This window comes from Xyrauchen texanus, chromosome 11 (assembly GCF_025860055.1).
Source record: "Xyrauchen texanus isolate HMW12.3.18 chromosome 11, RBS_HiC_50CHRs, whole genome shotgun sequence".
Taxonomy (NCBI): domain Eukaryota; kingdom Metazoa; phylum Chordata; class Actinopteri; order Cypriniformes; family Catostomidae; genus Xyrauchen; species Xyrauchen texanus.
In genome coordinates, this window is record NC_068286.1 from 41,350,428 (window position 1) to 41,494,606 (window position 144,179).

General features: G+C 37.3%; 3 protein-coding genes and 1 pseudogene across 9 annotated transcripts; 2 read left to right on the forward strand and 2 right to left on the reverse strand.

Moving 5' to 3' along the window:
• Window positions 1-2,067: 2,067 nt before the first annotated feature.
• On the forward strand, window positions 2,068-65,499 carry LOC127651751 (microtubule-associated tumor suppressor 1 homolog). Its single transcript, XM_052137746.1, has 15 exons — window positions 2,068-2,236; window positions 13,001-14,726; window positions 22,397-22,550; window positions 29,947-30,138; window positions 32,100-32,240; window positions 32,930-33,031; window positions 49,602-49,825; window positions 58,432-58,498; window positions 61,446-61,660; window positions 63,031-63,136; window positions 63,236-63,309; window positions 63,551-63,646; window positions 64,018-64,134; window positions 64,314-64,411; window positions 64,555-65,499. Exons 2-15 carry the CDS (start codon window positions 13,218-13,220, stop codon window positions 64,754-64,756), a joined length of 3,297 nt encoding a protein of 1,098 aa, XP_051993706.1. The 5' UTR covers window positions 2,068-2,236; window positions 13,001-13,217; the 3' UTR covers window positions 64,757-65,499.
• Window positions 65,500-71,774: 6,275 nt separating this feature from the next.
• LOC127651745 (pericentriolar material 1 protein-like) lies at window positions 71,775-115,803 on the forward strand. Of its 7 annotated transcripts, none has more exons than XM_052137727.1 (40): window positions 71,775-71,912; window positions 73,823-73,940; window positions 79,775-80,020; window positions 80,240-80,539; window positions 85,581-85,751; window positions 86,540-86,668; window positions 87,542-87,719; window positions 87,802-87,911; window positions 89,179-89,425; window positions 91,655-91,808; window positions 93,445-93,639; window positions 93,980-94,143; window positions 94,660-94,898; window positions 95,060-95,178; window positions 95,345-95,474; window positions 95,606-95,770; window positions 98,021-98,184; window positions 98,335-98,532; window positions 98,626-98,881; window positions 98,972-99,117; window positions 99,276-99,454; window positions 99,560-99,719; window positions 101,772-102,118; window positions 102,330-102,497; window positions 103,010-103,066; window positions 103,653-103,825; window positions 104,654-104,785; window positions 104,879-105,011; window positions 105,189-105,326; window positions 105,774-105,877; window positions 105,991-106,125; window positions 106,221-106,418; window positions 106,803-106,871; window positions 107,065-107,185; window positions 111,174-111,325; window positions 111,417-111,486; window positions 111,595-111,773; window positions 111,897-111,992; window positions 114,336-114,459; window positions 114,850-115,803. In XM_052137727.1, exons 2-40 carry the CDS (start codon window positions 73,839-73,841, stop codon window positions 114,873-114,875), a joined length of 6,174 nt encoding a protein of 2,057 aa, XP_051993687.1. In that variant the 5' UTR covers window positions 71,775-71,912; window positions 73,823-73,838; the 3' UTR covers window positions 114,876-115,803. The 7 variants fall into 7 exon arrangements, with proteins under 7 accessions (XP_051993687.1, XP_051993690.1, XP_051993693.1 ...); XM_052137730.1 differs by having other exon boundaries at window positions 102,333-102,497; XM_052137728.1 differs by having other exon boundaries at window positions 71,776-71,912; window positions 73,820-73,940.
• A 200-nt stretch (window positions 115,804-116,003) lies between these two features.
• LOC127651362 (acid ceramidase-like) lies at window positions 116,004-121,594 on the reverse strand (annotated as a pseudogene).
• A 1,514-nt stretch (window positions 121,595-123,108) lies between these two features.
• LOC127651777 (protein FRG1-like) lies at window positions 123,109-129,186 on the reverse strand. The gene is made up of 9 exons (XM_052137786.1): window positions 129,018-129,186; window positions 128,836-128,900; window positions 128,537-128,659; window positions 125,958-126,015; window positions 125,073-125,187; window positions 124,804-124,908; window positions 124,578-124,669; window positions 124,267-124,377; window positions 123,109-124,044 (listed from the first exon to the last, which is right to left on the reverse strand). The coding sequence occupies exons 1-9, from the start codon at window positions 129,077-129,079 to the stop codon at window positions 124,008-124,010; spliced, it is 768 nt and encodes a 255-aa protein (XP_051993746.1). The 5' UTR covers window positions 129,080-129,186; the 3' UTR covers window positions 123,109-124,007.
• Between the last annotated feature and the right edge of the window lie 14,993 nt (window positions 129,187-144,179).

The following is a 144,179-nucleotide window of genomic DNA, read 5'->3' on the forward strand; positions in this document are numbered from 1 at the left end:
ATAAATGAACACACATGCAGCACAGCCGCGTGCGTCTCTCTCTCTCACTCTCTCTCCAACTGGCGCCTCCAACTCCCCTTTATCTTGCTCTCCCACTGATCAGCTGATTCAGCTTTCCTCTTCGTCACAACAGTGTACAGAGCAATTTCTTTCAACCTCTTCATTCTTTACTGATACTCTAAAACACTTGTGGTTTTGTGTGTGTGTTTTTTCTAAAGTCATGTCAGACACAGCACTGTTTCTCTGGCATCCAATATGAAAAGCTATTTATGAATTTATGAGTTTATCATGGAAACATCTGTGAGACTGTATATTGAGGTGACTACTTTAGACCATAGTTCAGTGATAACACAACTGTAAATTCAATACGTTTTCAAATGAAAATGGATTAGTGTGGACGTGGTCGTAGACCATCCAATTTCACTCAACAACAAAAAAGGAGATTTTTGCTGCTTGTTTAATTTACATGAAATTAACTAAAGCAACACAATTCTAGAAAATGTTTTGACTTTATTGCTGTCTATCTATATATAAGAGGAGATTTGTTATATTGGTATATAAAGAGTGGCTGTTATGCTGGAGTTTTGGGGGTAACCAATGTGGTGAAGAATGGTGCTTGTGCTTAGTTTGAGAATGCACTTTCACCTTTATGATTAGAGTACTGCTTTGCTCTTTAAGCACCTGCTATTAAATTGTCAGAGCAATGAAATAAAAGTCCTTACTCTTGCTCACCTGAAATGTACTAATTATTAAAAAAATAAATGAAGTTGGACAAATGTAAGAAGATTTATTAAATAACCCTTAGTAAATCAAATTTGATGAACCTAATGTAGTTGAGTTAAAACTGCTAAAGAACAATGATTTAACCCAATCCAACTAAATTATGTTGGATCAACAAAACTGGTTTATTCTAAATGAAATATAATTCATTATATTTAAAAACTTTGTATTAAACTTTGTATAATTCAATTAAGTAAGGGTAATGACACATCCATTTTTCACTTTTATTGTCTTCACGTCCCAGAAAAATATTTTAGGATTATTTGCTGTTTATGAGACTTTTTCTGTTTTGTAATTTCTGTATATTGGTGAATAATTTTTTTTAACTGGCATCCTTCCAGCTTTCCTAAATGGGTACAATTAGATAAGCCAATGTTGATTTTCATTAAATTCTAAAGTACTGAAAAAATAAATCATATAAGATAACATGTGATTGTGCTCAATAATGAGTATCACACATTCCCTACGGAAGCTGTGAACTCAAAGAACATGCATTTAGCTGGATTATCACTGTTAATCTGAGCAGATTTGTGGGTGGGTTTTAATCTCCCTTTTTGAGTTTTGCCATCAGGATTTAGATCAAATTTACTGAAAGTTTTTTTGCATTGACTTTTGTATGTTTGTATGTCATATCCCATCATCACTATATTTCTCTTATTCTCTTTCTCACTACTAACATTTTGTAGACAGACTATTCAATTTCTTTGAACAAGAGAATTTTGGCTGCTTAGCAACCATGCATTCTGATACACACAGGAGGTCCTCCCTATTTCAACAGAAGTTGCTGCCAGGAGGAGGTAATCTTACCACCCACCCACCCAAACCCACACACACACACACACACACACACACACACACACACACACACATACATACATACTTAGTCAGAAGTGTGTAGCTCTGTGACTCATTATTGGCAGAAAAATCTCCAGCAGCCTCAGACCTCATATGGTGCCTTGAACAGTCTATGTCAGTGGGTTGGAAGTAGTCTTGGAGGTTGTGTTTGTGTGTATGCATGTGATGCAATTGTGTGTATGTCACAGAGCAAAAAGAATCACCACTGCTACTGTGTCTGCTGGCACGGAGGGTTCTGGATAAGGGTGAAAAATACATTCCAGGGCTACCTCAGAAAAGTCACTGGCTCACTTGCACACATTACGCACACAGAGACAATTCTGATTGGTTACTGCGGCACGGTTTGGCTGCAGCTGAAGCCAGAGGGGAGGGGTCTCTCTCTCTCTCTCATATACTCTCTCTCTCTTTCTGCTCGAGCTGGAACTGCTCTCTTGCAGTGCTTTTGCTGGAAGAATTGCATTAAACAGGGCGTTTTGTCCAGGACTGGCTTACCTGTGTGTGTTTAATGTGGAAGACTTGCTTTTTGATAAGATGAAATACTTCTTTGGTTCTTTGATATGATTGAAAACACTTAGAAAATAACAACAACAAAAAAAACAAGGTAAGTTGCCTGTGTCGTATTTTAATTATTAATTGCCTAGTTGCATGTAAGAGCCTCTAACTTTTCCCTCTCTGTTTGTGTGAAAGGTTTGTTTTCATGATCTACATAAGCCAAACCTATTCAATTTAAAGTCAGCTGGGGCTTTTTAAAATAATATTTATTTATATTAGGATTAGATTGTAGATATTTACAGGATATATTTTTGGATTATTGAGTTTGTACAGATTGCAGCATTTGTTTCACCTCACATACCACAGTCTTTTGGAATGGTCACACAATAATTAGAGTGTAGTTATGTAAAGTAATGTTGATTTGTTTTTGTTATTTTACATTTGATGCTGGTATAGATACAGTAAGAGTCTTCTTTGAATCTAAATCACTGCAGGACAGTATTAACAATCTTTAACGTAAGTTGTGCAGTGCTGAATCATGTATTTATTAGAGAATTTCCTCTTTCTGGAAGCTCTCCAGGATTTTTTGACAAAACCTGGGTGATCTATTGATCATTCTCTGAGTTTACACACGCCACCATGGCACAACATTGCATGCACTAGGACCAACGATCACAATGCGCTAGACACCATTGCTGCTTTAGAGGGACGTGACTCTGTGAATGTCTATGTGTGTGTGATTTAATAATATTAATTACTGTAACAAGATAAGGATTCTTTGTACTTTTCTAAACCTAAATCTGCACCCAACATGACATCCATTAGCATTAAACACACTTTTACACTTTAATGTCCTATAAATGATGATAGTGCTTTCAATAATGTTCTCAGTCGATAAGATCAGGAGTGAGCTGTATAGAGTTAGTGGATATTCTGGTAACAGAGACACTACAAATGACAAAGCAGACACCTCATCTCTATGGCAACTGTTTAGTTCTGACAGAACTAAACCCAGAGATTTTGTGTTAGACTGCAGTGATTTAGAGCAAAATGTAGTCGGCCTAGAGCTAAAATGCCCAGTTTGGTGTGTTACTGCATCAATGTGTTAATACAAATGGGGTTTTAATACTAGTATTGTAAGTTTGGTCAGTAAAATTAAAAGGGTCACATCATACTTTTTAATCCCTTTTTTTGTTGTTGTTGCCATAAACAGTTATAATTGAGTTTGTATGACAACTGTCCACCCTATCTTTGACCCTTAGATGTATTGGCCATTTGTAGTGCTATTACATTAATCAGTTATATTTTCTTAAACAAAAAGGTTCTCGCAGTGATGCAGTGATCAGAGGTGCATGTTTAAGAGCTCGAGACCGGTCTGTGAGTAAAAACGCACCTGCTTTGGACTCGCGCTGCTCTGTCCACTGAGCCATATCCACCTACAGAGCCATACAGGTGCATTAGCGGATGTTGTGGCTTCGCCTGTATATTTGATGCTGCAAAACTAGATATTTCAGATGCATCGCTAGACTTCAGAATCAGCTGAACCGCAGTTTGAATGCATACCAACCCATATAATGGTGGCTAGTTAAACATTTTAATGCAAACAGGAACTTGACGATAGATTTGATTAAAATGACTGATAAATGCCCCCCATTTGCAAACTAATGCATGCCTTCTCGACTTATTTGCTCTCAGCACCCTCTGGCATCCTTTGAATGCCCACTGTACTCAAATTCTTGTGGTACTCAAATGTCTGTCCGACTCTGACGTCAGAAAGTTGTGGAAGTATAACACGCTATTTTTGCAGCTTTGTTTCAATAACTTTTGGGGATGAAGTTCTGAAAGTTAGAGTATGTTTTTAAAGTCTAATGAAAGAAAAAAAAAGAAAAAATCTGGGTTACTGTGAGGCACTTACAGTGGAAGTAAATGGGGCCAATCTTTAAATGTTAAAATTCTCACTGTTTCAAAAGCATAGTCATAAGGTGTAAACAATATGTATGTTAACATGATTTTAATGTGACAAAATCACTTACTAACCTTTTCTGGGTTATCTGAGTTACCATAGACCTTGTCAGTTCAAACCAGTATGGACATTCTCTGTTGTCCTTTTTCATCAACAAGGCATTTCCGTCCACAGAACTGCCACTCAATTGATGTTTTTTTGTTTTTGGCACCATTCGAAATAATTTATGATGGTATTTGTACAAGTCATCACCTATAAAAGTGGGGGCAGCCTATACATCTAGAAGATTAAATACATATGGTCATACTCTGATTCAGAAATGAACCAGAGCAATACAAGGGAACAGAATGTGACAGAAATGTCCTTAAGTATATGGATAGTAAATTCCATTTTTATTAACATTTTTAACATAAAAGTTTATATATTTTAACATAACATTTTGAATTAAGATTTGATATATTTGATTTGTTAAAAACTCCAAGTTCAATCTTGTTAATTATGTACAGATACTTTTGTATGATGTTCATTTCATTTTATGAGTAGGAGCCAAAATTGTTAGTATTGAGAATGTATTTAAATTATTTGATTTAATTTCAGTTTTTCACATAGTGGGCATCATGCTGTGTGTTTAAATATAGTTAGGAAAATGCCAGTCATTAAAGTAAAAAAAGTCCATTGAAAATCTTTTAAAGGGGGCAAATATTGCTGCTTAATAAAAAGGTAAATTTATGTCACTGGTCATAGTAAATACATTTTGATTTTTTTTATGAATCTTTTTTTTAGCAACCTGGATTTTTATAAAGCAATTGTAAAAGTTGCCAATAATAGTTGCAATTTTAAAGTTGCTGAAGAGATTGTAACAGTTCTAGAACTTTATGTAGAGAGCAAAGAGAAACTGTAGCTAAACAGCATTGTCAATCTGATTTGAGCGTTGTGAATTGAAAACAAGCAAACTGAAAACATTCATCCCCCACACCCACCCCACCTATTTCATTTATATATTATATATATATATATATATATATATATATATATATTATATATTCAGGCTATAAGGACATATTCTTCTTTTCATTTAATAAAAAATCAGCAACTTATTTAAGAGCTTTATCAAATCATGCATGTGATGTATTTAGATGGTTTCAAAGAGTAGAGCTGCCTTTCTCTCTCATGCTGAAATATTTTCATTCTAGGCCATCAGCGTTATATTCCTTGTCAATGGGAATACTCACCTAATTATTAAAAACTGTGTTACAAAATGGCTGCAGTTCCCAAATTATGAATATTAGCCTGGGGAATTATGCAGGTTCTAAATATGAAATGATGTTAAACATGCTGTGCGGTAAGAGCAGTGAGAGTAAGTGCCATTACACTGATAAGTAAACATCTACAATTCAAATGTCTCAGGCCTTGTCCACATTAATACATTTTAATTTGAAAACGCAAATTTTTCTCTCTGTTTTGGCCTTCTGTCCACGAAAACTGAGCTTTTTGAAAATGCACTCCAAAGTTTATACATTTGAAAGCGCTGTTTTCGCATTGTAGTATGGACTGTGAAAACCGATATATCTGAAAATTATGTATTTGTTGTCATGTGACGCAGTCATGTGATCTATCCAACCAAAACAATCAAGATGGTGGCCCATGTTATAGCGGCACTGTTGTACTTGATACTCACTTTGATAGCATTGTTAAAATATAAATATTACTTTGTACAACTATCACATTGCGTTCCTTCAAAGGCGAAGGTAAGTTTACTCGGAACACAAGGACAATTGTGTTTCAGACCGTACATGCAAAGGGGATTTTCTGCATGTGCAGTAACATGATTTAAGCGTTTTCATACATTTCAGTGTGGATGAGTAACTTTTGGAAAACTTTTGAAAATGATAGTGTGGACGGAGACCACTAGAACTATTAGAACTTCCTAAGCTGACGACTGAGCAAAAAAATTATCTTGATTCTGAGATAAACTTGGAGGAGCTTGACGAGGTTATTAAGGCCTTGCCTACAGACAAGGATCCGGGGCCAGATGGTTTTGCCACTGAATATTTTAGATCTTATGCTACAGAACTGGCTCCACTTTTGTTAGAAGTTTATACGGAATCATTAAAGAATGGAAAGCTTCTGCCTACCATGACACAAGCCTGTATCAGTCTGATTCTAAAAAAGGACAAAGATCCAAGTGAATGTAAGAGTTACCGTTCAAATTCCCTGATCCAGCTACACGTAACATTTGTTTTCAAAAATTCTGGCTATCCAATTAAGTGAAGTTATGACATCTCTTATACATATAGATCAGGTGGATTTTATTTGGGTCCGCAGCTCTTTTGATAACTTTAGGCGTTTCATAAATATCATGTGATCAGTGGCAAATGATCAGACTCCGGTCGCGGCCATCTCACTTGATGCCGAAAGGCATTTGATATGGTAGAATGGGATTAGCTTAGATTTTGGAAATATACGGGTTTTGATATACTTTTATTGGATGGATTAAGTTTCTTTATAGACACCCGGTAGCAGCGGTACAAGCAAATTTATTAATTTCAGATTATTTTACTCTGGATTGGGGCACCCGGCTGGGTTGCCATCTTTCCTCATTATTGTCCTGTCTTGCCATGTAACCATTAGCAGCCGCGATAAGAAAGGAGGATTATTTTCCAGGGGTGATGGTGGGAGGTGTGGCGCATATGCTTTTGCATTATGCAGATGATATATTATTATTCGTCTCTGACCCTACTACTGTAGATCTATGCCTTGCCTCCACAGACTTATGAATTCCTTTTCTAAATTCTCAGGATAGAGTTCATTGGTCTAAATCCGAAGCTTTTACTCTGACAGCGTACTGCCCGATAACGGCTTTCCAGCCAGCCCAAACCATTAGCCCAAACAAGGCATTAAGTATTTGGGTATTTTATTCCCAGCACATTTGTCTGATTTATTTAGAGTTCATTTTGAACCTTTAATAAAAAGGTTTTCAAGCAATGTGGGCAGGTGGGCTTCATTACATTTATTGATAATTGGGAAGGTTAATGTTATTAAAATATATTGTATTCCAAAATTCAACTACTTGCTACAGTCACTCCCTATAGATGTCCCCCTCTCTTATTTCAAGCAAATAAGAAGTTTTTATAAGAAGAATTATTTCAACATTAAGTTTTTGCCCCTATTTTGCCATTGCAAAGCCTTTCTATCAAACTAATCTGAGAAGTTATGTTACATTCTTTTATCTCGCATTTACACTCGGTATGGACAAAAGTGTCCAGAGTGTTTAATTCGGACATTTATTTAAATGTTGCCTCAAGCTTATGGCTTAACCCCAAATTATGTATTAATAATTCCCCTTTCTGCTGGTCAGAGTGGATTATGAGGGGTGTTACTACACTCGGTGACCTATATGAGAGTGGAATGTTGAGATCCTTTGAAAATCTGGTTCAACATTTTGTGATTCCCAGATCTCGGGTTTTTAGATATTTACAGCTGCAACACCTGCTCTGTACTGTTTTTGGGAGTATATACACCCCCCTAAATTGGCAGATACTCTGAAAGTGTGGGGGCAGTGGTGGTTCAGTGGTTGAGGCTCAGGGTTACTGACCAGAAGGTCGGGGGTTCAAGCCCCAGCACCACCAAGATGCCATTGTTGGGCCCTTGAGCAAGGCACTTAACTCCAGGTTGCTCTGGGGGGATTGTCCCTGTAATAAGTGCACTGTAAGTCGCTTTGGATAAAAGCGTCTGCCAAATGCATAAATGTAAATGTAAATGGAAGTGGTGATTACTGCTTTTGGAAAAGGTCATGAGGCATCAGTGTATTACTCTCTGCTAATTCAGAGTCTGAGGTACGGACCTTCTACTTCTCAAGAGATTATGGGAGAAAGCTTTAAACTTGGTATTGGAGGAGGGAAAGTGGGCTAGGATTCTAAAAACATCAACAAGTCTGCATCTTGGTAAAGATGCAAAGGTGTGCCTTATGCAATTCAAGATTTTACATTGATTTTATTGGACCTCTCTAGATTGTATAGGCTTGGTCTTAAAGACACACCCACCTGCTGGCAATGCCAATCAGAGGATGGAGACATATCCCATGACTTTTCGGTTGTGTTAAGATCCAGGAATTTTGGATGAAGTTTCAGAGTCTTGTGTGTGATGTATTGGGCACTCGGCTTTCATTTTGCCCCAGACTCTGTATTTTGGGCTATGGGGCAATCATCGATGTTGAGATTAGACACATAAAGAGTTTGGTCCTAGCTAACGTCATGATCACCAGACAGGTTCTTTTAAGGAATTGGAGATCAGCAGGAGTGCCCTAATTTCATGAGTGGTGCTCGGAGATGGGGAGGGTGGTGGCCTTTAAAGAAGGGTTGTTTAGTTCACTAGGAAAATGTAATTTGTTTATGGAGAAATGGGGCAGATACCTAACATTGCTGGATGTGTAATTATTATTATTTATTTATTTAAATCTTTTTAATTTTGTGTGTGTCTATAATCTATAATCTATGTATATACTCTTATGTGACCACTGGGATGTTTGCTCTTGTATATATGTTTTGTAGGAATCAATAAAAATTATTGCAACAACAAAAAAAATAAAACATGCTGTGCAGAAAATTAATCTTATATCCTGTATTATAAAGGTAAGTCAGTGTTTTACATCTGGGAAAAACAAATGTATTGATCACATTGACAAATATATATAGTGACTCTTGGGAAGGTCATGGTGAAACTTTAATCCTTGGCTTTACAAGTGCCACCTCAAATCTTCCTGGCAGAGACACTTGGGCCTTGGTTACTGAGGGGTGTTCTAGAAATCCACTCCATCAGTTCTAGAATATCACATTCATTCTCTGTCTCATTCTGTTAGGACGCATTAGGAAGGAAGGTCCCCTCGCTTTTCTTTTCACCCAAAGGGCCAGAGGGCAGACAGGTAAAAAAGGGTTGATAGCAGTCATTGCTGTTAGAACATTGTCATGATATTGTTATTAAAAAATAATTAGCAGAAACTCTCATGAATTTGATGTTTTGGAAATGTTTTTTGATTTTAAGGAAAAAATGTGTGTAATTTTTTCTGTAATTTCTGTAGCACCAAAAAGAATTGCAGAAATGCTTACTGTTTTCAAACAAGTTTCAAACACTTTCCCATCTGCCTTTGCTCAATACAACAGGTACTTCCACTCCAAACTAATGCCAATGTTCATAGATTGCAAACTGGTACAAATAGTGGTGCAAAAATCACTTAAATTGCCACTGTTTGCTTAAAAAAATGGTAGTTATAGTAAACCTGTTGGGATAGTATTGGCTTGTAGCTTTGTATCTATAGTCAGAAGTGTGATTTATGATCTTTCTTTCCCTGTGTGATATCCGCTCAGAGTTTATTTCAGCTGACAGGCATGCAAGAGAGCATAGCAGGCCTGGCTCGCTCCTCTCATGAACAAATGTGTTGCGTGTGTGTGTATATGTGTCCACGTCAGAGAGTGTAGAGGAATGTGGCATGTCTTGGAACCTCATTTTACTAACCCATGCAATTGATTAATTCACTCTTACTTCTTATCCCGCCCTGGGGGTTTGTAGGACTGACCCTAACACAGACGGAATCAAAGCTACAGCACAGGCTCTCTCTCTCTCTCTCTCTCTCCCTCTCTGGGTATACAGATATGTTAGAACAAGTGTAATTATCAATCCCAGAAAATGATAGTGGCCTCAGACAACCCATGTTACACAGAGCGACATAAAGGCCAGGAAGTTCATGTAAGCAGGAATTGTTTCATAATACAGTAATTACTGAATTTACAGTGATATACAGTACTATTGGTTGTTACTAGCACTTTAAATGTACTTTTATAAAAATAAAAATATGTGACTTGTGTTTTTTTATTATTGTTCATCAGCTGCTATTAAGGTTCTATGTGGGTGCTAGGATCTTGTGCTCCTAAGTGATATATGAGCTTGTGCTGTCAAAGCCCTGTCTCAACAACAGTAGCTGCATCTGTAACAGAGGCAGATTTTTGCAGTCAAATGGCACCAGGAAATTGAAAAGAGAAGGATTGTTCATCTTGCCTACAAACTTATAAAAACTTTAACCTGTTATAACCTACCCATAATCCCACTATACATTCACTCAGTACCTGGAAAATAGCCTCACTGATAATGTTGAGAGGGTTGAAATGGTGTTGTATTTGCAGTGCCAGTGGAAATGGCACTGGCATATTTTGCCACCCACTCGTCCTCCCCTGACAGGTTGATATTACACTGTTCTTTGTATTAAAAGATGACTTAAAGATGTTGGTGGATGAAAGGTTTCTGTGAGCAGAACAACCAGATTCTTGGTCAGGACCATTAGGCATTTGTCTGGAAACACAAGGCCTCTATTGTGGCTGTAACTGTATTGTGCCTTGTGTGAGAAAAAAAATGCCTTGAATATCAAAATAAAAGCCTTCTCCCATTAGCTTCTATCTGACCCACATAATCACCCACATTTGATTGAGAAGTGTGACTCTGACCTAATGCAGACTTCATTGTGAATGTGTACTATAATTTGAATGCATACTGTAAATCATGAATTAATTTACAGAGATATTTCCATGCAGGCAGCTTTAAGCTTTTCCAGTCTACAAGCTGAAACTAGGCTAAACAACAGATTAATGGAATACCTCTTCACTTCACTTCAGAGAGATAGTGAAATGCAGCAGCATACAGTAATAGTGACTGCACCAATTAGTTTGATAATTAAGCTTATAATTAAATAATAATTATTCTTTTTATTTGCTTTTTTTCATAGATTATCTTTTTTTAAGCATAACAATGGTTATAAAGCAAGTCTCAAATCTTATCCATCAAGTCTCAAGTGCAGTCAAGGAAGTCAAGTCGATTCAAGCCACAGTACTAAAATAAAGAGGTTAATTTTTTTTATAAATATTTATTTTTGCTCTTAAAATATTAATTTATATACATATCTTACTACATACAACCATAATTTTAATTACTTTAAGCCATCGATCGATTTCTTACCTTCACATTTAAAAGATTTCATGAGGATAGCTACTTGTGATAGGTCGGCAAAAAGATACCGGTCGACATGTCTGGATGGATGTTTTGCGGGCCCTTTAAATATAGTTCATAAAACGAAGCATTCCGAACGAATGTTGCCGCCTTTTTCAACTACGTCAGAGCGTCAACGAATCTTCGATAGCGTTGTTGGCAGGGCGGCCAGAACGAATTTTTACGCTCACGCCTTCTCTGGTCTGAACCACTGATCTATATATATCAGTGGTCTGAACCCAAGGTAAGTATGGCAAGCCTGCCATAAGGTAAGTGGCGCTGATGCTACAGCAGACATATAGCTGTTACCCTGGTAACGCCTGTACACAAAGCAGCCCCGCGCTTATTAACAATACTTTATTTGGCATACGGAGGTAAGATGAAAAGAAAATGCCATCGAAACTTTTCTGAAGACAGCCAGTTTCCTTCAGAGATACATTTATTTAAAATAGTCCTAAAGGTGCTGCATTCAAGGGCTTTAGTTAAAGTCTTCAGAAGTAATGATCACCATGAAAGCACTTGGATTTGAGTAATTCTGTGTATTTTATACTACGTGTAACGTTTAAAAAGTGTTATGTTTTTATAATGTCAACAAATGGTTATGGTATATTGTTGACTGTTGAGAAAAGGCCCACACATTTAGAGGCAATGTCGGGTAATTTCAAATTTTTCGCGAGATTAATCGTGAATCATTTTAATTGTCTGACAACCCTCAAACATTTTAACAGTAATTTTACATATTAATCTTTATTAATTCATTAATTAAACTATTTAACTTCACTTGTGGTTTTTGAAATGTCTGATGAAATTCGAGGTTGTGGTGGTTGTATCTGATATTTTTGCATTGTATATTGTGCATCTGGCAAATCTTTTTTATTTACACGGTCTAATGCGAAATCTTTATATCCAAAGGAGATTATTTTGGGAACTCGACGATCATCTGTCATTTTGGCGCGTTGTGAGCTCAGCGTTAACTGCACATCTGCAGATCAGTGGTTCTGGCAGGCTTACATTTTTGCACATTAATTAATTGATGTCGCAATATTTTTTTAAACGCATTTCATTACTGTTTATAATAAGTTATTGAAAATAACAATAATAAAAAACATTCAAGTCATTGTCGAGTTCAAGTCATTGTCTTTCTATCGTATGCAACATTATTAGAATTTTTTTTTTGCACTGCTCTTTTTTTCCATACAAAAATGAAAATGAATGGTTACTAAGGTTTTCGGTTCATAACATTTTTCTTAACATCTTCTTTGATGTTCAATGGAAAAAAGAAAGTAATTTAGGTTTGGAACAATGTGAGGATGTCACTTTTGACTGAATTTAAAATGTTGGGTGAACTATCCCTTTAAGAAAAAGTAAACACACAATTTCAAAAACAAGACTGTACTGAGACTCAACACTACTTAAATATACAAGCTAAGCGAGCCCAATAAAATATGTAGAGTTTGGTCTTTAATGCAAGTTGAACATTACAGAAGCAACATTAAATAATTTTGTTCTATTTTATTGCCCTTCTCTCCTCTGACTCTCCTTATAATGAGTAGGAGTCATTATGGGAACAAGAGGAGTTGCCAGTAGGGAGCAGTAGTGCTCCATCTTACACAGCTGGCATGGCTTTCCAATATAAAATATTTTCAATAGTAACATGGCTTATTTCTTCGCATCTAGATTTGTTTACTTTTGAGTTAAGTTAAAATTCCATATTTTCATAAGTTCGTAAGTTCAACATTACCGTTGGGTTTGCGTCTTCGGATCTGAACTCAGGTCTCTATGTGTTTGTAATAGGCTGTATAATAAATAAATAACACAGTACACATCAGGACTATATCAATTGAAATTAACATGCTGTTGTCTTCTTTTGTTCCCTAGAATCATTAAAGGAGTGCCAGCAAAATCATGGACACCATCCTCTGAATGTGAAAAGGGATAGATTCTCTCCATCATAACGACTGAAGGGATGATAAACACCTTCTCTTATCTCTTTCTCTACACACTGGACTGTCCATTAGTACTGTATTGGTTTTAGCTATAGGGGGTATGGCTGTATGATTGCATCTCAATCTCTTTTTGCATTTCTGCATGTTTCATGGAGTCAGTCGTAGACAAGTCTGAGCTTCCACCCCCTACAATTCCCAACACGCCCTCTCAAGGATCTCAGCATGGAATGCATCTCTTGTTACACAGTGGTGACCAGAAGAACAATGCTTTCACCTCCGAGTCCTCTTTGTCTTCATCATCAACTATGTTCCCATATTATAGAGGTGAAGCATCACCAGACTCCATGCGTAGCTTGAGTAGTCTGAGCAGTGCCAGAACAGACAGTCCTCTGGATGTGGACATGCCAGAGGTTGAGATAGGTAAAACTTTGGGCAACAGTTACGATTCAGGCATACAGAGCCCAGACTTGAGGCCAGACTACAGTGAATCCAATGACAATGACAACTCTGTATCTGTCTATCTGGATGCCAATGAAGACTGTTGGAGTGACAATGATAATCATGATATCACATTGATGGTAACACAGACGGCTGGACTAAATGACAACAGAGATGATGCCTCCTTGTGCTCTTCAGAACATGTTGATGATGATGACCTTGAAGAAGATGAGGAAGAAGACTCTTTTCTTTCTTTAGTGTCAGTAGATTTGGTGTTGAAGAGCCAGATTGGTGTTTCTGCACTGGCCTCTACCAGCTCTGAGTCGGACCCGCTAAACAAAACTTTACCAGACATATCTCAAGACCAACCAGTGGAAGACCATTCGAAGAGTTCCAACAGAGTGTCTGATCTGACTATGGTCAAGGACCCCCAGAGGAATGTGGTCCAAGAGAATGGAGAACTCTCTGATGATTTGTGTCCAGACACTCAAGCTAATGAGATAATCCTGAATGAGACAGTGGTTATCTTTGAAGATTCAGAGGGTAATATAACAGGCACCAGAAACATACTGGTCTCATCTGTCTCTAAAGTGGACAACCAGCCAAAGACCACAGCAAAAAAGACCAAAGCTTTGGCAGGACATACTCTCACCAAGCCACCTGCAAGGGCTGCTCTGACCAAAGGCACAAAGCCTGAGGTGAAGATGTTTCCCAGGCCAGACCTTAAGAACGTGAAGGCCAAGATCATTTCCAGGGCTGTCTCTGCAACAAGATCTGCCAGTCCCACCAAAACAAACTCTAATCTTGGTCAGTCAGCTTCAGGCAATGGGAATAAGCTTCCTCTAACAGCAAACCATGCAACCAGTAGGAGAGTGGAAGATAAAGCTATAGGGAAAAGAAGCAGATCATCTTCGAGCCATGCAAGGGAACCAAAGAGCTCTGACTGTCGAGATTCAGACCCTAAACTCAAATTAACCTGTCTGCCGCCGGATAGGAAAAAGGCACTTATCATTGAATCGTCTGTGAATCATACGGAAGATGCAGAGGTTGTCAACAATGGCAATCAGGGGAAGGGTGTGATCACTTTATCCTTGCCAACACAAGGAGAAGAAACAATAATAAAAGCAGAATCTCCTCCCTCAACCACCAATCTCAGAGATGAAGAAAAGTCTCAATTTATGAAAGAAAGAGAGCAAGAAACCTCTAAAGGCACCAGCAAAGTAAGTCTTTCAGTTCTGCTTGTATTAATAATGTAGAATTGCTCCTACAGTTTCACTAATGATTGAATTGCTTATTTTTGGATGTTAGGGGAGACCAGGGCTAGTTGTCAAAAAGGGAAGGACTATATCTCAGTAACTATAAAGTTTTTGTTTCAAAAGTCCAATTACACAAATATGTGTTTTCTCTAGAAGTGGTTTTGTATGGTGAGTTAAAACACCCTAGTTAATTTTGTGAATTCTATCCTCTAAACTAATATTGCAATATCATCGTAATATAATTTTGCTGTAGCTCTTGGCTAAACCAGTGAACACAAAGCCACATTGGCATTCAGTCAGTGGTCATTTATATAATAGTGGTAGGTTTTGACCAAAGGTTTGAACTATGTTTTCATGACAAGGGTATATTTAATTTATTGGTGCAAGTTGTCTCATATGTTTTAGATGTCATACATTTATACAATTGATAAATTACAATATTTGTTTGCCAAAACAATGGTTTGATATTTTTGTATGTTACCATTCCATTTAGTTGTTTCATGAATTGTTATGTGCTTCATAATTGTTTAGATTTTGCTGATACCCTATAATGTTCACACGAAACCTACACCACTGATTGAATTACAGCTTCCAATGTGACAACTTACCCCACTATTGAACTTGTGTTCAATAAACTGAATCTTTTTTTTTCCCATGTGCAATTAGGTTGGAAATGTTCAATATTTTTTTGCAGCCAAGAATTGAATGAATGTGGCTACATAAAAGTTGATTTTTTTTTTAAATAAAAGAGGAAATTGTGTGACAACTAGCCCTAGCCTCCCTATATATGTAGGACATACTCTCAGAAAGGCTTTTGCAATTTTAGGAAACTTCAAACTTTAGCATATAGCAGAAAGGTTGTCAAACATTACATTAGACATTCTGTTGACCCATCTCTGGCTTTGTCTGGTACATTAAGCGAAATAATTGGATGCACAGAAAGAGCTGATTGAGACCTCAGCTGATTGAAACTTGTTGAGTTGTACTCACTAGAGTTTATCACGGCTCCGGTGAGTTTATCAGTTTATTCTGTGCGTTTTGTTATTTTCTCTCCCTCATGTCTCGCAGGTGATGCATGATCAGTGTTTCCATGTGAACATTGATTGTTCCCAGGGGAACGCTGATCATGACTCTAATTAGCATGCTAGCAACACCTGGTTCTCCTCTAATTCACTCCCTACTTAAACCCTTCATGTTCTCAGTATCCTTGCTAGATTGTTGTTTGATGTGAAGTAACCTCACTCTCTATGCCTAGTTTGTCCTGTCTCATGTATCTGGAATGGTTGCCCATCTCTGCCCACATGTTGAGAGTGTGGTTACCTTCCAGCTTGCTGTACGCTTGTTCTCTGCGCTCACGAATCTTCAACGGAATATTCCTCGTCTCTGCCCATGTGTCAAGAAAGCGATTGCCTTCCAATCTCCTCATCGAACCGGGCTCTGGAGATGATGGCGTTGCAGCTCGCTAAGCTCACCTTTGTTGATCAGCAACTCTGCCTACCTCCCGATGCTGGTTCCTCTCAGGAAGCACCCTCATTGGCTGTGGCAGTTCCCCACATTTCTGGGCTTTCAGAGGCTCATATCCCTCCTCGAACCCCATATTCAGGTGAGGCGGTTCCTGTAGCACATTCCTTTCACAATGTTCCCTGTTATTCATGTTACAGCCCTCTGCTTTCCATCTGAGACTATGGAGTTGCCGTGTGTGATCACATTCCTTAAAAGAAGGGCCGGTGAATAGGGGACTGCCATTTGGGACAACAGACATCCTTGTTGCGCCTCTTTTCACACTTTCTCCACAGAGCGCTGCCTATTTTTTGATCACTCGGCTCAAGGTCGGGAGGCGGCAAGAGTCTTATCCTGACTGTCTCAAGGAGATTGACGAGTCTCAGATTATGCTATCGAGTTTCGCACCCTGGCTTCTTCTTGTGAGTGGAACAACCATGCCAAATGGGACTGGTTTCTGTATGGGCTTTCCGAAAATCCGAGTCGATCAATGCCTGGCCGTTTGTGAATCCGCTCGCCACCTCCTCGGATGGCTGGCCATTACCGCCATTCCAATACTTCGGCCAGGTCACCAGAATCAAAGCACCCTGACATTGTACTCTTCTCCTGGCCTGGCTGTAGCATGGATCTACATGTCACACTGTCTCAGCCCTGGTGGATTCTGGAGCCAAAGGGAACTTTTTGGACATTGACTTGGCTTCCAAATGGCGGCTACCATGGTCCAGTTGGATGAACATATCACCGCCCACACCCTCAATGGCACGCCCTTGTCTGTCATTACCCAGTCCATCAAGCCAGTCTGGTCTCACTTTCATCTCCGGTAATCATACGGAGCAGTTTTCCTTTTACCTGATCCAATCTCCATCGGCACCGGTAGTGCTGGGACATCCTTGGTTGGTAACGCACAACCCTCACATAGACTGGTCAACAAGACTGTTCAGCCTGTCCCACGCCATGACCCTTTCTCCTCATCACCCATACAACTGTGTGATTGAATTGCTTCCTGGCATCTCGCCTCCTCGGGGATGGCTGTATTTGCTCTCAGCTCCTGAGAAGGAGGCCATGAACAGGTATATCAATGATTCTCTGGCAGCCGGTCTCATCCACCCTTCATCTTTGCCGGCAGGGGTGGGGTTCTTCATGGAGAAGATGGATTGTTCGCGATTGATAGACCCTGTATAGCTTATCGGGGGCTGAATGACATCACAGTGAAGAATCACTATCCTTTACTATTGATGTCCTCAGCTTTTGAACTCTTGCAGGGAGCGTCCGCCTTTACGAAGTTGGACCTATGCAATACTTATCACCTTGTCCGAATTAGGAAGGGCGATGAGTGGAAGGTGGCTGTGGCATGGTGGAGGGCGGGGCCGGGCCATGATTCTGCACATCCGGCCCCTAATCAGGCTGATCAAGCCCGAGAGGGATAAAGGCGACCAGAGATGGCAGTTCGAGAGAAAGTGAGAGTTACAAGCAGCTGCCCGGTATGTGTTTGTCTCTTTGTTCAAGTTTGTTTTTAAACTATTATTCATATTGTTAAGCCGGTTCTCACCTCCTCCTTTCCATTGAACTTCATTACACTGGTACCTCAACCCGGGAAGGAGGAGGGATGCACCTTAGTAGAGTCCTCGCTACTACCATCCACTCCATCGGAGCAGCCATGGCCATCCGCCGGGGGACAGATGAGCCAACCGCGAGGGGAGGAAGGGCTCCTAACCGACCGCCTGGACCGGTCAAGGCTGCTGCCAGTGGCGGAGGAGACCCCTACCAGCTGCTAAAATACGGCGGGTCAGAGGACCGCCGACCACGAGTTGGAGGGGCTCCTGGCCATCCGCCTTGAATGGGAGAACCACTGCCAGGGGTGGGATTCTGTCCACCGAAAACGCGGCAGGGCGTTTTGTCCACCGTGGGCCGGAGGACTGCCTCCGATCTGCCCAGGGAGGCACGGCTGTTGTCCACTAGAGGGTGGAGGACTGGCCGAGGACCAGGCTAAGGCGTATTGGAGTAAATTATAAATAATAATAAAAACTTCTCTCTCTCTCTCTCCCGCTGCCGCTCCGCGTTGGCCTTTCAATCGCTTTTTTAAATATTAATATTGTTTAAGTTTTTATGTTATTGTTGTTGTTTCCCTCCCCTTGTCCCCTCCCAGAGCCAGGAAGGCGGGGATGAGCACACACCCCCCCACAGAAAAGAGGGGGGGTGTATATCATGCCGGGGGCACCCCGGCCTGAGAGAACAAGAGAGGAATGGCAGGTCAGAGGACCGGGCCATGATTCTGCACACCCGGCCTCTAATCAGGCTGATCAAGCCTGAGAGGGATTAAGGTGACCGGAGACAGCAGTTTGAGAGAGAGAGAGAGAGAGTTATGGGCAGCTGCCCAGCATGTGTTTGTCTTTTTGTTTAAGTTAATCATTAAACTATTATTTATATTGTTAAGCCGGTTCTCGCCTCCTCCTTTCCAGTGAACTGCGTTACAATGGCCTTTAACACCCATGGGGGCACTTTGAATATTTGGTTATGCCTTTTGGTCAGCGCCCCCGCCGTCTTCCAAGGGCTCGTAAATGACGTGCTTAGAGACATGGTTGATTATTTTTTTTATCCAGGACCATGTTCAGCATGTTAGGGAGGTGCTTAATTGACTACTAGAAAATTGGCTGTTTGTCAGGGAAGGAAGGTGGAGGCTAAAATCCTTGCTGCGCTACGAAACACCACGCCCCCTGCCTGCCCAGAGGGTCGGTTATTTGTTCCGCGATCATTTCGGACGCACGTTCATCCAGGGGTGACTCGAAACCCAGATGTACATTGTGAATGTTGATCATGCCACTAATCATCATGGTAACAACACCAGTTTCTCCTTTAATTCACTCCATACTTAAACCCTTTGTGTTCTCAGTATCATTGCTAGATTGTTGTTTGATGTGAAGTAACTTACCTCACTCTCTCTGCCTTGTTGGTCCTGTCTCATTTATCTGTTTGGTTGCCCGTCTCTGCCTGCATGTCGGGAGTGAGGTTACCTTCCAGCTTGCTGTACGCTTGTTCTCTACACTCACAAATCTTCAACGTAGGATTTCTCATCTCAGCCCGCTTGTCGGGAAAGCGATTGCCTTCCAATCTGCTGGCCATTGTTCTCTACACCTCACTACGCTTCTATGGAGGATTCCAACGAATCTGCTCCTGACTTCCACAATACACACACACTCGTCTACTCCTTCCCTCAACAGCAGCCGGTGCCAGGATCACAGTTAAAGTCATAATTTTTTGTTAATAAATCCTTTTAAATGTTCCTCTGCTCTTGGGTCTCTTTGTATCGCTCTCTGACATCTTTATTAACGTGTGCTGTTTTTGCACCTGTTTGATATCAGTAGTATGTGATCCTTTTGGGGTTAAATATCTGGTAATTTGCATTTCCACTTTCTAGTGAAGTCTTTCTAGCTTTTTGTATATCCTAATCTTTTTAAGTATGATGTTTTTAAACACTTTAAACACTTAAACAGTACCTTCCATAACCTCATCTCATATCTACAACAACAGTTAGGTGTATGATTTAGGCCCAGGTTTAACATGATCAGACAGCTTTTACAAGCTGTTTGTGTTGTTTATGTGCATGCAGCTATGTCAATAGACAAAAGCTAAATGAATACTGAAATTGATTAAAAAGTCATTTAAATGAACAGATTGATAGCAGCTGTGTAATTCCATGCCAATCCTCTCTTTCTAAATGAGGAGAAATGATTCAACTGGTCCAGCTCTTTGTGTCATCACATGACTATGTTGTTATTCAGGCTTAAATATGTTATTAAGTTGGGTCCAACCAAATGCCAAGAACAAATGCAAATCTCCAAAAAGTTGTGATTAGGGAAGGACACATATGCTCATTTGCCCATCAACATCTTGTTTCTTGTATCTTTTTTATTTTTTTGGTCTTACTGGGAGCGCTTATGCAATTTTACATAAGTGCTTTCCCATGTTTCTGTTTTACTCTCGTTTTTAAGAAATGTCCAAGAGCCCAAGTTCAAGTTCCTTCCTTCCGTCCTCATTCTTCAGTATTTTTACATTTGATTTTTTTCTGCTTTTCAATGGAAAAGATTTGTTGTCTTGTTTTCCAGTAAAATATCTAACATCCTTGGAGTTGAATCAGTCGGCCCATTCTCCTCTGACCTCTAGCATCAACAAGGCATTTTCGCCCACAGGACTGCCGCATACTGGATGTTTTTCCCTTTTCACACCATTCTTTGTAAACCCTAGAAATGGTTGTGCGTGAAAATCCCAGTAACTGAGCAGATTGTGAAATACTCAGACCAGCCCGTCTGGCACCAAAAACCATGCCACGCTCAAAATGGCTTAAATCACCTTTCTTTCCCATTCTGACATTCAGTTTGGAGTTCAGGAGATTGTCTTGACCAGGACCACACCCCTAAATGCATTGAAGCAACTGCCATGTGATTGGTTGATTAGATAATTGCATTAATGAGAAATTGAACAGGTGTTCCTAATAATCCTTTAGGTGAGTGTATATATATATATATATATATATATATATATATATATATATATATATATATATATATATATATATATATTGTGAATACTTTCCGGATGCACTGTATAGGGCCCTATTTTAAGACTGCTAAGTGCAGTACTATGCAATATATGTGCAAAGTCAGTGGGCATGGCCATGAAATTTTGGTATTTTTATCTAAGTATGCACTAATTCTAGGTGCAATTGTGTTGGCCAAAATTGCCCACACAAAGCACTAATTGGCTGGGTCAAGTGCAATTTAATTCTAAGGTTCGTCTCCTGTTATTGCACTGCCAGCATCCCATTTTTTAGTCCATTCCTGTTATGCACCAGCGATATAAACAAAGACAGCACATTCATGTGCACATTCAAGAAGTTGGTAGTGTAAATGGACTGTATGCAATGAATTAGAAGAAGAATAGAAATATGGACTTGCGTTGTTTGTAAATTAAATGCGTCTTTGTTGAATGTCTGGTTTATTTCTAGTGACACGTTCCTTTTATACATAAAGAAATGCGGCTCTTGTCAGCACTTGAATGTACTGTAGGCTCCATTAAATTATAAAGAATGTAAGTATTATTAATGAAATTGATCTACTGACACAAATCCTGGCTAACAGTGATTGTATCAGCCTTTTCTGTTTGGCTGTGGGTCGAGGGATTGTTTTTTTCTTCTTTCTTTTTTTTATTGGTCTACTGGTTTAGAGTAATACAAATATATTAGCTGAATATTCTCTTAAAACAAGTCTTAATAACTAATGAAATTGTGCTTCTCAATTTACCTTGTTTTAACTAAAGGTTCTTGGTTCAATACAAGTTAAGCTCAATTTACAGCTTTTGTGGCATAATGTAGACAGTACATAACCACCAAAGTACATATTTATCCAAAAGTATAGCAAACAAAACATTATACATGTTAACAGGATTTTAGTGTGATAAAATCACTTACAAACCTAATCTGTGTAAAGTTACATACAATATTACAACTTCATTATCATGACACTGAAATCCTGTAATACACTTTACAAAGATAAGGTAAGTGATCACACTAAAATCATGTTAACGCATATAATGTTTATGTCTTGTATACATTTTTTATATATATAAACAAGGGACAATTTAAGTGTTGAACTTTTTCAAAAGAGGACAAGTGGGATGTTTTTGCCAATAAAACAACTGTTTTGGAGGGAAAAGAACAGAATGGAGAAGAACATTCCTGAGAGGAGTCTGACACATGAACACTGATTCAGACAACAGTCTTTACACAAAATCACTCCATGTGTGTGTATGGTGTTCAAAAACAAAAGAGAAAAAAGAGATTAAAATAGGAGAAGATCTAGGCTGGCCCTGGCATCAGAAGCCCTGAGGGAATATCACACAATAGCAACGTTTTTCTCTTTACTTTTTTTTCCTTCTGCTTTTCGGAGTTGGGAAGTCTTATTTCCCCTCCCTTCTTTCTGCTCCTCCTCTCTCTCCCCTTCTCTCTTACTTCTCTCTCTATTCTGCTGCACATTTTTTGTCTGTTCTATGGAATGGCTAATACTATGGTTACCTTACGGTGCCCAGAGTTGGGCTCTCTCACTTGGGATGCTGTCAGTAACCAAAGGCTGTTTTTGCAGACTGTGTCTCCCAAGCTGGGACCTTCATTAGGGACTACAGCTACCAGTACATCCACATCTGGACCCCCAGAACTCAAACTGAAGCCCCCAAGCCGAGAAGTCCGACCCACAGTTAGTCTGGTTCCATTGGGAAGCCGAGCAGTTCAGCCGGCGGGTGAGTTTCACTTGTTAAACACACTAGAACAGAAAGAACTCTCAAGGGCATTACTTAAGGAAGCGAGGCGTGCCTCTAGACTTGTTTTGTTGAGCCAGTGTACTGTTATACTCTTACACTTTACTCTAACACTGATTATCATGTCTACTCATTTTACTTGCATCACTCTCACAGTTTAGGTAACTTACTGAATCTACAGAGGAAAAACAGGTTTTGTCTCTATGTGTGTGCTATGAATCTGTTTCTCTGTAAATGCAGGGTATGTTTGTGCTGTAATTATAGTGTTTCTCTGATGCACCTTTGCTGTACATGCAGACACAGCAGAGTTGATATTTAAAAATCAGAGATTTCTCTACCTCACACAAGCAGCCACACACATACACGCGCACTCAGAGTCACACAGGGAGTACACAGGAACATGCAGGAAAACTTCTTCCCATGCTTTTGTACTGGAGTGTGTGTACAACATATCCCCTTCCATTGGGGACATCCTTAATGGTTAAAAAAAAAATAATAATAATAATATATAAAGTAAATAGTTTAATGTTAAGTTTATTTTTTTATTTATCTTTAATTTGTTTTTAATGCTGAATAATTTAAATAAAATCTGCTCATCTAACCCTTAAAATGTGTTTGTTGGTGGAACCTAATTTATTCAGGTTGATTCAGTGATGTTTAATTATATTTGTAACTTAAAACAATTTAGATGTTAAGACACAAAGCAGTTTTTTTTAGGTTTACTAGGGATTAGGGTTAGGTTAGGGTGGGGTTAGGTAAGGGTTAGGTAAACAAGAGTGTATATGTGTGGGTCAGGTTTTATCTACTTTGGGGAACGTCCATAAAAGGATAGTAAAAAAGAAAAGTATAGTTATAATGATGGTCCCTTTAAGGAAAACAATTTAAACATACTAAATAATATCTTAATCAAAATGCAGAAAGGTTTGTGTGTTAGGTTTAGGGTTAAGAAAATGCCATTGGCTAAGTAAAAACAATAGAAGTCAAAGAAATGTCCCCACCGTGATTGAAAAACAAATGTGCGTGTTTGTAAGAGAGAGAGGTTGGAAGTTGGGCTGCAGCTGGTGTTAATAAGCTTGCAGAATGCAGTACTTCACTGTCCAACCATTGCATAGTGTTGCATAACTCTCCCTCACTTTCTAAGGCCATACATTTGTCATTTTAAACCATAATAGACACTTCAGTTTAACACTTATCACTTAACTTCAATTTCCTACCTCATATTGTCTATTCCTCTCTCTCTCATTCTTTCTTTTTTTCCACACTGTCTCTCTTTCCCTCCTCCCACAACTGTCCTGTGCATTTGTGTGTACCCTAAGGGTCTTTCCCTTGATATTCATCCAGTTCCTGTTCTGGTCAGAAAACCCCACATTTTTGTTTCAGGAAGTGGCTCTTTCAATGTGCTCAATGTGTGTATGTGTGTTCATTTACACACTTTTGGGTCTAACCCTTTTCCTTGACATTACTTTTCTTTTTCTCTAATGTGTGTTCCCTCGTTCATTGGATGTGGCAGCAGGAAAATATTTGGGTGCCCGTGGTTTCATTGCCCTTATTCTATATGTTAATGTGTGTCATGTTTCAGTGTCACTGACAAACAAAATTTAATCCAGCAGAAAATGTTCAATTTATCCCAGACAATTGCCGTCTTGTTTCTGCTCCTCTGTGAGACCACAGGACCTCACTGTGACTTTTGCACTAAAATCGAACAGCTGCCAAACAGGGAAAAGATTTGTCAAATCATATCTGTTCTGTGGACCTCCTAATGTTTTATTCACTTAGCCACATTAATTTAGTTGTCCCACTTGTGAAAGTCATCTTTTTAGATATTTGATAGCTTTTAAAATTCAGTTTATAAGTGTGGACAGCAAAGAGTGACACATTAAATCAAATCACACCAAATCAAGAATCTACGATGACTCTGCGGATTGCTGCCTCGGCGTGGAGCTCTCCAGTTCTTTTGCTGTTTTTGTTTGTTTGTCCCGTGATAGTGATGTCTTTTCAATCAGTTTCACCAGAGATGAACTGTTAAATATTTGGCAGCAAACACCAGATCATTTTTTACTCGTATTTGATTATTCTGTCATTTTGTTGGACATTTTAGTCGGAGGACCTACGGTGCTCCACACGCGTGCTAAAAGACGCAAACTTGGGAATCAAGCCGGGTGCGCTGGTCAAACTGTGTAAACACAACTTTGCTGTAAATAAGGACTTTGCTTACTCTGCTGCTCTGTGCTTCATGGAAACCTGGCTGATTGAAACCATTCCGGACAGCGTGTTACATCTGCCGTTCTTTCAGCTGTTCAGAGTGGGGGAAAAACGAGAGGTGGTGGAACATGCTTTTATGTCAATGCAAATTGGTGTACAGATGTAACAGCATTGAAGATGTGCTGCTCTAATTTAGAAGCGTTCTCCTCAACTGTAAGACTTTGTACTTGCCACTTGAGTTTACCTCGTTTATTCTGGTGAGTGTTTACATTCCTCCACAAGCGTGCATGAACGCAGCGCTGCAACATCTGGCTAATTACATCACAGACACTGAGCAACAACACCCAGACTCACTTATTATTTTTGGGCATTTAAAAAAGAAAACCTCACATGTGAACTGCCAGTATACAAACAGCACATTACATGCCCTATCCAGAGACAGAAATATACTGGATCACTGTTACACTACATTAAAGGATGCATATGACTCTGTCCCTAGAGCATCTTTGGGACTCTCTGATCACTGTCTGGTTCATCTTCTTCCAACCTTCAGGCAGAAACTAAAATCAGCTAAACCTGTAGTTAAGACTGTAAAAAAAATGATCAATAAAGCAGAGCTGGAGATATAAGCCTGCTTTGACTGCACTGATTGGAGTGTTTTGAAGCTGCAGTCACTGACCTGGATGAGCTCACAGATACTGTGACATCCTATATCAGTTTCTGTAAGGACAAGTGCATTCTTACTTGGACTTATTTAACATACATCAATGGCAAACCATGGTTTACAGCAAAACTCGGGCTGCTTTGTCAGGCCAAAGAGGATGCTTACAGAAGTGGGGATAACATTTTGTATTATCAGGCCTAAAAGAAGCTACTATGAAAAGCTGGAAAACAGGTTTGCATCATTTTGTTGTGGCCTGAAAGCCTGAACACAGTAGGGAATCAACAACTGGCTGATGACCTGAATGTGTTTTACTGTAGATTTGAAAAGCCCAGTCTTACACCCCACACCCACTCTGATATTCACTTCACACAAACACCAACACCTCCTGCAACCACCCTCCTCCCCCCTGTTGCTACTCAAGCTGCACTTAAGATTTGTGAAGAGGATGTGTGCCGGGAATTCCAGAAACAGAAGATAAGGAAAGCAAAGGGCCCAGACTGTGTTCCACCCACTTGTCTAAAAGCCTGTGCTAACCAGCTGGCCCCTATCTTAACACAAATCTTTAACACATCACTGGAGCACTGTGAAGTTCCCAACTGCTTCAAATGCTCCACCATTATCACTATTCCAAAAAAAAACAAGATTGCAGGACTTCAAAACTACAGACCTGTCACCCTGATGTCTGTGGTCATGAAGTCATTTGAGAGACTGGTGTTGGCCCACCTGAATGACATCACTGGACCCTTACTGAATCCCCTGCAGTGTGCCTATCGAGCTAACAGGTCGGTGGATGATGCAGTTAATATGGGACTGCATTACATACTGCAACATCTAAACAGACCAGGGACTTATGCAAGGATCCTATTTGTGGACTTCAGTTCGGATTTCAACTCCATCATCCCTGCTTACCTATGGAATAAATTTACCCAGGTCTCAGTTGATTTGTGGTTGTACTTCCTTCATTCAACCTGCCACGGGTGCTGCTGATCCAGTTCTACTCCGAGTCTGTCCTCTGCACTTCTATAACTGTCTGGTTTGGTTCAGCTACCAAGTCATACATAAGAAGATATAAAGGATAGTCCGGACTGCTTGGTTTTCACCTTCCCATCCCACAAGAACTGTACACCTCCAGAGTGAGGAAAAGGGCTGGAAAAATCGCTTTGGACCCCATTCACCCAGCACAATACCTTTTTGAACTGTTGCCCTCTGGCCAGTGCTACAGAGCTCTGAGCACCAGAACAGTCAGGCACAAGAACAGTTTCTTCTCTCAGGCCATTCACCTTATGAACAGTAAAACTGTCCCCAAAACTCTCCACTGTGGCAATACAATCAAGTGCATATTCAACTATTCATTCATATTTATATTCCAATTATATTTATTTGTCATATCCTACCTCTTCTGCACAATACTTCAAATCAACTTGCACATAACTGTATATCTGTATATAACATATCTGAACAACATTATTGGCCTAATGTAGTTTCTCTATATAAAAAGTCCAAAATCAGACTTGCCTGAGGGTACTGTATATGTCCAAAGGACTTTTCAAGGTTAAATACAAATCAAGTTCTCCAGCATGCTGTGGATTACCACAGAAAATCATTTTGACTCATCCCTCAGTTTGTAAAAAAAACAAACAAAAATTGGATTTATGCACTAATAGTTGAAATCTATGTAACAAGGCATTGTACTGTAATAACCTTCAAAAAATATAATAATAATAATTTTATATAGCACCTTTAACGGTAGATTCTCAAGGTGCTTTGCAAAGAAAAAAACTTTACATTAAAAGAAAATTAATGTAAAGTCATCTTTTTCTTCAGTTAAAAGATGAAGAAAAGAGTAGGATGTACACAATTCAAACATGCAAATCAAAATATTATTATAAATAAATAATACAGAAATAAAGCAATCAAGTAAAATCTTTTCTGAGATAATGTTCTAAGTTTGGCTTCAAATATACTAAGAATTACTTTGGTAATGCATAACCATAACTTGATCTGCCTAGAACAGATCTCCTACTACAAAAATAATAATTTAGACAACTTTTCAACTCAAATAACACACATTTTTTGTATAGAATTATTAATATAAGTGCTGTAACAAAAATAAGTCCTTTACATTTCTTCTTTCAAAACCTCCAGAATACCATACCCCATATAATTTATTGTAAGAACATTACTGTAAACACAAATTCTTTTTTTTTTAAACTGAAGTCTAAATAATCGCCGGTTGTGCTAGACAGTAATTAACAGTTTCATGGGCATAGATAGCACTTAACGGAATTATTTATGTTTCCTGAACACTCCATCCACCTTCCATTGGTCAAACAAACAGATACTTTTGTCCCACCTCAAACTCATGCCATTGCTGTGTCATGTTGGGTGGGATGCTGTCAAACAGCAATGTTTTGATAACACCACAGATCCACATTTACACTTTTCCGGGAATTTAGCTTACTAATAGCTTACTCATAGTTGTTTCTGGAGTGGTGGTGGTGGCGGCATAGTGGACTTAAGCACATAACTGGCAATCAAAAGCTCGCTGGTTCGATCCCCACAGCCACCACCATTGTGTCCTTGAGCAAGACACTTAATCCAGGTTGCTCCGGGTGGGATTGCCCCTGTAATAATTGCACTGTAAGTTGCTTTGGATAAAAGTGTCTGCCAAATGCATAAATGTAAATATTTCTACATATTAAGCTCGGATAGAAGAAAATATTTTAGTATTTTATGTGTCTTAAAACAAAAATTGCAGTGCCTTGCTTTCTCCAATAGGTGGCATTTATCTAACTCAGTTTCATGACTCTTGTGTCTCACTGCTTTTGAATCTAATGCAGTTTTAAAAGTATTTTATAAGCACATAGGATGGTGCAATGGTTAAGAAAGTGGTTTCTGGATCAGACTCTGGAGAAAATGAGACACAGCATATTATCGTTCCCTCAGAGCAGTCAGTGTGTCAGACCAACACATTCAAACCTGTATGCTCATAAACCAGCTGACTTGATGTGTATTTTTGTGGGTTGATCTCCATAGCAGTGCCCCCAGAAGACCTTACTTTACCTGGATGTGTTTGTGTGAGGTGTTCCTCTCTCTCCTTTAATTCACAGAAACACATATACAGCTTATACCCATTTGAGTCAAACTATTTTATTCTAAAATGTTTTGACAGCCTTGTAAATAGATAATGAACATTTTAAGTTTTCAAAATTTTGAGTGAACATTGATATGCTCTCTAGATCTAAGAATCGGCCATTAGAAAAACCCAAATCGGCCATCCACTATATACCATGGTACTGAATGATTACAATTCATATTATTCAATTATTATGGTTTTTACATACACCAAGGTGCTTCTAAGAGTACTATTGTACTACAATGCTACATAAAACATGGTTTTACAGTAGTACCATGTCTACAAATCATGTTGGTGCCTTTTTTAAGTGCACTATCTCTTTGTTCTCTCTATATATCTGAGGATATTGCAGTTCAGGCAGGGCTCATTTGCCAGCTTGAGAGCAAGTGAGTGCAGTGTGGAGGAAAAATTGCTGATGCACACCTGAGTCAGTCATACTCAGTGTGTGTGCGCAAATTTAAGTGGATATCCCATAAGTCAGCTCTTTTGGTGCATCCTATATTTTCTGAACCACACATACCACACATTAGTTTTGTCTTGCAATCAATGAAGCACAGAGACAATCTGCTGGGTATATGTTTATGATTAGCATAGCTTAGTGTACTATATCCTTTATATAAGTATAATCTTTGTTAAAAGATTTAAAGGGATAGTTCACCCAAAAATTTTAATTCTCTCATAATTTACTCACCCACATGCCATCCCAGATATGTATGACTTTCTTTCTTCCACTGAACACAAAGATTTTTAGAAGAACTTCTCAGCTCACAATGCAAGTGAATGGTGGCCAGGCCCAGAACTTTGAAGCTCTAAAAAGCACATTAAAGCAGCATAAAATGTATCCATATGACACCAGTGGTTTAATCCATATATTCAGAAGATATATGATAGGTGTAGGTGTGAAACAGAACAATATTTAAGTCATTTTTACTATAAATCTCCAACTTTGAGACCAGTAGGTGAAAATATGCATGAAAGAACAAAAGAAGAAGAAGAATGTGAAAGTGGAGATGTATAGTTAAAAATGACTTAAATATGTTTCCCATCCTTGCTTCTGAAGATATGTATTTAACCACTGGAGTTTTATGGATTGCTTTTATGCAGCTTTAATGTGCTTTTTGGACCTTCAACCTTCTGAGATATTTTCTAAAAATCTTTGTTTGTGTTCTGCAGAAGAAAGAAAGTCATGCACATCTGGAATGATGATGATATTTTTCATTTTTGGGTGAACTATCCCTTCAACACAATGTGAATGCAACTGTCATTATGACATATCTAAGGTTTATTTAAAATAACATCCAATATCACAATTAATTTTGATGTCAGTGATGATGATGTTGATGATGGCGACAATGTCTTTTGTTCTTTGCTTTCAGGCATTCCAAGGATGCGCACCACAGAGAGGTCGACAGGGCCTTGCACCCCCACCACAGTCTCAAGCTCGTCCTATAAGGGTGCTCAGAGAGTGACCTCTTCCAAGCTGCCTGTCAAAGGCATTCCCTTAAGCCCTAGCTCCTCATCACTGGGAAGTACAATCAGTGAAAGCAATGGTATTGCAGTAAACAAAGGTGTGTGCGTTCGCGTGCGTGCGTGTGAGTGAGTGAGTGAGTGAGAGTAGTTGGTTACCCAGTCCAAGAATTGAAAACTTCTCAAACTAAACACTTTCCACTTATATGAACATTGTCTCTTGTATTCTCAGTCATAATTTTTTTCAGACAGTCAACTGAGCCATAAGTTATAGCATTTACATTTGGCAGACACTTTTATCCAAAGCGACTTACAGTGCACTTATTACAGGGACAATCCCCCCGGAACAACCTGGGGTTAAGTGCCTTGCTCAAGGACACAATGGTGGTGGCCGTGGGGTTTGAACCAGGAACCTTCTGATTAACAGCTTTACCTTCTGATAAAGAACTTTACCTTCTGATAATCAGAACCTTCTGATTAATGGCTTTAGCCATTACACCACCACCACCACTCATACATTTTGCTGTATCAAGGTGCTTTCTTGAGTTGACAACTAAAATGTCCAGTCAACTTAATATATTAAGTTGCGGTTCTATCAACTTAACTTAAGTTGAAATAACAAGTGTATTTATCATCTCTATGATTTTTGTAAGGGATAGTATATGTCAAAGTACCATGATATTATAATCTTATATAACAATACCATGGTACCAACATAGTATTTTTTGCTAGGGTTTCTCAGAAAAAATCAAATATACATATATATATATATATATATATATATATATATATATATATCAGTATATATCATCTCTCTCTCTCTCTCTCTCTCTCTGCCTTAAGGAAATCTCTTTTTTCAGTTCAGACTGCCCTGATTCATTTCTTCAGGTCAGAGGTCACATCTGCTCAGAGTTTGGCAGTGACTGCAAGAAACAATCTTATACAATACAATCTTTGCTCACTACATTACTCACTACATCCTCTGCAAAACATCCTTTCAGGATGATGATTGGTTCATTCCCACACTCACACAAATGGTCTCCAAATGGGTCATATTCTGAACTTAAATAAAAAAACAATCAAGATCTCTCTACTGATACAAGTTGTCATGGTAACTTGGAGCAGTGAGATGTAGATGAATGTGTTTGGAGTGACTAAAGATATTGTTGGTGAATTTACAACAAAATTGGCCATTATTATCAACACAAAAGCCTTTCATTTAAATGATGATTGTTTCATTTAGAAGAACTGAAAAAGCATTGAAATATTACTGTGATTACCGATGTGCTGTATGTGCCATAATCAAAACTTAACGGTGTCCCTAATGGCCAATCTTTTCCTTATATTTAAAGCTGCGGGGGTTGGGATTTTTTAGGGTTGGGGGATATTCAGAAAGCTGTTTTGAAAAGAAAGTAAATTTTTGCAATTGCTTTTGGTCACACTACTGGTGCAGAAATTAAAAAATTGCATAACATATAAAAATTTGTTTTCAAAGAATGTACCAGTGTTTGATTGCCAATTCTTTCCACTTATTTTAAAGCTCATAAACTTAAGGTGAAAATTTTTACAAAACCTTTATGTAAAATAATACATTTATATTCAAGATACATTCTTGAAAACAAGTGTTAAAAGTGCACTCAGTATTTATTTCTTAAAAAAAAAATGCTTTACTCCTAAAGAAATGAATAGCTATTTTTTAACATATGGATAAAATCAAGTCCACTCACATGAAAAGAAGACTATTAAGATTAATCATGGCTGACGGTGAATAGTGAGTTTCTATGATGACATCTGTAACTGACAACTGTTGTGTTTAAATTATGCTTTATCCACACCCCTAGGGTTCAGTGTAAGTCCAAGATGACATACATGATTAATTACTGAGTGCACCTTTAAAATTGTATGTAAAGATATTAAGGAAAATGAATCTGCTATTAAGAATGTTTACTTCTTTTTCTTCTTCTTTTTACTGGAAAACAAGATAAAAAAAAAATGCTGTTTAATAATAGGATTTTTGGCAATGTACACTATCTTATAGTTCAAACAATTTCTCTATTATCAGTTCCTGCTGAGCTAATGAAGAATGAGGAGAAGTCTATCAGACAATCACCCTCATCCCAGACACAAGTGAAGTCTCCAGTCAGTAAACCTGTATCTGGTCACCGCAGCAGAGCAAGCTCTATACCATCCAAACCAGTGGCAGGTGAGGGACAGACACACATAATCCACAGTACGGTTTAGTATTGCTATTAGCAGTAATTCTCTTTAACTCTCCTTTATAAATGTATGAGTCAGCATTCATCTTTCTCTAATCATGTAATATTTGCACTTTAAAACAGCCTCAAAGGGTAAGCCTCTTGTCATCAGATCTTTTATAATCATTAATCAATGAGAAAGCTGAACATCTTGGCTAAAGACACTGTAACTAACACTTTTTATGTGCTAGGTTAATTTGAAAACAAGATATGATTAGAACCATAAATACCTAATATACATATATATATTAGGTATTTATGGTTCTATGTATGGTTCTAATATATAGTATATATATATATATATATATATATATATATATATATATATATATATATATATATATATATTAGGTATTTATGGTTCTAATCATATCTTGTTTTCAAACTATCCTAGCACATAAAAAGTGTTAGTTACAGTGTCTTATAGTGTTGAATGAATGCCTTGCGAATTATCCAAAAAGTATTGATGGTTGGCTATTAATATTTTAACAGCATTCTATCTGCCCCATCCTGTCCCACCCACTGCCATTAAAACACTAAAGCACACAAATCCTCTCCATCAGTTCCCTCACTGCAACCTGTTACTGCACAATCTGTTAGCATATAGTTTGATTTTTTTTCTGCACTGTTTCAATAGGGCTGAAGGCCCCATCTGTGAACAACCAGATGACAGCTAAGACTAATCAGAATGTTTTGCAGCACACTGGATCAGCACGACTTATTCGCTCAGCAACAACAGGTAAGGAGAACATTTTATGATGTGTTCAGTCAGTCATTTAACTGTTCTATTCACCAGTAGCTCTGCCATATCCAAAAACGTGCAGTCAGGGGTTAACATTATATTTAGCTTTTAATGACTTAAGCTTGCCTTTTCGGACTTTCCAGATTTTGTAACCATTTGGGTTGTAACACTGATGATAATTGTAGGTTGTTCCTTTCATTGTATATAGGAAAGGTCAGGATGTAGGCTGCCCACACAGTAGCTTAAAATAGAGTGTGAAATGAGTGTTTCTCTGTGTTGTGTGTGTATTAACAGGTGAGTGTGGATAACTTGTTGATAACAAGTGTGCTGGACAGATTCTGTGATCACATCCAGTTTTCAATGAAAACATAAGAATACACAAAAATACTCACACTTTCGCTTCACATAGAGTTGTAAATCACAGCTATGTGTGTTCCAAATTTTCTCCCCAATGCACTCTAGGTCCTCGTGGTGGCGAATCTCAGTTGCCTCCCTGTCTGAGACCGTCAGTCCGCGCATCTTATCACATGGCTTGTTGAGCACGTTACCGCGGAGACATAGCGCGTGTGGAGCCTTCACACTATTCTCCGCGGTATCCACGCACAATTCACCACGCGCCCCAACGAGAGCAAGAACAACACATTATAGCAACCACGAAGAGGTTACCCCATGTGACTCTACCCTCCCTAGCAACCGAGCCAATTTAGTTGCTTAGTAGACCTGGCTGGAATCACTCAGCACGCCCTGGATTCTAACTCATGACTCCAGGAGTGGTAGTCAGCGTCTATTTTCGCTGAGCTACCCAGGCCCCCTGACAGTGAAATGTTTGCTGCTGGCATAATGTATAAATGGTGGGCATTTTGAGACAGGGTATAGAGGACATTTGGATGTTTTAGAAACTCGCTATGTTACATTTTGGAACTTAAGTAGATGGTTTTGTGTCTAAACATAACAAAAACATTGATCAAGCATTGGCTATGTAAGTCGAAAAATAATTGAATATGTTAAAGGAATAGCTCACCCAAAAATGAAAATCATTTACTCATCCTCATGCCATCCCAGATGTGTATGACTTTCTTTCTCCAGCATAACACAAATATATAGAAAAATATTTAAGCTCTGTGAATAGGTGCCAAAATGTTTAAGCTCCAAAAAGCACATAAAAGCATCATGAAAGTAATCCATAAGACTCTGTGGTTTAATGTTTTAATCCATGTCTTCAGAAGCAAATGATGAGTGTGGGTATATCTATCATATCGCTTCAGAAGATATTTATTTAACCAATATCTTCATTTTCTTGTTCTGCTGAAGAAAGAAAATCATACACATCTGGGATGCATGAGGGTGAGTAAATGATGAGAGAAGTTTTGTGTGAACTAACCCTTTAAGTTTACTCACATACAGTACAAAACACTCACTCTCATTATTTATCTCATTCTCTCTCTTTGTGATACATATAAATGCAAGAAATAGGGCTCTTTGTTTCTCTGCTAAAGGAAGGCTGTGTGTTATGAATGAGGGGAGAGATTTACTTTATTTTATTATTTGTAAATACTATGGAACTGAGGATTACCCTGCAGCCTTTCGATTTCATTCTCAAACTGTATTAATGTTTGCAGCTATCTTTGCTGTGTTCAGAGCATCACTGCCTTGGAATTCATCAGGCTAAAATTCCAATCACATCCACACTCAATTTGCATTCCCAATGATGAATAGAGAAGCACAATAGTGTCAGAACACAGCCGTTCATATGCTGCACATCGACTAGTTTCTGAACAATGTCACTCATCAATATTCCAAGGCACATATCTCAAACATTCTCTCTCTCTCTCTCTCTCTCTCTCTCTCTCTCTCTCTCTCTCTCTCTCTCTCTCTCTCTCTCTCTCTCTCTCTCTCTCTCTCTCTCTCTCTCTCTCTCACACACACACACACATACATTCTATCTCTCTCTCTCTCTCTATCTGACAAAGACATCCATTCAGGAAGCCTGCAGCTTGAAAGTGCATAACATTTTTTGAAAACAGGCACCTGAAATGGACAGAGGAAATAAGAAGAGAAATAATGATGTAGAAAGGATGAAGATACTGATGCACTGCACAAAATTCATTCTCAAATAAATATTCTGGGTTCAATACATGTTAAGTTCAATCGACAGCATTTCTGGCATAATATTGATTAGCACAAAAATGTATTTTGACTTGAATTTGAATTTACAGCTCAAATAATACATGAGTTTTAACAGAAGAATTAATGTACTGTACGAGCACTGGCCCCCACTTCCATTGTAAGTGCCTCACTGTAAAATTGATTTTTGCTTCTTTTTTCATTTGTGTTTTTTAAAAGAATCCATAAGACAAATTTTGTGGTAATCAACATTATGCCTCAAATGCTGTCGATTGATCTTAACTTGTATTGAACCCAGAATATTCCTTTAAAGTGTAAATTTAAAAAGGTAAACATCTTTAAAACAACTTTAACTGACTTTAATTATATTTTTAATTTATTACATTTATAGAACATTAAAAACTGTATAAACATCAAATTTATATAATTACATAATTATATATATTTTTTGATTACTTTATCTGAAAATGTAATTATAATTTATCACATTAATTTTTAAACTTGTTTTAAGCATAAACAAAGGCAAAACAAGATTAAAAATCTGCCAGTCAAGACAAAATACTAACAGTATTTTAAAGATACATATTTTGACAACAAGCATTAATATCTCACATTTTTGCTTAAAAGGTAGATTTATCTTGTTATACAAATATTTCGTCATTTTTTATAGAAAACCAAGACAAAGATACTCAATAAGAATGTGAAGTTTGACGGTTTTTTTTTTATCTGTTTTTCATATGAATAATGCATCAAAATCAATGTTGTTGCTAATAATTGATAGGGATGCACCGATACCACTTTTTCTCTTCCGATCCGAATCCAGTGTTGTTTTTTGCATAATCAGTTTAGAATATCTTTACATTATTGTATGGAACTACGTGAGAAACACAAACCTCTAACTACACATTATTTCAATATAAATTTATAGCTTACTAAGAAACACTTTACTGTTAACAAGTATACTGGATAATGTAGCAGCAAAATTAACAGTAATTCCAGTATAAGTCATCAGGACAAGAAGACGTTTTTTTTTTTCAACTTGTATCTGGACTTTAAAGGATTCATATCTCTTTTTTTGTTCAATTTAGTCATAAGATATCAGCCCACTTTTCATTCACACAGTTATTTTTTGGAACCCATTCCACTTAAATATTATAATTTGTAAACAAATAATCTCAATCTCAATCGTGCACCTTTAACTTTTAAACCCTCATGCTTTTATTATCTGAACTCTCCAGGAAGTCCTGTGTGTCTGTTTGTAGGCAAGTTCACAGTAGTTTAATTCACTTCTTATTCAAATTCTGGTCAAATGCACCTCCAGTGCCATTCTAAATGCATATTATAAGTGAACCGAACTATTAAGGATCTACATCTGAGATGTGGTTCTTTAGTAGCGCTCAAATATTTTGCACTGCGTGAAGGCTAAAAATAGCCGCGAGTGTTTGTGTGTGTGTAAACAGACCAGCGCCATTATTCAACTCGCTGGAGCTCCACGTGCATTTTATATATTTACTTATTAAGCTCAGCCTTTTGTGATTCACAGAGATATTGCACGTCTTCAATTGGCTTTGAGTAAAATTAGTCATATGAACTACTTTAATTGTGTTTTTATGGTCCTTTTATGCCATTTTTTGAGCTTGACATCAATGAACATGACTAACACACAGTACTGCATTTAGATCGGGCTCGTCGGAATGATACCCCATCCGTTTAATAACGTCAGTATCGGAGCCGATACCGATCCAGGTATCGGATCGGTGCATCCCTAATCATTGACATATCACAGACTGTGATAACCCCCCCCCCCAAAGAATTTCTCCTTAGCATTTTGTATACAGAAAATAATTTGTTTTTTGTGTTTTATTTTGTTTTGTTTTTTCATAAAAAATACAACAGTGGCAATACAGGTATATAAACAAACTGGCATTTAAAGGTTTAAAATCCTGAAAATGAATGAATATTTGGTAGTTATGATCAGGACTGATGTTGGTTAAAAAATTAACTAATTGAAAGTGGAAAATAATATTAATATATAATATTATCATGACAGTTTTTTGACGTGGACATTTTTGTCCTCTAAGGACCTCTTGAGTAACTTTTATTAATTGATGCACTAGGGTTAAATGTCTGAATAGTGCAATTTGTTTATCACAAGCTATAAACCTCAAATGCTGTATCCTCCAATCTCAAATGATTCCATTCTAATTCTGTAGCTGAGAAAGAGACCAACATCACTGATAAACTGCTTTCTTTCTGCTCTGCGCATACTCCCACTCCTCCCCTCTTTTATTGCCTCTCTCCCTCCATCCCCCCTTCTGAATGCTTGAGAGTATGTGTGCTTGTGTGTCAAAGCCACTGAGAGCTTGGCTTTGTGTGTATGTGTGTGTGCATGCGCAATACAAATAAAGGGATTAGCATGTGCACGTTTGTGTGTAAGAGAGAGAGAGAGGGGAGGAGAATATATGACACTGCTGCTTCAGCATCCAAGAGGATACCGCTGAACAGAGCAGCCATTCCCACAAGAACCACTCGCCATTTCCAACATCTTCAGCATCACCATCCTTAGTATTTGCATAGCTGTATAATTTGTTTATTTTTTTGCATAGTAAATACTTCGGAATTGCTTTTTGTCCTTATTTTTTCATCTTTTTTTAAAAAATTGTTCTCACCACCACTGATTTGGACTTTTCTCCACACCGTAAGAAGACGTTTGCAAAGGAATGTCATAGAAGAAAGGCCAAAAGTTTTTTTTCTACTTGTAGACATTTTTGTTGTTGTTGTTTATCTATTTTCCTCTTTTATTTGTCAGCGTTTTCTTTTCTTTTTTTTTCTTCTTTATTTTGTGGAGGACATAATTTTCCTCCGGTTTGACACTGAAGGTCATGTTATGGTCTCCAAGACTCGCGCTCTCAAACTTCCATGTGAAGCTTACGGCTAAGGGACTATTTCGAAATCTACAGCTATTGCCAGGATGCAAGAAGTCCACAGTGGTCTTCCATGCAGGTTTGAGAACCCATACCTTCCTCCCTCTCTCTATCTCTACCTCCATCTCTCACATCATACGGCCCTTCCCCCCTCCCATATTTCTCCTTTTAACACCCTTCTCTCCATAGATACTGTTGTCTGATTTGTGCTTTGAGGAGCCTTCACCATTGTTTCTTTTTAAAGAGGATGCTTCCAAAGAATTGTATGTGTGTGTCTGTGTGTGGATGTGTGTGTAATATAGTGAAAGGCCTAGATCTAGATGGAGTGATGCCCATGCCAGAGGGCACCATGTGCAGTGCGTACCACAAATAGAAACGCCTCTGTTTTTTTTAATGCATTTTTCAACACATCCACGCTATGTCTGCATTGCCGTGCTTGCGCATAAACAATATCCAGTATTTATTAAGGGTTCACATACACACATTCTGTACAATCGGAAGCAATGTAATGATTTTCATGTTGTTGATAAATGTAGCACAGATTAAATTAATAAAATGTGTATATCAAGAATGGAAGGGATAAATTGATTTTCAGGATGTGTATTTCTGTGTTTTTTGCACCGTCGCTCACTACCTGCTCATTTTGGCTTTGATAGCTGAAATTTGCCCCACCCCAACTGAAAATCTCCATCGCCCTTCTTTTATCTGTCAAATGAAAATTTAGGTTAGGGTTCAGACAAGGATGGTCTTTCTCTATCTGTCTCTCTTTCTGTCTCTCTCTCTCTGTGTCTTTGTAAATGCATTGTGTATTTCAGTCATTTGGGAGAAAAAAGGTGTCTGTAGGCATTTCTCTAATTGTACTTTGCAAATATCCATCTGAGGTCAGTCTTGTTAAGGCAAGTCTGACTGTTGCCATACTTGTTATATTTTCCACCCAAATTTGGTTTGTAACATCCCATAACATTCGTGCTAGCGAAATGAATGATACCTCAAATCATGCGGCTTATTCAGGAGAGGTGTGATATTACTTTCCTATCCAATCAGACTAATGATTTTCACCTGATGTATGATAAAATGGGCAAAATACACCATAGATACAGTGAAAAAGGGATCCGAGCCACACTGTGTCTAAGGACCAGGATATCACATAGACTAGTAATTGACCACCTTACAACTACCTAACATTGCCCTCTGATCCATTCATATCAGCCTAGCAACCAAATAGCAACATGCTTATGTCCACTCTGAAGACCTGAGCAATGCAACCACCTAGAACACCATCATGCTGACAAATTTTGTACAAGTTACCACCATTCACATTTTCTTAATTAATATAAAAAAATCAAGTTTAATAAAGTCTTGTTTATGTTTCAGATATTTTGAGCAACTGTTTAATATGAAAATTATTTATATTTATATATTATATTTATTATTTATTTTTATAAGGATGCAATATTATTTTAATGATAATTTAATACCTCCCATTCCCCTTACTGTAATGCCAAAACAACCATAATGATATATAAATATTAAATGTAATTTTGTTTCATTATTATTAAATTCTGACTATTATAAAATTAAAATGTTTTTATGAATCAAGTTAGTATTTTTTGTACTGTCTTTTATTTATGCTGATTTACTAAAAATGATTTTTTTATTAGTCATTATTGACAACTCAAAAGATGCATTATGGTAACAAGAATTTGGCAAGAAAATAGGCTTAATTGTCTTGAAATTAATGTCTCAATGGTCTTAAAAATATGCTTAAATTTCTTAGTGCTTAATATAATTTCTTATTTATTTTTATTCATCTTAAGTATATTGTATTGAAAGGATCCAACTGACAGAATCCAATGAAGCATAATAATGTTTTCACCTTTTTAAATTAAGCCGTCAGCCAATATTATTTATCTCTCATTAAATCCAGACTAGTGGTCTGATGGTCTAGAAATTTTCATTCTCTGCTTATGGAAGATACAGTGGAAAATTCCTGAATGTTCACACACGTCTCACATCTCCTCATGGTTGTCTCCATAGAAACTAGCATGCTGGATCATGCAGGCTGTTATTAACAGCCCTGATAAATGACCTAAGCAGCCGGTCGGAGTTGAGAGTGTGAGCAGAGAGAACAGTACATACTGAATGCTTCTCAACACACTGCACACATTATTGGCTTCCAGTCTGTCATTCAAATGAATCTTTATCTGAGAACCCAGCCTCTATAATCAGACCAAACGCTCAATAAACCATGTGAGGTTGTGTGAGTGTGAGTGCACATGTATGCCAAAGGCACACTGTATACTCAAAGTGGGCCAGTCAAACTCAAACATTTATTACAGCATCATTTTTTTATCTGCTTATTTGTCTGGATTTGATGACATGCTTTGAACTTGTAATTTTCATCCCTCATCATGAGATTTAATAAGCACAGCCACTGGCCTCATTCTCAGAATTCCAATCCAGATAATTTCCCTGGGCCCACAGTTTGTGTGTGTGTGTGTTTTTGGCATGTGATGTCCCAATTGCATGAGGCAACTGCATCTGTGAGATTACTGGATGTAGTTTTTGAATATACTTGTGCCTAGAGGGAGAAATATTTGTGAGATTGAATGTAGGATTTAATTGTTCAAGGATTTGCAGTTAAGAAATTGAGAACAGTTTAAGGCTCCTGTAATGTCCTCGCTGTTCTTTGACTTAAAATAGACCTACTGTATAGTCATAGTGAACTGCAATATCTGGAGTTGGAACGCTTTGGTCCCCACATATAATGTATATATCTATTTGTTGTGCATGCTAAGGAACATCACTCTTACTATTGTTCATTATAGGGTTAGAGATTTAAACAATCCCGAACCCTTTTCTTAAAATTTGCAGTGTAACATGTCCAACACTGTTTCTGCTACGGACATTAATGATACTTCAAATCATGCAACTTGTTGAGGAGAGGCTTGTTATTAAATTTCTTAGCAATCTGAATTAGATTTTTATCTGGTGGATGAAAAAAAATCCTATACATTTACTTTCAGAGTAACCTGAGCCTTATCTAGGGCCCAGAATATTACAGAGACTTGGGGGTGGTCTCCTTTAACAACCATTCAGAACATCCTAGAAAACACACTAAAAAACTTTCAAAACACCTTAGCAAACACTTAGCAACACCCTGGCGAGAAGAGCTGAGAAGAGCTCTTCAGGTTGGTCAGCATATTAGATTAGAAGAACTTCAGTACCTGCATCTTTACTGCCTATATCCAAATTGGCCTGAAGAAAATCTAAATGGATGTGTGTTTGCATGTGTGTATAATCACACTTACCCTCTTCAAACATTCCTGGTGACCATTATAGACCTTTTCCAGTGAGCCATACCCCTTATTACCCCAGTTTTTATCCTGGAATCTTATCTTCTAACATAGTGGTTTTGATGCAGATGATGATGGTGGTATATTATTCTACCACAGGGCCTGGAGGTTGCTCTCTCTGTCCAGCAGACTGGCCACTCTCTGGTCTTCCCAGCCATGGTCTGATAGGTAAAATCACACAAAGTCTTTTTATTTTTTCAACTCCAAAACTATGAAATTGCTTTGCATCATACAGCCCAACATTGGTCCAGCTTTCCACAGCAGACTCCAAGATGTACCTCTGTGAATTACATGTTTTTGTCATTTAGACTGGAAAATGACAGAAAAAACGGTTGCTCAAAAGTTATAAGAAATGTCAAATATTTGACCCTATTAAAAAAACATTTTTTGTGTTAGGTTACTAGAACCTAACACAAAGACTGAATCATATTTAATAATGGTCAATTAGTAATATTGTGTTTTTTAAGCCATGTTTTTTGGACATGGTGCAAAGAGTACATGCTACTATGGAGTACCATGTAAATGCCATGGTACATGCATATGGCAACAGAGACAGTTTAGCAGAGATGAACCACTCCTATTAGTGAATGGGAGAAATTGGAATGCCCAATGGCCAGCGGATGTAGATAAGAATGTCCCGTCTTTCAGGTAAAAGTGCCAATAACTTTTTAGATCCAGGCATCACCTGTTAGTCAACTCGAGAATGCGCTTCCGCATTAGCTGAACCAGCCTGAACAGTAGCGTTTTTTAGCATTATCTGAGCTATAAAAAAAAGCTCAATTTATGATACCATTTTTGTCAAATTTTACTGCTGTTTTGATATATGTTATTTGATCGTAATCTTGACCAACTGTTGTGGAGATTTCGGTCATTGCCCATTTAAGTATAAAGCTCTACTTTTATGCTCCATTTTTACATAGAAAATAGCTGCCCAGTCTGCCAGAGAGCATTCCAAAGATGGCCGCCGAGTGAACTGACTTTCCTTGAAAGGGACATTGATGGTAATCATTCAGTGCCTTAGTATATATCAAAGTACCATCTGATACATCACTTTACCATGGTACCACCACAGTACCTTTTTAAGGGAGAATTCACATTATCAGAGTGATATTTTAGTCTCTAGCAGGTGTTATTTCACTTAAACTTGAATTAACAGTAACAAATGAAGTTTTTTTATTGAATAAGATGCTCTGGTACTGTATGTGTTTGGTAGCCTCTTCAGTGTAGGGTACTGTAGGTACATGAGAGAATTCTCTCTAATAAGCAAAACGCTGAAACATTTACTCAGGCTTTCCTTCTTTAGAAATGGTGCATAATTTCCTGATCTGCCTTCCAGTAATTATGTGAAAGAGTGGAAGCTCTTTTTTTCTATGTGTGTGGTGGGCTGACTCTGTGGAGTGTTTAATCTTGTAGTGTAATGAAAAGAGGATTGTTTACAGAAAAAAAACGGGATCATAGGAGTACTTCTCTGTCTGTTAGCATAACCATGAACATTTCCGGCCAGGGTGTGGACATGCTTGAGAGTGCACCGGTGTTTGTTTAGAGGCCTTGAGTCTTATTTAATGTGTGTGTGTGTGTGTGTGTGTGTGTGCGTGTGTGTACGCGTGTGTGTTGTTGCTAGTTACGGTGTCTCCAGTGGTGTTTAAGGGGGAGAACAATTACAGTATGTCTCCTGTCACAGCAGACTGTCATAAACACCTAATATGAGCTTTACACACTAATCACACTCTTCTTATGGATAACCCATGTTCACATACAGACAGTGACTCTAAATGTGTGTACACTAGCACCCATTTCACAAGCAGTAGTGGTGCTGCTTTTGAGTTCTTCTAAAGCCTCATTCCCGGAATATATACTTTAATCCAAAATTCAATGTTTAAAATGCGTAGATTATTAACTAAATTAAATTACACTATTGTAAACAAATTTATATCATGCAATTTAATAGATGGATGGATGGATGGATTGCCTAAATCCTGTCACCCTCAATGTCTAAATGCAATAAAAAAAAAGTACAATTAAACCTTTTAACTATACTGTATAAATGTAAAATAACAGAATTGCACTGCATTGTGGGATCATAAAATTGTGAAATACAGATAAGGCCATGTGGTTGAATAAGTACTACGTATATGCTTGGGTTGCATCAGGGTTGTACGGGGACATGTACAGAAGTTTTCATTCAGAATTAATAGAGTTCTTAGCACAATTTAGCTTCTTTTTTTTTCATCCTAAATGGTTGTTTTGTTTTAAGTCACCATTGTGGTGATTGGTGTTGCCTCATTCCTTCAAGCCAGTGTTAATGTGATGTAGTTAAGGTGCAATCATTTGCACTGTGTTACTTGGAAGGAATAAAGCTAAACTTAGGATCAGACTATTAGTCTGTTCATAAATGGCAAATACCACTAAATGAGTCAATACCTTTATTTAATTATACAATACATAATTAATTGAATTAAAAGAATTCAAAGAGAAATCTGCAATATAGATTTTGGGATTGTAAATGTCTATTGTTATTGGTGAATTTGTGAATGGTCAACTAGACACATACAGATATCAACTCTCAGCATACAAAAATAAACAATGGTGACAATTAACAATCATACTTTTAGATTTAAAGTAAAATCTGAATCTTAAAAACAAAGTGCAAAACAAAAGTGTAAAAATGCAAACAAAAACATTAAAAAGTAAAAAAAAAAAAAAAAAATCATGTAATTTCATCATGTCTCAGGGCATGCTGGGAACTGAAGTGATGACGTAGTGCTGTAGAACTGTACTGTAATTACTTTGAAAAACAGTAGCTGTCAGTATTTGAGGAATAAAGCAAAAAGCTGCATTAAAGCCTTACATTAAGTGTGCTGCATATTTGCAGTAAAATGCTGTCAGTATTTTACTGTAAATCTAAGAGTTTTTTTTTTTACAGTGTAGATGGATGGATGGCTGGAGTGTTGTTAAAGTACCAAAATTTCAGTTGTCGGTTCCGATAACCGTGAAATTCCACGGTTCTCGAGACCACAGCATAAATATGCTAGTATGAAAATGCTATTGAATACACCTGTTTAGTCTTTTTAAAAAGTTACATTTCAATGTAAATAATAAATTAAAAGAAATCTATGTTTCATTCAAGTGTTTCTCAATCAAGGATGCATTGCTTTAGTGCTTTTAAGTAGCACCCTACTGAAATCTGTTTTATTCTTTACCAAATAATCTTTTCCTTTTTATTATTTTCCTTATTATTATTATTTTAGAGAACTCCATGTTTTAGAGTTTAATTTCACTTCATCATGAAAATGGTGCCTAATCAATTAATTCTTAAAACTTTTAACAAGTGAAAAATAGAACTTTTCAACATGTCATTTTTTTTTTTTTTGCCAAATTTTATTCAACAGTAGTCTTGCTTGTGATATATTTTTTTTACTATACAGTTGTAATATATTTCTGTCTCAATTTCTTCAATTCCATGGCTCTAGCTTATATTTTGAAATGTGCTTTTATTATGACATGTATTTTTTGCCTGAAGCTTCACTTTCTGGATAAACATGAGATTTCAGATGTGACTTAAAAGTCTCCTTGTTGCAACATGGAGAATTTTAAGTCAAGTCTGAAATCTCATCTCTTTACACTGGTCTTTGAGTCTGACAATGTAAATGTAGGACACAGTTTTGGAGTGTTTGTATTTTGTGTTTTAGATTACTGGTGTTTGTGTATGTAGTAAATATGAAATGTTATGTTTAAAATGTATTACTTAAAACGTATTTAAAGCTGTCGTGTGTCAGTCATAATGCGTGCTGTTACTGGATAGAGTCAGTGGTCGGTACTGCCGGTACTGCAGAAACACTTGTATTGTTACATCTTTTTTATTTTAGTATCGACTGAAGTACCAGTACTTTTGACAACACTGGATGGATGGATGGATGGATGGATGGATGGATGGATGGATGGATGGATGGAACATATGGATGGATGGATGAATACATGGATGGATGAATACATGGATGGATGGATGGATGGATGTATACATGGATGAATACATGGATGGATGGATGGATGGATGGAAGGATGTTACGGAAGTTTTTGGGTGAACTATCACTTTAAGAACAAAATGTACCACAGTGATGTCTGAACAAGTTCTGTATAGTGCAGTGTCATCTCAGGTCAGCAGTGATGTGATAGGAGCTGACTATTTTTAAGGCTCAACTTGTTCTTACGATTGCACACACCTTTGGGGTAGATTGAGCAGATGTGGTCATGTGACCAACAGGAAGGGCATAGTTTAGCAGGGGGCAACTGAGTTAATACTGCAGGATGAAATATCTTACACATACACATTCACATCCATGCAGCTAGTTATTTAAGGACACATTTCATTTAAAAAAACACCTCACATCACACCACACACACATTCTCTGTCCAATCTCAGTGACAGTGAACAAGAAGAGGCTGCAGCCATCTTTCTATATCAATTCTGGGTGTGAATAATGTATAAAAGAAGAATATTTTGGCTTGGACCGAAGCTTGAAACTAATTTGAGCAAAAAGAAAGAAAAAATAGGGAGTGTTAGACATGCTGTTTGTTGTTAAAACTACATGTTTTCTTTAATTGTATGTCATTTAATGTCTGAATACAGCAAGATTAGAATTTTTTTAATAAAATATTTGTACTACTGTTATAATTAGGGTGATTGCTGAGTGCTCAAACTCATCGAAGAACAGCAGGGAAGATCAAAGATATATTAGAAATGTAAAGTGTGTTTGTGTGAGTATGCGTGTGTTAAATCTCGACAAGGGGTTGATTGTTATTATAGCATGGCACTTCATCACAAACAGACTCCTCTCAAAATGCACATCATACTTCAAGAGGCTGTGGGATCATAAAAGCAAAATATGAGAGCTAGCTGGATCTAGTAGTATTAAATGTGTATCTGCCAGCAGAGGGCATCATAGGGACATATGATTTATGGAAAGTGGTTTAAAAAGCCATTAGTTTTACCCCAAAATGAATAATCTGTCATCATTTATTCACCTTCATATTCCAATCCTGTATGATTTTCTGTCTCCCATGAAAAACAAAAGGAGACATTTAGAATAATGTTAACTCTGTTCTTCTCCATACGAGGTTAATGAATTGGGACAGGAGTTGTTGAGCTCCAAAAAATGAAAAAAATCATATTAGCGTACAAAGGAAAACATTTAATAAAATAGTGTGCATATATTTTCCAAAGCCATTCAATGGCTTTGTTTAAGGAACAGACAGATGACAGAATTTTCATTTTTGGGTGCCATTTCTTTAAAGCCAGCTGTCAAAACAGTCCACTAGGGAATGAGAGATAAACTGGATCAGCAGGAGGTAATATCCAGCTTGTACCCTTTACCTCCTCCTGTTTTTGTCTCATGTGGTTAATTGGCTTCTTTGTGTGTGGAATTTTCCAGGATTGCTTAGTAAACACAGATTGCATTATAATTAGAACTAAAGACCATCTCAATTTCAGTTCTAGTAATTCTCAGACCAGGGAGTTTGAGGGCATACGTAAATTAGGGACACATATAGCCAACCTTCAATTGTTTTTTCAAATATTTAAGGTATTTATTTTCCAATGAGAGCGTGTATACATGGCATAATAAGCAGTGACATCAGTGTCCAGCAGTGTGACATACAATACTTATGCTATGGCATGTCACAGAATTCTTGTATAAATATTATTCATTCACTTTTTATGGCTTTCTATGTATGATTTCATACACATTGTTTTCACATTTTTGTAACCTATAGTTCTCAATGATTATAACATGACATTTTTTTTGTTGTACAATTTATAATCAATGAAAGGCAGTACCATTGAAGTACTATGATGTATAAATACTTTACAATTGAAATAGTACATTAGTTGTGTATCATTGTAGTAATAAGAATATCAGAATGACTAAGGGTGTAACCATTCACTCATCTCACGATTCGATTCACAATTCTGAACTCATGGTTTGGTTTCCTTTCAGTTCATTATTCTTTAAACTTAGCCTGAATCAAGAAAAGTTAAGATTTAAAGGTTTATTATTATTATTATTATTATTATTATTATTATTATTATTATTTACTTTCAAATTAAGCTAAAAGTACTGTTCTTAATAGTACTTAATGATCCATCAGCAATGTACTGGAACTAAAAATCAGCCCAGAACAAGGCAATCATGAAACCAAATGGAAATATCTAATTATTCTGCTTATTAAAATACAGAATTATGTCAGATACATATGCTGCTTACACACTGTCACTAATTACATAAAATATTTGAAATTAAAATGGTATTTTTTTCTCAAATATTGTCTTGGATTACATCTAAATATTCTTTTCAAAAGTACATATTTAATTAAAGTGCATGCTCATCCAGTTAAATAATGATGAAATCAATACAGGATTATATATTCTCATAGCATTATTATACATATTATTCAGCATTATATGATTACAATGGCAGTCAGAGCAGAGATCACTCTTCCACGCTTCAAACAGATATCCCTTGAGCTGAAAAGGCATGTCTCTCTCCCACTCCTGGTGCTCCCTGTATTACATTCTCTTTTCTTTTTCAGTTTTCGCAGTTGCAGCAGAACTCATCGTACAATGCCATATCATTTACCCTCATGCCATCCCAGATGAGTATGACTTTCTTTCTTCTGCAGAACACAAATTATGTTTTTAGAAGAATTTTTCAGCTCTGTAGGTCCATACATTGTAAGTTAATGGGTGCCAACATTTTGACGCTCCAAAAAGCACATAAAGGAATCATAAAAGTAATCCACATGCCTCCAGTGTTTTAACCCAAGTCTTCAGAAATTATATGATAGGTGTGGTTGAGAAACAGATCAATGTTTTTGCATTTAAGTTCTTTAAATTCATTTAAATTCTTCTCCCTGCCTAGTAGAGAAGTATTCATGAATAATGTGAATCACCAAAAACACAATGTGAAAGTGAAAGTTAAAGTAGAGATTGACTGACCAGGGAGGAGAATCTATTGTAAAAAAGGATTTAAATATTGATCTGTTACTCACCCACACCTGTTATATTGCTTCTGAATATATGGATTTAACCACTTGAGTCATATTGATTGCTTTTATGCTGAATTTATGTGCTTTTGGAGCTGAGCTGAAAATTTCTGCAAAAAAAAGTAAGTCATACACATCAAGGATGGCATGAAGGTGAGTGATGATGAGAGAGAGGGTGCAATATTCCTTTAAGAGCTCCTTTTACAGTGTATGCCCACGTTACATAATCGTACAATGTTGCACATATTCGATAGAACAGACACTAAAATAAAAAAATGCGAAAGTCAAATCTCCACAATGCGCATATTCACAGTTTGAACCGTGCCACAATTAACAGTTACACCACTAACAATGACTAGCTATTTTAAACAGTGTGTCACTGTCATAAAATTAATGTCACAATGTAAAATATCTTTATGGCCCTAAAAATAGTCTTCATTTTTTCATACTAAATATAACTTCTTCTTTGTGTCTTTTGTTTTTTAGAGTAAAATAGGACCAGGTCTTTTTCTTGACAGCCATGAGAATCACCATAAATGTATTCACTCTATTCTGAAATGTATTATTATTCACTTGGAATTGTTTTAAGATTTTTTCCAATTTAGTTATGGACAAAATTATTTGATGTGTAGGATAGATCCGTGACTTGGTATTTTTTACAGATTATAGGATGGGAAACCTTATTTTGACTTCAGTTAGCCTGTGGATATGGGACCAAAATGCACTCTCAGTACACACACTCACACTCAGTCTTTCTCTCTATCCCTCTCTTCTTCTAATGCACTCTTAATGTGCTCTCTGGAGCTTAGTGCATTACCATTAAGATTCAATACTGACATGCAATGCCGCTTTTTTCAGGAGAGACTGAAGAGGGCATGTGTTGTTTGTGCGTTGAGTTTGTTGTTCTAGCATTTCTTGTAGAGTATTTCTGTTAGTCATGTTCAATTCTGTAAGATGGTTTAATTTTTGTGTCTTACAGTAATATTCTCCTTGGATGTGTGATTGTCTTGTCTTTTCGTGAATTCAGTGTTTTGCTTTCACTGTCATTGGTTAAAGTGAGGTGAATGCTGAACTGTGAAATCATGTTGAATGTGATGACCGCACTAAGCACATGCTCTCTTACAGTGGACAAGAGCTCCAAAGGGCCCAAAGCTGCAGGGACAACAGCTGGCCGAACACAGCAGCACAGCTCGGCTGGGGGAACCGGACAGACAGAGGAAGAGGAGAGAGATCTTCGACTTCAAAATGAAAAGAAGAGTCAGTGCATCCTGCAGCTCCGTAAACTCATCGCGAATGGCAATCGTCGCTTGGAAGCTCTCGCCTTGGTTGTGCAGCATGTCTTCAGTGAGGTTGGAGAATTTTTTTATTTTATTTTTTTCTTTCTCTTCCTCAGCCTCGCGCTGATGTAATTATATTGATGTGCAGCACTTTTGGCTGTTGACTGACTGGTGTGTGTGCAAAGAGCTGCTTTATGATGCTATTTAAGATATCTCTAATTACATCTTGATTAGTTGGATTAAAAATTTGGCATTATGTTACAATTAAAAATATCTCAATTTCTGTTGTACTCATATCTCAAACAGAGTTCTGACTAGAAAGATCTTTCTTTGGACATATCTTACTTAGCATTCTGACTTTTTACCTATCCATTAAAGAAATCAAATTTCAAGTGATGTTTCTCGCAAGATATTTTCACTTAGATTTAAGTAGGACTAGGAACAAAATCCTGATGTAAATTTGACTAATGGAAATTTAAATTAGAAAATTATCTTTTCAGAAGATCTGTAATGTCATTAGACATGTCTAAGGGGCCTTTCAGACTAAACACTGCTTGTGCAAAAAAAAAAAAGAAAAAAAGCTTGACGCAGTGCAATGAATAGAACAATAATTTTAATTTAAATAATTTTTACTGGTTGAATTCTAATTAGGTCAAAATGCAATTATAAAGTGTAATTATAGATAGAAAAGCAAGATTTTTTTTATGTTGAAAGGGCTTGTCATAGTTTCTTTTTTAAGTTGTAAATATCTTTTTAAATAATGGAACCATTAGTCTTCATTTCCAAGTGTAAGGGTTGAAACTGCAAGAGAAGGCTCATGGGGATGTTCTCTCACACTATTAGACATCAATAACTCCAGGAGTCAAGCATGATTTGGGTTATTCAATAATCCATGTATGACCTGAGCCCCTTCATGAATTCTTATCTTATCTGTTTTTCAACATTCTGAAAACACAGGTTCCTCTGTTCATTCATTCATGCTCTTTGCCATCAAAGCAACATGTTACTTAGCCACATTTTGATTGAAGTTGCACTTGATATTCACCTTTAATTTACTTCTTACCCTCAGCCATTGTTCTGAGGATGGGAATGTGACTTTGATAGCTGATTTACCAGCACATTGAAGGGCATACAAGTTGAAGAGGAAACAGTCAGTTCAGCATCGAGGGTCTCTTTGACTAAATGTCAGACCCATCAAACTCTAGGTACAGAGCCTGGCGTGATCAAATATCTGGGAGAGTTTAATACAAATGGCCTAGCGGTTAAGGCTCTGGGTTACTGACCAGAAGGTCGGGGGTTCAAGCCCCAACACCGTCAAGCCACCACTGTTGGGCCCTTGAGTAAGGCTCTTGACCCTATCTGCTCCAGGGGCGCCGTATCATGGCTGACCCAGCACTCTGACCCTAGCTTAGCTGGGATATGTGAAAAAAATTATTTCACTGTATATATGCAGAAATGTATGTATAATGTGTGACAATTGATCAATTATTATTATTATTATTATTCAAACCTGCCACAGTGTTAATCTACTTGTGTTTTCTTTGGTTTGCAAATATTTGCAGATCAAAGGTGCTGTCAATCAACAGCTGTAACTAAGTATTTGAAGACTCCTATTGAATAAATCAAATACCGTAACACCCTGTTCTGCCTTAGGAAAAATAGCTAATGTAATGTCCAGGAATTGAAATGGAAAAAAAAATATTTTTGTAGCATATCCCAAAAATTATAATTAAAACTGAAATGATTGCCAACAAACGATCCTGTCATTTTTTTAAATGTTTTGCCTCTGGTATTTAGTTTGGCAAACCAGTAAAACATAGCAATAACTCCCCAACATTGTCACATCCTTGGCACACCATTCACGATTGATTGATGTCTTTGTAACATTTTAAAAAATCTTGTTAGGGAGTTTCTCAGATATTTATGGGAGGTTAGGGTTGTGTGCATACAATACAATGGTGACATTCAACAATTCTTCAATTCCATTTTTTTTAAGTGCAGGGCTACATACAAATTGTAGAATGTCAGATTTGTCCCAGAACATTCTGAACACACCTATGGTCAACTATGAACTTCTTAGACCAGCATGAATTTCCATGGCATTCCAGGCTTGTTTATGCTGGTAACTCCAGGTTTGGTGCTGGTCTAGCTGGTAGACCAGCATAGCCATGCTGTTCACCAACAAAACATGCTAGTCAGCCTGCATGGTCTTTTAGCTGAAGCTGGATTATCAGGAAAGTCTTGATGGATTAGGTAGTTACGGAGCATTGTGGGGACACCAACACAAGGTCCCATGTCAGGGACCAGCATCTAAAACACAGCATTTGCTGGTGACCAGACATGCTGATCTTTCAACTGGGTTAGAAGAATTGTTTAGAGTTAGAAGTGAAGTTTCATGAGCATTCTGTTTCTCTGATTGGGGTCAAGTAATTTCTATTGGTATGGCGCCTTTCACAACACATAATTTCAAAGCAGCTTTACAGAAGTTCAGGCATTAAGATACACAATAAGTCATTAAATAATAATTGTATTTATAACCCCAGTGAGCAAGCCGAAGGTGATTTTGGCAAGGAACACAAAACTCCATAAGATGTTGGTTAATGGAGAAAAGAAATATTGGGAGAAACCAGACTCACTGTGGTCACCAGTTCCCTTCTGGCTAACATCATGAATATAATGGCAATATCATTTATGTATAGTGCAATTCATGGTTTAAAATGATTAAACTAAGTAAGTGTTAAGGGCTAGTGTTTAAACAAAGATTTAGTATGAACTGTAAGATTATTGACTAATGTCTTTGAAGTCCTTTTTAGTTGGCTGATGAAGGGTTTTGTTGGCAATTAATTGATAGTTGATGTATTCCATTTTAAGAAGGTGTGAACTATCTGTAATCATATTTCTCTTGTTGTCATCTGTAATGACTTGTTGGATATTTTCTTTTTGAGTGTTGTGTGTTATCTGAGTTATTGAGGCAGGAGATCAATGAGAGCAGTGTAAGCACAAATTCTTATATGAAACATCACTCAAATAGACCGTCCACTCGAACTTTCAGCAGATCTAGAATCGTGTACCAACTCTGGATACTACTCTCTCTTCTCTCGCTGGACCCATCTCTTGGTAAACACCCTTTGATAAACTTGAAATAAGGAAGTTAATGTGAAATTGCGACGGCAATCCAATGTTTTTATAATATTACATAGTAAAATAGGATATTTAACATGAAAAAATGTATTGGATCATCAAAAGAAGGCATTAAATACCTGAATGAAGGGTTTAAAAAATAAGAACAATTGGTGATGAGGCAGAGCTTGTAAGATATTATATTTTGAGAATATATAATGAAACGGTGAAAAATGGTGCACATTTTTGGAATTAATGTGCACCAGTTATTCAAGCACAATAAGGCCAAGAATGTGTTGATAAACACAATTAAAGTATTCCGGGTTTAATCCAAGTTAAGCTCAATCAAAAGCGTTTGTGGCATAATGTTGATTACAACAAAAAAATATTTTGACTCATCCCTCCTTTTCTTTAAAAAAAAAGTAAAAATCGAGGTTACATTAAGACACAATGGAAATGCATGGGGCCAAATTGTTGGAGGGTTTAAAGTCAGAAATTTGTATCTTATAATTTCATTAAAGCACTTACATTAATTCTTCTGTTAAAACACATGTATTATTTGAGCAGTAAAGTTGTTTAAATTGTAATTTTACAGTGACATCGTCATAGTAACAAAGTTGTAAAATTGTCTATAACTTTACACAGAAAAGATTAGTAAGCGATTTCATCAAACTAAAATGAAGTTTACATGCATAATGTTTGTCTAGTGGCTATACTTTTGAAACAGTGAGTATTTTAACGTTCAAAAATTGGCCACCTTCACTTCCATTGTAGTTTTTTTTTTTTAAAAAAAGGAGAAACGAGTCGAAATTCATTTTTGTGGAAATGATTATGCCACTAATACTGTTGATTAAGTTTAACTTGTATTGAACCCAGAATATTCCTTTGACTAGGGTTGAAATCAAGAACATATGGCCAATGTGTGTTAATGTTAATGTGACCTTGTTAATGGGTAAATCTCACACATCAAGTAATCTCGACCCCAGGCATACAATCACACACAGAGACCCAACTCAACCACAACAAACTTCTTACCTTCTTAATTTCTTTCTGCATTTCTTGTAAATTCTCCCATATTCTGTCTGTTTTTATTTTCTTGTTTCCATTTCAGTCTTCATTCCATGCATTCCTTACCATCCTATATAAAATGCATAATTTGCTGTCTTATCTCTCAGTAGAAGGGAATCTTCCCACCATCAATTATTCTTATCCAAACAGATTAAGACAGTGGTTCTCAAACTTTTTCGGTCATTCCCCACTTTGGACAAGGGGGAATTTTCAAGCCCCATCTGCCCCCATCGCCCCAACACAAAGCCAATGAAATATGCAACAAGCTTAAAATGTTCCAATTTATTGAACAGTAGTAGCAAGTAACAAGTAGTATCAGTAACAAGTTGTATCTAAATCCAAACTAACTATTTACATGAAATAACAGCAAGTTCAAAAATAAAGAAAATAAAAGTGCAGCTGTCATAACTTGCATGAAATTCAAAAATAGAGAAAATAAAAGTGCAGCTGTGTCAATATTTGTATCAAGATAAAAAAAAATTAGAAAAGAAATACAAGTGCTACTTTGCAATCTGTTAAAAAAAGAAAAAAAGAGAAATCCATTTGGCAAGAAAGTATTTAAAGAATTCATTTTCCCTGCATTAGTGGCTGCAATGAGCTTGTTTTGCATTGCACAGTTTCTCAAAGCAGGGTTGCAGGCTTGATACTGCCACTCTCAAGTCATGCTCAATGTTCAGTTGAGATCTGTACTTAGTTTTCAGTGAAGCAACAGCTGAAAAGCCCATCTCACATAGATATGATGTGGCAAAGGGAAGACGAATGCACACAGCTCTCTGCCCGATGAGTGGATACTCCCTCTCCACTCCAAACCAGAATTCACTAGGAGTCTGAGCTTTAAACCTGAGCCTCAGGGTGGAGTCAGATGTCATCTCAATAAACTGGTCCTCCTCAGCAGACCGAAAATCAGCAGGTGCTGCAGACAGAATATAAATAAATAGGCTTACTTTATTTGTCATTGCATAATAAACACAAAGAAATCTGTTTGACAACAATCCATTCCAGTTAGTAAGTAGCATACAACATAAATAAAATGCATGTATAACATGAGTATAATATTCAATAAAATGTTAAAATACTAACCTGCTGCATTGAATGGATCCATAACCCAGGCATACTGATCACTGTTGTTCGGAAGTATTTTTGAAACAATTCTCTCAGGGAAGAGATATGCTGTTTAATACATGGGATCACTGTGGTGGCTCCAGAATCAGTGGTTTCAGCAACTTCACTCAGGTTTTCAAAGACATCTATGTTTTTGCTGATCGAGGCGCCTGCCCCATACCTCAAGCTTTCGGGTGAATGCAGTAATTTTGTCTGCCAGGTGAGGTAGGTGCTGGTCTTTGCCTTGAAGCTGAAGATTTAATTCATTCAGCTTGCCAAACACATCGCTGAGGTAGGCCAGTTTAAACAGAAATTGTTCATCACTGAACTTGCTTGCAGCCTCATACATGCGCTCCTCCTCCAAGAACATCCGGATCTCTGCCCTGAGCTCAAAGACGCGCGACAGCACTTTGCCCCGGGAGAGCCACCTTGCTTCACTGTGAAACAGCACAGATGTGTGATCAGCTCCCATTTCCTCACAAAGTGCGGAGAACAGTCGCGCTTTCAGGGGTCGGGTTTTGATAAAATTGACAACGCTAATAACTTCTGTCAAAACCTCATTTAGTTCAGGGCTGAGCTGCCTTAACATAATTTTGTACTTAAAAACGTGAAATATATATATTTTTTAAATAGACATAACATACTGTGTTTGAAATTGGATTAAAATTATGGGCAGTGTAGCTATAAGATAAACTAATGATTCATTATTCTAATATTCCTTTGTTCCGATCAGAGCATGTGAGCGGAGCGCGCATTTCTGAATATTCCGCTCTGCTCGCTCATTCCGCTCAGGGTCGCGCGCTCAACCCAGAATGGCCTGCTGGTTCAAAAATATGCGAAATAAGGGCTGCCTCCGACTAAAGTTTTTTTCTAGTCGACTAGTAGTTGTTCATTTAAGCCATTAGTGGACAAATCGCCCCTTTATATTGATTTAATAACTTAAGTAGGCTATACAGGATACTGAGCGTTATATAGCCGCACTCAAGCGCATGACCGCACGCATAAAGCTTGCCACAAAGAACCGGCAAAAGTAATGATTATGAATGTGAAACAAAAATAGCAAGGAGACATTTAATTGTTTATTATTAAACTGGTGTTTTATGTGTCACTGCAAAGATGAAGTTGACGATGCGGACTCGCCATGAACGAATAAAGACAGAAATGCATAAAAAGGAAAATTTCCCCCGTTTGGCGCGCCCCACCTGTCACGTCTCTATTCCCCACCAGTGGGGTGCGCCCCACACTTTGAGAACCGCTGGATTAAGAAAACATCTATCTCACCTCTAAATTTGCACTTCTCAAGAAAACTCACTGAGGGCACAGCTCACATACTATCAAAAGAACACACACATTTTTCACTATCTTTCCCCTCTTGAAAAAGACTTTACTTTGGTGAAAGTTGACACTTTTAACCACTGTGTCAGCCACGGTGATTGATAGTGAGCACACAGGAGGTGAGATGTTGCTGTGTGGAATGCAGCAGCTGTTACTGAGCCTCTGGGCGGGGCTTGGGGAAATGGGCGTGGCCTGTTTTCCCACACCATAGTTTGTTTGATGATTCAAGAGCAATGTTCCTCCATACCCGCCCACTCTTGGCACTTTACCGTATTTCATTGTATATAGTATATAACTTATAGCATTGATTATGCTGTATTTCTGTAGAAAAATTGTAAATGGCACTCTATTTTCTAACTAGAAGCCCATGTCTTATAACATAATGAATCCAGTTACAGTATAATCATACCTAACAGGTATTAGGCAAGTTGCATGTGCTTGAACTGCCATCAACATAATGCCATTTTGATTTAAAATGTATTTGTTTTTTGTATAGCCAAACATGTACTGTATTACCTTCTATTTTAGTCTCTTTTTCTTTATTCTGTTCCTCTTTTGTTATGCTGATCTTCAGTTCTGTGAGCAGCTCATCAGATCTGTGCACTTGTGCCATGGTTCCCATATTGAACATAATAATATATAAAGTCCAATACACCAAGCACTGTGTCATTTATAGAACAGTTAATATTGTGTTAATTTACTTGGATATCACCTCTCTGGGCTTCTTCTTGCCAAGTACCTTAGCAAAATGTGATTCATCGGCTACGTTTGTCTCTGTATATCCAGTAAGGATCAATCAAATGGTTTGCCTTCAACCATAACTGAAATAAAAAATAGTTCTAAATTATTCAACTTGTAAAACAGACTTTTTGTGTACCTCCACCTACGTACTTACCAGCATTCATCTTTTCAGTTTCTCTGTTCTAAGTTTTCTCCTTCCTCTCTCTTAGGAGTAATACGGGGGAAGGCCGGCGATAGGGAGATGGTTTTTAGTGCAGCATGCCTGTATACTGATGCCAACAAACCTGTTTTATAGGCTACAGGAGGAGGAAAGATGTTTGTTTAAAATTTTTGGTTTGTTTGACTGGTAGATGAGAGGAAAGAGCAGGAATAGGAGTTTGAGGATAAGATGGGCTCTTCTGGGAGCAAATCTGGCCTGAGAAAATATCCTGGTTCCAAGAAAAATGAAAAGGTGCAGCTTGGTTTTTTTTTTTTTTCTGTGAGTTTTTGGGCTTGTTCATTTGAAAAACGTGTTTATAACTGGTTTACTGGTCTGTACTGTTGTTTCTTGAGTATATTTTATCCTTGACATTTTGAGCTCTGGTGATTCAGGATATAGAAATGTTGGTTTGTGGTTGCAAGGAATTCAGAGTTACATCACAGTTATGTATGTGGCAAGCTGTAGCTTCAGGTGCGTCTGTGATGATCTATGGATTCAAATGTTTTGTAGCTTTTTATTTATGGTGCAAAATATTTAATCATTTAAAAGTGTAGTGCATGATCATGTGTTTGCTTTTGTCCCTGAGGTATTGAGAGCTAGAAAGTGTTTGTGTGTGTTGGCCAGGGAGAGTTTGGTGTTTGAGTAGTTTAGAGGTATAAAATCCTGACTTATCTCAGGCTACAAACTCACCATGAGTGAGAGTGTGTATGCACATGATAAACATAGTTCATACAAATATCAGAGTGCTTGACTAAAGAGTGGAGATTTTTGTGAGTGGCTAAATGTTCAGTTTAGATTGTACTTTATGGGTTCAACAATCTCTGATGTTCTTCCTCAGAACATAACACAAGTGCAGTAATCTCTCCCAGGCCCTGACTCACAAATTTAAGCTATTTAGTAGTTACTGTAGCATTTACCATCTCTTAACCCCCCCCCCCCCAATGTTAAAATGAACCTCTCTCATTTTTTCCCTTTTTTTGCAGTTCACTTAAATGGTCCTGCAATGACTAAATTGTTAAAATAATATTCCATATAATTTCTTAATAAATATTTATATCTGTATATGCATGTCCAGTTACATTTTTAATTCTGTTTTTTCTGTCATTTCATACAGCTTGATGTGGCACTCAAACAGAGGCAGGAACTTTCTGTCCAGGTCAACAACCTGCAACAGCAACTGGGTAAGCAATACACGTAAAATTGCAGCCATAGAGGCAGGGGTAGGACTTGCTGTAGATTTTTGTGTACATTCTCAAGGTAAAACGAAGAATGTAGGCTTTCATCTTAGTTAGCTGTCATTTAGCAGGTGCTTTTATCCAAAGTGACTTGCAGAACACTAATTGTAGGGTGATCCCTCTGGAGAAACCTTGGGATAACTGCCTAACTCAAGGGCACAACCCTGATAAAACAAGGTTAAATTACTGTCTTGTTTCAGGGTCATACTTGGTACTGTCACTATTGTTTTTGCAATTCTTTCTAACAGATAATTAACTTTTTAGTGGTACTTGCTACCACATTTTTTGGCTTTTCTTTTTATTGTTCTGCAAATTTTTCAGTACATTTTGTAATCTGCTTATATTTTCTTTAGCGGTGTTCTCATTAACACCATATGCACTTGAGGCTTTTCTTCCTTGTCTTCATTCACCAGTCATACATTTGGTCTTCCAATTATATTATCCCCTACATAGAGTGGTGGTGGCGTAGTGGGCTAAAGCACATAACTGTTAATCAGAAGGTCGCTGGTTCGATCCCCACCGCCACCACCATTGTGTCCTTGAGCAAGGCACTTAACTCCAGGTTGCTCTGGGGGGATTGTCCCTGTAATAAGTGCTCTGTAAGTCGCTTTGGATAAAAGGGTCTGCCAAATGCATAAATGTACATTCCAGAGTGAGGCTGTTTTGTGTTTCATCCTGTTGTATGGTCTGTCCTGATGATATTGTTGGAATCATTGAGTTCAGTGTTTGGGAGTTGAGAAACTCACACACACCAATCATACTGAACCTGTGCCCTGTTCACATTTGGCAGCCTTTCACTATGTTTGTACTTGGTGTATTTATGTGTATGTGTTTGCTAGAAAATATGACTTCTCAATGTAGATGTACCTTCAACATGGATACACATACATTTTTTGCATGTCCGGACACACATGTTTGTAATGCTGTAATGTTAAGGATGCAATGGTTGCTACATTTAATTAGTTTGGCCTCATGCACTGTCATGGCCTTTGGCTTCAGCACAAGTGTGCAGGGCATGTGTGTGGTGTATGAGGAATGTTTCACTCACACTGGCTTCTGTCTACAAATCTAAAGATGCAGTTGGCCAAATGACACTTTGCTCCCAAAGTTCACTGCACTTTTTACCACACAGAATTCATAGAAATACTTATCCCGAGGCTTCAAATACATATAGAAACATGTGTTTAAGTATGAAAAGTCCTCTGACAGTTTGAGAGAAATTTTAACTGATTGACAGGTGAGGGGTTGTGTGCGCTTCACTGCTGTCCAGGATGCATTCAGGACGGATTGGCGTTTACACCTCAAATGAGATGTGTTTTGACTATAACTTCATATGTGGTTTTTGTGATCCAATCACAAGACGTGTTAGACCCCTTTTAGACCTGTTTTTAGCACTGACCACATGTGATCATATCACTGACAATGCATCTTAAGACCAGGTGTAGCCTACATGGGGTCCTACTGACTCTTTGGAATTCAACTGCCAGTAGATTCTATTGGCTCTTTAAAGAATTGAAATACCATTCTATTCTAGATTGTTTAAGAATTTAACTACTACATATTTCTGTTCTAGATTTTGACTCTTTTTGAGATTTGAACCAACGGTGCATTCCAGATTCTGTTGTAGATTCTAATGGCTCTTTAGAGATTTAGCCACTGGTACATTCTAGATTCTAGACTCTAACAGCTCTTTAAAGAATGAAACTACCTGTTAATTCTGTTGTAGGTTCGAATGGCTCTTTAGAGATTTAGCCAACGGTACAATCTAGATTCAGTATTTTTGACTCTAACAGCACTTTAGAGATTTGAACCTCTTTTACCTTCTTAATTCTATTAGGAGTGGATAAAAAGATTGATTTTACAATGCATCACGATCTTAATTAAATCTCAAGATCAATCTTTTACTCTCTTCTACCCCTTCACTACAATGAGAGGAAATCACTTGCATTTGCAACCAAATTTCACGCTACGTGAATAAAAATGTATATATTTGGCAACTGGCTGGTAAATGTTTAATTTCACTCACCAGTGAATGATTTGTGTAGTATAGTGGTGGAGTATTCAGCAGCAAGATCCTTTCACTGCGTGTTGAGAGCAAAAGTTGTTCCAGTTTAATGTGTGTCCAAAGATCTTTACATTAAATAATGTCTCTTTGATTACCCTTTCTGTTCTTTACAGTCAGTTGTTGGTCATAAACAACAAAAATTGATTTTGGAAATCTGTATCGATGCCCAGCCCAAGATTCTATTCTAGTTCCTATTGGCTCTTTAAAGAATTGAACCACCAGTACATTCTAGATTTTATTGAAGATTCTAAATGCTCTTTAGCAAACTGAAATACCAGTGTATTCTAGATTCTATTCTAGATACTTTTAAATTGTTAAAGAATTGAACCACCAGGACATTCTATATTCTGTTGTAGATTCTAATGGCTCTTTAGATAACTGAACCACCAGTGCATTCTAGATTCTATTCTAGATACTTTTGACACGTTAGAGAAATGAATCACTCGGACATTCTAGACTTTGACTCTTTTACAGAATTAAACCACTAGTACAATCTAGGGTCTATTCTATGTTCTATGGTATCTATATAGAAGTCAACCACAAAGACAATCTAGGTACCATTCTATATTCTTTTCACTCTTTAGCAAATTGAACCTCCAGGATGTTTTAGTTCTGTTCCGTTCTAGACTCTGAATTGAATAACCATTACATTCTAGATTATTCTATAGATTCTGCTGAGTTTTGATATGGTTAAACCAGTATATTCCACATTTGACAGTTATATTCTGTTGACTGTTCAGAGAATTCAGCCACCTGTAAATGTAATTTTTAAATGTCAATTTCATCTTCCCTTTCTTAACATACTTCCCTTCCTCCCTGACTTCTCAGGTAACTCAGTCTTGTGTTGTGAGCAGTTGGAGAGGGAAAAAGAGGAGGTGCGGGTGTCTTTGGAGGCACAGTTACAGAAACTACAGGAGCAACATCAGACAGAACTAGAGCGACTGGAAGAAAGACTGAAAGAATTTTACTCCGCAGAATGGGACAAGACCCACCAGGCCTACCAGAAAGAAGCAGACAAATGCAGGGCGCTTATGCAGCAGCAGGTAAGATCTTACCTGGGCTGGTGTATAATTGCAGCACAGAAATCTTATTACCAAGATTAACTATTGAAATCACACCGCTCCAACAATTCACATTTAACTCCAGTTAAGGATGACACTTGTCAAATACAAATTGATTTTACTTGTGTTGCCATAGCATTCATTATCTCTGTGCTTCAAGAGTGTAGAAGTACGTTGTCTGTAGTCGGTTCTGAGCACGGTGAGGATTGTTATAGAAGCTTTTCCATCTGGGCATGATTCAGCACGATTAGAAACCGTTCTTGGCCTGGAATTTTCAGCACGGTTAGACAACTCTGCTCAATTGTGCTGCTGGAATGCCTGTAGAGATGTCATGACTCACAATTGGTCACTTGTCAGTTGCCAAGCTTACTCATTTTTTCTCGGTAGCTGGCCAAGCACACTATTTGGGCAAAGTAAACACACTTCTCACGTGGTCCTTAAACTCTTGCATTACCAAGGTAACGACTGATGTATTTCTTGTGTACATTCGAAGTCTGTTTTCAGCACCACAGTGGGAAAAAAATCTGTAACCATGCCGGCTGGCCTGGATCAGCATAGAATGGTTTCGTAACAAGAACAGTTCGGCACGATGGTGGAAAAGAGGCTTATGTGTGTGCAGGTTTACATAGCTAGAGTTTAAGGACAACTGTCCCCAAAAGTTAGCTAAATCTGACAAAACCTCCCTTTGGGGACGTGTGCACGTTAGGGAGTTGATTGACAGCAGATGTCTATATCTGAAAGGTGATTGGCTCGTTTACCTGCAAGGTGGGACTTCTTTCTACATCCATTGACTTTTGAGTGCTAGAGCTTTTTGGTTTGGCGTTCCAATTTCTCCCATTCATTTAAATAGAAGTGAGTCGTCTCTCGATCTACTAAATGGTCTCTGGCCTCACACTCTAGAGCAACAATGCCAATCATGCACTACATCTCCTCCCCGAGGTTTGCACACTTTTACTCCTGATTTATCACAATACAGGTCCAGTAGAGGTGTACAAAAGCAACGTGGTACTTTATTTAAAAAGTAACTCCGTTATTATTGTCTAAAATTAAAAAATATTGTGTTATATTACTCGTTACTCAAAGTAATCTGATTACGTAACATGCATTACTTTTATCGTACACTTCTCCAGATTGGTATTTCTGTTAATTGATACCCATGCAGTTAGTGGAAGTTTACCATGAATATGCACTTGAACAGACTGATTTTGCCACGTGGAAAGAGATTTTGAAATACAAGTAAACCTAGGCAAAAATGAGCTGTCTCATAATCCTTTTAGGATTATGAGGATCCCTTAGGAAAATAAGAACTGCGTTCAATCTAAAATGATGATCATTATGATTTTCACTGGCAGGTGGAGGAGGTGAGGAACCAACAGGAAGCCCTGAGGAACCAACAGGAAGTGGCACACACTGAGCAGATAAAGATACTGAAACGTGAACATGAGACATCACTCGCAGGTAATCTCACCACACAACTGCTGTCAGCGAAGGTATAATACCCTGATATCTTTACATTTAACATATTTTATTATATTTAATGTTATTTTCCTCTTTCAGAGCTCAGGAAGACTAATGAACGGGACATTCAAGAACTTGACAAAACACTTAAAGAGTCTGAGACATCGCTTAATGTATGCATTACTGTCTTATTTATTTATAAACACAGGGACACACAAATTTAACCCTTGAAATCATTGTTACTGAATGTTATCATGCACTATTTTATTTAGCATTATTATTATTATAAATTTATTTACTTAAATGAACAATACATTGTATATATATAATTAACATATATTAGGAAAATAGAACATAATGTGTATATGTCCTGATATTTTAATACATATTTAATCACAATTCTCTTCTCTAAAGGAAAAAATTCAAAGTTTGACTGCAGAAAATGAGTCTTTGAAAGAAAAGCTAAGAAAAGCAGAGGAGCGGAGGAGAGATCTAGCAGAGAAAAGTCTGGTAATGACATTCACATATCAACAGAACTCCTCTTTCCTTCTATGGACTGGTGTGTTCAGGATCCATTTTAACCGTAATTTGCACCTCCTCCACTTTTTGGATGGAAAAACATTTATTAGGGTTATATTTTAAGAGCTTCAGGGCTGCAGTACAAAGAAAAAGAAACACTGCCTAAAGGAAATCAGATCATAATACTAGGTGAATGTTGTGGCACCAAATTAATATTCTTAAGCCAGGCTGAAAAGGTTTATAATGTGCTGCCACCCAATTCTGGTTCAAGGCCTAACTGTGATGCACAGAGATGTTCTGTACTTAATTGTGGTCACAGATGGTGCAAAACACAAACTGAACGCCTGTTTCTCTGTGTGTAGAAGGACGCACACACACTGTATTTGGAACAGGAGCTGGAGAGTCTCAGAGCTGTGCTGGAAATAAAGACCAACCAGATACACCAGCAAGACAAAAAACTTATGCAGATGAACAAACTGGTGAGGATGTTGATATTTTACCATTGCATTATGAATTTCAGTGTCATATTTGTCTCTTTTGGTGGGATTTTTACCCCTAGCCTCTGTTTATTTCTGAGCCTGGAATCTACTTTACAAAATAGAACTTTGTATTAAGTAAAGTTACTATTATGATATTATACACTTGTGTTAATTATCAGATTGAAGATAATTTGAAACTGGAGGAGTGTCTTAAGAAGGTCCAGCAGGAGAACGAGGACTACAAGGCTCGGATGGACAAGCATGCTGCTCTTTCAAGGTAAGTAGTCTTTTTTTAGGTACAAAATGTATCCTTTTTCCATGTTATGGGATGCAGCATGACATTTTGAATTATGTGCATTTCAGTGCATCACATTCTCCAAGTCCAAAATTTCAGATCTTTTTTTATCTGTTTGAATGTAGGCAGCTCTCCACAGAGCAGGCCATGCTTCAACAGACCCTGCAGAAGGAATCGAAGGTCAACAAACGACTGTCCATGGAGAATGAGGAGTTGCTATGGAAACTACACAATGGAGACTTGTGCAGCCCGCGACACCTCTCACCTTCTTCACCTTTCCACTCTCCCCAAAACTCTGCCTCCTCCATGACTCCGATATCACCCTGATTACCTCTGACCTCAGAAACCGCCATCACCCAGAGGCATCTATGAACCTTTTGGCCATTTTATACCTATAATAGGACTTGTATAGTTTGTAAAGACTTCTAAAATGTATAAATGTCCCCTTTACAATGATGCACAGTTGCACTTCTTGATCAAGGACTTACCTTGCTCAGTTACAGCTTTGTTTGTTCTCTTCTCTGTTATTCCTTTCTGCCTGTCTCTGCCTATTTTTTTCCCCTCTCTCTCTTTCACACACGTATACAAAAATGTCTCTGAGGAGGGAACACACCTCAGGGCTTGTACATAGAGTATCTCTTCCTCAGACTGCTATTTTCTCTAATATTTGTTGTCCCTTTTCATTGTTTTAAATTAAAAAATGGTTTGTGTATAGCAAGTAAAATATGTAAAGCTGTCTTTTTGTATGTCTGCTCACTAGAACACTATATGAGATTAACAAAGAATATAATTTTTTTTCAATGTTTGTTTTAAGACTTTTTGATGACAAGTTTTGATCATAAATAAAGAGAAAAACATTTTTAAGAACCTTTTTTATGGCTTTAAACTCAACCTCACATGTGCATAAGGATCCAGATACATTATTTGTTAATGATATTGTGGAATGTATTTACTTCTCTTCCAAAAATGTGTCTAGTGGCCTCCACATCCACAACGCTTTGAGTGAATGTTTCCCTATCTCAACCACAGTGACCTTTCTTTTTTTCCCTAATTAATGCATTAAACTTCTGGATGCTAATCCTTATATTTTGTATTGGTTATTTTGATACATTGGGCATTAAGCACTGGCAGAACCATGGGTTGGCCTGGGTGTCATATGCCCCTTTTCCAAACCACCAATCGCTTGCATCAGTGGCTGTTGGGCTGGAAAATGTCAGCATAAAGGCTTTGAAAACAATAGCAACTCAACCAAAACTAGATCGCTCTCATTATAACAAAGCTATTTACACACCTGATGGTGATCACATGTGCGTTTAATTGACAGTCTATATTAATTAGTCTATAATAATTACTAACTTCTAACCTGTTCATTAAAACCAGATTGAGCTGACAAGATGCTGAATTAAATAACTTTGGATGTTAAAATGCTCTAAAAATCCTAAAACTATAAATAATGTAAATTACAAACATAATATGTATACATTTATTATTAATTGTATACGTTATAACTTATATTCATTACATCTAACGCAGCTCCAGACGGCACAAATAAGCTCCTCTGTTACAAAATATTTTGGATGATAAAAAATGCTCTCAAAAAAGATAAAGTAAATTGAAGTCATGGGGCATATATATGTTCTATATAGTCCTTGGCATTGTCTTTTCTGTGTCAATGGCTGTCCATTGTCCCAGCCCCTTTAAAAAATAAAATAAATTCATGCATAAATTTGACATTGTTATTGTTCAGGTTTGAAGCATTAAAGCTGTACTATGTAACTGTATGCCCTTTAGCGACATCTGTGGTTGAAACTTAAAGCAAGTTGCGGAAGAATACATTACGTCAGTCGTGCTCTGGCGCTGCTATTCTTGCGGATGAATCTCCCAATTTGAGATTATTTGGACATCGACTGTGTGTGATCATGACTGGAGCTGGAGTCTTAACTTGCTATTTTCATGTTGATATTATGTTATACGATTAAACATATGAAAGGGAAATATTTCTTGCTTTGATGAAGATAAACGCTTATTTACATATTTGAATGAATTTGACACAGATCGCTTTTCTGACACTACACTAGTCCCAAAAGTACGTTTAAATAGTGAATAGGACTCTCCTCAGCCTCCACCAGTAGATCTTAAAATGATTATTCAACTATTCATGTTTGAATATGCTTAATTATGTGAACATTTTACTTCAGCAGATAAAAGAATGGTGTACTTGAATTTTACATAAATACACACCAGCCAATACACTATTGCTTTTTTAAAACAATGTGAAGCTATTGGCCAGAACAATAAAAGCGCAACAGCAATACATGCTTTCAGTCTTTTATTTTGACAGTTGAAATTCAACAATCATGAAAACTGAACCTACCATTCAAAATAAACACCAAATGGAAGCAAAGAAATGGTTACTGTGGATCTATGCTTTAAAGGTTTTAAAGATTTATAATAAGTGTATCTAAAATATAAACAATAATGTGAATAACGGCACTAATTACCTTCTATAAAATTCTCAATTTATCTGTAGTACAGACTGTATCAGTATACATTTATTAAAAGATTCAGATTAGGATTGCATGGGGAAAATGTTATTTGGACATTGTGGTACTGGCATGTAGGGGTGGGAATTTAGGGCACTCTCATAATTCAGTTTGATTCTGATTCTTGGTGTTACCATTTGATTTAAATCGATTCTTAATTCATGACTCAAAACAATTTGATTCAATAAAAAGAGCACTGTGTGTCAAACCCGACTCCCTCTGGCCACTGAGCTGCAAATGAAGTATTAAGCTGCTCTTGATGAGAGACATTGTCTGACTAACAGAAATAAATAGCGTACAGATACATACATACATACATACATACATATATATATATATATATGTATGGAAGCAATCTGGAGAAAGCCTTATTTAAATAGTTAAGGTCAATATTATTAGCCCCCTTAAGTAAGTATCTGTTTGATTGGCTACGGAACCAACCACTGTTATCCAATGACTTGCCTAATTAACCTAATTAATCCCCCAAGCCTTTAAATTGCACTTCAAACTGAGGATTAGTATCTTGCAAAACAACTAGTGAAGTAATATAAAACTGTCATCATGGCAAAGTCAAAAGAAATTTGTTTAGACTTGAGAAAAAGTATTGTTAATGCTCGTATATCCAAAATAAAACGTAAATATCCAAAGCAGAAGATGGATATACACGTTTATCAAAGCATTTTCAGGTGTCAAGAACTGCTGTGAGAATTATTATCAAGAAGTTTGAAGAGACTCACACAGTGGAGGACAAGACTGGCAGAGGCAGGAAGCAAAAGATTTTAAAAACCTTGGAAAGAAAACTGGTGAGAGAGGTTTCTAAAGACCCAAGAACAACTGGCAAGACACTAGTGAATGATTTAGCCAAGACAAGGATTGATGTCTCAACGAAGACGGTCAGAGCCCTACACAGGAATGGACACACATACTAGGTCATTGCAATCTAATGTTTATTCCACAATGTATCCATTATGATCATTATGTGCACTGCCCCATAAAGTACTATGTGAATTAAAATCACCGCACTACACCAATTTGAAATTGTCCTCGCTCCCAATTTTTGGTATTAAGACTTTTTTTAGTCTATTGTATGGATTATAAAAATGAATTACTCTTACACTCTGATTTCATGTCCATACCTCCACCACTACTGACTCATACTATCCCTATTCACTTCTACAGCCGGCACTTCTTTCCTGTGTGTGTGGATATGATGTAATGAAGCAAGGATGAAAGTCATAAGCATAAACCTGACAACTCAAAATACAAATCAGCTTACCATAGTTTATAGGCTTACCATATGAATCAGGGTAAGTTAAGGACATTGTTTGTATATGTACTCAATCATGGCAATTTGTTCGTTTTTTTAAACAATCTTGCAAAGTGCAGCTTTAAGCAACAACATCACATAAAATTACAGCTATGCATTTCTGTGTTACTCTGCCATCTAGTGGTTAAACCACAAATGTATCACAATATTTCTTTATCACAGTTCGCGTGTCGTCACATCCGGCTCCAAACGGTAGCAAACATCAGACCATCTATGGATGAAGCAGTTTCAAATAATAAATGAAGCCAAATTGAACGCTCTTGGTAGTAAACATCAGCCGTTTAATCGTTTCTTTGGAATAACACATCACTTCACCATGTGTTATATAGCACTTAAATGTGTAATAGTATCTGAGCATATAAGTGAATATAATACATTTGTAGACACTGGGACAATTTAATCTCTATTATTTATTTACATTGCATTCGGTCACGACTCGCGAGTGAACGCCAGTCATCATACTTAAATCACGAGGATCTACCTCCATATATACAACCAATAAACCAGTTATTTTCTGTAATCGGGCTAAGGGATGGTAATGTTTCTTTTTTTTCCCATTTTTTTTAATGGATTTTATATCATACATGGAAATTATTAAAGTACATGAAAGCAATGCGATCATTATAATCGCAAATAAGTTTTTTTTTGTGACTAAATGTATACCTTTGTCTTGTTCCAATGCTCTTTAATGTGTAAATGTTCTCATGTTTGCATTGTATTCTTGCATTCCTCTAATAAAAAACGTAGTTATACCACTGATCTATTTATATATAACATTTATATATATAGATCAGTGAGTTATAGGCTACTCTGTGAAGTGTTCCCTGATCACATACATCCTGCTTAAACAAATAAAACAACATGACACAGTTTCTCTATACTTCATCATCCCTGAGTAATGATTGTGAGGTATCTCTGTTTAGATTAAGTATTTGAGATTAATTGTACACAAAACTGTCATACATAATAATGTACTTCATTCCGCGCTGTGGGCACTGCCATTGAAACAGACTGCAGCGGAAGTTGTTTTACGCTACAAAGCAAAGCTTCCGCTCTGCGCACGCGGATGTGTGATAAAGGCATATATGAGAAAAAACAACAAATAAAAGAGTGAAATCTAGTGGACATTAATGGAAGTGCGAGATTTGAGATGTTCCATTAAATCACGGGCAAACTGGTCAAAATGTGTTTTGGTGCGTTAATATTGTATTAAATATATTTATCCGTTGCTCAAGAGTTACTGAAATGCAGATTTTTTTTTTTTATGATAATGATTTAATATATATAAAGATTTTCTCTGTATGTGCGTGTGAGAGCGTGTATTTATCACTTTGTGGGGACAAAATGTCCCCATAAGAATAGTAAAACCTGAAATATTTCACCATGTGGGGACATTTTGTCGGTCCCCATGAGGAAAACAGCTTATAAATCATACTAAATTATGTTTTTTGACAATGTAAAAATGCAGAAAGTTTTCTTTGAGGTTTAGGGGAAGGTTTGGTGGATAGTATATAGTTTGTACAGTATAAAAACCATTATGTCAATGCAAAGTCCCCATAAAAAATGGAAACACAACTTGTGTGCGTGTGTGTGTGTGTGTGTGTGTGTGTGTGTGTGTGTGTAAGATCCTGAGAGCATGTTAGAGATGGAACATGTAAATGCATACGTGGACATGTACAGTATGTGTCAAAAAAAAAAATCCATATTGACATTCCTCCAAGATTGCATTAGCTCCCAGTATTGCTGTTTAAAAGCACTGAAAAAATACTGATAGTATTCCTCTACACACTGCATGAATTTGACTGTCATTGTGTGACCATATGGATCAATATATATTGTGCTCTTAATAGGTGGTGCAGATATTTTACTTTCTACCTTTAAAGAGCAGTAACAAGTGACATGAAGCTTAAAGAGAGACAAAATAGAAAGAATTAGACTACAGTGTACAGTATAAAATATAATAACGTTAGATTTAAATGAGTATATATATATATATATATATATATATATATATATATATATATATGTGTGTGTGTGTGTGTGTGTTTTTGCAGTGTAATGTAATAAAATCATGCAGAAATGGGTCAGTTAATGTTCACATCAACCATCAGAATGTGGAAAAAAATTTGATCTCAAGCTGGTTTGAGTATTTCTGTAACTGCTGATCTCCTGGAATTTTCAATGTTCAACAGTCTCTATAGCTAACACATAATGGTGGCAAACAACAGAAGCGTGAAAAATGGAGGTGCAGCATCTCGCTCTCCAAATAAGCACCTTGTCCAGTCGCGGTGCAGAACTCCTCCAAGAAAAACTCAGTGACATAGAAGACTGGCAAATATTGTGATGTTCCATACTGCAGTCACCGATTTTTGACTTTGTCATTGTTTGTCACATTAACAGTGACACAAAAGACAATTTGAAATCCAAATTGAGCATCCAGAGCGTCCGGACTGAGACACATCTGAAAAAAATCAGATTTCAATTGCATTTGAAACCACCTCCCAATGTGGTTTGAATCAGATTTGGAAAAATCTGATATCATGTGGGTTTTAGCTGTCCAGACTATCAAAAACTCATCTGGATACAATCTGGATATGCAAAATTTTGTATTTTTAGTAGCAGTCTGAACAAGGCCTCTTTGGCAATCATGATTTCAAGCTTGATTACACTTCCAAGCGTCATCTAGCACTCTGCGCATGCAGAAATCATGATACTGTCTAGATACAGCAATGGCAAGATGTACAGTGAAAGGGAGTTACATTTTGGTCTGATATCACCCAAAACCGATTGGAACACTTCAGAAGACATTGATTAAACCACTGGAGTCATATGGATTACTTTTATGCAGCATTTAAGAGATAGGCTATTTGGAGCTTCAAAGTTTTGGTCATCACTGGACCTACAAAGCTGAGATATTCTTCTAAAAATTATTTATTTGTGTTCAGCAGACAAAAGAAAATCAAGCACATCTGGGGTGGCATGAGGATGAATAACTAATATGACAATTTTCATTTTCGGGTGAACTATCCCTTTCTTGCAGCATTTTAAACTGCATTATTCCCAGAGTAACTGTTGGCTTTTAAATAACAGTATTTAATGCATTTCATTACACATCGCTTTACTTTGACTATTAATGTTTCAAATACCATCATGCTGTTTTAACTTGTAAGTGTTTTTTAAATATATATTTTTTTCTCTATCATTCCATCAGACACATTTCTCTGCATCTGTACTTTTAAGACAAAGCACATAACTTCTCTATCAGTCCCAAAAATGCTTCCGCCTAATAAATAGTACCACTGTATTGTGGCCGCAATTTTTTGTTATGTTGATATTATCAATAAATTGTTAAGAAAATACAAATAATTAGCACTTTACTTCAAAGAATAAAACGAGCAGATAGAAATGTATGATAAATGTTGATTTAATGACAACGTGAAACCGTATTCCTCCGCCGGTTTGTTTGGATATGAGGTAAAGATGGCCGCTGCTGGAGAGGTCACACTACGCATTGACACTTTAACTGGGATATAAATACACTTCATATGGGAATTATTTAGTTATATTCCGTTTATACATCGCAGCAACGAGAGCTCTTCTCACAGCGTTAAAGGTAATGCCACGGGTTATTCTGTAATAACACCCTGGGCTAGATGTACTAATGCAGTTGTGTCTCTCAACTTCTGTTAGCTTGTTAGCACCCTAACCAAGAAATACCAAGTTATTTCAACAAGCAATAGCTTGTTTCGTACCCTGGGGCAAATGCCACAATAATGTGTAACTTTTACACTGTTTTTAATGATACTGGTAACATTTTAAATGCATCAGGAAAACTGAAGGTGGACTAATGGCTCATGTTTTCTTTCAAGAGTGATGCACCGGTCAGATGCAACTGCCTTTGTGTCAGGTTGCCAAGTTTAAGAATACCAATCCCGTGTGTCCGAATAAAATAACACTGTTGAATAAATATGGGGAATAGCTTCTATGTTCTCGTTTTTATTATATTGAGTACACAGAAGTTAATCATTTCGCTGTGCCATTACTGTCTTTATGGGTTTATTTCACTCAGCCGGGAGTTTTCGCGGGGAACTGGAGTTCTGTGGCTCGTGCCAGAGGTTACCATGGTGACAGGCCAATAAGCCTTCACGCGCCTATCTATCAGTCATTACGCTGGCGTATTTTTAAGTCTGTGAGGCGGCTGGTGTTAAATAACCGAGTAACTCCGTTGAAAATATATATATATATATAAAAACAAAAACAATCTTTACGTATCATTCAGGACTGGCATTCTTCCAGAGACCTTTACACGTCAGGTGGAAGTAGATCTGTAGGGTTGGGGGTGTTGACAGTTGACCGGGAAATTGAGCAGTTTGACCGGGTTAACCGTTTTAACGGCCTCATAAGCAAAAGCAGCTTTTCAGTACAGCTCATATTCTCCTGGCATTAGAGTTCTCAGACTTCAGCTTTCAAAAGTAAGTTTGTTCGAAATTACTCTAACAAAAGTACCTTGATAGTACCTATGTTGTTTTAGGGCATGTACCATGATGATACTTATATTTTTTACTTATATACTTATATGATATTTATTTTGAAATACATTGGGTACTTTGTAATTACCATGTTGCATTAGTATTATAGTAATTCAGTAGTATCATGATACTGTACCATGGTATCAAGCTTTATGTGTTACAAATTAAACACTCACACAAATCAGGAAGGAATGCTGAAAATATTCTCATTTAAAAAAACAACAATATTCTCAATTACAGTAGTAAAGGTAATGTTCTTTCATTATGTAAAGTTGATTCAGGTTAATGTTGTCATGCTCTGTGTGGCGTGTGAAATGTTTCTTGGCAACTGGTCAACAGAACTCAGTATGCAACATACAGCACTGTGCAAAAGATTTAAGCACATATGGAAAATGTTGCATAGTGACGATGTCTTCAAAAATAATTACATCAATAGTTTTCATTTATCACTTAACGTCATACAAAGTCCAGTAAACATAAAAAAGCTAATTCAATATTCGGTGTGACCACCTTTGCATTTAAAACAACACCAATTCTCCTAGGGTACATCTGGACACAGTTTTTCTTGGTTGTTGGCAGATATGATGTTCCAAGCATCTTGGAGAATTTGCCACAGTTCTTCTATCTATTTATGCTGTCTCAATTGCTTTTGCCTCTTTATGTAATCTCAGACTGACACGATGTTCAGTGGGGGGCTTTGTGGGGGCCATGACATCGGTTGTAGGGTTCCCTGTTCTTCTATTCTAATTTTCTATTTACAAAATTAATGTTTGGGAGTCTAACATTTATATTTCCTATTGACACACTAAAGCTGAAGATATAAATAACCACCTTAAGACAAATGCTTTTGTGAAACATCTTATGTGCCTCAGACTTTTGCACAGAACTGTAGTTCTGACTGATAAAACTGAGCCGAGACTAGATTTGAATTTGGATTATATATTCATTGTTGTTAGGTAAGTCTAAATGTTGATTAATTGACTGTTGTCAGCAGGTTCTGGGTGGCCATAATGGCAACAGGCGGCACTCCATTTGATGATGGCACAGATGAGCAGGAGCTGCACAACTGGACTATCTCCAATGGCAGCCTAGATGACAGACTTAACAACATGGTATGAATCATTCTAATACTCCAAGATGACAAGAATGAAAGTTGAAGCCTGTACCAATCATAACAGGATCTGTTGATTGTAGATTACAGTCTATTTCTATTGAATAATAAAGCTTTAGCCGAACTACGTCACCTGTAGGGATGGGCACTATTAGGAAGTAGGGGTGTAACGGTAGAGGTCAGCAACCCGACGGGACCTGAGAACCTGACGGGCTTCGGGCCGGAGTCGGGTCAGTTTTTCACGTAGGACTTCAGGTTTGTAATTAATGAAAAAAATAAACAGCCCTACCAAACTTGATTCTCACTCACAGACATGCGCGAATGGACGAGTTAAGCCTTGTTTATACTTTTGCCTGGCACCGTTGTGCACCAGCCCACATACTGCATGCACACATCCTTAAATTCTAGAGGCGTTTATATTTGACGCGCCCGCCGATGTACTATTCTGTGAAATGACGGGGCAGCCCAGAGAAAATATCATCTGAATCTGCAGAAAGTAGTAGTGAGAGGTAGTAGTTTGCCAGTCAGACACAACTACTTAAACTCTTTACAAGAATCTTTGTAATCAATGCATCAAACTTCAATCTGTTTTCGTTTTTCTTTTTTTTAATTCAATATTAAGTCACCAGACAAATATTTGTATCATGCCTTAAAAATGCTAATAGAATATTTATTGACCTTACTCCTATACATTTATACATGCATAAAGATATGCTACAGTATACAATTTTTCACGAACTATTCGCAACTATTTAAATCTAGAGAGCAATGCTACAGTCTCGGCGATATTCAGTGTGTAGAAGGCAACTCTACTATATTTTATGCTTAAATGTACATCGAAATGCTTTCGTTCATGCTTACATTTACATAAACTCTAATAGCAATGCTAACATGCAGTCAGTGACTGAGCAGTACATTTGCCTAATTGGCTCATTTAAATAAATGCCACAATTTACATTATAATTGTTTTACTAATGATTTGAATACAATTTTGTTCTTCTCGTGTTTCATGAATAAGGCAAATTTACTTAATTTTCATTAACCTGTGTTATTTTTATATGCCCTCAATGTTTTTTGGCAATGTAAAGTCTTTAGAACCTTTGTAATAAAAAGCAACAATCTTCTATTTATTGAAGATTCGTTATCCATAAGATGGTCATAAAATAAACCTAATTTTAATGTATTTCTTCTAGAACAGAAATGTTATTCAGTATTTCCCACAGGATTATGTGAGACTGTGGTGGGTGAACCTCTGACCCTCTAGGGGGGTCTGGTGGCATTCTCCCCCGTATGAAATCTTTTTACATTTTAAAGTTAAATGCATCAATCTGGTGCACTTTGAGGACAAAATTAAGAGGGTAGATCTATGAAGAACTTTGTGCTCTTGTAAACAATTTCGTGCTCTAAAAAAAGTTACTTGTCCAGAGAAAAAGTTACATGCTCAAGTAACATGTCAAAGTTTATGTTGTATAATTTTCTAAAATAAATGTGTACATATGCAATCATCTCAATTCTCTGCGACAGAAATGTGAACTGCACTGGGTAGGGGAGGACGGAAGGCAAATACAGAAAAGCCTCCATCGCCACCATTAACAGCAGTGATGCTCAGTTCTATGGAATGAGATCTACTTTTTCATCATGTTATTGCAGCAAGATCTACCGTGTACAATAAAGGCTGTACATTATCACAATACCAACATTTCTGTAGTCTGTAGTGAAATTTGACGATTCTCAATACCAGCTTCAAAACCACAACAAATAATAACACTAATTAATATGTTAATTATGGAAGAATGATTTTCATTTTTAAGTAAATATTTAAGACTAGTAAACAGTCATACAAATAATAAAAAACAGCAATTAATTGAAATAGAATACAAATTAAGAAAATTCTGTGCTTTTTTTTTTCTTTAACAGCTTTAAAAGTTTTAACAACAGTAGGCTATCAAGTATTCAAGTAAAAATCAGAATGAAATGCGACATAAAACTACTGGTCTTTACTGTATGATTATAATACATTAATACTTTTTAAAGCTACCAAAGTTATTAGCTCAAGAGCAGTGTCTCGTTTTCTTGTTATGCGTGTTTGATTATAATGAGACATTAGACAGCAGCAGGTCTATTAGCTTACATTTATACTTACAAGCCCGACATTTTAATACAAATGCACTTCTTCTGTTTACATTCACTTTAGACATCACTCTCTGTGTTTTCATGGATACCTCACCAAGGCTGGCATTTTGGCGGAATTTTGAAATGTGTTTGACCGTTCAGACTTACATTAGCACAAGCATTTTCAGAACACGCATGCATGTTCAGCACACGCACATACGCCGCCTGTCGATCAAACAGGGTGCAGCTGTTACTAGATCGCTTGCGAATTATAAAAATACATGTTCTGGATTATTTTAAACTGCAGAATAAGAATATGAACTTTCTAATAAGTGACACAGGCCTAGGCTGTCACAAATATAGCTGGTTATTTCTTTGTTATTGATGTTTTAATCAGTCTGCTTGTCCAGTTGGGCAAGTAAAATTTTCTTTCACTTGCCCATTCAAAAATTCACTTGTCTCGGAAAAGCGTTAATGTTGAGCCCTGTGAGCCATAAAAGAAATGAAGCAAAAGTGGTTAGCTGTGTTGAACTTGCTCCACAGATGCTGAAAATTGGTTATGTTGTCAGAGCCGCTGGTAATAACTTTAAAGTTAGATTGTGCACATATGTGGCAGAGATGCTTTGTCTCGCTGTTTCTTCAGCGTGTCACGCAGGCCGGCACTGAAAAGAACAAAAAAAATTCAAAAACGCATGTGCTCGGTTTCATTCTTGCGCTGCGTCTAGATTGTTTTTAGCACATGTGTCACAAAAAAATCAACGTTCTGAACAAGTTCAGACTGTGAAGAGGGGACTGTTGCATTGTTTCATATTATTCCAGATTGTTCTGCAACAAGCAAAGTTTCAGCGCATAAACAGTAAATCGTTCTGCTCTAGAGTACTGATGAGCTGCTGTTCCTTGTTAAAACTGTATGTTTACTGTTTCAATACTATTACAAATGTTGTATGCTTGCATAAAATATAGCCCTAGAGAACTAAAAAACAGCTCAAAATTTTCCATTCAAAATGTATTTCATCAATGTACATTATTTTTTATTAAGAAACTTTTTTTATTGAGCTTTCGACATTCCATTTTAAATTCAGTTTAATTTTAAATGGGTTATATTTTTTCAAAACATTTCAAACACGGTTGTCTTTCTTTTTAAAACATATTGTGAACACATACTTTGCAACACATTTTTACCACATTCAAGCAATTTGGAAACTGTTAAAATTAGCCTTCTGAACAGAATCCTCCACAGACAAAAAACTAAACAAATATTCTCAACAACCCTATAAACTAAGAGCCAACAAAATCAGACATAGAACGAAATCAGCACGATGGACAGCTCTATTTTCTGATCACTGAACCGATAACCCTCGACGATCAAATAACTAAACTGGAAACATGTTCATTAACATCCACAGGCTACTCGGGTTATCTCAATTGAATAAGAGCTATTTTGAAGATTTTAGGCAACTTTGAAAACAGCAATATCAGACATCAAACAACATCAGCAAGATGGACAGCGCTGTTGTGTCACAGTATCAAATGCATAGAAATCACTTCCATATAGTCCTACGTTAAGCAAAAAAAAAAAAAAAAAAAAAAATCTGATTGCCGATTTTGCCTCTTCATTTTCATCCATGGGAACAATGAGTTCGACTTTTTGATGTGCTTAGGTGATCGAGCCGGGGCGGCACGGTAGAAAGGAATAAACGTAAATCGTCCTCCACCTGCAGCCTTGCTTTAAAGCAGGGTCAAAGCGGAAAACCTGCACTCACATAAGTAAGTGGAGGTGAAGGGGATGAGGACTTTCATAGCCTTTCGAAGGAGGTGGGGAAACTCAGTCCTATATGTAAAGCAATGCTATATAATGCTTCAGTCGCCTTAGTATTAACAGAGCTAAAAGTCTGGATTACTCTCTTTTGTGTTTGCAGTTCTTTCAGCTTTCTGTTAAAAAATCCCTGTGGCTTGGCCACCAGACTAGAGTGCTTGACCTCAATGTGATGCTGGAGCTTACAGGGTCTCATACTATCATTTGATAGCACCTCTTTGCAAATAACACACTAGGACAAAGGGACCGGTCCACGAAAATCCCAACTTTAAATATTCGTGATCATACTTCCAAGCATTTTTTTTTTGCTTGGCCCAGAATCTGCCTCATCTCCTATAGACTTTTGTATTGTAGACACTACAAAGTGGTCCATTTTGCAACACGCAAATGCATAATACGCACTTTAACGCGTAAGCTAGCAGGACAGATGTGTGCAGATGTTAACCATTATGTATTTTAACCCCTGCGCTCTGCCTCCCCTGGGGTTCTTGGGTGCCCCCACAGGGGAGGCGTGCCTCACCAATTGAAAACCTCTGATATAGCCTATTGCAACAGTATTTGCTCTGAGAAGAAATTATGAAGATAGTGAGCGAGTTTGGGTGGGGTTCGGGCTTATAATCTGATAGTAGGGGTAGGGTTGGGCCACACAGTCTCAGGTACGGGTTGGGTACGGGTTTCATTTTAAGGCCCGTACAGACCTCTATGTAATGGTATGAAATGTAATGTATGAAAGATATGATAACCTTCACAAAAAATTATGAATGTCAACGGTTTGATAACAGTCTCTTTTTAAAACCATTGTATACCTTGAAACCGTGACACCTTTACATCCCTACTCGGAAGTGAGAGCAATGATCGATCATGAAAACTTCAATCGATAATGATCATGCGTGATGTGACTTTTCACTTAATTTGAAATTGAGTGACAACTACCTGACAGCTATACACAAACGTGTTAAAGAGGGGCCTTATTTTTAATTTTGAGATTTATTACATTGTGATTTTCTGTACCTCGATAGTCAACAGAGAGGTCTCATAGCAACCAAACTAATAAACAACAGGTTTTTAATAAAACATTTTTACAGGCTTATGATAATTAAAAGCGAGTGTAATTGACAATTTTTTGAACACCTGTCTTTGCAAACGTTAGCTAAACAAATTTAATTTTAATTTAATTGAGGAACTTTGACTCAATAATGGATATTATTTAATAAAAGTGAAAGTTTATCTCCCTGGTGCCGACATGTTTGTGTGATGTTACACATCTGTATCTTTGTTGAAACAGATTTAGAGATATCTACACGAATTTACAAGTTTGAAGTCCAACATAAAGAGCCGTTCAATTTCACTTTTCCCAGTAGAAAAGTGTAAATTCAGACTCTCTGATTTTGAATGGAAAGCAGCATAAATCATATCAGCTGCAAACTTCAACACAGCACAGTGTGACTCTGTCCGGGGCAGAAAAGCAGGGCCTTCAAATCTATTTTCAACTTTACACGTCGTATTAAAAACATGTTGATTATGGCATCTCCAGTCAAGCCAACTGTGGTTTGCAAATGCAAGGTTTAGCCAGCCATGACAAATCAGTGATAGATATGGTAACCTGAAGTGGAGAGACGGGCGATCTGAGCATTCTTTAATTTAGTTGGCCAGTTAGTTCTCGCATAATGACAAAATATGATTATAAATTGATTATTGTAACCTATTATGTTATAACAGCCTATAATTATAAATAGGCGAGACACTGAAACAAGTTGCAGTGAATCAGCCTAATATGTGTGTCTGACGCATATTAATGTAAAGGTCAAGATTATTTAGATTAAATGACCAAAATGCCCATCCCTAGTCACCAGTTCAAATTAAACAGCTTATTAACATTTATGATCTTTAAATGTTTACTATCTCAGGATTGGGGAGTGCAGCAGAAGAAGGCCAACCGCTCCTCTGAGAAGAACCGGAAGAAGTTCTCTGCCATGTCAGAGAGCCGGCTAACCAATGACATCTCTCCAGAGTCCACTCCAGGAGCAGGGCGACGTAGGGCTCGCACACCCCACTCCTTCCCTCATGTGAAGTATAGCACGCAGATGTCCGTGCCTGACCAGGCTGAGCTGGATAGACTCCGACAGGTCATAAATTTCACGGATCTGGATGAGGTGAGCGTGGCTTTATAACCAGGATCCATAACCATGGCCAAAGTAGGCTGTTGTTTAATGATAGGAAGTGCATTGAATATCATTGATTTTGAAAAAATCAGAGAAGCAAGCCTTTTAAAATCAAACAGATGGCTAGCAAATTTAGGCCAGCTTTTAAAGGAAATGCAAATTTCACAACTGTCCTTTGGTAAACTGAAATGTCATGTTTCATCCCAACAGAGAAGCATTGGCAGTGATTCTCAAGGCCGTGTCACAGCAGCCAACAATCAGAGACAGCTGTCTACTGAGGCCAAGAAACCTTTCAATTTCCTGCCTATTCACTTAAACACTAACAAGAGTAAAGAGCCCACTGCATCCACCTCTTCCAAACCTGGGGGCAAGGAATCCAAGAAGCAGAGCCCAGGGAAAGAGCTGTTTGCCCCAGTGCCAGCAGCGAGTAAGGAGGCTTTTAGTCTAGATAGTGCCCAGGGGTTTCCTTTGGAGGATGGAAGAGGAGAGTTTACCATTGACAGCAGTCAGGTAATAAAGAAGTGTTATTCTTTTTAATGCATATGTTTCTGTTTATTGGTTCCATATTTACCTTCTATTAAGAGTTTTGGTCTGTATTTTTCAATGCATTATATAGGAATAGTTAACTCAAAAATTATTATTCTCTCACCATTTACTCACCTATATGCCGTCTCAAACTCATATGACTTTGTCTACTGTGGAACACCAACAAATATTATTTGATGATGAAATTATGTGTTTATATCCATACAATACAAGTCAATGGGGTCCAACACTTTCAAGCTGCATAAAGGACATAAAGGCAGCATAAAGGTAACACATACAACTCGAGTGAAATAATCCATTTCAGTTTTGGTTGAGAAACAGACCAAAATATAACTCCTTTTTCAATATAAATCTTGACATCAGCAGTCTTCTTGGCGCATTATGATTTGAAACCCGATTACATTTCTTTGCGCTTGATGCTGTATTACAGATGTATGCTGATTTGAATTAGAAATAAATTACTGTACACTTGCATAAATTGTAGGGTGCCCCTTTATATGAGTGTTCATGTTAATCCTGGTGACTCACTCACAGAGAGAGTATAATGAACTTCTAACAGCTGTAATAATGCAGTAAACCAAAATTAACACAAATTAAACAACAAAATACAATGCAATCCATAATCTTTGTATACATGGTTAAATATTTATACTAGCAGCCAGACAGTGAGTCAGCAATGGTTTGTGTGTTATGTATTTGCACGCATTATGCTCATGCGTGTCTCATTCACGCACTTAATACAGCGCTCAACTGTAACCGTTCTGCTGTATTACTCATGGCGCAAAAACAACACCGCACATCAGCAAAAACCACCATACCTTTATAGTGAAGGTTGAAGGAATCATGAATCGCTCCAAGTATCAGTCAATTTTGGCACAGAACCTTCTGGTGTCTGCTTGAAAGCTGAAAATCTATAGATCTTTCAGCATGACAATGATCCAAAGCAGACATCCAAATCAACAAAAGAAGGGCTTCAGCAAAAAAAGATTCATGTTTTGGAATGGCCCAGACATGAATCTATGAGGGGGACCTGAAGAGGGCCGTACACAGGAGATTCCCTCGCAATTTGTCAGATCTGGAACGTTTTGGCAAAGAAGAGTGGTGAAATAATCCCAAGTCAAGTTGTGCCACGCTAATAGACTCTTAACCAAACAGACTGAGTGCTGTAATAAAATCAAAGGGTTAGTTAAAGTATTAGTTCAGGGATGTGCAAACTTATGTAGTGAGGTTAGGTTTTTTTCCTCTGAAATGTGCCACATTGTTTTTCAGTGGTAGTGCATAGGTTGTCATTTTTACATTAAAGGTGCAAAAAGTCTGATATGATTTATATTGACTTTTTACATCACAAAAACCTGCTGTTTTTACTGGGGTGTGTAGACTTTTTATATCCACTGTATATATTAGAGGCTAATCTAGAACAAGGGTTTTAGATGACAGAATCATAGGGAGGTTCTTAAAACAAAATAAAAAGGAGTATATTTTTGGTGTTGTTTAAACACTTTTTAAGTGAATTAGCAGTGTTGTTGAGGAATATAGCTGATGCAATAGGTCTGATCAGAAGGTAAATGTTATTTCCACATTGTGGTGGTTTGGGGCAGAGATATTCAATCCTTATCGTGTTATTTTTTTAAATTATTTAAAAAGTATTGGAGATCTGTTAAGTTGCGTATTTAAACTCTGAAGTGTTACTATACTGCAAAAATGACTGTTCTTTTCCCCCTAGGCATTTACATTTAGAGAACGATGCGATGACATATTGAGTTCACTTGAGTTTATCACTTCAATTTCCTTTAATTGGTCTTAAAAAGGTCTTAAAGTCTTAATTTTAGCTTCATAAAACCTGCAGAAACCCTGTTGTAAACAAATAATAATGATAATAATAATAATAATAATAATCAGTTATTGTTGTTATTATTATAATTATTGATCTTTATTATTGTACTATAAACATGTTTTTATATGAGATTTTGTTTATGTGTGGCACTGCCATATTGCGCACAGCTTTGAGAGCTGAAAATCTCCAGTCTCTGCATTCTACAGTGCATGTGAGTGGAGTGGTGATAGTTCCACCCGAGTGGAGAGCAACTTTTTGAAGATTCAACATGCTCAGGCTGCTCAGTCTCGCTCACTCAACCCAGAATGCTTTGTGATATGCTGGTTTGGGAACCTGTGTGAAATAAGCAATTGGTCTGAGGTTATGGAATTCAAAGATTGTTTAAGTGAAGTTGCAAACCTTATAGACTAAATAAATGAAAAGTATAAATCAAAAGTAAGAACGAGGAAATTGAAAGGGAGTTTGGAGAGACCTTGAGAATTAGCGAATATTCCTTTTGGAATCGTACGTGCCACATTGCCAGCAAGCATGAGGATGTGTTATGTGAACATGGTAGTGCAGCAAAAGCTGAGCTAGTAAGGCTACACTGATATTCGATAATACATTAATGGATAAGTAGATAGTAAGGTATCTTGTTATTTTGCAATCATGTCAGTGCAGCTGCCAGCTAGATGCAGGCCTAGTTCGGCGGGGTTGTGAACGTTAGAACGCCCTCAATCGAATATGTAAGCTTAATAATGCTGTATATTTCCTTGAATCCTTGCGAACACACAAACAATCCCTGCATCAAAACCAATAATCATGTATGATCTTGTGGATCAGTGTGTCCTAATTTGCAGGTGCAGTGTTCTGCTTTCGTGCATTCATTGTACAATTGAGCATTTGATTGTTAAAGATTTCTGCTCTCACATAGAGAATTTCATAGCAGAATTATCTCACATAATTGACTGCCTTTTGCTTTTGATTTTTGCTTCGGAATAAAGTGGCACATAACTGCTGATCATTTTCCCAAAGCCAAATCTACACCTTAACGATAAGTGAAATAGGAAAAACTGACTCTAGATTAGTGGTTGTGGATAACATCTTCCGACATTGTTTGCTGTATTCATGCACAGAGAAAAAAGCCATAAATGGTACTTTGTACATTTAGAAATTTTATTTTCTTAAATGAAGGCAGTGCAATTTGTCAATTAAATAATTTGTATTTGTTTTGATATTATTAAATATGATTTCATCTAATATATGTATTGGACAAAATATCACTTTATGCAGGATGAATATTTTTTATTTGTGAAATCCTTGGTTAAACCCTTCTGTACATATACAGACACTTGATAACACTTGATCGTTTGCCGCATATAAAGTCCTGATTCACTTTATGGTGCTTTATTAAATATCAAGGAAAAACAAATGGGGCACAAGGTATCTACTAATGTAATAATTATATAAATAACCACAGTCCTTCAGATGGCATACAATTCCTACATATAAAATTGTAGGGAATATTAATCAAGCAACAATACTGAAAAAGAGAAAAACATTCACTGCTCATTTCTGGATAACTTAATACGCCCTTTACAGCTAAACACAAAATGAGGTCCTAAAGTCTTAAAGCATTAAATCAGTAACCTGTTAATGTATCAAATCTACAGTAGCCTAATAATCATTCCGTGGAGACAACTGATGAACGATTATGAATTTTACTTTTACCTGTAATCTTTTTCCTGGTTCAAGTTCATGTTTTCATTATTGCCATAAATAACTCTAATTTTAAAAGTTGAAAAGATTGTGATTTTTCTGGGTCGGTTGTGTATCTCAGATGCAGTTTAAATTGAAAGTGTGAATTTGCATGTATGTGAGTTTCCACGCCAACGCTCGTATGTTTTATCACTTGTAGAGGCATGTTTAATGACTCGTTTAATGTAAATAAATGTCATTTAGAACTGGAATTTTTTAAAGTCATTATTTGTTTAATGGCATATGTGCTAAAAGAGAAATATTTGATGAAAATGAAGCTCTGGTAGACCGGATTATCTAACAGTCATTGTAAACCTGAACAAAATAAACAGCGAGATTTGATATACTAAAATGCAACAATACAATCACATAATTTCAGATGTGTACATTACTAAGCATTTGATAATTGAATAAATGTCGGCCTATAGCCTAGCCTATATTTCACCCAGAGGGGCACCTCAGCCCATGTGGGCAAAGGGACAGCTCCTTGGGCCACTGTAGTTACCCCCTGTGTTCGTGCTTGGAAACAAGTATACTACAGAGATATTTCATGTTGGAGTGGGATTTGAGCCAACGTTTTTTTACCGGTGTGCATGAGCAGTACTTGAGTGGCGCATCCGCTTGGGCCGTGAAAGGTTGAGCACACACTTGGAGCGGGTTATTGAGTGGAGTGTCACACCGCTCCGCTTCGCTCACATGCTCTGGCGTGCCATGTATTTGTGTCAGTAGAGTCAGACCATTCAATAACTCGCTGGTGCTATGCATGCAGACTATATATTGACTTATCACAGCCTTTTGTGATTCACAAAGCTATTGCATGTCTTCAAGTGAAAATGTACACGTCATATGAACTACTTTTAATGATTCTTTTATGTCATTTTTGGAGCTTGATGGTAATGACCCTGAATAACAAATGGCATTGGATTTGGATTGGGCTTGTCGGACCGATACCAAATCCATCAAATAACGTCAGTATCGAAGCCGGTACCAATCCAGATGTTGGATCGGCGCACCTCTAAAAATCATTTGGTTCTGTTATTTTATTAAAAAAAAAAGAAAGAAAAGTGGAACCTTTTCTGAATAAGAACATCCAATTCTCAACCCTAATAAAAGTAGACATCACAACATCCCTCTATTCATTAGAACATTTTCTCTGTTGCTGAGCAGAAACTAGAGCACAGATGTGACGGTGAGTGCTGAGAATTTAGGCCAGTTTAAAAATATGCCACTGTCCGTGTGAGAGCTCTTTTTTTTTTTTGGTCTCCTATGTTCTTCTTTCTCTCTCTCTCTGTGCTGTGGACTTCCTTTCCCTCTATTTCTCAATCTATCTGTTTCTTATTTACATTTTTATTTTTTATCTTACTCCGTTTATGTGCATCTCTGCAGTGTGCACTGCACTCACACAGCACTCATACAGCTTGTCTCTCCATTCAGGTGGTCAGTAAGCTGGTGCAAATTCGTGAATACATCGGTAAGGCCACATCCATGAGAGACGACTTAGTGGAAAAGAATGATGTGCCTGCAAACGTGGAACGTCTCTGTCTCCTCATCACTCACTTGAAAGAACAGGAGAAGTCCTACCTGCGTTTTCTTCAAAAGATGCTGGTCAGTATTTGTCTTCTAGGTCTATCAGAAATTGTTGTTTTTGTTGTTGTAAAATTGTTTTATGAATTCTTGTGAAATTTGTAAAAATGTTCAGATTACTGTACTCTAGGCTTTTAATGGCTGACAGTATTGTAATTGTTACATTGTTAACAAATCACCTGTTCCATTCCGTCGTTCTTCAGCATTCTGTTTTAAACATTTTAAACAAATTCATTCTGATGTGATACTTTTGCTTTTTTTAAGTAACCGCTTTCCCTAATATGTAAAGGCTTTTTTCTTTTGTGAATTATCAGTGTGTGATCAGCACACTGTTCAGGAACCTGAGTCCTCTTGCTAAATATCCATATTTATTTTTGGAGATAGCTCAAAACTGCTCCGCAGTCTGTCAGAAACCTGAATCATACCTCAGTTAAGCAGTGTAAGGCTTTGTTCTTAGTTTAACATGCTTGTTTAATGTAGAACCCAAATCTAGGGCAACATGTCGTCTCTTCCCCTCAGCGTGTTTCTGCACTTCAGTGTGACCTTGCTTGCAGTAACTTAGTTTTGAGTGTAAAACACAGAGACAGCCTCTTAATTGTATTGAACTTTTGCCTTTTCCTGATTCAGTTTAAATTTCGAAATAATGCAAATACAGTAGTAACTGCATTTTCTTTCTAAGCATCTTGCTTGAACGTTTTTTATATTATTAGCTTAGTATTTGCGCTCAACCCATAATTAGTAGTGAGTGCCTGAAACGTCTACATCAACATTGGGTCTGCTCTGTGCCCTGCTCCTCCTGCACTTCACAGGCTAGGGAAAATGAGGATGATGAGGATGATGATGAAGGTGCCATGGTGGACTCTGCAGTGGGTTCAGGCTCGGTGGCCGAGAGCACATCTCTGAACCTGGAGCCGCACTCAGAAGCCTCCAGTGCCACTGTGAGTACTCACAAAGGGCCCCTCTCTCCTCTTGGTGCCTGAACTGAGCATAGATTAGGGTATAACTGGCATGCAAGGTGAAATCTACTCCTCGTACCTTGAAAGCAGTTTGCTTGTATGGATGACAGTTTCCTTGTAAAAAAAAAAAAAAAAAAATGGGAGCTTTGCTTATGTTTTCATTAAGTTATTTTGCTTAGATGTGTTTTTTTTATTATTATTATAGATTGTCTTTGAATGTGCTGAAATGTGTTTTTGAGTTTGACCTTTTTTTAGGATTTTTGAGTATTAAGTAATCAGCAATTGTCCCATTTATGTGTAAAATTAATGCTGAACATTTACCATTTTATTTTGTGTGTACAATTGTTTATGATATACGATGACACTGTGTGTCATATTAATCTGTGTTGCGGAGAGTTATGGCAGATTTCTGGGAGAAATCTAATGCTGACTGGATGCTGTGAAACTGCTGAATGATGACATTTGAAGCGTATGCAGCTCAACGGGTTCTGCTTGTTAGATGCTGTACTTTTCCTTTTTCTTTTCTTTTTTATACTTTAGTAGTTATTAGTTGGTCTCATTCTAAGATGCTTACTGGCTAATCATGTTTTGCAAGTAGCTGACATAAATGTACTTTGTAAACTTTGTGAGTTTATTTGGATTATCTTGGAGTCTAGTAATTTGAGAACAGCTGATTCTGATGTATGACTACATGGTTAATTAGTCTTAAATTGTATTGTACCATGTTGCCACCAGTAATGTGTCTCTATGCCAAACTGCAACCTCTATTAGCTGTTGCTATTGCATAGTTCCAGGTTGATACCATACCAGTCGTCCTATCCTAATGAATAATCTATCTCTCTCATTTTTACTCAGGGCCATGGGGTGCGTGGAGACCAGAAAGAGGAGCTAGAGAACATGCGCAAACAACATGATCTGCTGAAGAAAATGCTGGAACAGCAGGAGCAGCTCAGAGCACTACAAGGCCATCAGGCTGCACTACTTGCCATGCAGCAAAGTGCTGAACAAGCCATAGCTGTGATGGATGACACTGGTGAGGGGAAAATGTGTACTTGTTTCATTCTTGAGTCTTGAAGTTAGTGAAATTTATTTTACATTGTATGTTTGTGTTTCAGTTGTTACAGAGACTACAGGAAGTGTTTCTGGCAGGAGTATTACCTCAGAACTCAATGATGAACTTAACGATCTTATCCAGCGCTTTCATAACCAACTGCATGATTCTCAGGTATACGCACACAGACCTAATCAATCAGCTAAGCGGTTTTGCCTCTTTTTATTAGGGCTGTCAATCTAACACTTTTGTTTTGTACAATTTAATTATTTAAAAAAATATATATAGAAATTGCAGAGAAAGCCCCCAAATAATAATTATTCAATACATAATGATTAAATTATATTTAAGTCATTATAAATGTAATGTACATAATATATTAATTCAGATAATTAAAATACATAAAATTATTGTGGTAGTTGATTGATTAGACAATACAAGGCAATATATATGTTTTTTCCATATCATTAAACATAAGCCTGTCATTTGCCTACTGTACACAGCAATCCATTTTGCAAATGAATTTTTCAATCTCCCTGAGTTAGATTTATTATAAGGGCTTTTGTAAGGACATCTATGTACTGTATATTCCAGAATACAAGTTGTGTTTTCATCATCTGAGTGGTCCTGTGACTTATAGTCCAATGCAACTTATTTACATTTTAAAGTAGTCTAAATAGAGTATTTTGCCTTTACAAAGTACTTTGTTTAACTTATTTAAATATTCTGTCCCATCATAACATTATTGTTCTAACCAACTCTTGACCACTGTCAAACTCAACTCCTCACATGTCCACAAAAAGATGTTTCATCACACTCATATTAAAACCATTCAGTCAGTGAATAAGATGATTAGTGCATAGCAATGAGGGTTGCAAAAATCAGAAGCATTTACGGACAGTCACTTACATTAATAAATGAATAGAAAACAACAGGCATATTGTTATACTTGCAGAATAAAAGCTGTTTATTTGTACAGCATATAGTTAAACATGTTATAAACAGATGTGGCTTATTTATCTTATATTTGTGATGAAACATAAACAGAATATGAAAAACTGGAGAACACTTTAGTGGTGTCAAGTCATTATCACAGAGCGTTGTGTCAAGAAACTTAGAAAAAACCCATCTCGAGATCCCTGCATTTTGAGTTGCGCTCCGTCCAGCTGTGTATGAACACAAGAACACTTCCTCGTCAAGTGTGGTTTGCTGTCTGTACAGCTGCACATTGCCTTTACAGCTGGAGTTGCACTTACTGCCCTCTGCTGACTTGAACTCATGAAAAACGTGAAATTATGTAAATGTATGTATTGTATGTGTTATTTTTAATATAATTAATCACACTGAATTAACACACATGTTAATTCCGTAATTAAGAATTTTATATTGTGACACACTAAAAGAAATCTAAATATTAGGTTTATATTTCTCTCTCTCTCAGTCTCTGTCAGTCCCAGACAACCGAAGACAGGCAGAATGTCTCTCTCTCTCCAGAGAGGTGTGCCGATCACGCACTAGCCATAATTCCCGGGGCCAGTTGCCGTCCACTACCCCACTGACCACTGCATCAACCTCAGCTACCGCCAAATTTACCAAACTACAGGAGCTACAGGACAAAAAACAGACCATGGACAAGATCCTCCAGGAACTCCACTCTCTTAGAGATCAGACCCTCAACAACAGCTCATGTAAGGCCCCCTGAAGTGTCTAATACTTACTCTGGTTTCTGATTTAGTAAAAGACCATCTCTTCCCTTACAAGGTCTTGTGGTATTTATTATTTTTGTTTGTATTTAGGGATGACGCTTTTGAGTTTTTGATGGTTAGATTACCGTCTGAGAAAAAAATTGTGGTTAACACGTTTTATGATTATATGTAAAAAGAAAAATTATTTGGCTAAAAAGTCAAATAATATCACAATTTAATGTGTTTGAAGATGTGTTTCTTATGGATAAATTTGTACTAAGTGCAGTCCAACAATAAGACAACTGATAAAAAATATAAATAGGAGGTATATAAATAGAGAAGCAACAGTTTATTAAAGAAATCTGTTGTCTGTCACCATAAAGAATCTGTAATGGACTTCATAAAAATACTGTCCTTCAATCTGTCCAACACCACACAAATAAACCTGTGGACTATGCATAATAATAACAGGAACATTGCTTAAAGCTGGCAATTTAAAATCTGATAATGATCAAAATTAACATTTATTGTTGAATGCGGTTAATTTGCACACAAGCAATGCTTTAAATGATGATGATAAGGATTTAATATTCCCAAAGTTTAGGCTACCATGCACATAGTAATTACTGCACAAGCAAATGCTCTGTGCACTTTCAGCATGCTTAAAACTAAAATTTGCATCCCTCAAGTCATAGAACTCACTAGTTTGTTGTTTGACGACAGCGGAACATCCTGTCCAATTAGTACGGTGTGTTCTGTGGTGGAACGACCCACCCCTTCCTCTCATCATCGTCGTCCCACCTTTTAGGGCCATCCTTCAGCCGGGCTTATTACGAGAGTTGGGCAGGAGAGCGAGAAGAGGTGCATATTTAATAAGCCTTGTTCTGACAGTGGTAGATAAAGCACAACTGATGTGAATAATACTTCTTCACCGCTATCTTTAAAAAGCAGAGTGCACTTCTCTATGAGCTGGCGTCAAAACTCCATGTGTACCAACTGGCATCCTCGCACGGTCAGGACCAGAGTGGGTTCGGCCAAATTAGATCCGCAACCGGACCTGCTCCTCGGACTCCCAGCGCGAGTTAGATGTGTCTCCGGAGGAGAAGAGCATGCATCTCGGCCAACGGGCTAGAGAACGGGCCACCTTCCCCTCTCACCTGCCGCGGTCCTGGGAAGACAGGCCGCCAAGAATGCCGCCGCCCCACATGCTGCAAACCCAGGAGGGGAGTGCGTGTGGCTGTCCGGCCCCGCTCATGTCTGGGCCATTCCTCTGACACTTCCCCGCCCTTCACAGAGCCCCGTCTCAACGTGAGGATGCCAGATTCCTACTTTATTTTGAACACAATTCCCCCTGGACACTTTATTTTCTCCTTTTGATGGACATTTTGTTTTTATTATTATGGACATTTTATTTTTATTATTATTTCTAATAAATACCTCTCTGAGGCTTGACACCACTCCCACTGTGTCTGTCTCTTGCACACCCCGCCACAGTACCTTTAAATTACTTCTGTTTTACATCCATCATTTTCAGTATCCCAAACAGCCAATTTTATTTTTTTTTATTTTTATACCACTCTGATATGGTAGATTGAATTCCTCTGTTATATTTTGGAGTTTGTGTGTAGCCTAAGTTTCACGTGAATTGAACGTGAGCTGCTCAAACAAAACCAGGCACAAACACAAGGGATAGGTTTACATCCAAAACTATTTTATAATATATATTAAATACATAATATTTTTGCCATGTGTAGATAAAACATTTCATGGTTTTTAACCTTAGATTCTAAATTCTTGGGGTTAAATTAACTCTGACATTTTAATCACGGTTAATAGTGAAACTGTATAAACAACATCCCTAATTGCATGCTCCTCTCAACAAGTATGGTTGTGTAAAATGTACCATTATGGACCTTGTCAAAGTAGATGGCATGGCAAATTTGATAGATATCAAAACGAGGCTGTGAGGGATAGACGTATAATGTGTTCTATGGGTTGTATTGTTGTGTACATTCATATTTGTTGACATTTTGAAAACATCTTTCCAAAAACATTCTGGTGGACAAAAACAAATAAGAAAAGCATAGGTTGTGAAAATAAGACATGGCTTGTTACTTTTGAGTGGACTGTACGTCTATCCCTCACAACCTTATTTTATATCCCAGGCAAATCAGTTATGGTGTCTTCCCTGACTGGTCCAATTGTTTAATAAATTATTTTTGTGTTTTTCAGGCCAGGGTGTCAGTCAACGTGTTGTACGCATGAGTGCGGCCGAGCGCCCCTCAGTTTTAGGTAGAGAGGGGAATAGGCCACGTCCAGTGAGGCAGGACTCCTCTTCCTCTCACACACAGATGGATGATAACAGCCACCCTGCTGACAAGCTCAGGTCTCTCTTTTCTGTCCTCTATCCTAAAGCTTTAATGCATGTAGTGAAGGTATGTCATTTGTTACTTGTCTGTAGTGCTGCATTGTGTTTGATATCCGGCACTATAAGCACAGCACAATGCTGCAAGTCATAAGCACAAAGTCAGTGAACATGGCTATGAAGTTTTGGTATTTTCGTGCAAACATCTACTAAGTCTAGTCGCAACTGGGTTTGGCGAAATCACACGCAATGTGCCAATGGGCTGGACAAGTGCAAATTAATTCTGAGGTTGTTCTCCTGTTCAATGCACTGTCTGTATCCTATTTTATAGTTCATTCCCTCAGGCACCAGCAATATAAACAAAAAAAGGACATTCAGTTGATAGAAGTTGGTAGTGTAAGTGGCAGTGAGAGACAGAGAGATGAAAAAAAAAACACTTACTCGCCAGTTCTCCGATACGCCGTAGCTTGGTCCTCGGCCACTCCTCCACCCTCTAACGCAGGGGTGCCCAATACGTCGATCGCGATCTACCAGTCGATCGCAAAGGCAATGCTGGTAGATCGCACAAAATTTAAATGTACTTTCGTTAAATTTTAATAAAAATAAATATAATGTCTTTCCTTCTTTTAGGTTCTGTCTGAGTTGCACTTGACGAGTAAATATTGACCAGGCGAGGTTTTGTTTATTCAGTTGCCATGACAACTAGGTTTGCGCATATGCGCCTTCCAAGGACAGTCGGCCTGTATCCCTCTCGGACGCTTAATTAGCCTGATAAGGGACCGGGTGTGTATAATCACGACCTCCGCCCTGTCACAGCTCCGTTAATGTTATTAATAGTTGGTATTAATAGTTGTTGGTATTAATATTTTACATCTATTGAGACACAAATCATGGCTAGTTATTACTATTAACAGTGATTGAATCGGCATGGAATTCACTTCTACCGAATTCAAAATTAATTTATTGAAACACAAAAATGTAACCAAAAATATTTCTAAATTCCAATAACACATCAAATGAAACAAAAATATAATCAAACGAAATGGTCAAAAAAAACATATTCCAAAAACAAATATTTTATCCTTCCAACTTCTCTCTCTGGCACCTTTTGCAGTGAATTCAGACGATTCACTCTTCGACAAATAGTAATACAAACAATACAATTGTAAATATAAACATAATAATAATAATAATAATAATAATAATAATAATAATTGAAAAATAAGTAGTTCATTGTAAATAGTTTAACAAAAATCTTATATAATTTTGTTTAAAAAAATGGCTGAAACTGATTGTTAGGGAAATTATTTGATGTTCCACTATATTTTTTGAAATTTATTACCACCTGCTGGTGGAATTTCCAAACTGCAAATGCAGAAACTGAATTTAAAGTTGGTTTAAAAATCTTAGGACAATGACCCATTTCTCAGAGAAATTGCAAATTGCACTTTGTGCCACTTCATTACTATAGAATACAGTGACTGTTTGCATGCATACACCCACAATAGCGCAAACACTCCATGCGTTGGCACGAAAGTTGCACTTAGAATTAGTGCTCTTACGAAAATAGAATAAGATGTAGCACATGGTTGTTGCGCACAGTGCTGCGCTTTGTGCACTCTAGAAAATAGAGCCCCTGGTTTGTCTTTCCCGACAGGAAGCTGAAGGAGGTGCATAAGCGTTTAAATGAACTGAGAGAGCTTGTTCAGTATTATGAGCAGACATCAGACATGGTGGTGGATACAGTCAATGAGAATGTGAAGGAGGAGGATGAGGAGACTGAGGATGGATCGCTTTTCGAGGCCATGTTTGATTCAGAGCAGGAGAACCGTGAACCTGTCACCAATATCAGGTACCAGAGGAATTGATTTGAAGGAAAATGTTCAATCCTGAAATAAAGTTTGCTTCTCTGTTGTACTGCTAATAACCACAGACTCTCATTGTGGAGTTTCTAGTTTGGCTAATCTAAGGTCAGGCATCACCCCAAAACTCTGTCAGACACATTTTAGGGTGGGTGAACCAATCTTGGGTAGTGCCTTGCAGTTTTTCATGCAAAGAGTAATTTAAGTGCACATGGTGACAACTATGTATTTTGGAGAATATTTAAGTCTTTCCTTCCTGGACTGGTTTTTGCTGTATCTTGCAAAGAACTGGCTGCTATTAAACTGAGTTTTATATATTTGTGTTTTCAGAAATCCAGCCCAACCTCAGACTCCAGGCAACTGGATGGACATGAACAGTCTGACGAAGTCTCACAGCGCATCCAGTAACAGAGATGGACGACTGAACACAGAGTGTGAGATTAATAACCGTTCAGCAACGAACATCCGCAGTCTCAACGTCCCCTCTGTCATAGGTCAGACCTCTTACACATCCAGAAATATTCTATGTTTTACTTCTACATTTAACTACAGAATTCTTTATTATCTAAGCTTGATTTTGAAATTGTCTAGTTATTACTTTGACCACAAGGGATCAACATCTAAAAAGATGTTGTAAACATAATGTCAGCAGTAATGTTTGTGTATTCCATTTTACTATGAGAAACGGATATTCAGCAACAGAAACCTTTAGAAAAGGACTTGTTTTTTTTCTTTGGGAATTTATTAGATTGTGAAAATAATTATCTTTATGATAGATGGTTGGAGTGGAAGGGTTGAAAAATAAGAGGGCTTGAAGAGAGAAAGTTGAAGACTAATTTACATCAAATAATAGTTCACAATAAGACCAGGAATAGTTTTTAAATTAGGTCAATTTAGATTTCATGTTCACTTAAAACAGTGTGCTTCTCTCCACACAGTTTGCAATCAAATCCTCAAATTATTTGACTGCTATCTGATTCTTTCTTTTATTTGCATTGCTTTCTCTGCAGAATGCCAATACAACCAGGACAGGCCTTACGATGGCATTAAGGATGAGGAGGAGGATGATGATGATGAGGCACTAGAGGAGGAGGATGGGGCGAGAGGAGGAAGCAGAGACAGTGATGGTTCAGGGTCAAGTCGAAGAAGCAGTCTTGGGGGTGACACAGATTATGCTCAAAAGGTTCACCGTCTTCAAACAGCCAAACAGAAACTCAGACAACTGCAAGAACTGGTTGCCATGGTGCAGGTGAGTGCCTGGTCAGCTCGTGACTTGAGAAACATAAAAGTGTCAATACATTGAAAGGTTCTGTTTATTCTTGATGCAAATGTAGTATAAGGGAAGCTACTGTGTATAATGGCTCTTGTTGACCTGATATGATTTTCTTCTGTGTGTTAATGTTAATTTAGAGTGATGATACAGATGGTACTACAGCTAATGAGGATGAGGGTTTGAAGCAACAACCCAATAACATTCGACCAACAGCTCCAAAACACCAGAGGGAACTCACCCTCTCTGACAAGGCCAGGTTAGTGTGTGCTTGTAAGCGTTTGCAAAGTATTGTGTGCTTGCGCTTTCAGTTCATGTTGTGTTTTGTGTGAAAATAGTTTTATTGATGTAGCATGTTTCTTTTAAGTTATTTATATAAAAACTTGCATGTAACATTACATGTTGTTTTAATGTTTGTGTTTCAGAGAGAAATTGTATGAGGAGAAACTCAAGCAGCAACAGCAGGAACTGAAGCAGCTTCATGAAGAGCGGCAGAGACTAATGGAGATTCAAGGCAAGATACAGGACTTACAGTGGGCTTGCCCTGACCTCCAGGTACTCTTCACATATACACAAATAAAGGCTTATGTGACTTTTAATAGGCTACCATTCACACACGCATAACATCTGTCCAGCTGCTGAGATAAGTAAAAAAATTTTTAATGATTTGTGACTTTTCTTGCCAGTCGTCTCTAAGCAGCAGTGCCAGCAGCCAAATGATAAGGAAGATTCCTGCAGCAGCCTCAACTCCTGCTCCTGTACCAGTACACTCCTCTTCCTCAGCTAAAGCCAACAGTAGTGGACTCAAACCCACCACTGATCCTCCCCCTGTCACTGTCACTGATAATGAGGTGATTGAATGTGAAATTAAATGGACCATTTTGCTTCGAATACAACTTCGGTGTTGTGTGGGTTTGTGTTGGAAAGGGTAAAGCAGTTGCACTTACTAAATCACCTGATCATGGTTAGTTTATCTAACTGCATTTTTTTTTTTTAGATAATTGCAATTATTGTGACTAAGTAGGAGATGCCCGCTTTCTCTATCATGTGCATGTGAAACATGTGCAAGTGGAAAATGTAGGACACACATGGTTTACTATTGCATAATATAAACATAATATAGTAGAACATCTATTCAGGTTGTCTGGGTTCCAAAAACAACTGTGTAAAGGCCTGTTCACACCAAGTCCGTTTTTCTCTGTGATTGTTCGTTCTGTACGAGCTTTTGAATGGCAACAATGCATTACTATGGCGCTAATGACATCCGGTCCGACAAATTGTCCACCGACTATCCAAAGGAGTGTGGTCAGATTTGTTTTCCCTCCAGACTGCAATGATATCTGACTGACCAATAAGATTTTTATTTGTTTTATTTTTCCAGACTCGCTGCAGCTGCTCAATCCAGCGCGTTGGTGGCGCAAATCAACTAGCAAACACCCGCATTGAGCGTGCAGCTGATATACACCTATGAAAATGATGTACTAAAAAAATAGTTGTAGTTCAAACATGAATTCGTTCTGTTTTTGAAAATCTGTGGATGGTATTTTGTCTTAATGTACATTTATTTAATATGTAGCCTATATTACTGTGTTGTTGTATAACTCTTGTTATATACTCATGACATTAAAAATAGTAGCAAATAACAAGGTTTGGCAATTTGTTTGCACTAAACTTGAAGTAAAATCACATTAAAAGACTCTTTACATGCAATATTTTACTGTAAACAAATTGCAGAACAACACTGCTTTTATTATTGCCAGGATAATATAGCAAATATTGCAATAATAATAAAAAAAAGAAAAGACAGTGAGCCAGTGTTTACTTTTATATTATTTTTAATATTATGTATCATATTTTAGAATATACCTGTTATTCTTAACGTATATTATTCCACTTGTATTTAAATAACTTTAACTTGTGTTATATTATCCAGGCATTATAAAAAGAGAAGTTGGCTTCAGGAGTCTGTTTGGAATATACTATATATCCAACAGCACTTTTTACTCCTCTTGCTCACATAAAAAGCACAGATTATATACTCCTCAAAGTGCATCAACAACCTGGAAAGAACATAATGAAACCGTTATGACAATTTAGGTAAATAAATGCTTTAACAGCATTCAATATATATCATTTAATATATATATCTCTAACAGCTGAAGGTCCGGGCAGGAGACAAATATTTGGAGACAGGGTATAAATATTTGTAGAATAGCAACAGCACCGCCTACTGTACAGGGTTGAAATAGATTTTCATTTCCTTTTTTTATGAACTCTGTGTGAATAGACCTTCCATCAAAGGTTCGTCTCGCAGAATCGTCACAGATTTGGTGTGAAGAGGCCTTAAATGTAAATGTCCCAAGACAAAAGTTTACCAAAAAGAGAGATTTCAAGTATTTGGAAATATTTTGTTATTTCAAATATTATTTTGTTTGTCATACTTTTTCTTTGGAGCCATTTTATCATTGGATTCCATGTTAAATATAATTAAATTACTTTTTAAGGTATATGAAGCACATACACCTAGTTAAAGGGATAGTTCAACCAAAATGTAAATTCTCTCTTCATTTCCTCACTCACATGCCATCCCAGATGTGTATGACTTTCTTCTGCAGATCACAAACAAAGATTTTTAGAACATTATGTCTGCTCTGTAGGTCCATACAATGCAAACAAATGGTGTCCTTGTAGGTCCAAAAGCATATAAAGGCAAAATAAAGTAATTCATATGACTCCAGTGGTTAAATCCATGTCTTCTGAAGTGCTATGATAGGTGTGTGTGTGTGGGAAACAGATTAATATTTAAGGACTTGCATTGAATGGACCAACTTAATTGAGATATGCTTCAAAAGTTCTTCCTTTGTGATCAGCAGAAGAAAGTCGGTCACTTCTGGAATGGCATGATGGTGAGTAAATGATGGGAGCATTTTTCATTTTTGGGTGAACCATCCCTTTAAGTATGACCATCAATTAAGTATGACAATTAATTGTAGTAATTGTGAAAACTCTAAAACGGACTATTTGACAATTAATCGTCAGCCAAATGTTATAATCGTGAGAGCCAAGTTGAAGGCTTTTCTGTGTGTGTTTGTGTGTATCAGCTGTGGTCAGAGATGCGAAGGCACCAGATGTTGCGTGAGGAGTTGAAACAGAGGCGAAAACATTTGGAGAGTCTGATGGCTGAACAGCAGAGGAGAAGCACATTCAATGACTCTACATTTAGGAGTGACACCCACAATACTCAGTCCTACAGTCGTGATGAGAGGTAACACAAGGCCTCTCGTCACAATTCACACTTGATCTAAGTGACTCAAATTGTTTTTTCATTAATCTCTTGAGCTGTGAGGATTGAAATTCATCTTGAAGTTTGCTCTCAGATAATAATAATAACAGATGAAAAATGTTAATCTCACAGAACCGTGGCTACCTGGGGTGGTTCAACCCAATGTCCCCTTGGTGATGATAGTGATTGCTCCTCTGAGATGGGGGCTGAGGAAGATGATGATGAAGACGAGCATGATGAGGGAGAGGAGTCCAGTTCCACTGATGAACTGCACGCTTGCGTTACCAGAAAACAAGGCAACTTCAACAGGAAAAATAGACAACCAGAGGGGTACATTCACACTTGTAAACACACTACAATTTGTTTAGGGATCAGATCACTCCAGGATCAGTAACTCTTTGTTTTCAATTTCTTTTTATGTAGTCCGAAGGGTCACAGGGAGGTTAATAGGAGTCCTCCCCCCTGTGAATCCAGAGGTCACCCTAATCAGCAGCAGCAACAACAGGATGACAGAGGGAGTTGCAGCAGAACTAGGCGTCAGGAGAACCTGCGGTGGGCAGCAGATCTGTCTCTCTCTGAGGGCACTGCACCAGCAAACTGGCAGGAACAGATCATACACCTCCAGAAACAACTCAACTTCAGCACTACCATGTGCCAAACTCTGCTACAGGACCAGCAGGTCAGGGGACACATCCCATTGTGTTTACTCTTTTGCTTTCTATATTTGTATCTTTCTCACTAGCAATTGTCTTCCATCTCTTCTCTCTAGACTCTTTCATACATGCTGCAGACTCTTCTGACAGGCCCCTGTGGTGTCATTCCCAATAATGTGACCTCTCCTCAAATTCCTCTCATCATGCATCAGCTAAACCAGTGTTACACACAGCTAGCTTGGCAGCAGAACAATGTCAATCGGTGCTTATCTTTCCGGTCTTTAATATTTCGAGAAAATATTAATTAGAAATATGGAGAATAAGTCATTTAATATAGATGGCTCAAAAATGCTTGAATTTCTCAACAAGTTATCTGTTTCATTTTCCCCAGCTTTTAAAATGTGCTCCTTTTTGTGGCAGGTTAAAACAAGCTCTGAATGACCTGTTACAGCAACAGCAGCAGAATCAGTCATTGTCAGGTCAACAGCACCATCAGAACGTTGTACATGCTTCTGTGCCTCACTCTCTGTTTTTAAACTACCCAACTGTTAATACACTCAACATGCCTGGACTCCCAAACATTTCTCCTTTCCCTACTGGTAAGTAGTTTACAGTTTGTGACCATAGATCAGGGCCCTGAAATTCACTCTTGAAGTAATCTGTTATTTATTTTCTCTTATTTATTAATTTGGTTCTCTCTTTAGGCTTCAATTTCAGCCCCATATTTCCCTCCTCAGTAGGAGAATTCCAGCACAACCAGGCCAGTTCTGATCAACAGCATGATGCAAACACATCACTTAAATCAGAGTACATGAGTTTTCCTCATCCACTACAGAGATCGCCACTCAACAACACTGAGACACGGTACTAATGTATTTTAGTATTTGAATTGGAACAACATCTATAATACTTAATACTAAGTATTATAATACTAATATAATAAGTATACATTTTTGTCAGCAAATATTTAAAAAGTACAAAAAAGTCTAAATATTTTGAATGAATTATGAATGCACTGATCCCACTTTTACTTTCACTATTTCGATTCCCAAGTATAGAGTACCAATCCGATACCAGTGCACTTTTTTTCTTGATCAGTTCAGAATATCTATACCTCACTGTGTGGAATTGATTGTGATTACTTTGTTGAAGAAACACAAGCATTTGACTACACAAAAATAAATGTGTAGCCTATGCATAAAACTTAATAGTAAATAGTTAACTAGACTAATGGATATTTTGCAGCAGCGAAAAAAACATTCAGTATTAATTTAGTTATTATTTTTATCATTCACACATCTTCATTTTTATTAACAGATTTGTATAAAATCTAAATATAGATGTGTAAACCATTTGTGAAAAGAAAAAAATCTAAGTGAAAATGTGTGGTGTAAACTGACCGTAAATTGATGATTTAACGCACTTTGTGTGTGTTCAGACACCTTAAATGTTGGTTAGTAAAGTTAAACGTTACCCGAATGACCTAAGAACCTTGCCATTTTTGGGGATTTCCGCCTGGATTTGGCCTACCCAAATTGAAAAGCTTCCCATTCCCACATACTTTGGCCTAAATACACAGTTTTGGTGTCATTTTACAGGAAACCCTTTGAAGTTGCATAAAACACTGCTAAAAATAAAAAAAAAATTAAATATATGTTGTCTGAACAGTAATAACCCTCCTAAAAAAAGAGGGCGCTTTTTGATTTTTTTTATATAAATTCATTTTTGAACGTGTATAACTCAAGCCCTGTAAACCCTAGCAGCAAGCAGACAGTTTTGGCTGTTTCCACTAGATGTCAGCAAATACCTGAAAAAGGAATTTTGTCTGTATCATGTTTTATTTAATATCTATTTCAATTTATTTGAAGGGAGGAATATTATCTTTTTTGGTGTACTTTCCGCCTACCCAAATCTAAAGTCTCCCCATACCCATATACAGTGCTATAAATGCAAAATCCCAGTGTAATTTTACAGAAAACCCTTTGTCATTACATAAAACACTGTTGAAAGTGGTAAATATGCGCTCTGGTGTCTGGTGAGACAGCGTCTGTGTGTTTTGGGCACGTAACCTACCCAGTGATCACTTCACAGTCTGGATGCAATATCACAGCCCCTGATTGGTCTATTTGATCTTGAGAGACATTGCGGAAAGCGGAGGGTCTAAGCTTTACGGCAATATATGCTTTATCCGGATCGGATGTTTACATATTTTCCTGGATTGTTGAATATCATATAACATTACTTTGTGGTGTTTCTGCACTCGTGTGACATATCGAGGGATTACTTGGGCACACAACCACAGAAAACACTGAAAAACGGCTCATTTTGCAGAGAATAACCTAAGGTAAAGGATTATGTAGCATTTGTGGCTAACTGTGCTGTCTAGTGCGAGTAGCACGGCAAATATTCAATAATTTCACTTGTATGATTGTATACTTCATGATTCATTCGAAGTGTATTAGATATGTGATTATACATACCTCAATAAAAAGACTTATTGGAACTTCTTACTGGCAATGAGAGCTTTCATTTGATACATGGTTTGTACATGTGCGTCATATTTGAGCGATATGAGACATATGTATTCAAAAACGCACATAATTATGACACGACTTTTGATGGGTGGAACTATGTAATTTATTGTAAATAAGTTACTTAGTGTAAAACAAATGCCAAAGTAATGCATATCTCAAGAAAGTAGACATTCTAAGCTTTCAAATGGTACCAGATATGAGCTCATAACTCCTCCGCATACATTTAAAATTGGAAGTACATTATTACTGACGTAATTTTAAATCCCGGAACCGGGATCGTGGATTTTAAGATGTTAAAAATTGTCCAAAACTAATACCAAATGTACTTTTCACTGCTAAATGTAATGTAAATTAAATGTTTTGTGTTTTCCTCTCTTTACAGGCTTCAGTCTGATACTGTGACAGATCCTCCTAACACGAGCTGGTTAAACTCCTCATTGAATCGCTCTAATCAGAGACCCACCCTCACCTCAGACCGTCCCAGTCAGATGGAGCAGGACTCTCCCTCCTCATCTCCCATCCCACACCCTTCTACCTCCCGAGATCGCTCCTACGTTCCTGACTCCCAGGAGTCTCTGAGCAGCCTGCCAGACAGGGCAGACCCTACCACTGTTACCAAGACGTTCAGAGCAGGACGCAAAGCTGCAGCACAGGCCAGCCTGGCCTCTAGAGACAAGACCCCCAACACAAAGAGCCGCCGCAAGAGAGGCAGGGGACAGAAAAAAACAGGTGAGTGTATTTAGACCAAACCTTGCCAACCAATCAAAACATATATTATTCACATCATTATTTGGGATTACAGAAGCTTTGTTTAGTATATTGCCTCCCATGTACAGTATGTAAAGTATTTTCTTGAAAAGGCAATTATTCAAGTCACCCGATTAAATTAAATCAAACGATGTTAATTTGCTGTTTGCTGTGGGTTTTTTCCCCCTTACAGCAGCTTTGGAGAGTGATAGTGTTTCAAGTGATGCTCACTTTGATCAGGACAGAGAGTGCTCTTCTCAGGTCAAACACAAAGATCTCAACCAGGGTCTACTAGACAAACTCACACAGGAGAAACTGGATAGCAAAACTAAGAACAGCAAGCCACATGACATCTCTTCTGGTACAATTCTTCATGATGCTACAAATAATAGAATAATACATACATCACAATAGTCCCAGTTTTTTTTGGATGGGGGTATTCAGATTTTTGCAACAGTAAAACATGTACACCAACCTCTCCCCTGGTTAGTTTATCATACATATGAGCATCATAGCCAGATGCACCAACTAGAGAGAAAAAAAAAAGAGTTCATTATTATTTAATTGCTGATTGACAACATCAACTCTTAGGTTTAATCAGAGGACATTAGCTAAGTTGACAGAGGTGCAGTAAAAATAACAATTTCCTCTCCTTAACAGACTTATGCAATTTGAACTTTCTGCTTCAGGTAGAAAAGCATCTGGCAGAACAGGATAGCAAAACAAGCTACTTTTTTCCATTCTCATTTAATTTGAACATCACACATCTTATGCTATGTTTCCTCATATTGTTTTATATTTTTACAGCACTAATTTAATTTTAATTTCTGTGGTCACATTTCATTTTGGCTTTTGTTCTTGGTTTCTTCACAGCATATGCTTGGAGAACACCTTTTCTCTCTAACAGAATTGCATGCACTGAAGTCCCAGGTAACTCCCAAGTTTGCCATCTGTTTGACCTGCTAACTGCTTGTTAACTGCCTCTTTCTTTGCCTGCTTGCCCCCCACCCCCCAATCCCCCCTTCCCCGTTTCTTTTTCTCTCCATTTCTTTCCTAATCTTTCACCAAATATGATACCTAGATCTGAGCCATTTTACATGGAGGCAAAGAATCTTACGTCCAAATGTAAATGCATTCATATACACTAGAAGCAAATTTGCTGATTAAAAGTACATTATGGACAGATTTTGATATCTCTATCAAGAAAAATGTTAAAGATAAATAGAAAATTAAACATGCATGGAAACAGCTAAATTGAATTTCACCATGTAGAGAGAGAGCTTTTGGATGAGGTGGGGAAGAATCTACTGTATTTTGGGCTTTTGAAAGTCGAAGTTAGAGAGCTGTAAATCTGAGCATGGTTTGACAGAGAAAACAACTTTGTTGAATATTGTATGAAGGTCAGAGCTTGAGCTCTGTTCAATTGTTAAACATTCCCCTGCCATGCTTATATTAGAATATCTATGTTAATCTTCTCTCGCATTTTGCTCTGATTGTGTATATTTCTCTTCTCTAGATGCAAGCAGTGATTTCTCTCTCTTTGAGGCCCTGAGAGAGACCATCTACTCTGAGGTGGCTACTCTGATCTCTCAAAATGAGTCTCGACCTCATTTCCTCATCGAGCTCTTCCATGAGCTTCAGCTGCTTAATACAGACTATCTGCGCCAGAGGGCGCTCTACTCACTACAGGTGAGTGGAGCACTCGATTCTACACAGACCTCTGTGAACAGAGCTGAGCAGAGATTACACTCCATTGAAAGTAAAAGCATTCTGATCAGCCAAAATATTTAATTAACTTACAAAAATTTGGAAATGTGTAGACCTTTATGAATGACAAGCATTCTAATTCTGTGGAGAGCTGTGTCTGTAAAGGTCTAATTATACTTAGAAATATTTTAGAAATGTATGTAGTCGTACTATTTTATTTTAAAGGAGTTGTTCACCCAAAAAGCCATGTAAGTTGTGCAAAATTGAAAAATTTAATGTCATATAAAGTCCAGTAAACATAAAGCTAAATCAATATTCGGTGTGACTACCTTTGCCTTTAAAACCGCACCAATTCTCCTGGTCACAGTTTTTCTTGGTTGTTGGCAGATAGGATGTTCCAAGCTTCTTGGACAATTTGCCACAGTTCTTCTATCTATTTAGTCTCAATTGCTTCTGTCTCTTTATGTAATCTCAGACTGACACGATGTGGAGTGGGGGGCTTTGTGGGGGCCATGACATCTGTTGCAGGGCTCCCTATTCTTCTTTTGTCATCTTTTCTATTTGCAAAATTAATGTTTGGGAGTCTAACATTTATATTTCCTATTGACACACTAAAGCTGAAGATATAAATAACCATCTTAAGACAAATGCTTTTGTGAAACATCTTATGTGCCTAAAACTTTGCACAGTACTGTGTATATATACAGTTTGTGCAGTTTCCTTTTGTGATGACTGCTTGTGTTTTAATGATAACCACAAAACTGTTAACCTTACAATGTATCATGTCTTATTGCTGGCTCTGATCACCAGGACATTGTAACGAGGCACCTGACAGAGAAGAGTGTAGCAGATGAGCAGGCATCTTCTTTGGGTCCAGCTGTGTGGGCCACAGGCTCCCAGTCTGAGCTCACACCAAGCGAGAGCCTGGCCACCAGTGACAATGTGAGACATTTGCTCTCTTTAATAACTCCCCCCATGTCTTTCATCTCATCCTAAATAATCACACAAGCTTATTTTGGTTGCTTCCATTGTCAGGATGCATCTGAGAAGAATGTAAAGATTAAGTCAAGCTCTGGAGTGAAGAGAGCTGAGGACAGAGACTCAATGGACAACGAGAGCCTGCTGTCCACCTCCTCCAACCTGGAGCCCTTTGCCAGTGATGACCTGGGTAAGAAAACAGCTGCATTGGAGATACAGGCTTAATGAGTGCTAAACCACAGATTAGAATGGTTGCTTACAATGATCACGCTTGCTTGCTGGGCTGGATCTTGGTTGAATCCTGGGATACCTTTGTTCCTCCTCTCTCTGTATCTCTTCGTCCTCACTTTCCTATCTGCTCCACTAGGTAACACAGTGATTCATTTAGATAAGGCCTTGGCCAGGATGAGGGAGTATGAGCGCATGAAGCTGAGGGCTGAGTATTACACAGATAACCCTGAGCACAGCCCTGGAGCTGCTTCTGCCGTCTCACCAATTACTCAAGGTACTGCTGTAATCACTCTCAATCTGAGATCGACCCCCTTCATTCAGTTATAAGGGCTTCTAATGATTATTCCAGGTTACGTACAACCCTATGATTGCACACAAAGGGTGTACAACAACGGATTGCCTGTTGATTACACTAGACATGAATTATTACTTTTCCCTCTGAGTGTACAGTATAAATATAAAGGAGGTGAAAGTTCCAAGTTTTTCTACCTAGAAAAATAATCCCACCTTTTAAAGGGGTGATTTTGGACAGCTTGAGTAAGCATTGAAAATAACCTGGAATATTCTTTTAATCAGAGGTTCTTTTCATGATTGTGGGTATTTAAGTAATTGGCACTGGCTTAAGCTCTGCTTGCTTGAATGAAGCATATAATGAATTCTTGGGTTATCATCTGAAGTTAGTTTACTTGTTCATCGTAATGCATTTTCTATGTGTGTTTAGGTACAGGACACTCGTCTGCAGACACACATTGTCCTCAGATTGACACACAGCAACTTGACAGACAGATCAAAGCCATCATGACAGAAGTTATTCCCTTCCTAAAGGTAAACTATTTTTCTCCTTAAATTTTAAAGTGCATAACACTACACCTTTAGGATAAAAGATCTGTCAAAGCTGCAGTTGACAGACAGGATGTCTTGCGTGTGTCCTTTTTCAGGAACATGTTGGGGAGGTGTGTTCACACCAGCTGCTCACATCTGTGAGACGCATGGTGCTCAAACTCACTCAGCAAAATGACGAGAGCAAAGAGTTTGTGCGCTTTTTCCACAGACAGCTGGGAGGCATCCTGGAGGTATCACATTACCTATTACATTCAGAACCTTTTGAGATGCCTACCTAGTACATCTTAATGTGCCTGTAATTTTTCGTGTGTGTGTGCATACACAGGACTCCCTGAGTAAGTTTGTTGGGCGGACACTGCAGGACTGTGGTGAGGACCTGCTGGTAGAGATCTCTGAGATTCTCTTCAATGAACTCGCCTTCTTCAGACTGATGCAAGATTTAGACCAGAACACCTCCAAAAACAAACATAGAACCAAGAGACGCTCTGACCATACATCCCCAAAACACTCACCCCAAACCGAGGTAGGGATGAGTGATCAATCACTGTACAGTGATAATTTCATCAATTAAATTACTGATGAAAATGTTGACAATAGGTGTTTTGATTTTGTCAATGATAATTAAGACGAGATGATCAGGGGCCTGATGTATAAACGTTGCGTGCGCACACATATTGTGATTTATACAAAATAAACTTGCCGTAAATATGTGCACACCGTCTTCACACTCTTGACTGCGTACACACTCTTTTACTGGTGTGTGTGTGTGAATTGGCGACTCCCACTGGCCATGTAATGAACTGAAAATTCTGCACATTATTGATTTAAAAAAAGCCTTTGATCTGATGTCAGATAGTGTTTTACACAGCAGAATATATTTCTTAATCACTAACCTTTTTTTGCTTAGTTTGTTCAGGAGATGAAAATGATCGAAAGTGAAAAGACCATCTCACCAACATATTCTGATGAAGACAAAGTAAGCTGTAGTTATTGATATACTCTCAAAATTCATAGATTTTCAAATAATGTCAGTAATGGGTTTTTTTTTCCATTGCAAAGCAGAGCAATTTTATACTCCATTTTATAGTCTGAATGTGATGTGAGTGAAAGGTGAAATAGTGTTTATGGAACTTGAAATGAATTTGGCTTAACGTTGATTAATTTCTAAGGATCAGGATGAGACAGAGCAGGCAGGAGTAACCCATAAGAAAGAGAAGGAGAAAGATGCACAGAGCAGTGAAGCATCTGAAATGGAGGAAGAGGAGGGAGATGGACTGCCTCTTTCTATAAGTGAGTTAATTTCCATTATAGACAATTTGTACTTTTTCTGGAACATAAGTGGATAAAATCTTTATATCCACAATTTAGTCTCTCTATAGTTAATACTATATACTTAAAACACTTTATACTAGGGATGTCCCGATAATGGTATCTGGTCCAATACTGCACTCACGTACTGCTACTCATACTCGTAAAAATGCTCTTATACCAAAAAAAACAATACCATCTGACTTACGAATGTCATTACATAAACATTCAGCCCACAAATTAAAATCACATTATGTCCTAGTGATTATTTAACTGCAAAAGCTGCAATTTAATAAGATAAATATTTAGTTTGCATGTTATTCAGTTGTGAGTGCTTCTTACCACAATTGAATGGAGCAGTTATCTGAGTTACCATAGACTTTGTCATTCACACCAGTCTGGCCATTCTCTGTTGACTTCTCTCATCAACAAGAATTCCATCCACACAACTGCCACTCACTGGATGTTATTTGTTTTTGGCACAATTCTGAGTAAATTCTAGAGATTTTGTGTATGAAAATCTCAGGAGATCAGCTGTTACAGAAATACTCGCCCGTCTCGCTCCAACAATCGTTCATGCAATTATCTGATCAGCTAATCGTGTGGCTGCAGTGCATAAAATCAAGCAGATATGGATTAGGAGCTTCAGTTAATGTTTACAACCATCAGAATGGGACATTTTTTATTTATCACTGGCGACCAAAAGTTTGGAATAATGTACAGATTTTGCTGTTTGGAAGGAAATTGGATACTTTAATTCACCAAAGTGGCATTCAGCTGATCACAAAGTATAGTCAGGACTTTACTGATGTAAAAAACAGCACCATAACTATTTGAAAGAAGTCATTTTTTTATCAAATCTAGACAGACCCCATTTCCAGCAGCCATCACTCCAACACCTTATCCTTGAGAAATCATGCTAAATTGCTAATTTGGTACTAGAAAATCACTTGCATTATATCAAACACAGTTGAAAGCTATCACAGCAAAGAATGCAAAAGAAGTGCCGCACAGGGTGTAAAATCTCGGTGCTCTTTGGTTGCTTGGGATAATTGAGCTCAAAAAAAATATTCCAAGGCACTCGAGTTGTGTAGAAAAAAGTTAAAAAGCCTGTATTAAATCATGGCTTTTAGCAATAAAATTGGTGACAGATACACCTTTTTTTTTTTTTGGTTTTGTTTTTGTTTTTTACAGTTGAAAGCTATTTGGTTAATTAACTGAAGCTTAACATTGTCTTTGTTTTGAATTGCCACAGTATGCAATAGACTGGCATGTATTAAGGTCAATATTAGGTCAAAAATGGCAAAAAAGAAATGGCTTTCTCTAGAAACTTGTCATTCAAACATTGTTTTGAGGAATGAAGGCAATACGATGCTTGAAATTGCCAAGATTTCATACAAAGGTGTACACTACATTATTCAAAGACAAAGGGTGACTGGCTCTAACAAGGACCGAAAGAGATGTGGAAGGCCAGATGTGCAACTAAACAAGAGGATAAGTACATCAGAGTCTCTAGTTTGAGAAATTGATGCTTCACATGTCCTCAGCTGACAGCTTCATTGAATTCTACCCACTCAACACCAGTTTCATGTACAACAGTAAAGAGAAGACTCAGAGGTGCAGGCCTTATGGGAAGAATTGCAAAGAAATAGCCACTTTTGAAACAGAAAAACAAAAAGAAAGGGTTAGAGTGGTCAAAGAAACAGACATTGGATAACGGATAATTGGAAAACGGATAATTTTATGGATCTTAACCCCATTGAGCTTTTGTGGGATCAGCTTGTGTGTGTGTGTGTGTGTGTGTGTGTGTGTGTGTGTGTGTGTGCGTGTGCGTGCGTGCGTGCGTGCGTGCGTCGTGCGTGCGTCGTATTTATCACTTTGTGGGTACCAAATGTCCCCATAAGGATAGTTAAACCCGAAATTTATGACCTTGTGGGGACATTTTGTCGGTCCCCATGAGGAAAACAGCTTATAAATCATACTAAATTATGTTTTTTGAAAATGTAAAAATGCAGAATGTTTTCTGTGAGGGTTAGGTTTAGGGGTAGGGTTAGGTTTAGGGGATAGAATATAAAGTTTGTACAGTATAAAAACCATTATGTCTATGGAAAGTCCCAATAAAACATGGAAACACAACATGAGTGTGTGTGTGTGTGTGTGTGTGTGTGTGTGTGTGTGTGTGTGTGTGTGTGTGTGTGTGTGTGTGTGTGAGCACATTTCCCCTATTTTAGCATGAGCACATTTCCCCTATTTTAGCTTCATTACATTGGCTGCCTATTCAATTTAGGATCCATTTCAAAATTCTGTTATTTGCTTTTAAATCATTAAATGGTCTTGCCCCGCCATACCTCTCTGAGCTTCTACACTCTTATAAACCCGTCCGCGCTCTCAGGTCAGATGATCAGCTGCCCCTGACTGTGCCTAAAACTAAGCGTAAGCTCAGAGGGGACCGTGCCTTTGCTGTGTCTGCACCTAGACTATGGAATGATCTGCCTTTGCATGTTAAGCAGGCCTGTTCTTTATCTGTTTTTAAAACCCTTCTTAAAACCCATCTTTTCTCTATGGCTTTTGACACCTAGTAAGATGTCGACTTTATTTACTTGATTGTATTTGTTACTTTGAATGTTTTTATTGTATGGTTATTAATTGTACATATGTTTATGTATATTTTTCTGTACAGCACTTTGGTCAACTTTGGTTGTTGTAAAGTGCTTAACAAATAAAGTTGGTATGGTATGGTGTATGTGTTTTTTAGGCAGTTGTATAAAAATGTCGTATAGTGAGGATGTTTTCAAAAATAATCCCATGAATAATTTTTAATTGTCTATTGACTACATACAAAAGTACAGAAAACATAAAACGAAATAAATATTTGGTGTGCGCACCAATTTTCCTAGGTGCACAGGTTGTTTGCAGACTGGCTGCTCCAAGCATCTTGGAGAACTTGCTGTAGTTATTTGTATTTAGGCTGGTTCAGGGTGCTTTCACACTAGAATGATGTCAAAGATGGTTCATTTGGATAATGTGAATGCCATTTTCCGAACTCTGGTGCGCACCTGCAAACCGCACTCAGGTCCACTTGAAAAGGTGGTCTGGGGTTCGGTTCATGTGATCTCCAGTACGGTTCGCTGCTGATATGAACATAATAATACCAAATCGTGGAAGTGAACTGGTTATGATGATGTTAATTTGCATCTTTGCAGGCTCCTGATCACAATTATTATGGTATTATGCTCGCAGCAGACAAACGCTAATATTCATCACATCATTGCACATTCAATGCATCCGTGGGAGACAAACACAAGTGTTGTTCTGTGCATTCCAAGTTTTCATGGTAAATCCAAAGAGACAAAATGTAATTCTTCACTTAACACAATGATGTCTTCTTGAGTTGTTACCTAGTTGCAGTGGTAATTAAACAGCTGCCAATTGTACTCACGTTGATGATGTAATCGGACCATGGTTTGGACCCAAAAAACATTATGTGAACAGAGACCAGCAGGGGGAGGGGGAGGAAACAAACTTGGTTTCATTCCAAGTTATCAAACCAAGTGTGAAAGCACCCTCAATTGCTTTTGTCTCTTCCATGATATCCCAGACTGACTCATTGATCTTGAGTAATGGGCTCTGTGGTGGCTGTTTCAGGACTCCTTGTTTTACTTCTATTCTGTTTGCAAAAGGAATGTTTGAAAGTCTAAAATTCATGTTTGATATTGACACACTAAAGCAGAAGATATAAGAAATAAATGAACCATTTTAAGACAAATGTTTTTGTGAAACATCTAATATGAGACTTTTGCACAATACTGCATACAAAGTCTATGCGACTATTTGAGTGTTTGTTGGAGGTTGGCTGTCTTATCACCTATATGCAGTAAATGTTCTTCAGTGTGTTTGCCTTGGATAAGAATCTGTTCTGTAATCTATTTGATGGTATGCGTGTGTGTGTGTGCGCTGCTCTTTTTTTCAGGCCTGTCTAAAGCAGAGACACAAGCTCTGTGTAACTATGGCAGTGGAGAGGATGAAAATGAATTGGAGGAGTTGGAGGAGTTTGAAGCTGGACATGTAGAGGTGCAGACATCACTTCAAGCCAGCATGGACAACACTAATGAACAGAAACCGGTGGGTTAACAGGCACATAAGAAAACAAATAACCAGAAATGCCACAGACAGATTACAAAGAGACAAATCATGACCTTTTGTGTTCTTCCAGTGCTCAATTTTACAAAACGAAGTCACCTGGGAAACCAAATCAGACCTAGAAAGCTCACAAAACAGCCAAGGTATGCCAAACAATTTTTCTGTAATGTTCATTAGTATAAAAATGGGACTTAACAAGTTTTTTTTTGGGGGGGGGACCTTCCCACTTTGTCTATTCTGTTTTCAACCAGTGAAAAGCATGCAGTCTGAATCCAGAGACACTTTTCAGGCTCTTGAGGAGGCAGAAACTGCTTCAGGAGGAGAGAGAGAGAAGGAGGAGGGCTGTACTGCCTCTCCGCACCAAAACACTGCTCAGGGGTCGGATACAACCAGCCCTGACACAGACTCACCAGTCATGATCAACATAGATGTATGTCTCTCTTTCTCACACCCACACACAATAACACATATCATTTTGAAAAAACTATTTATCTTTCTATTGATAGTAAGTTACTGAGTGTTGGCCTGTGTGCATTTATTTGATTAAATATAGGAGGCTGGATCTGGAAACACTAGCCAGAATAGATCAGATGAGGAAGATTTTGTGAAGGTGGAGGATCTTCCTCTTCAAATGTCTGTTCTGTGTGAGGTAAAGGTTTGTGTGATCTCTCAAATAAGGATGGCCCAGGATGGTTGAATAGATTATTTTTATATTTTTTGTATTACTGTATCAGGGCTCTACAGTGCGAGTATTTCACTCGCATTTGCCCCTAAAAATAGACATGTGCGAACTGGAAAATTTATTCGCACAGTGTGCGAATAAAGATTACAAACGTAACCCCCTCCCCCCTTTTTAAGATAATTAAAAAAAAAATGACAAGACCCACGTTCCACAAGCGGCTTGTGCCAACCACAGTAGAGTTTTCTGGGATGACGCCGTCCAGTCAGGGAGAGAAAGGTGAACAATGGAAAAAAAGTAGCGGTATAGGCGGTATATATCGCATTTTATTTTAAGCGAAAAAGAGACGAGGAGAAAGGGATTTGGCGAGGGGGATTCGCAAGTTTCAACTAATGAATTCTCTTCACAAGGTTTACCTGAGATGGCTAAATTTAGGGATGCTGAAAACAATGTTAGCGAAGCTACCGTGACCCCAGCTGTCAGTTCAACGTCCACTGTAGCCGGTGGAGGGAGAACATATAGATTAAATGCAAATTGGCTCAAAATGTTCCCATGGCTAGAGTTCGAAAACAACGTCATGTTCTGCAAATATTGTAGAGGGCAGAAACAGGTGGGCATCTCGTCCTTCGTGTCAGGAAACAGGCATCTGAAATAGTGATGGGTCGTTTGCGATCGATTCGGCTCTTGTAGGTGAATGTTGTTAGCACATCAGAATCTATTTATACAAATATTTAAAAACAAATTAAGATACAAATAATCAAAAGATTTAAAGATAACGAAAAAACAAATTAAATAATATAGGCCTCAATGCTCAAGCGCACACATTAGTTCTGACTGTCCGCTCAGACTAAAAGTCTCACCTGTTGTTCCTGTCAATCAGACACGCAGTGTCAACCAATGAACCAAAGATGCGTGAGGGAGGGCGGAGCCAACGTTCAGATTGTATTTGAATTGTTACATTTATATGCACTTTGTTTATATACATTGAAAAGTTATACTTTAAATGCACACGTGAAATAACATCCTTCTTTTTTACATTTATTTCGATTTGTGGGATGCTGCAGTTTTGCAAATTATTTATTTTTCTTTGATATGGTGCATTATTCTATTATCAGTACCACCGCTACCTACATGCATACTACGCAGTTTGCGTAGGGCATCAATTCCCTAGGGGCGCACCATCTTACCATAGGATGGCACCAGAAAGTCCACCGGCTGCCCTTACTCACTCGCTATATGTTATTTTGTTACCCGAAACAGTTGCAGAATACAGACGATCGCTTCACGCTCATATCATGCGTAGGGCATCAATTTGGCCAGCGGTGGCCCTGTCTATTATGCTGTTCAGATTGTATTCGTTTTGAATGGTTAGATTTATATGCACTTTGTTTATATACAATAAGTTATACTTTAAATGCAATTGTTTAATGGCATTAATTTTCATAACAAATCAATGCATTTTTAAATACATTGTGGTTAAGGTAGAGTATAATTTCATTTAATAATTTTATTAGAATTGTTTTAACGCCAATTACGAAAAGAGCCGGGATGCCCATCGCTAATCTGAAAAGAGATAGTATAGCGAATCATAACATCTCATGGCGGCATATCCAGTGCTCTGGATGAGACAGGAGAAACCATCAAGCTTGGTGTCAGCAGCCTTGAGGAGGCAAGTGCTGCACTCTGAGGAGGAGAAGTGGAAGCAGCTGAAAATAAAGATAAACAGCGCATACTTTATTGTGAAAGAAGAAGAACCTTTCGTCAAATTTAGGCCACTTATCAGACTCCACCACAAAAAGGAGTTTACATTAATCCCACATACGACAATGTGCGGAGATGATCAGTCAAATTGCAGACATAATGAGAGATCGCTGGCTGACCTCTAAGTATGCCAGACGGTCAACATACAAAAGCAGCTGGACAACTGATATCCTTTTGATTCTAGTAGGCATGGGTTCAATGTGTGATTTGGGTGGTATGTGCTGTTCCACAGATGTGTGTCCCTTAGTACATGCGCACACACTCATACACGCAGTATAAATATGTATGTAATAAATTGTTTGTTAATAAACTCTTTATAAAATTTTCACTGTGCTCCTAAATTTTTTGGTGTGCTCCTAAATTTTTTCATTTAGGAGCACATGTACTCCTTGAGAAAAAAGTTAGCGTAGAGCCCTGTGTATGCATATCGGCCATCCTAATCTAGATAATGGTATCAGCATCAGCCATTGTAAAACCCATATTGCTTGACAACTATTTGAAATGCCTGATACATTTTGTTTCCATTTTTAAACATTTGCTTTTCATGTACAGGAACAACTTTGTAAGAGGATCTCAGAAGAGCAGCAAAATAATAACTTGACAGCTGAAATTCTGAATGGAAATACAGAAGGCCATACTGGACTGGTGGGAAATTCTCAAGCACTCAAAGAGCCTGGTAAGTCTATAGAACTTCACTCAAACCTTAAGCTATGCCCACCCTGAAGTCACTTAACTCTCAAAACATACTCTCTAAATTTCATATTTGAAAAATGTGAAGTCAGCTTTTGACTTGCTCACTAGTCAGGATGAATCAAAACACTGTGTGTGTATATATGTGTGTGTGTGTGTATTTATTTATATATATATATATATATATATATTATTACACATACAGTATGCAGTAATGTGTTAGTTTTGTAATGCATTGAATATTCAAATTCAAAGCTGTACATTATCAATGCAGTATTTTGCCAAGTGATATCCGTATTGGCAGATCCCTTTGATAGAAGGACTTTTCTTGTGCTTACAATGCTTTGTAAATCACTATATTTATTTTTGCTTTCAGAAACCATTGGAGCCCAGAGTGCATGAGAATGGCCTTTTTGATCTGGCTTATAGCACTACAAACCATCATTCATGCAAAATTACTGTATAATGAGCTTAATACCTTAAGATTACTTGGCAACAGCAGCTAGGCTAAGTCTTGGTCTCTTAGCCTGTCAGCAGGTGTTTATCTAACAGTTCAAGAGATGATTAAGAGGCCTCTCTACTTGTACAGGGTAGATTCATTCTAATTGTTATATGGAGAATGTTGGAGATGATATTTGGAAGGGGCTCAGTCTTTTAGCTGTTCTGTAGTCTGTAAGTAAATTTCTGTGCTTTTCTTTAGCCAGGCCTCTCACAGGTCCTTCAAAGGCTAGTTTAAGGGATGCAAAACGTTTTTTGTGTTCCTACGTTTGGCATGGTTTTGGCTTTTTTTGCGTTTCTATATGGGATGCCTTCCCAGACAATCTGACAGTTCTTGCCAATGCGATTAAACGGGGCAATAGAAGTTTGTTCCTCTAATTCAGAACAAATTTTGAAATACATTTGAAAAAACCCTACAGAAGTGTATTTGACATGACCCAGTATGCACAATGAAATTTTTAATGGTTAAAGCTGAATCACATACTAGCATTGATGTCTCAATGTTCTATTTCCCCTTTTCCAGAGGATTGATGCTTTACCTTACAGCACTCTCTTTTAAATGTTTTTTCTTGCTTTTATTTTTACCTTTTTTAAAGGCATGTTGGCCATTGCATGGGTTCTCAACCCATTTCACCGTATGTAACTCTCCAATGTTTAGATTGAGATTTAAAAACAAATAAAACATTGATTTTTTTTCCTTTTTCCTTTAGTGATGGCTCTTTAAAAAAAGACGAAAAAAGCTGGCTTTGGCAGAATGGTTTTAATTTGGCAAATATTTAGTTCATTAATGCTATTTATTTTGATCAATATTCCCATGACAATTATATACAGTTCATTGACGCTCTTTGTGCTGTTTCATAGATTTGTATACTGCTTTAGTACACAAATATTCATTTCAATTTTTGTAGCTAAGAGGCACTAGTGTTAAGTTAAGATGTTACAAATAAAACATATACAAAAACAATCGACCAATTAAAAAAATATATTTTAAAGCCTTAAACATCTAAGATGTTTTAATTAAACGGTTAGATGTTATGATGATCTTCCCAAATGTGCAGACAAACATTCTAGTAATGCAGATAGTCTCAATGGAGTCAATCTCCATGGCATGCAGGGGTTGGGGCAGTCACAGATAAAAGACTCCAATGATCCCTTAGACACAGCCATAAGAGTAGTGGATGTGGTCAACTGCACAGCAAAACAAAGGGCAGAGTTAAAAAGCCATACAAGCTATAAAACATGCAAAAATTACTGGGAAATAATGGACTGTAATTAAGTGATGAACCTAATTATTACATTATTAACTATAACATTATTAAGGACTGGCTTGGTGGAGAGGACATCATAGACCGTATTGATGGAGACATTCTGAAAGAGAATAGGGTATAAATGCAAACGTTCCAGTTTTAACTCCAATGTTTTACTGAAGTGTTGCATAAGGGTTAACATAACTCACAGCCTGTGTAGTCTGATTGATGCATTTCACAGCAGATTTTCTGTGGTCATTCAAAAATAGAGGCTCTTTCCAGTGGTCATAGTTATTCTCCAACACATACCACCTGCCATTCTTCACATTGAGCCGCAAATACATAAAAACAACAAATTCAAGCACATTAGAACGAATGCTGTAATGTATTAGAGACCATTTTTAATCCAGTTATAGTCATCTGAATGAAAGAAAAAGTTTCAATTGCCTAGCAAAATGATGAAAATGTGTCACTGATAATGGCACCGACTGCAGTATCAGTAAATAAAACTAAATATGCTGGATGTTTTAATCAGTTGTCTGACAGAGTGCATATGGCTGCACATTTGCAATGATTTTTTACCTCAAGTCCATACTTACCCACCTGCTGAAAATATTTTCTAAATGTATTTTACCCATAAATGTTGATTTTATTCCATTACTTAAATCGAAATGCATGAGTGCAGCAAGTGGGTAATGTAAGGCTCACTCTAGGGGACTGATGCTGTGTTCTGGATCTGGTAATAATGCAGGCCTGACCTTTCTGATTTCCTACAAGGATAAAATAGGCTGTATACAGCAGTTTAGTGTCAGACAACAGTGTCTTGCCATTCTCATAACTAAGGGAAAACAACAGCAATATGCATATCATCATCATCATCTTAACCAACTAAAGAGAGTTAGATTTATCTTTGCTTTTGTTTTGTATTTAAAGGATTTTCAAAATTTTTAATACCCTCATTCATCCAGTTTAACACTTTAATTGAAACCTGTGCAGTATATACTGTATAATGCATTATAAATGTATTCCAAATGCTTTATAATACACCTTATCAACTGATCATCATAATCCATTATATGGTCACGTGAATATTGTAACCAGAGATATGACACATTTTAATACCAATTCGTTTTATACATTAATCCCATGATCAACACCCAGTTTCATGTGTTATATCTATATTTCATTCATATTGTTATAATGCAATATACACTTAAAAGGAATAACCATGAATAGGTGTGTATTGTAATTGATTATAACTATGATTATTTACGGATAGAAATAATCCATTGGAATGTGTATTATAATTATGAATACCTTTACAATGCTTCAAGTACATCAGAATGCATTGTATATACACAAGCTTTAAGTAAATGTTACTCAAATATGCAAAGCAAGTTTTGCTAATTTTTCCTCTGTAATCTACGTGGTGGCGTTCTCCAGAACAGAACGAATCAGGAATCATCTCATGCCATCTCTCTTTCCCAGGATCCACTCCAAGATCTCTGTAATTCACACCATGCCATTACTCACACTAAAACTAAATTGCATTCCAGCTGACAACTTTTGGTTCCCAGGAAGTTCTGGAAATGTTCGTTAAAACCCAAGAATGTTAGGAATTGGTTCCCAAACAAATAACCAAATGTGAACCATAAACTACCATTAGGGGAACATTCTGTGTTGGCTAGGATTCTCCTAAACACCTTCCTAAATAATTAAACCAGGGCCATTCAACTTCATTGACAAGTAGGCCAGCTGGAAATAAAACTTTGGGGCATGTGGACCAAGCCAGATTACTTTTTAAATGAAAAACCTCTATCAGATATTGTTATAGTAGGCCTATAATATTTGTTCACCATATAAATAAAACATTCTTTTTATAGCTTTTATTATTTTTTTTTTACCACGAGTAACAGAATTACCAGCAGGAAATTATGAAAATAAATAATTATATTTTTTACAAAAACTAAAAATCTACAGCTAAAAAGTGCAATATTAAATGGGTCCATAAGAGAGTACATCAGAATGATACTAATGCTTTTATCTAAATCTACAAAAATCTTTTAGTTCTTTAATCTTCCCAATCCATCAAAATGACAGATAAAGATGATTATTTGTAGCTCAACCTCTAAAAGTGTCTAAGAAATGCAGCACTCTTGGGACGAGACACTGTAAAACATCAGGACATGGAGCGATGTAAACTTGCACTAGTCAGGCAAAACAATTGTAAAACAATGCAAACAGACACAAAACACATTAGGTGTGAACAGATCCTACAACAACTGAAAACCTCACATGGGCCACTTAAAAATTTCAAATGGGCCGGATTAGGCCTGCAGGCTGCTAGGGAAATTAAATGTGTCTTAAACCGCTTGGGATGCTTGCACATATTTCTGAAAATGCCATATGACTCGGGAAACATCTCCCAAGCCTGTAGAATAAAAGAGCACAGGCTCACTGATGTTCTCTCTATCCAGACTGAATTGCTCATTCATAGTGAGAGTTAATGTGTGCTACAAAGAGAGAAAAGTCACAGACTGAGGCAATGGGATAGCTGACAAACTATCCAAGTTTTCAAGATTCTCTTTTATGAATTCACTTCCTGTTTAACTGCAGAAGTTAAATAAAAAACAATCGAGATGAAAGGTCATCCTGGATCTTGTTATCTTAATGTTGAACCTCATTCTACATTCAGCTTTAAACTTCAAAGAACAGTTCACCCAGAAAGGAGACTTATATCATCATTTGGTCACACATATTGTTTCAAACCAGTTTGATTTTCTTTCATCCATGGAACACAGGAAGACTTTAAGGCAGAATGTTGGGCATAAGGACTGACAAACTTCATTTTCATTGCATCTTTTTCTATGTGACAGGCTGTCAGTCCCTGACTCCAACTTTTGTGTGCCACGAAGAGAGAAAATCATACGGGTTTTGCATGACGAGAAGTTTATCATCACAAGAAGGCAGAAGTTATTTATATCCTATTTCTAGTCATTACTCACCCTAAGTTGAGCTCTGTCCTTACCGGACGAATACCAATCAGCATGCCCACATATGCAGCGAAATTGGTGGACTTGAAGATGGTGTGGTTGTTTTGTCTAAAGGCAATATTTACAACCATGGACTTCAGCTTCTCTGTGATGTCCCATTTGTGAGCAGGGGTTACCACAGGAAACAACAACACTTTTTTTTATGAGACTAGGACAGCAGTTCTAAAAATGAGTTCATTTGTAAAAGAGGTAAAAACATGATGCTGCACAAATGCAAAGGAACATTCAGGCAACAACAAAATCAGTCTGCAGGTTCAAAACAAAAGCCGAATATGTTCTCGCTGAACTCACCTCATGAAAAATCCAAAGTCCAGGTTCCTTGCATGAATAAGATTACCTGCATTAAACAGGTGGAAATATCTTAATGGACATGTCTAAAAAACAAACACACTGACCTATATGGCAAAATATCAGATCGAAATTCTCTACCAATCATATCATTCTGAACTGAACAATCTCTCAAACATTAATGTGATCTTGGCTTGCACACCATTATTTCATCATCCGTTGAAAACCTCATAAATGATGTTGAAGAGCACAACCTTGCCTCTTTTAAAGAGAGAGCATGTGGGTTGATGTGTGATTAAAATGTGATTTAAGTTTCTTGACATGCCTTTTTTATTATTTTAATATGTTCAGGCCGGTCTCATTAAATTTACTTGAGCATGGCCACGTTTTTGCAAAACATACCTCCCTTACCTAAAACTTTATACTTAACCTAACCAATAGTGAAAACATAAATGAGAGTTTAACAAAACAGACATCCTTACCCTAACCGATAGTGTTTTCAAATGTAAAGTTGAAAAAATAAAAAAATAAAAATTATTCACTGAGGCAACTAGGTTACTTTTTGGCACTTCTATGCCTCTTTCATTTTCATGCATCATTGTGCGCAATGGCCACGGTTCAAGTCTAGCCAAAGTCCAACGCTATATCAGGTGAACTACCAAGCAAGCTGAAGACAGGAATATATAGTGAATATGTATGTGGGTCTGTAATACAAGTGTGAAAATATTTAGTTTTTCAAATCATACATTAAAGTAAAAAGTTTTGAAATCATAAAAAAGCAGGGGTGAGTAATATAGTGAAAATATATAAATAAAATATGTTTTATTAAAATCAAAATCAGCTATTGTACTCGTGATTTGTGTGACAATGATTAAAACACAGTTGTTGTAGCACCTCTAGTGTTCACTTCTCCAGGAAACTGCAGCAAAACGTGGAAAGTGGCACATACAAATCAGCTTGCAAACATGTGTATAGAGTAAAGTTCATTCTGTGAGACCAGAGCTGTGTTTCCCAAAAGCGTAAGCTAAGTAGATCGTAGAACCATTGGCAGCAATGCCAATACAATGCTTTAGGGAAATGCAGCCCCGGTTGAATATGTTCCTGTAAAAGTTTCTTTTTACAAAACATGATAATTTTCCAACTTCATTCTGACCCTCTGTCAGAAACACTCTGTTTTGGTGCTGCTTCTCCTTTAAGACTTGACAGTAAATGCCCACAGTTATGATCGTCTCTCTGCTCTTGACTGACCTACTCTCTCCTTGCCATCTCACTGCTCAGTGCTGCTGGATGGGGCGACAGAAGTAATAAGGTGAGGAAGGCATTGATGTGTTGTTGTGGAGGCGGTTAAATGCAAATGTGTACCATAGTGTGACATCACAATGTGGAGGAAGTGGAGAATGAGTGATTGTGGCAGGTTAGTTTCAACAAATGCTCTTTTTGCAGTAAGGAGGAAGTTTTGAGTTCTGAAACTTACAGTATGTTCTTGTAGTACAATGAACTATAACATGAGAAAAGATCAAGGAAAATGTAATTCCTCACATCATGACCCCTTTAAGTTACTGCATACCCATAGGCACATTAGAAGCTGATGCAATTCCTCTGATCTCTTCATTGAAAGGGTAAGGCAAGGTGACCCACGCACAGAGCACTAGATGGTGCAAGGAAATATAATCAAGCTTCAAAATGTGATCACCTTGGAGACTGCTGATGTCAAGATTTATAGTGAAAAAGGAGTTATATTTTGATCTGTTCTTACCACTTATTAGTGGTACTTATTTTTGGAACTTCAAAGTTGTGGTCACTATTCACTTGCATTGTATGGACCTACAGAGCTGAGACATTTTTCAAAAAATCCTTTCTTGTGTTCAGCAGAAGAAAGAAAGTCATACACATGAGGTGGCATGAGGGTGAGTAAATAATGAGAGCATTTTCATTTTTGGGTGAACTATTTCTTTAATGGCCATATAGTGTAGCTAGCTTAATAATACAAATTTTCATAACTATGACGTACATCTGCCCTTCTCTTACAAAGCATTGTTTAGGAGCTGTGTCTTGTTTCGAAGGCTGCATGCTTGGTAGGATGCGTCCTATGAATACAGAGCATACTCCTTAAAACAATTCTCGTTTAAATGGCCTTCGTAAGCAAACGGAACTTAACATGGTTGCTTTGACAGCACGTCACTTTAACAAGCACAAGCGCTTTGAGTGAGAAGGGAACAAAGTCCCTTAAGATGGGAATGTATGAGGTACATTTTAGAAGAGTTATATGATGTAAACAGAAAAGAAAATAGATTTTACAGGTGTACATTTAGTCTATTTATTATTTAAAAATATATTCATATAATGATACTCTGCACCCATCTACTGAGGTACTTCAACTTGGGAATTAACATTCTTTGCGTTTGAACATCATATTTACTGGCAAATTGGTGTCATTTTTTTTTTTTTTTAGACATTTAGCAAATCATTGTGGGTTGTGAGTGCACACGAAGGATACGCCTCATTCATCCTCCGAATTCCCTTGAAAGACGGTCGCATTCGAAGTGTCCTACTCGCTGAAACGAGACAGCCTCGATGACGTGGGACGCAACCTTCTATACGAGAGACAGCCACTGTCAGCGTTTGTCCCCTGTGCATGAGATAGAATACATAATCTTGGTTTATATACTTACGTTGGGCCGTTTGTAGGATACATATCACTACTAAAATTTTCAGTGTACTGTAATATGAAAATAAGTCATTAATCACATATTTATAGTCAACAGGTGTGGTGTAATGACCTCAGCTTTTCACATTTGGCGCGGAGGCAGAATATCTCTCTCAAGACGTACAGGACGGGTAAATTGGTTGATATGTAAACATTAGGAGAATGGATTTTGCGCCATCTAATGGTTATAGAGGGAAATGCAAAAACACGTTCCCGGTGATTGAAGGTATGCAAAGGTATGTGATCATGTGAAAATGTAGATGGCCATTCCGGCTTCAATACAAGTTAAGCCCAATCGACAACATTTGTGGCATTATCTTGATTTCCACAAAAAAAAAAATTTCGACTTCATCCCTCTTTCTCTCAAAAAAATAAATAAAAAAAAATCAAGGTTACAGTGAGTGCGGCACTTACTATAAGTGAATGTGCCAAATCGTAAACGTTAAAATACTCAGAAGTACCCTAAAATGACATTAAAACTATTAAAATAACTTTACAGCTCAAATAATACATACGTTTTAACCGACAAACCAATGCAAGTGCTTTTACAAAATTATCTTCACATTTCTGCTTTTAAAACCTCAAAAAAAAAAAAAAAAAAAAATGATAAAGAAATGGCCCCCAGTCACTTCCATGGTAAGCGCTTCACTGTAGCCCCATTTTTGCTTTTTCTAAAGAAAAGGAGGGACAAGCCGAAATTATTTTTATATAAATCAACATTACGCTACAAATGCTGTCGATTAAGCCAGACTTGTACAGAACCGAGAATATTCCATAACAAGTTAGTTAAAACTTGTGCATGAACGGATCTGTGGAGGAGAGACAAACATGGAATATCATGTTTCTAATCGTCTTTATTTGAAAATATTAATTATGTGATATAGCAAGTCACATGAAATAGCAAGTAATCTTTTTGACCAATGAACTTCCATGATTTTTCCAGTCACTCATGAATACAGGATAAGGATAAAAAAAAAAAAAAAAAACACAATTTCTACCGGATGACATCAATTTATATTCACTATTGCCTTTTAAAAGTTAGTCAATACTTGAATCTGAGGTGCAAAAAGAGGACAAAGAAAATGAGCTGCGATTATACATTTATCTATAAAAAGGCAGCTATAAGAGTATATCAAACTATGTTCTCTTTAAATTTCTATTTCTGTTCAACTGTACCTTTATTGATCATATGGTTGTACAAAGAAAACTAAATCTCATTGTAGCTGTTCAGTGACAATAAATAGCTTGGCTCATTGTAATGTATTATATAAAAACATTTAAAAGACAAAATGATGCCTTTATTTTAATAATACAAATCAACTACTCAGTTAACAGACTGCACTGTTATAAACAGGATTTACAGTATTATCAGGTGACAATGTCAATAATATTTAAAAAAAATGTTGCTTGGAGCACAATATCCCACAGTTTAGTAAGTTTGTGCTCACACTGGAATAATTAACTAATATTTTTTTCAGAAACAGATTTTAAGCATAACCACATGTTTTCCACACATTTATCATTTTTTTCAAACAGGTTTCTGACAGCGCTATCATTCTAGATGCTTTCTGGTGGCACTACTCATGAAAATTATTCAAGTGTTTTTGAGTTTGGAATTTATAGTCCAATATCAAACAAACGATTGCAACTCTCTACTTTAAAAACTAATCATGTGAATGGGTTTATTATAAGAATGACAGAGATTTCACAACAAAGTGAAACTAAATTGCTTCTCCTAGTTTCACTTGCAGTATCTGTCAGCTTTCATCTTGGCTCTCCTAAGAAAGAAAGAAACAACAGTTCTTAATTTCTAAACTCTACATTTTTGCCTATTCACAATTATCAAAGCAGATGGTCTATGAGAGCACCATACATTTAAATTACATACATCTTTATACAAATACAGATAAAAGTACTTTTTCTTTCACCCAGAAAGTTTTAAATTAAAAGGCCACATGGACTTATTATTCAGTGTCAAATAAAACCTCAGTAGATCTTACCTGTCTAGCAATGCCTCATGGAACTTTCCATCTGTTCTGGCTTTTTTCAGCACACAACCGCCTTCCTCATTTACTCTTAGCTTGCGATCCTGGAAACTCTGGAACTTCTTCCTGTAGCCATTCATTCAAAATAAACATATTCATTAATTCAGCTTGGATGGACATGGATCTAGCTCGCGGAATCTGGCCAATACATTTTTCTATCATGCACTGTGGGGAAATAAAATGCTAGTAGTCTTGAGCAGAGTATGAGAAGTAATATCTGCATACCTTCTGTATCTTACTAAAGGTACTAAAATGCAACCACTCACACATAGTTGACCTCACAGCTCTTGACATCACCCCTGTCTTCATCTGCAATATCATCCTTTTTCTTCACCTCTTTTTCTGTACATGAACGGATCTGTGGAACAAGCATGAAAAATCATGTTTATAATTGCCATTCTGCCATTCGTATGTGTAAATTGTTACATGCTATAGCAATAGTCCCATGCTCAGATAACAATGAAAACATAATGGAGCACTAAGTGGGTTCACCTTGATCATCTCCTCCTCTCCAGCTGACTTGTTTTTGGCCACTATGTCTCCGCTCTCACTGTATGAGATAAAACAACTGTTTGCAGCAAGCAGAGCCATTTTTCCCTGTGAAAAAATATACAGAGAAGCAAGCTATTAGAAATGACCATTGTTAATGTTACTGTAAAAATAATACAAATTTTGATCACAAAATCCCTGATGTCAACACTGTTCAATATGCTAATAACAATTAGAAGTGTATTGTTTAATGTCAATTAATTATCACTCACCTCCTGAAACACTGGCTCCCACTGCTCTCTGGAGCCGATGGCATCTGATCGGCCAACCATGACACCATCTGAGTTTATCCCCAAATACTTCCCATAGCCTGACTTTAGGGCAATCCTATACACAATAAAAACAGATGAGAACAGTTAGTCACATGAACCAAACAACTAAATTACCTATAGAAAAGTTTTAGCAATACATTTAAGGAACAGTTCACTCAAAAATGAAAATTCTCTCATCATTTACTCATTAGTCATACAGATGTGTATGACTTTCTTTCTTCTGCAGAACACAAAGATTTTTAGAAGAATATTACAGCTCTGTAGATCCATTCAGTGCTAGTGAATGGTGACCAAAACTTTAAATCTCAAAAAAGAAATTAGTCCTTTTTTTTACTATCAATCTCCACTTTCACATCCTCCTTTTGATTTTGCTGATTTGCATTATGCATATCGCCACCTACTGGGCAGGGAGGAGAACTCTTAGTAAAAAAAAAATATTGATCAGTTTCTCCTATCATATTGCTTCAGGAGACATGGGTTAAACCACTGGCTGTGTATGGATTACTTTTATGCGGCCTTTATGAGCTTTTTGGAGCCTCAAAGTTCCAGCCACCATTCAATTGCATTGTATGGACCAACAGAGATGAGAAATTCTTCTAAAAATCATAATATGTGTTCTGTAGGAGAAAGAAAGTCATACACATCTGGGATGGCATGAGGGTGAGTAAATGATGAGAATTTTCATGTTTTGGGTGAACTATCCCTTTAAATCGTTCATGGAAAAACTTCATATACAGTCAGACTTGAACCATATACCAAAGATAAATTCAGCTAATACATGTTATAATGCCACAGGCAATAATGCCACAAAGCTTTGCTCTTTACCTGGAGTCTGAGAGTCTGATGGCTGTAAGCTGTTCAGGGGGATCTGGGCCTTCATCCTCTGCAAAAATAAGACACAGATTAAAAAAAATCTATATATTTTCATAATAACATGAAACAATACTATGCTCTGAGTTTTGAAAATATAGAAATAAAGAAAGGTCTTGCAAAAAAAACGTACGCACATAAGCGTACATAACGTGTCTACAACATACTTTATAAGCACTGCCGTATCTTCAAGTCTTGCAGTATTTTCAGGGCATAAGATGCATAATGAAACAAAGGAAAGAGTGAGCCTGAAAGCTGATATAGTATTCTATGTGCAGCATACATGAACTCATGAATAATCTAAGATTCAGAATTCTTCAAAAAGCATTCATGTACAGAATAACCTGTGGTACTGTATGTTGAGAAAGTTAGTTAGCCTGTGTATGCCTTTGCCACTTTAAGCGAGAAGCATGGTAGAAAGGACAAAGTAATTGCATGGATGCATCAACAACGACACTGTTAATAGTAACAGTTATTAATTTCCTGATTTCATCTGCCATCGGGCTTCAACCACTGCTCTAAATAGGTTTTAGGGAGCGTTCACAAATTCCATGGTGTTTCCAGAATTATATAGAGACTGATCCTTACTGCCAATGGTCAGGTGAAACGCATAAAATGAGGCTGGAAAAAAACAATCGTAAACAACTCCTCCTGTGGACTGAAGTATGAAATTGCTCTGTGTTTTGCATGAACGGCTGCTGTAATAGCAATTGACGATCCATAACATTATTCAGGTTTTTAAAATCCCTCCATTCAGAGAGGAATACAAAAAAGCAGCACCTAGCCTTCTCTACTTCTGAGACTTATTTGTTCTGCACTATTAAAGAGGCCTTTTCCATTTTAAAGGCAATATAAAAGCCAAATGACATGGCTATCTGAAAAATTACATGGCAGTATAATTGCACAGGAAGATTTGCTTGGTTTATGCAGACACTGCAATACACTTGCAAAATATATTGCAAAACAAAAACCTTTATTTAGGCTATTTAAAGGTTCTACTTAAAAGGATTAGTTCACCCAAAAATGTAAATTATCTCATTATTTGCTCATCCTCCTGCCATCCCAGATGTGTATGACTTTCTTTCTCCTGCAGAACACAAACAATTGTTTTAGAAGAATATTTAATCTCTGTAGGTCCAAGTGAATCGGTGCCAGAATTTTTAAGCTCCAAAATGCACATAAACACAGCATAAAAGTAATCCATATGACTCCAGTGTTTAAATCTGAAGCAATGTGTGAGAAAAGGGTGAGAAACAGGCCAATATTTAAGTCCTTTTTTTATTATAAATCTCCACGTTCTCTTTTGCATTCTTCTTTTGTTTTTGGTGATTCACATTCTTTATGCATATGCCACCTACTGGGAAGGGACGAGAATTTAATGTTAAATTCTTAAATTGTTTACTTAAATATTGATCTGTTTCTCACCCACACCTATCATATCACTTCTGAAAAACACTGGAGTTGTATGGATTACATTTATGCGGAGGTTACGTGCTTTCTGGAGCTTAAATATTTTGAGATATCCTTCTACAATTCTTGTTTGGGTTCTGCTTAAGAAAGTAATACACATCTGGGATGGCATGAGAGTGAGTAAATGATGAGATCATTTTAATTTTGGGGTGAACTATCCCTTTCATTTTCAAAATTATTAATGCTGTGCTTTTCACTCAGAAAGTGCAATGTTTGCCGGTGCATTATGTTCTGCACCTAAACCAAACATCTGTTAGATGTGTAGCTTTGTTTATAATAGCTCTTTAGTTCATTTCTACCAAAATTTACTGAAGTGAAACCAATCGATCTTTCAGACTCTCACCACTATATTAATGCAATTGGGGTTATAAGTGTAAATGCATCCTAGATTAAAGACGTTCTTTAAATCTCACTTCAAAAGATCATATGGGTAGTTGATTCATAAAATGGCCATGAGCTGTTTTTAGTCAACATCAAGATTTAAGGTTAAAATGGATATGAATGAAGAAAAGTGTAGCCTATATTTTAGGTGCTGTGACAAGACTTTCCACTATTTCTTATCACCTTTTGTCTCTACTAGATAATTTTAAAATGGTCCGTCAGTGTGACAATTGAGTTTTTTCTTTTTTTTTTTTAAACGTACAACATTCCGTAGTCACTTGTTTAATATGATGTCTTAAAAACTGCTTGCATAAAAATTATTTTATGTCATTCTTTTAAATCGCAAAATGCTGTTTGAATTAATTAAAAAGATGGGGTGTAGATTGTTACACAGATGGGCATCTTCCCAGAAGTATTTTATGTCAGCTACTATTAACATCTTTATCTGTACACCTCAGGTAGTGTAGGTAATACCACCTATGATAAAACTTCATAAACCTGAATTATTTATCTAATCTGTTTATCACCAAAAAAAAAAAATCTAAATCAAAATTTGATGCATGCAATACATCTCTACTTAAGGTTTTATGCATCAGATATCAATGATCAGATCAGCCCATAGAGCCACACAATTCTGGAGGCGAACAGAAAACAGACATGCTTGTGTCTTCTTCATCAGCAACCTTTATGTGGAGCTCCTACAGTGAAGAGTCCAGTGTCCAATGCGTGAATGTAGGAGCTGTAGTGCATCTCGATGGCCACTGTGCCTGTGATTTCACCAAAACTCTTCACCGCCCACCATCCTCCTGAAGACACATTCAGAAACACATACAGGTTCATCGCAAACATTTTATAGAAAACATATACAAGGCATACGTCACAGACAGTATCAAAACAAGATCCTATAACATGAACCGGTAAGCATATTCCCAATCCCAAGACTATTACTATATAAATAGCAATGCAAAAAAATAACACGCACCGACAATATCAGGCTTCTCGTCTTCATCTCGTTTTCTCTTCTTGTCCGTGTGCTTTTTCTTCTTTCTGCACAATGTAGAAGACACAGACAGTTTATATCAGCGAAAATAACACTGTAAGTTTTAAAATTAATGAGAACCGATACATGTTGACGTTTGATTAGGCAGAACGCAAAAGCATTACTTCTTATCGTTTAGTCCTTTCAGGACCAGTTTGGTGGACTTCACATGCGAGTACTCTGTCATGATAAAACACAATTGTGATATTGTATACAGCGCCTGTTAATTTCATGCGTTTGTTTATCGCGAGTAGAGAATCGTTTCCTGCATCGGTTCTGTGTGTGTGTACGGTGGCCGAGAGGACTGCACTGCTCTATGGTGGACAGATCTTACGTAAGATAGTAGTGCGACACGTAGCTGTTGGAGAAGGTACTGCATATTAAAGAAATAGTTCACCCAAAAATGAAACTTCTCTCATAATTTACTCACATTCATGCCATTCCAGATGTGTATGACATTCTTTCTTCTGCTAAAGAGAAACACATGTTTTTGGATGAATATTTCAGCTTTGTTGGTCCATAAAATGCAAGTGAATGGGTGCCCAATATTTGAAGCTCCAAAAAGCACATTTAGCCATCATAAAATGTATTCATATGACTTCAGTGGATTAAATAATGTCTTCTGAAGCTAAACACTAGGTGAGTACAAGAAACAGAGCAATATTTAAAACTTTTTTTCTTCCTCTAAAAATTCAAGAGTGTCAAGGAACTGCTGCCTCTCAGAATTGTAAAACAGAAATGTAATGTCTCTCTTTGTGCAGGACGGGACTCAACTGGGGGTGGAAGTTGCCATGTTAGCACACTGAAACAGCAATGTGACAGATTGTGAGCAGACTTATAAAGCAATGGCTTACATTTTATTGGCTAGGAATTACCTAGTTAATGGTGCGATGACAGCTGCTAGTCTTCCCTCTAGAACTATTCTTACATTGACATGTTGACGTGAGCACTGATGTGTAAAATATGTAAGCACAGTGTTGTTTACAACAGAGGACCATAGATAATCATATATAGATGTGATCCTTGTGCAGTTGATTAAACACAGCAAGTTCAGAGTACAGACAGCCAAGGGTTGAGTAACCAGGGAAATCAACAATAAGAGGCAGAGCAGAAATGAAGTTAAACAGGCAGAGGATCAGGGCAGGCAGCAAACAGCAATAGAAATAGTCCAGGCAAAGTCAATGGTAGGCAGGCAGCAAACAATCTTAAAAGAGGTAATCCAAGGCAGAGTCAAACACAGGGAATGATAATGCTCAGAAATGTAGCCGCAGCAAATGAGTGAACAAACACACAGGGCTTAAATAGTCTGAGTAATTTGGAACAGGTGTGCCATAATCAGTCCAGGTGTGCGGGCACTTGGGAAATGTAGTCAATAATAATACTCAGGCGAGGGTTTGGATTTGTCAACCGCAGCGCCATCTTGGAACGGCCAACAAGGAGAGCCGTTTGAATCGGTTTGAATGGATTCATTACTTCCATGCTGAAATTTGTCAAAACTCGATTTGTCAATGTACAGTATATACTGTAACTCCAAATCCATATATATATATATATATATATATATATATATATACATTTTTAAACTAAAGAGGTGAGGGCATATAGAATGGATTGGGCGGTATTAATATTGTCTGTTTTCCCATTAGAGAAAGACTGTACATTTTACATTCATATATAAAAGCATATATCTGCTTTTATTTTGCAATTCCTAAAAATTATACTGACCATCTGGCCATTTACGACTAGTAACAGTTGTATTTTCTTGCCAAAGCCAAATTTTACTTGCATTTGGTGCTTGATGCAGCATTTAAGCAAACACACACACACACACACACACACACACACACTTGGGAAAAAATATTGTGTGTGTTGCTTCTACCATTTTAAAACCACAGGGTGTGTCGGAAAGGGTAGGTTTTGCCAGATTGGTTATCTGACTGCAAGACTGCAAAGAGAGAGAGAGAGAGAGAGAGAGAGAGGAAACAAGGCAGTGTGTCTCTAGTCTCTTTTCCTTCCAGACACAGTGTCTACCATCTCATCATTTAAACCAAAATAGCCCTGAACATGGCAAAGCCCTCTTATTTAAAACCTCACCAGATTGCTGTAATGACGAGACACTGGAACACACACACACACACACACACACACACACACACACACACACACACACACACACACACACACACACACACACACACATACACACATACACACACACACACATTGGTGCAGCTATCCTTATAAGGACTCTCCATAGACATAATTATTTTTATACTGTACGAACTATAAATTCTATCCCCTAAACCTAACCCTCACAAAAACTTTCTGCATTTGTACATTTTCAATAAAACATTGTTAGGAATGTTTTTAAAGCTATTTGAATTATGGGGACACTAGAAATGTCCTTATAAACCACATTTATAGCATAATACCCTTGTAATTACCAGTTTGTAACCTAAAAAAAAAATCCTCGTAAACCAACCAAACCTGTACACACACACACACACACACACACACACACACACACACACACACACACACACACACACACACACACACACACACACACACACACACGTGGACTCAATCTTAGCTCATTCTTTTCAATATATCTGCTATGTTATGCACTTTTAAGGTCTATTAATCAATTCACCCAAAGCAACTACACAGGAATGGTCCACTGAAGATCAGCCTACTGCTAAAAACAATCATTAAAGGGTGGCCTGTTGAGGAACTAGTCAAGAACATGCAATAAATCATGCAGTGGCACAGCCAGGAAGTAAAATAAACAAGAGAGGCATTCTGGACAGGAATTTAAATGCAAACAGGTGAATGAGCTGAACTGTTGGGCTGGCCGGAGGAATAGCAGCAAAATACTTGCATGTGGTAGCACTCAAAACCTTAATTGATGCCAGAACATAAGCCAGACAAGACTAACATGCAAATACACACAAAACATTCAAATCATATGTTTCTAAAAATAAGCAGAAACTTACTTACAAAAAAGGTCATTTCCCAGTAATTGGGTTCACTATGTTCCTAGTGGTATGGAAGCTTGTACATTAAATGCTACAGTAAATTCTAAATATTATGCCTGCACAATTGTAGATGAAAGTTGTTTCAGATTAAAGTGTTTAACAAGTAGTAGTCACACTTAATCATGAATGATAAGACTAAAGGGGCAGTGGAGGAGACTGTGGACATGGGATTGTTTAATGAGATTTGTGTGTCTGTGTTCGGCTTCTTTCTCTTGGCCTTGTTGAAAGGCTTTTTGTCTCTGTGTTCGGCCTGCCCCATTACCTGCGCCTCTTAAGTGGAATAGCGAATTTATCATCCTTAGTAAGCATCAACGTTGTATGAGACACCAAGCAATTGGGGAAGAGGCGAAAGAGAGAAGGATAGATGAATTAATCTATAGTTTTATGAGCTTGGTCTTTCATTTACTTCCATGTTGCGATCCATCATTCAGGTGGTTGGCTATGCTATAGATAGTGTCTGTCTTTCAAACTAATTGAAGCCATGATAGAGTGCCTACTGCAACAGAATATCTGACAGTTACTAGTAAAGCCATACCATCTTCCAGATCTCCTGCCTGCAATCTCATGGCCTTTATGCACAAAATAAAGAGAGGATTTGGGTGGTTTTGCTTGGGGACATTGCCCTTGAGATATTGTATCAGATGTATGTGTATGTGAGATAATTTCACTGTTTATGCTCTGACAGACTGACTAATTAATGTGGTGAGTTAATGAGTTATTGATGGGTGGTTAGTGATAATATTACATATAGTATGAACTTCATGGCTGAATGGTTCAGGTGAGCCAAATAAAATTACACACATGCAGATAAACGTAAATGCCAATGTTAGTGGGAAAATGCATTTAATCTTTGGCATGAATGTCAACTCTGGTGCCAGCTGTTTTTCTTAATGGGAATAATCAAAGCCAACTACAGTTGTTTAATTTGGAAGCTGCTTCATTTAACAACTAACAACAAAATTTCAAAACCTGTCTTGTTAATGAGCCAGCACATGCTGTTGTTCGCCATGGTCAGGGCTTCAACTAGAATTGGGCCAAATTTAGTTGTGAATGTAATGAAATTAACTCAACAATGTCATTTTCAACAATGGAACAAAATTAAAGTAATTTGTAATGGGAAAAATGGGAGTAGACCATGTAAAAAGGGATAATGTGCCATTGTTATCTTAAGAATATATTTCTACCTCTATTTTACCCTTAAGAATTACTTTAGTTACTAAAGTCTAATGTTATCTCTATGTTGCCGGTCCCACTCAACCCGGCCCAAGCGGAATTCAAACCTAGCATAGGAGGCGGATGCGCTTGCAAGGAGGCTAGAAAAGCCATGGCCTCTAGCGTTGATTGCTATTGCATCTCTTAAGGCCTGGAGAGTGAGATTTACACACTGCACAACTATCACATACCAGCTGGCTACCATTACACATAGAAAGACAAATTTATCAACAATTCAGTGTTTCAGTTATCGTCACAATTGATTTACTAGGAGCTGTTCACACAGGACACATTTTGCCTCCACCTGTGCTGTTTTGGAATTTATTCCAAAAAAGAAAATTCAAAAGTTAAATTAAAATACGTTTTGAGAGATCTGCATGCTGTGCCATTAATTGTGCTGCATTCTGTTAAGTTTAGAAAATGAAAAGAGCAAAGCTTATGCATACATAAAAAATAAACCCAAAGCTAATGGTAGGTTAACACTGGATGCAAAGCTTTATGAATTATTTACTATGAATTTATTTAATCATTTAATTTTGAGACATTTGGCCCTGAAAAGTATCAGGCTGATTCAGTCAAATTAAATTATAGTTTTTCTTGAATAAAGCCAGTTAATAATTTACACAGGTGTTACACATGTGTAAAATATTTTTAGGTTATCAGATAAAACTTTTTTACAATGCTTCACATGTAACCAAGTGTTAAGTGACAATATTTTGTGTAGAATATCTAAGGCAAGCATCACTACGGTTCATACTTAGGGTTAATGATTGAACAAACCCCTAACCCTAACCCTCAAATTAGTCCAAAGTTTGATTTTCGCATGCTAGATAATAAAGCGGGTGTAAAAATTCATAAATGTACATTGAAAGTGGGACTCAAGCCAATCTGGGACCAGGGTCAGATTCTCGATACATTAAGAATCAAATTCTTTATAACCGCTATTTTCTTCCAAACTCCTAACTTCCATCCATCCATCCATCCATCGTCAACCGCTTATCCTGTGTACAGGGTCGCGGGGGCTGGAGCCTATCCCAGCTAACATTGGGCGAAAGGCGGGGGACACCCTGGACAGGTCGCCAGTCCATCGCAGAAACTCCTAACTTTTAAAATAAAATAATTAAGGATATTTTGTGTTTCAAAAACATTTCTTGAATGACGTTACTATAACAAAATCTTTTGATCTTTATGTGCCGAATACTGTTTCATCGTAGTTTCCTGGTTAAGTTAACATTAGAATCAACAACAACAACTGTGTATTTTATTCACTTTCACACAAATCACTACTACAATGGCTGATTATGACTTTATAAACACTATTACTCACACATGCTATGTTATGATATTGAAACACTGTTATTATAATGCATCATTTGAAAAAAGATTAAATGACATGTCAGACAAATAGTTGTCCAGTACGGATCTGTTCACAGAGCACAAGTTATAAAATGCGGTTGTCACTCTTGTAAATAACCAAACTGTGTGTGAATGAAAATATCACAATTACTTAAAACAGGACTGACAACCGTATTATGTTGCTGTGTGAACATGGCCATAGAGTGTTGGACTTTGGACTTGAAAGTACATGGTTCGAGACCAGTCAAGCACGCAAACTGACATGTGAGACGAGAGTGTCATAGAAGCTCTACAAGATGACATGGTGCTTCTGAAAATGTGTTTTCCATTTCTCTTTTTTTTTTGGACACTATCGGGTAGGTTTAGGCACTGGTTAAGTGTAAGGGTGTCTGTTTTGTGTCAGCCCCCCTTAGGACATCTCACCGGAAACTGCAGCCAAACGTGTAATGGAGTATGTAATTTTTTTGCAAATATATTTCCACGATCACATAATGCTCATGAGAAAATATGTGTTTTTAGCTGTTTATTGAATGGTTTTTGCTGTTCTTTTTTTTCCAGATTGGGAACTTTAGATAATTTATCCAAAGAATGTTTTTTGATTTCTTACTCAAAAAGATTTTCTGGAATCCAGCCCCAGAATATCATATCCAAAGACTTGGGGATGGACTCTTTTGCGTTGGGTCAGTAAGCATCCAAGCAACCACTCAGAACACCACAGCAATGCCCTTACAATCATCCATTACACCCTAGCATAGTGGTTGTACATTTTGGCCATGCAAGCACCACTTATGTTTTCTTCAAAAATGCAAAAATATAAGTCTGATAAATGTTACTTATAATATTTTTAGGTGAAGTAAGGTCTGATGTGGCACTTTGCATTGCTACCTTTTTTGCATATCTCAATTTTTGTTATTTACAGTGAACAGTGGTGTACTCCATGTCTCGTGATCGCTTTTACCGTACGGAGACGCAGGAGGGGTGAGATAAAGCAGCCCCCTAGGTGTTGGAGAAAATTGCTGTGCAAGAGATACCGACAGGTTCTGTTACCAAAAACCTCAAGGGGGAACAGCCCGTTCCGATATTTGACAGTTACTGACAGAGGAAGTGAACAGGAGAGAGACAGTGCACGCAAGACCGGAGAATGTAACTGCTAATGGGACCACGACTGCACCTCTGTGTGGCAGACAGTAAGTGATTTTTGGGCTGGCAGACAGTAGCTCTCAGTCTTTCTGTCTTTCTGAGTGCTGCTGTGATAATGTGAAATCATTTCAGCAGGAGAAGACTGATTGACAGTGAGGAGCAGGTGGTCTTGTGACTTTTAACACAGAGGTGTTAGCTTACTATGCAAGTCTTTCAATGTCATGAGCTTGCTGTCTTTCTTCCTTCCACATTTTTGCTGCTTTTCTAGATGTCATTATTTCAACCTCCCTCCCCTAACCTTTAACTCTCCGACATATCAGTTAACCCCACATGATCATCTCTCTATTTTAGGTTGTCTGTAGGCTTTGATGTGTGTATTGATACATGCATGTGAGAGCCTCCGGTCCCTGAAACCAAATCCCTGGAGTGCCACAATCACCCCCTGGCTAAATCCAGGATATAATGTCACATCTTGTGAGGCTAACTCACGACACTGACCCAGTGATTGAGCTGTGGTTTGAAGCAGTCAAGAGGTGAGCCAAGCTCTCAGTCAAAAAACATGACAAATAAGAAGTCAACTAAAGCAGAATGCACAATTTGGGTTTTCATACTAGGCGACTCCAGTGAAACTGTACAGTGTGACCTACAGCATATTCCTTATACAGCAATATCTATTTTAGAGTGATTTCGCCAAGTAACTTCATTGAATAAAAGGTATTTTATTTGAATTTTTAAATAAATAAATAAATAAAACACACACACAGAGCACAGGTTTGCAAAAATGCGTTTGTGAGACCTGAAAATGTACACAAGTAAATGCTCTTTATTCTTTAAATTTAGTGTATCGTGATTCAAAAGTGAAAACATTGCAAACTTTTACTTGTTTGTTTCAGATTCTTGCACAAGGCCTTGCAAATGTGCTGTGCATATTCAGGTTCTTAGTTTCCCTGGTAACCAACTCTGACAAAAGCAGCATGGTAAAAAGGGGTAGTGTGTGTGTGTGTGTGTGTGTGTGTGTGTGTGTGTGTGTGCTGCAATATAAACTAAAGCTTATTGGCTATTTTTTCAGCCATTCTACGTGTCCCGACCCCACTTTCTGTCTCATTAGTTCGAAAGTCCAATAGAACTGTGTTTGTCAAGGCACTTCACTGTGAATTTAATGGTAAGAGTTGGTGTTCATGACTGGGATTTTATCAAGTAGGACATGTTCTTGGAATGTTGGATGTTCTTTCTTTCTGTCTGTCTGTCCGTCCATCCATCCATCCATCCATCCATCCATCCATCCATCCATCCATCCATCCATCCATCCATCCATCCATCATCCAGGAACACATCCTACTTGGAAAAATCACAGTACTGCACATGACAGGATACAGTGGGTATGGAAAGTGATTTATAATATTTTTAGGTGTATATATTTAGGTGTATAATATAACAAAGAGTGAAAAATTTTATGGGGTCTGAATACTTTCCGTACCCACTGTATATGAGAGTTTTCTTGTTTGTAATATTTTTAGAAAATAAATAGCATTTTGCTTGCTAAGGCTATCTTGGGATCAGTGGTAACTACAGATTTTGAGAAAATCTCATACTCTTTGACCTTGGGGAAAGCCACACCAGTTTGGGTTTTGGGAACAGTGCTGTTTGGACAATAGCTTCAGGCACAAGAAACTGGACTGAAAGATTTTAGTGCAAAAAGGATTTTGAGATCTCTTAACAGACTTTACTCCAGCTGCGTTTTCTCCTTTGCCATGGGTCTCTAACCTCAAATGGACTATAAGCCAGAATCACTTTAGGGCTCAGCCAATTTCTTACTACAATTTGGAGGGGAAGAGATCACAGCATGAACAACTAGCCATGAAATTTACCTTTCAACACTTCAGGGGGAGGTAACAAGTTTCTCTGGCCCAGTTTCTCTCTCTCTCTCTCTCTCTCTCTCTCTCTCTCTCTCTCTCTCTCTCTCTCTCTCTCTCTCTCTCTCTTTTGTTCTGTTTTTTTTTTTGTTATCATTTCTTTTAATGAAGTTCACGTAGGCTTGGGGTCTGCATATCAATCCAACATTGTTTTTCTATGATCCAAAATATTAAATAGATAAAAAGCAAAAAATTATACTTCTAACATTCTGTAAGGTACGGTCAAGCTGGTGATTTGGTGCACCAGACAGAAAAAATATATATATTATGAAATGGTGAAATATTATATTTATTTATATTTTATATTATTACATCGTGTGACCCTGCAGAAACATAAGTGGATGTGGTTTTGTATTTTAGCTTCGCTATATGCAATGCGTAATATAATTTAGTTTAAATTGACTGATCTTAATTCAGGAGACTCTCCTGTGCTGTCAGTAAAGGGTTAAACATTTGATGGACGCAAAACAACATGGCGCCAAACACAGCAGAATGCCAACAAAACTACATCTGGTAAGAAACCTCATTACGTTTTAACACTAAAACCCGTTTGAGTCAAAAGTTGAGTCAAAGTCATACAATATGCCATTTATTTTGTATTTTTTTATTTGAGCGATTTATCATGAAACGCCACTCTGCTTAACACAATGTACACTAATGTATACTTTGGTGCATTTCTTCCATAGAAACCTTTACTATGTATCATCACATTGAGAATTAATGGCTTCATCCAAAAGCTGAATTGTTTTCTTCCAAAGGCTTTATATGGAGTTAGGATTAAAATAAGGTGCATTTCAAACTGTTCTGAGACCAGTGCAGACAGGCAGTTTTACATTGGTGATGAAATCATTCACTAAATAGGGAACAAGTGAGCATCCTATAACTTTCCATTGCAGCCAAGTGCATTCACTCCTAAAATCTGACCAAAAGTTTAGTTGCAGATGATGTTTGCAACACTCAAGATGTTTGAGAGACATGGGACAATGGTAATCAGTACATAGATTCAGATTTTATAATTTTAGTTTAACATGGTTGGCAGTGATTGGGTTATGATGGCCATTACTTGGAATCAGAATTATTTATGCTTATTTGTGATGTGATGTCTGTAATGTCTCAAAAACATGAATAACCAACACTCCTGGAAACATAAACAATTTGTTGACTTTCTACAGCTTGGTATTATCACAACTTAATACCGCTGTCCTCATATGTTGCCATGCATTTTTAGGAAAGCTATTTGGTCTAGATAGAATTATATACAGTATATATATATATATATTTACAAATCAAAAAGGAAATGGAAAGTGCACACAGCAGTCATGCTCAGGTCTCAGGAGGATAAATTGAATATTTTTAATCTCGCAATCAATGTTATTTATTTTTTCTGTTTTTAAAGAGTTAATATTTTAGGTGTAACCCCAATGAGTTTGGAGGTTTTAAACGAAATATAGTTTTAATAGTTGCAAATATTCTCTGTATAATAATGTTTTGTGTTACCAAAAGAATGTAATCTGAAAATTTGTTTTGCTTTCTAAAAGTGTTTTATGAAAATATATGTAGGTCTCTTATATACTTTTTACTGAATTAATAAAGGAGACGTAAACTGTCCTGCAAAGTCAAAACACAGTAACTACACATTTATGTTAAAAATGAGTTATGTCGGAAATTGGGTCTCTTAGACTGATGACAGAAAGGTTTGTCTGAATAACGCTCAGATTTAGAGAAAACAGTGTGAGATTATTTTATAATCAACATAAGGCTGTACAATCAAAAAACTATGTAAATCTATTTTTCTCAGTTTCACTGTTGGCGTAGTTACTGCCTTTTGGCTTTGCAGGGCAGTAACAGTCAAGTCTATTCTTTCTGTTTCCCTTTTCTCAATGTTTCCTCCTATGATAGGAAGATTTCTCACTCCTTCCAAGAACTGTCACCTTCACTGACAAGTTCCATATCAGTTGTCAAAACAATATACACAAAACTCACATCATCAGTTCACAGTCAAGCAGATGTCAAGGTGATTAGCAAAGTCATACAGTAAGGAAAATCAAAACATTTGAAAACATTCAAAACAAGCAGTGTGTGAGTTTGAGCTCCACCTCCTCAGAATTTCAACAGAATCCCTCAACAGTGCAAATGAATGTGCATCTAATGTCAGATTGTGAGATTCATCATCCAATCAGATTGATTTATTTGTTCTTGGTGGGTGTGGTCTTTAGGATATGTTCTGGTCGAGGCCTTCTAGCTGGCCTAGAGTGATGCAATCACGCTTTTAGTGATCACGTGTGAGATCTTGCTGATGAATCAGCTGTCATTACTGCTGGTATTGCCGTTGATAAAGAGATCCTTATGGATTTAAAAACACGAGATGTTCTGCATGACTGTGTGATTGCTTAATTTATTAGACTGATTTTCACTTTAAGCAAATTTGTAAGTGTTTTTGCATTGTTATAGCAACATCAGGAGTTTTCTAAGTGTAAATTAGGCTGCTTGAACATTCAGTGTGGATCAAGTTTTTAAAAGTATTGCTGCGTTCCATTCATCTCGGAAAATCAGATTTTACAACTTCCTACTATGAAAAGTGCAATGGAATGCATCTTGAAGAAATAATTATAACTTGTAGGCTCATGCAGAAATTCTCAACTCTCAAATTTCGCTGAGATGCAGGGGCATGATGTCACACAAACATGTCGACGCTCAGGGAGATATACAAAGTGATAAACATTCACTTTATTAAATATTATCGATAAAGGAGTTTGTTTCCACATTACATGATATTAAAGCTTGTTTAACAAACGCCTGCAGAAACAGGTGTATAAAACATAATCTCTTTTGTTAATCATACACCTGAAGCACAAATGCTAGCGCTGCAGCATTGTTTATCAGTTGGGTTGCTAGGAGACATCTCTAATGAGAGTCAAACCCCTGCTAAGTTAATGGGAGCATTGCAGTTCTGAATATCGGGGAATAGAATGCATTTATGATCGGAGATATCATTTAGGAATATCCCTCATCTTGAATGGAATGCAGCATAACCGTGTACCCTTATGAAACGAAATGTATTGCAAGCAACATCTAAATCGCATATATTATTAGATCGATTTCTCCAGGTATTATAGACCTCCTCAGTAGATTCATATGATAATTATGATTTTTGAATGTCTGTTCGGGAGACGTTCATTTCACAAAACTGAAGTTAAAATTAGGCTTGCTTGAGCATTAAGTGTATTTCAATTTCTGGCTTTCGTGCGTGGACGTGTTTTTAAAATGTCAATTTGTATTATTAGTAGGGATGCACCGATCCGATACCTGGGTCGGGTATTGGTCCGACGAGCCGATCCAAATCCAATCCGATACTGCATGTTAGTCATGTTCATTCCAGTCAAGCTCAAAAAAATTACATAAAAGAACCATTAAAACACAATTAAAGTAGTTCATATGACTTGTGCATTTTATTCAAAGCCACTTGAAGATGTGTGATAGCCCTGTGAATCACAAAAGGCTGTGTTTAACAAGTAAAATGCATGAGCAGCTCCAGCGCATCAGTGAATGTGCTGCTCTGTTAACACACACACTAGCGGCGATTTTTAGCCTTCACATGGTGCACAACATTTGAGTGCTACTCATTAACAACATCTCAGATGTAGATGCTCAATAGTTCAGTTCACTTATAATATGCATTTTTTGATATCCAGAATTTGAATAAGAAGCGAAATAAACTACTGTGAACTTGCCTACAAACAGACACACATACATGACTTCCTGGAGAGTTCAGAATGTCAAAATAAAAGCGTGAGGGTTCAAAAGTTAAAGTTGCATGATTGAGATGTATATTACTATTATAATATGTTATTATTTTATTTTTATAAATGTTATTTTTAAGTTGAATGGGTTCCAAAAAAAAAAAAAACTGTGTGAATGAAAAGTGAGCTGATATCTTACAACTAAATTAAACAAAAAAGAGATCTGAATCTTTTAAAGTCAAGATACAAGATGAAGTTTTTTTTGCAAAACAAATAAAAAATGCTTCTTTTCTACTGATGACTTATACTGGAATTACTGTTAATTTTGCTGCTACATTATCCAGTATACTAGATAATAATAAAGTTTTTCTTAAGCTATAAATTTATATTGAAATAATGTGTAGTTAGAGGTTTGTGTTTATTTGCATATTAAAGAGCACACCCAATTAGTTCCATACGATACAATGGAACTAATAAAGATATAAGTAAAGATATTCTAAACTGATTATGCAAAAAACAACACTGGTATCGGATCAAGATCAGTATCGCTAATACTGAGATTTCCGATATATGGATCGGAAGACAAAAAGTGGTATCGGTGCATTCCTAATTATTAGTTAGCTGCAACATAATGTATGATGCCCAAAGGCATAGGGTGTCTTATTCATTGTGAAACTGTTTTTTTTTAATGGCATGAATCACACTGAAGGCCTAGACTTTAAATGCATGGCCTGCTGCCACTGCATTTACTATAGGTTGGTGCACTGGTGATCATGAAATCACGTTCTTTAAATAATGAACACTCCTCCCAAAATGCATGGTAGAGTTAATGAATTTTGAATTATGCACTCAGACTCCTTTTAGAGGTTGAAGTACCACAAATCTCTTTTTAATTACAAGCTATTAACAGCGGCAAACCCCATCATTTTAGAGTTCCACAAAAACACACTCATTCATAGACTGCTCTCTATGTTTATTATTGACTGTCTCCTTCTCTCTCCCAGCAGCTCATACACCCATACCGTAGCGTTACGGTATATAACGCTACGGTATGGGTGTACGTTTGTTATACCCCCCATTTGCTTTAATGAACAGTATGGATTCCACAAGTTTGTGCAAAACCTGACGATCCATGTTATTTAAGCATGATTTGAGAATGTTCCAAAGAGAATCTTGTGTGCTTCAGTGGAAGCAAGAAAATCTGACTTTTCATACAAAGTAGTTGGCATGATCAATGTCAGAATTTTTTTTTTATTAGTGACTTAATAAAGAATCATAAACAGCCTATTACTTATTAATTTCACATCATAGAGTTCATAACTTTGTTTATTTCCAGGTTTAAAGTACGGTAGATTTAGAATCCCAGATTTTCAATGTTGACTTTAACAACACCACATTTAACACCAAAAAATATGTTAATAAAGTGAAAGTGAGAACGCCTCAAATGCTTCAGCTGTTGAATGTTTGATTGACAGATTCCACCTTCCTTTCAGGTCTCATTAGCATGTTGTAAAGTTTAAACACCAAAGCAAACACAGTTACAAACAACACCACCAAGTCACACACACCTAATTGCATGTGCCGAAGGCATGTGTAAACTCAATTCAGTGGCACACCACTTTGAATCTCTCTCTCTCTCTCTCTCTCTCTCTCTCTCTCTCTCTCTCTCTCTCTCTGTACTATTTCTGGTTGTGACAATACAAAGCACAAACTCAGTCAGAGTGCTCCCCTCATTTGTGTCATGGAGGGCATAGGAGATTTGCATCATAACTCACATCTCTGTTTTTGCACTCACTCTCTCTGAAGTGAATTTGAGTGAATCTGTAGGGGGCAGTATGTACTTACACAAGGCAATACTGGTGCATTTGCTTGTACTTGTCTATGCACTGCAATTTGGCACACTGCAATATTGAGCAATCCCACATCCATTTTCCACATCCACCATTATTAATATATACCCAACTCTCTTATATGATGACCACAATGTAGAAAATATCGATGTAATTATTATTTCAGATAGTCACACAATAAGTAGTAAGCAGTAAATTCAACTGCACTCTAAGCCAATTGTCACACTTAACGTTCAATTAAACAAATACATATATATAAAACTTTGGTGCTGCTGTACCAAAACATCTGCAGGAGAAAAACATTCTATTTTTACAGTTCTTTTGTTTGAAGCTGGACACGGCAATTTGGAGGTGATCTATCTTTACTCACAACAATACTCATGATGAGACTTTTGTCAATGAAGTAGACAGGCCTGTTAATGTACCACGATACAGTGTAAGGCTTAATAATTAGTCATCAAATTCAATCAAATTATTTTGTATTCAAAATTATTTTCCAAAATTTGTGTTGCACAAAAGAATGCACAACTGTAAGAAGGATCAAAATATTTTCCAAGCATTCTTTACATTTATGTAGAACAGGGAGGTTTGGATCATAATTAAAAAATAAATAAAATAAAACTGAGCCAATATAAATAAAGGATAATATAATGTCTGACTTTATGTGAACTAACATAAATGGATGGTAAGCAAATAGATTGGCACATCATCACAGGAACAATTACTGAACCAATAATTGAAATGTAAATCTGTCATCTATGCAGGCAGATAAGTCTGATCTTTAAACCAAGCAGGCTCCCAGAATTAGAAACGTGGCGTGTAACATGTTAAGGACAAATAATGATCACGAGTAAAGGCACAGGACATCGCCTTCCTATCCAAGTGGATTCTCCAAATATGTAACAATATGCATAATACATCATAAGAATAAACATTTGGGTATTGTAGTGATTATAATTCATTATTAAATTCCGTAATCGATGCATAAAAGTTTCAGCATAATACTGATGCATTTTACATCCCTACATGGAAGTGTGT

What these genes read in the sequence shown, in the direction of transcription:
- LOC127651751 (XM_052137746.1), top strand. Translation starts at nt 13,218, where the DNA reads ATGGAGTCAGTCGTAGACAAGTCTGAGCTTCCACCCCCTACAATTCCC. An exon ending in ACCATCCAAACCAGTGGCAG is followed by an intron (nt 32,241 to 32,929) that starts GTGAGGGACAGA and finishes CTGTTTCAATAG; the next exon opens with GGCTGAAGGCCCCATCTGTG. An exon ending in TTATGCAGATGAACAAACTG is followed by an intron (nt 64,135 to 64,313) that starts GTGAGGATGTTG and finishes GTTAATTATCAG; the next exon opens with ATTGAAGATAATTTGAAACT.
- LOC127651777 (XM_052137786.1), bottom strand. Translation starts at nt 129,079, where the DNA reads ATGACAGAGTACTCGCATGTGAAGTCCACCAAACTGGTCCTGAAAGGA. An exon ending in AAAGGACTAAACGATAAGAA is followed by an intron (nt 128,901 to 129,017) that starts GTAATGCTTTTG and finishes TACATTGTGCAG; the next exon opens with AAAGAAGAAAAAGCACACGG. An exon ending in CATGAGGCATTGCTAGACAG is followed by an intron (nt 124,045 to 124,266) that starts GTAAGATCTACT and finishes TTTCTTTCTTAG; the next exon opens with GAGAGCCAAGATGAAAGCTG.
- LOC127651745 (XM_052137727.1), top strand. Translation starts at nt 73,839, where the DNA reads ATGGCAACAGGCGGCACTCCATTTGATGATGGCACAGATGAGCAGGAG. An exon ending in AACACTCACCCCAAACCGAG is followed by an intron (nt 106,419 to 106,802) that starts GTAGGGATGAGT and finishes TTTTTTGCTTAG; the next exon opens with TTTGTTCAGGAGATGAAAAT. An exon ending in CATATTCTGATGAAGACAAA is followed by an intron (nt 106,872 to 107,064) that starts GTAAGCTGTAGT and finishes TTAATTTCTAAG; the next exon opens with GATCAGGATGAGACAGAGCA.